This window comes from Cupressus sempervirens, chromosome 11 (genome assembly GCF_028749045.1).
Source record: "Cupressus sempervirens isolate cs-2001-9-10 chromosome 11, ASM2874904v1, whole genome shotgun sequence".
Classification (NCBI taxonomy): domain Eukaryota; kingdom Viridiplantae; phylum Streptophyta; class Pinopsida; order Cupressales; family Cupressaceae; genus Cupressus; species Cupressus sempervirens.
In genome coordinates this window covers 292,866,348-293,010,526 of record NC_143128.1, presented here as the reverse complement: position 1 = coordinate 293,010,526, position 144,179 = coordinate 292,866,348, and the positions used below count along the sequence as shown (strand labels likewise).

Genomic DNA, 144,179 nt, shown 5'->3' with positions numbered 1-144,179 from the left:
CATCAAGTCTGTCTAAAGAACCCGAGTTTATTTTACCATTTGGCCGACTCAGTTATATTTTGTTTACTTGTGTTTGGCCGACCTTGCATGAATAATTATTGGAATAGTATATATATATATATGTAATGTATTATAGACATTGAAGCGAGATAGATATTCAAGAAGACATACAAGATATCTGGATGATAGTGCGAATTCATCAGCAGAAAAGTATACTCAGCAAGGTCTATCAGGAGCAAAAATGATTTCATCAATCACAAAAGGTGATCTACAATAAAGAACTCAGTCAAGTTGTAAGTTGATTTGTTGGTTCATCCTAACAGGTGAATCATTTTTATAAATCCTTTAACAGGGTAGACTTAACCGTCTTTATACAAATCTCCTAACAGAGTGCATACTTATAAAGTATGTTTGTAAATCCTCTAACAAGGTGGATCTAGCAATCCTCTATGCTCCTAACAGGGCAGATCACCAGAAGTGATCATTTTAAGCCTTAACTAGCCAACTTCATACTTCAGTAACGAAGCTTTGTGGGTATCATCCCCACCCCAGTTTTACTTTCTATTTTAGGAAGGTTTCTGGGTCACCAAATCTCTGTGCATATATGGTTTTAATATTTAACAGTTTTTATGCAGCAGGATAGATGAGTAAATATTGTATATGGTTGACTTAAAAAGTTTTATTGTTACTGATTCACCCCTCCCCTCTCAGTAACCTATTATATCTTGAATATTTCCAACAATTGGTATCAGAGCTTTTTGGTTCTCAAGACAAAGTCTGACAGCTTGAGCAAAGATCTAAGTTATGGAGATATTCAGATTGGAGAAAGTGATTGAAAATGAAAAGCTAGATCTAGAAGTGGCCATGGTTCAACTCAAAGAATCAAAGGAGCATCTTTCTCAATCCCTAAAAAGAAGGATCTTGCAAGACAAATGAATGACCATCACTATGTTGAAGAAAAGATTGAAGATTTCTTACCATCAAATAGTTCAGAAGAAGCTGACAAGGCAATCAAAGAACTTCTAGAAAAGAATGGATCTCTGCAAGAAGAGGTAAGAAAGCTCAAAAGAGAACAAGAAGTCCAATCCATCAGGTTATGTGAAGTTTTGGAACAGAGAGACAAAGAAAATGAAAACTTAGAGGTAAGGAATAATCTATCCCTTCAGCATGAAGATCTTATAGGACAACTATCTAATGCAAATGAAGAAATCATGATTCTAAGATCTGAGAATGAAAGTTTGAGAAATGATTTAATCACTGAGAGACAAATCAATGTAAGTTTGCATAGTGATCTGAGAACTGAGAGACAAATCAATGAAAGCTTGGAAAATGACCTAATCTCTGAAAGGCAAGTCAATGAAAGAATGATGAAATCCCAAGCAGATATGAAGCAATTGAATTTGCAAAATGAGCAGAATCTTCATAGACAAAAAGGTAAAGCTAGTCTTGGATACAATAAAGAAGGTGAATCTTCAAAACAAAGTACCCAAAAGAATCAGAAACCCACTTGTAATCACTGTGGAAAATTAGGTCATACATCAAACAAATGTTGGAGCAATGGAAAAGCAAAATTCAATGGTAAATGTTTCAATTGCAATCAGCCTGGTCACAAAGCAAATGAGTGCAAAGAAAAACCAAAATTTGAAGGCAACTGTCACAAATGCAATAAACATGGTCACAAGGCATTCCAATGCAGATCCAAATCATTCAATCCAGCTGAACAACTTGTAAAAGCCATATTTGGATGGGACTACAACACCTGGTACAGATTTCACTATTGTGGAGAATATGGACATACTGGCATAAATTGTGCAAGACATCACTTAAGGAAGAAGGACACTACTGTAAGGTGCTATATATGTACAAAACTTGGTCATATAGCCAAAAATTGTATGAATATAGAAAGAATTGAAGATGAAAAGAAAATCAAAGCAGACAACATCCGGAAGCAAATGAAGCAACAATGGATTCCTAAATCTACTGAACAAGATAAGTCAAGCAATGGCAATGTCACTCAAGAAATGAGTGACTCCATCATTTCCAGTTAATATTCATAAAAGAAAGTATGGAACTGCATCCTCCAAGAATCATCCTAAGCAGTTCCAAAGGAAGAAGAATGATCAGATCAGTATGCAGATACACTTTGATCCCAAATCTGTTCAAGACTCAACCGAGTTCGGTCGGGTGCGACAAAGTTTCACTCACCGAGTTGTATCTACCGAGCGAGGTCGGTTCATGACCTTACCGAGTTAGGTCAGTACATCAATATTTTGTTTTGATCGCCGAGTTGATAGTATCTACCGAGCAAGTGGATGACAACCTGTCATTTCATCTACCGTCGTACCAAGCATTTATGACGAATGTTTCATCAAAAAGGGCAAAATTTGATCTCATTCTTCACTACAAACTTTGAGCTAAGTTATCTTCTGTGATTCCAGAGCAAGCTTAAAGCAATTTTGAGCGATTTTTTTTTTAAAAAAGAAGAGCAAAATATCTATTCAGAATTTCTCTTCACCTACCAAGTAGCAATGGCATCCGGAAGTAGCAGCTCCAAGACAAAAAGAGGCTCAGAAATGCTAGTTAAAGGTGTGGAATGGAAGGTGCCGAACTTCAAATTGGCACCAGCAATTACAGAATCACTCGACCCTAACGGTGCTCAGTCTCGAATTCCTTCGAAGGTACTCCTTGTAAATGATATTCGCTCTCATTTCAAATGTTCCATTCAAGAGCTTGGAAACCTAGAAATTGATAATGCCCTAGGTGAAATGAGCATAGATGGAAACTTGAAACCTGAGCATAAGCATCTTGAAACAAAAGGGTTAACCCACATTTCACATTTGCCAAGAAATTTTCAAATTAAATGGGTTAGGTATGTACTCAGTCGGGTTCACAACAGGCAATTGTGGTTAGAGCAACCAGTGCTTATCACAAAGAAAATGATTAACAAAATTATTGGCCTTCCCATATTGAGCAAAGCTAAGACTACCAAAACCTTAGGTCGGGAAGAATTGCAAAGGCTAACCCAGGCAGAATGGGATGGTAGAGGACTTAAGCTCAGTACAGTAACTAACGCTGAATTAAGATTTGGTATTCAAGTCATTGCTCATAAAATTTACAGTTCCAACTGACCAAACAGTGTACCTTGCAAAGTAGTAGATTTAGCATATAAGATAGTAAAGAAGAATGTTGAGTTTGATCTGTCTAAATTGCTTTTGTCTCAATTTAATAAAAATATGGAAAACATAAGGACTTCAAAGAACAATTCCTGCAAATTCGGTTCACTTTTGATCTGTCTATTTTTCTATGTTCAAAATTATTTTCCATCAAAAGGATCAATAGTATGGAAAAAGGATATTCCCATTCTCTATCAAATAAATGAGTTTATTGCAGAGTTAGGTGAAAATTTTGACAGTGTTCTGGATAATTACTTTGAAGATTTTAAGGAAAGAATGAACAATAGGTTCCGGATTCCACCAAAACTGGTTGATGAATATAAAGAAGATGTATGCTTTATGGTAGATTGTGACAAGGTATACATACAGGCAGTCATGCCCCGAGTTGTATGGGTGAAACCTCTTCCTTATGAGGTTAATATTGATGAAACCAAAGACATCATCGAAGCACTGGTGAATGAACCAGTAGACCCAAAGCAATCAGCCTTTGGAACTTATGATGAAGCTAAAGCTAGAATTGAGCTTTCAATCAAAATCCCTCAGGTCATTAGCAAAGGAAAGAGGAAGATTGCAATGTTAAAAACATAACTTGGTCCTCTGATGATTACTGAAGGGAAAGGAGAAGATGATGAAGAAGAAGAGGAAACCGAGTCAGAAAAAGAAGAGGAGCCTCAATAGAAGAAAGGTAAGGTGATTATCACCAAACCTAAAATGCCAGCCACTGCAGTCTTCTCCAGAAGAACAAGACAGGGGAAGAAGGAACCTGTATTTGTCAAGCCTCCACTCACATTTGAGGCAAGGTTGAAGTAATTAGAAGAAGGTACTAGCTTCACAAACTTCAAAGCATCGAAGTTTGAGACAAGAATAGAACAGGAGAAAATGCAGATTGAAGAATTGGTTTTGAATAAAATGGGAAGATGGAAATACTCTCCTGAAGAGATTGCCTCTCAGATCCCTAAAGAACTACTGGAGAGGTTGCAACCAAGATGGGAAATTGCAACCAAAACTGTCAAAGATATCTTTGAACAAACCCTGAAAAATCTCTTGCCGAGTCTCATTGATGCAGAAGTAAAGAAATCACTGAAAGATCATGAAGGTAATATGATGATTAGATTTCACACTTGTTTAATACTTATCAAAGACATTGAGCATGTTGTCAATGATGCAACAAACATGTGGAAACATATCTATCATCTACATAAACCCAGTGAGAATATTGTTGAAATCAAGGACAATGACAGCAGTGATGATGATATTGTAGATGTTCTAGGGGATTTGCACTCAATGATGATAAATGTTGAGGAAGAATTCAAGGAAGATGAAATGGAGGAAGAAGACAAGGAAGATGAAATAGAGGAAGAAGAAGCTAATAAAGCTAAGGAGGAAGATGATCCTGTAAAAATTGCAGCCAAAGTTATTGCATCTCTTCCTCACTCTCCACCTAAAGCAGCTACATCAACTATGGAGATAGCCTCTACAAGTGAGATTGTGTGCACAACAGCTTCATCAATTGCTCAATCTTCACCTATCTCCTCTCAGCTCCAAGCACCATCTATGCAAGTGTCTACCACTTCATTAACTGAGCTGCAGCCATCTTCATTGACCGAGGCATCATCAGCTACAGCAGTAAGTTCATCAGGCATATCAACTTCTACTGCAAAGTGTTCAGTAAGTATATCCACTAGTACTTCAATTTTGACAACTTCATCCGCTCCAATTTTTGCATCTGTTAGTTCTCCCATACCAACCTGTACATCAATCTTGGGAAGAACATCAATTTTTGATACTATTAGCACTTCTCTCAGTTTTCCTCTAGCTAGTCCTATTCTAGTTTTGTCAACTAGTCCAGCCTCATCAACTATTGTTTCAGTCTCAAAGGGAAAAGGTGAAGACACTGCAGGAAGAGCAAAAAGATACATGATTTCCAGCAAGGTAGTGGATGAGGAAATAGACTTGGATAAGGACATTATCATTCCTAAGATAGATCTGGATAATGCATCAGTTGATGAAATGAGAATGGTCAGTCAGCTATTAAATCAGAAGGCAAGGCAAAAACAACTGAGGCATGAGAGAGACCAGGAATATAGTATTATTGAAAGTGCTAAGAATATTCTAACAGAGGCTATAGGTGTTGAAGTAGATTCTACTCAACACATTTTGAATCAGTTAGAAGAGGTTGTATATAAATTCAATGAGGATACCTCTGGCCAAGAAAAATTGATTGAAAAAGCAGAGAAGAAATTTGACAATAAGGTGCTTGAGCACTTTGCTCAGCATATTGCATTAAAACAGGTAGAACTGTCTACAATTTTGAGTAATTTTGAACATTCTTTTAATAATGTAACTTCACTTTTTGGCAAACTTTGTGATGTTACCGAGTATACTAAGGAAATCAAAGAAAAGTTGAATGAAATTGATGAGGATATGAAGGTCAGTGCACAAATGTTGTAGCTTGACCATAGTTCAAGTTCATCCCATCATCTCAGAATAAGATTTTTGTCAGAGAAATAGGCAGAATTGTTGAGAGAGGAAGCAAGGATCAGGTGTACTCTGATTGACATCCAAAATATGATCCTTCCTATCATGGACACAATGCAAAAGCACATTGCCCATTCCAAAACATTGATTCATGACAAAAACTTCTCAATTGCAGATCATATGATTGAACTTTCTGCAGAAGTTCAAATAGCACTCTCCACCAGCAAACTTTTGTAAGAAAATTGGGATAAGACATTGGCTCTTATTCTCAAGGTACATTTTGAGTTTATCTCCCATTTTGGACTCTCTGTGTAAATATATATAGTTTAATTTGGCATTATTGTCAAAAAGGGGGAGATAGCACACTCTTGGAGATAAAATTGTGCAAATATGTGTAATGACTTGTAAATACTATGCATATTGTATGGGGGAGATACATGTAAGAAAGATATGTGTAATAAGACTTGCAAAGATCAATTTTGAAAATTCAGAACTGTATGTCTATTTTTACACATAATTGTTTTTGTCACTAATGCCAAAGGGGGAGATTGTTGGCATAAAGTTATTTGCCATTAGTAACAACACTCATCTCACAGTTCAAATCGAGTAATACAGTTCAAACTGAGCACTGGCAACACAGTTCAAACCAAGCACTGGCAATACAGTTCAAACCAAGCACTGGCAACACAGTTCAAACCGAGCACTGGCAACACAGTTCAAACCGAGCATCAAAGACACAGTGTCAACCGAGCAAAGTTGCACTTAGTGTCAACCGAGTAAAGTTGCACTTAGTGTTGACCGAGTGAGGAAGCACTCAGTGTTGACCAAGTGAGGAAGCAGTGTTGACCAAGTGAGGAAGCACTCAGTGTTGACCGAATGAGGAAGCACTCAATGATAACCAAGCTCAGGAGGTTATCGAAGAAGTTAGTTTCTACCGAGTGACACTATATCTACCGAGTCACTAATGGTTGTTGAGTTCCAGGCAACGTTGTATGACTAGTATGAACTGTGCCCCTACCTCTACCGAGTGCATGATGATATCGAGTAATGTAGTGGATGTCGTGTATCAGAAGGTCATCAAGTCTTTCTGAAGAACCCGAGTTTATTTTACCATTTGGCCGACTCAGTTATATTTTGTTTACTTGTGTTTGGCCGACCTTGCATGAATAATTATTGGAATAGTATATATATATATATATATATATGTGTGTGTGTGTGTGTGTGTGTGTGTGTGTGTGTGTGTGTGTGTGTGTGTGTGTGTGTGTGTGTGTGTGTGTGTGTGTGTGTAATGTATTATAAACATTGAAGCAAGATAGATATTCAAGAAGACATACAAGATATCTGGATGATAGTGCAAATTCATCAGCAGAAAAGTATACTCAACAAGGTCTATCAGGAGCAGAAATGATTTTATCAATCACAAAAGGTGATCTACAATAAAGAACTCAGTCAAGTTGTAAGTTGATCTGTTGGTTCATCCTAACAGGTGAATCATTTTCGTAAATCCTTTAACAGGGTAGACTTAACCGTCTTTATACAAATCTCCTAACAGAGTGCATACTTATAAAGTATGTTTGTAAATCCTCTAACAAGGTGGATCTAGCAATCCTCTATGCTCCTAACAGGGCAGATCACCAGAAGTGATCATTGTAAGCCTTAATCGGCCAACTTCATACTGCAGTAACGAAGCTTTGTGGGTATCATCCCCACCCCAATTTTACTTTCTATTTTAGGAAGGTTTCTGGGTCACCAAATCTCTGTGCATATATGGTTTTAATATTTAACAATTTTTATGCAGCAGGATAGATGAGTAAATATTGTATATGGTTGACTTAAAAAGTTTTATTGTTACTGATTCACCCCTCCCCTCTCAGTAACCTATTATATCTTGAATATTTCCAACATGCTTATCCTCTTTTATTTTGTGGAATTAGATGCCCTATTGTGCTTTACGGTGTTAAATTTCATATTTTTTAGGTCTTTTCTTGCATTAATATTATATTTAGTTTATGATCTTGCATTTTTAATTAAAAAATACAAAAAAATCTATATATTCAATAAAAATACAAAAAAAAAATTTGCATTTCATTTACTATGAAGATTATGAAGATGCTTTGGTGTGTGGCTGTGTTCTTTATTACCCTTCTTTTAGCATCTCTTTACCATAATTATGAGGTTTATGAGAGTATCATTCATTTTATTATGTTTATGATCTTTCATTTTATTCTCACTTATGCTTTTGTGAATTTAATTGATACTAGTCTTCCTACATTCAAAACTTTCATTAAAGATTCATGTGGTAGACTTATTATTCTTTTGGATTATGTGAAGGATTTTGTAGGTGATACACCATCTCTTAATCTTCCTAATCCTAATCTTATTATTCCTAATTCGATACCTAATTCTCCATCTATTAATCCTCATTCTTCGTATGATGGCATTCAAGCCATAGTTCAGGATACAAATGTGGAAGACTTCTTCAATTTACCTTCTTCTCTTATTCATGATGATATCAAAGGAAAGGGTAAACATACTTCTTCCAAACCTATTATTCCATCTTATACAACCTTTTCTTATGATCATGATAAAAAATCATCCCCTGTAGATGCTTTACATGATATGTACACTACAAGATATAATATGATAACTAAACAAGGTTATAAAGGGCTAGGGCTTGGAGTTAATGAGCATGGTATTAAGTATCCAATTCATATACCCCCTAAAATGTATTTGCATGGTGTTGGTTGTTTGAAATCTCAAGTTAAGGTGGGTGATGTTAATCATTGTCCTCCTCTTCATAAACTTCTTCCTACACCTACCTTGGATAAGCCTAATGTTTGTTAAGAGGTGGCTAAAAAGGTGTATGTTGAATTAATGAATTCCAAAAAAGAAATCTTTAAACCTATACCGAAATATGTCTTATCCAAGTACATATGTCTTTTTCATTATTATAATACACACTTACTTGTTGATTTTAAACATTTCAAATTATATGTTCATGAAAGAGTTGCTTTAGGTATTACAGCTCACTCTCATGTTCTTCATAATTTTGATATAGTGGATTCTCCTCATTCTAATATAATATAGATCTCTTCTCCTCTTGTCTCTGGACTAGGGAAAGAGGTTTATTTTTATCCAGTCTCTTAGGATCCATTGGGCCTTTTATTGGGCTTAATTGGTATTCTTTCTTCCTATTTTTCTATGATTTTGTATTATGATCTATTCAAGATATCTTTTCTATGACATTTTTTTGTAAAGGTATCACTTGTCTTCCTCCATAGGGGGCAAGGTTATTCCTTCTTTCTCTTTTTCTAGGGAACTGCTTTCCTTAGCTTAGTGGCATTTGTTTATATTGCAATATTATTTCATCATACTGATAGATGTTTTGGCTATGGATAATCTTTTTATATGAGAGGTTGTTGTCCTAGGTCATCACCTCTTCTTTATGTTGCGAATTATGTTATTATAAACTCTTACCCTTGCTTTGGTGTTAGAGTTGTTTATCTCAATCCAAAGATTCATTTTCCTCCTCTTTATAGGGGACTTGATGATTGAATCTTTGTTCCTACTTGGTTTATCTTTGAAAGATGATATTTTATCTAAACACACTCCTCTATGGTGGGGATCTTATTGATAAGGTATCTTTCTTTGAGGATCCTTTTTCGATAAGTGACATATTCTTTTCACGATTATCTATGCTCTTGGATATAGGGGTCAATACCCTTCACTTAGAACATAGTGTACATTATTATAAATAGGATATCTCCTTACATTGTGAAGTAGGTATCCTCTTCCTCTTCCTTATCATGTCTAGTAGGTAGCCACAAGGAGGAGAGGGGAATATATAGGGTCTCTCTTGTACTATAGTTTTTTATTTATATGCTAAATCCTTGGAAGGTAACACATGTAAGTTGCTAAATCCTGAAAAGACATACATTTTTCAATTTTCAATATGCTAAATCCTAAAGAGATACACATTTTTCAATATGCTAAATCTTTCAAAGGTAACACACATAAGTTGCTAAATCTTGAGAGGACATGCATTTCATATTCATAGTGATACAAGAAGATGGATCTATGGGTATTCCAAAAGCCATCAGAAGACACATTTATAATTGCAACAACAATTTTTGGGTGAACTATCAGGTTTGGCTACCTATTGGGATCTCCCTCTCTCATGATGAGTCATGGTAAGATGGGCATCTTACTAGGCAAGGCAATCACTTCTTTTCTTTCATTTTCACTTTTATGCTAGTAGAACTGGATCATGAGGCTATGTTATTTATAGTGTTTTTCTTGTATTCCTTATGTATTTTTATGATAGCTTTCCAAATATGATATTAGTATGAGAAATATTTCTTAGCAAGGTTTCTTGTGCTAGCTGATATGGGTTTGTTTAGTACTAACCCTTTTCTATTATGTTGTTTTATTTTTGTTTGTTTTTGCACCCTCATGTGTGTGTGTTGAGTTAGAATGCCTACTATTTTATCTCATGGTGAATCCACTTGGATCTCCTCTTTCTTTTCCTTTATCAAGAGTTTGCATTGAGTTCATACTCTTGCTAAAGTGAGGGCTAAATGTATCATCTTAAAATGGAAGCACTTCCATGTTAAGAGTGTTTAGCCTCCAAGTAAGTCATTTGGGGTCATGTCAAGTATCTTGAATGGGTCTTTACATGGATCTGGTTGTATTCCCCCTATTCTCTCTCTCTCTCTCTCTCTCTCTCTCTCTCTCTCTCTCTCTCTCTCTCTCCAACCTATTTCTGACAATTTTCTCTATGAAATTAAGGACTTTGACTTTCTAGGTCAAGGACAACCTGAAGGGAGGGTCTAGGTCAACCTCAACCCTAACCTAGGTCAAGGACAACCTCAACCTTGAACAAGGGTTGGGTCGACATCATCCTTAACCCTAGCTCCAATTTTCAAGTTCCAAGAATTTTGTGATATCGAGCTTCGAAAAGTTTCATTTTCTTGCTTCTGGGTCGGCTATTTCAGGTTTTAGAATAGTAAACTCTTTAAATGCATTTAATATAGTTCTATTTATAAGGGTTAAGGTTATCTGGGATTTAATTCTCCAATGCCGACCTTCTCTAGATTTTTGTGCCCTATATTTTTATATAAGGAAGCCTCCTCCTCTCATTTTCTCTAACACACATTATGATATTTGTAGTGCATACCCCTAGTTTGCATTCAATTATTATTGCCAAACTCTTTTAGGCCAGTTTATGATTGATGATTAGTAGTATAATCTTTCAGATTATCAGATATTATTTTTGTACTGAGTTGATTTTATGATGAGACTACTTGGTACTAGTTACTTCATGTATTCATAATTATACCTTGAAGATCATTATTATAATGATTTCAATCATTTCATGATGATTAGTTAGATGGATTATTTTACATGTTTTATTATGGATACTTACCCCATACTGCATGTGTATGATGTGTGTGTATATTTTCTTTATGTATGACATTTCTGATGTGGTTAAGGAAGGGAGTCATAGTCACCTGCTCGAGATCTACACGATGCACCAATTCCTGTCATTACCTATTTATCTTAGTATATATGTGTTTGTAGATGTGTAGATTTTATGCAAATTATAGGTACTATGTATCGACTTCCCTAAATTGTCAGGATGAGCATACCCTATCGAAATATCTCAATAGTAAGAGAGGGGAGATAAATTCTTGAGTCCAAATCCTAACCTTTAAACCCATTTTTCCTAGAAAATTAGGACAAGTATCTGAGATGGTTACCCTTCTGAATGCGTCGTATGACGTAAATTCATGATTATAACCCTTGAGTTTGATCTTGTATGTGGTATTTTTATGATGGATTTTCATATTTCATCTTGTATGTCTTTGGTGAATTTTTTGTTAATTAAATCAAATTACAAGGTTAATTAATGATTTAATTTAATGAAAAATTATTAAAATAATTTCAATATTTGATTAATTGGAAAATTAATTTAAATAAAAAGAATTAAATTTAAAAGAGAAAATTATAGTCTAATTTGAGAGCGTAATAATAATATTTATTTAATTTAATAACAAAATATTTAGGAGATCATTTTTAGATAAATGCTAAATATTATTATTACTTAATAAATATTATATTAAAAATGTTTCGAAAATTAATAAAAGAGAGTGAATAATTATTTAATAAAGTTTATTTTAATTAAATTGCATAAAGCTTATGCATGAGATTAAAATATAATAAAATAATTAAAAAGAGAAAGGAAATAAATTTAATAAAGATATTTTATATTGCAAAAAGCATGCATGAAAACATAAAAGAAAATATAATAAAGAGTTAAAGGGTTGTGATCAAGGAGTTCCCTTGGGTGATCACACAATCAGTGCCTTGAATTTAGGAGAGAACTTCTTATCAGCAATTGAGGGTTCATTTTCCAAAAAAAAAAAAAAAAAAAGAGGCAGGAACTAGGAGAATTTTGGAGAAGGAATTTTTAAAGAGAAGGTTTTGAGAAAAGAGATTTCTCTCACAATCTTTGGGTGTTTGCGAATTTAGCATCAAAACCAAGTAGATTCTTGTGTTTTGTTCACCCAGTTAAATTATGTTATTTAATATTTATGTCTTTTTCATGATTGTGAATTGTTTATCCGAATTTCATTGTGACGAATCTCTCAATATTGTATTATTGGAATTACTAGTATGCATGTGGGTTTCTTTTGTATACGTGAAGATTAAAATATCATTAGAACCCTCCTTTTGTAGATTTAAAATTGAAAATTAAACTAGGAAGGGTTTTGAACAGAATAGAAATTTTATATTGAGAATTTGATTAGTTTGTTGTAATTCCTCTATCAGAGTATTGATAGATTTCTTTATTAAAAAAAAGTACATACTATAAAACGTGATATCGAAGGGAGGAAGGGATTGTTATTAAATAAATTTGTTTTGAAAAATATATATATATATATAATAATTGTGGGGAGGCGGAGCCACCACACCCCCACCTCCCACCTTCCTTTCTTTCTACCGCAACCGCATTAGGGCTACTGACGGCCTTTAATGGGCCGCGCAGTAGACCTGTTGTCATGACAACAGACATAGTACCACGACAGTACTCTGTTGTCACTACAAGAAATCTGTCATGGCAGCATGCAGACCTACGACCTTTTTAAAGTCATACGTGCTACTTTTAAAAGATTGTTTTTTTTTTAATTATTAAATTTTAATTTTACTAAATTTTAATTTATTAATAATTTTTATTAATATTTATTAGCTTAATAAATAATTAATATATATTAATATATATTTTTTATAATTATTAATTAAGTTTAATTAATAATGAATATTATTTAATAAAGTTTCAAACTTATTTTACTATTATTAATGATTTTGATTTTAATAAAATTATAATTATTTTATTTGAAAATCAATAATTACTATCTTAATAATCTAGTAAGTAATTAACTTTAAATTACTTTAGAATATTTAACTTCGAATAAGGGTAATTGTGTATTTTATTCAAATATAAGAAATGGGTTATATAGTAAGGGTTAAAATGTAAATCTTATGTACTCAAAAACATACTTTAAAATGAAAACTTGACCTTACTGTTAGCTCAACTATGTGCTTTCAAAATCAAACCAAACTATGAAACTACACTATTATCTATATGTTGTCTATGTTTTGGGTTTGGGTTGACTAGAGTGTTGACCAGTTTTAGGATGTCTACTAGAGGCTTGGGAGTTCTATGTTTGTGGTATTATGATGGTTTAATCTTGATTCTTTAAATTCAACCATAGTAATGTGTTGGTATGCTCTATGATGAGTTTGGTGGTATTGTTCGTTATTGCTTTCAATGTCCTTGTATGATTATGAGATGAATGTTATGAAATTTTTTACTTAACTTTTTTGAGTCTTTGATCAATTATTTTTTGGATGCTTTCTAGTTGCTTGTAGAGAATTGAGGTGTTATGGTGGATTATCCTTTGATGCTTTCAAGTCAGTTGTATAGGACTGAGGTGAAATTTGTGATTTTTTGGTTTATACTTTTATGAGCCTAGGATAGGTAATATGTATGTTAAGTTGGGAAGTGGCTTGCAATGGAGGCCAGGGCCCAAAGTGGCTACCAGGGTAACCCATTGTAAGTAGTTAATAAGTGGAAACACTACACTAAGTGAGAGTAAAATGAACCTAATAAGTCTTTGTCTTTCCTCGCCCATGCCTAGAGTGCTAGTATAGACTAGGATGGGAGTAGAGATGACGCTTAGTTGCAACCATGCATCATTAGTATGCCTTGTCAGTACGAGAGGATACTAGTGTCGGATAGAGTCACTAGGGGGTCAGAGGATTAAAAGACTAGCCAGGTAACCCTAGAGTTGGTTCATGCAATAACACTTGCCCACTAGCTGTATAGATTTCCTACGTGTCTTTGTTTGCCTCAGGGTCTAGATGTTGACTTATCTTGGGACCTTTGAGTTAGATTACTTTTAGGGATTTCCTTGACATAGATATTACTTTTGATTTTTGGGATTGATATCCTATTTGGGACTTGAGACTATCTCCTTAGCGTAGTGGGAGTGGACCTTTTTGGGTTACCATAAGGTCGGGTGGTAGTGCTTTCTACTTTTACCATTGAGATCTGTCCGCTGATGTCATGGCTGGAATTCCTTGTTTTGCATTTCCTTTCATTCTATCTTTGTGTATTATGATGGATGGTTGTAACTATATGATGGATGATTTTACTTATTGTATTATACTTTTTTTCATGGATTCAAAAGGGATGATGTAATCTATTTTTTATAAATGTATATTCTTTCAACCTTTCATACCTTGTGACATGTATAGTGGATGATTGTGCATTCCAAATTTTATTGCCAAGTGGCAATCAGAACAAGTGTATATTATTTAAATGGGCTTGGACTTGTAGTTATTATTTTGTGTGGATGTGTTATTTAATTGACTTAGTACTAATTAAAATTAAATGTGACTCAACATCTTGGGATCCTTAAGGAATGTAATCTGTTATGTTTACTTATGTATGATTGTATGTTATTGCTTCTGCTACTTTATGATTGTTGTTATATGTTATCTTTTTTTTAAAAATGTTTGGCAAACTTAGTAAAACTTTAGGTTAGTTCTTTTGGATCCATTTGTGGGGCATTACATCTGATAACAAAGTCTAAGTTCTATATTGGGAGCTCTGGTCATATTGGAACACCACTAGTTGTTAACTAGTTGAACTAAAAAAAAAATTAAATGTTATGTATATCTATTTCAAACTAAAAACTTGAACTAGTTGAACTTAAATAGAACTTAAACTATTAGTTGTATATTCTCAAACTTAAACACTTAAACTTCAAAATTGAAATATACTTGAACCTAAAATTAGGCAAAACTAAAAATTGAACTTATATTGGTTTTAAAACACGAGCCTTTTATGTATACCTTATAGTAGCATTTTTTATGGTTATTATAGCATCTTGTATCTTGGATATTATTATAGGATGGTATCTAGGACAATATCCTCAGTTACAGGTCGTGGTAACGTCATGGACAAGGTAGAAACATTAGTGTACATGAGTCTATCCACGAAGGCCTTAATCAGGAAGAGGGTAGGGAACAACATGTCAGTGAACATTAGGAAGAGAACCATAGTGACCAGCAGGCTGACTCAAAGGAGGTTGACCTAAAGAAAATGATGAAAACCATCATTTATTGCCTACCTCCTCTTCAAGGTGTTGGTCAGGTAGCACACCAAGCTATGAATGAGCATAGACCTAGGTCTAGGAGCCCTCAAAGGGACTGATAGAGATTAGTTGTAGCTGCTCAGATGAAGGACCTTCAGAGGTCCAAGGTCAAACCCTTTAATGGGTTGGGTTCAGGGTATGTAGCCAAGTAGTGGCTTATTGCTCTTGACAGGATTTTTTTATTCATGACTTTGACACTAATGCCAAAGCAAGGTTTGCCATCACCGATGTGGAATTCTTTGGAGCCACATGGTGGACTATCAAAGAGAAGAAACTGGGTATAAAAATGAACAATGTCACATGGGAGTTATTCTTAGAAAACTTCTATGAGCGATTCCTACCAAAGGAATGGAACCAACAGAGAATTGATGAATTCCATGACCTGAGACAACTCACTATGACCATGGAAAAGTATGAGCACAAATTCTATGAGCTCATGCCCTATTCAAGAATTAGTGATAAACCAGCATAGTTGGCTCAACATTTCATCAGAGGCTTGAACAACCGTTTAATTAGGGGTGTTAAGGTATTTGAACCTAAAACCCTCAAAGATGTAGTATATTGAGCCATACTTGTAGAGCACAGTGTTAACCTAGGACTGGGGGGCTTTGTGGAAGCACCTAAAATATCAGGATCTAAGGGTAATCTAGGAGTAGGTGGTAGTAGGAAACCTCCTTCTGGAGGTAATCAGTAGTAGAGAGGAATTTACCCTCCAACATAGAGTGGTGGCAGTGGTTCCAATGCTAGTATGTAATGCTCAGCACAACAGGTGAAATCAGAACACTTTGCCTGCACAGAGCAACTAGCCTTATGCTAGTGGAGGTAGTGTTCAGCAATCTAGTGCACCTAGAGTGCAGAGGAGTTTCAATAGAGAGTGTTTCTCATGTGGACAACATGGACACAAGTCCTCCTTTTTCCCTCAATGGAAATCACAATTCTCATACCAGAGACCTGCAACTTCAGAACCTATAGTCTAAGACATGGGTAGGTCCTAGAGAGTGTTCTTAGTGGAGTCATATCCTCCTATAGGGGGAAAGGGTCCAATGGGACCCGCTTAGTGAGTTCTTTAGTTCTACCTTTCTTGTAGGCTTCTAGGAGTAAGCCTAAGTCTAGGGGGTGGATGTAGTGTCTGCCCCTAGTTTGCATTCAGTTATTATTGCCAACTCTTTTAGCCCAGTTTATGATAGATGATTAGTAGTATTATCTTTCAAATTATCAAAAAAAAATTTCATACTCAGTTGATTTTATGATGAGACTACTTGGTACTAGTTACTTCATGTATTCATAATTATACCTTGATGATGATTATTATAGTGATTTCAGATATTTGATGATGATTAGTTAGATGGATTATTATACATGTTTTCTTATGGATACTTACCTCATACTACATGTGTATGGTGTGCATGTATATTTTCTTTATGTATGACATTTCTGATGTGGTTAAGGAAGGGAGTCATACTCACCTGCTAGTTGGGATCTACATGATGCACCACTTCCTACCATTGCATGTTTAGCTTAGTATATATGTACATGCGTGGATTTTATCCCAATTGCAGGTATCGAGTATCAACTTCCTTGAATTTCTAGGACGAGCATACCCTATCGCAATATCTCAATGGTAAGAGAGGGGAGATAAATTCTTGAGTTCAAATCCCAACCTTTAGACCCATTTTTCCTAGAAAATTAGGACAAGTGTATGAGATGATTACCCTTTCGAATGTGTCGTATGACATAAATTCATGATTAGAACCCTTGAGTTTGATCTTGTATGTGATATTTTTATGATGGATTTTCATATTTCATCTTGTATGCCTTTGGTGAATTTTTTGTTAATTAAGTCAAAATAAAAGATTAATTAATAATTTAATTTAATAGAACATTATTAAGATAATTTCAATATTTAATTATATTTAATTAATTGGGAAATTAATTAAATAAAAAGAATTAAATTCAAAAGAGAAAATTATAGTCTAATTTGAGAGTGTAATAATAATATTTATTTGACACCTTGCTCTACTCTATGAAATGACAAATATGACAAAATACCCGAAGAAAGTAGGAAAAACAATCATGTCTAAAAATAGGCCTCTCCCAAACTACTACGTGAATCAACACCAAACAAAGGGGGCAACACTCTCCAAGTTAAAAATCAATTTGAATCATTCACCACAATCTAGGATGAACAACAAATTTACAAATCATCAGAAAAGTTGAAAGGCTTTGAAACCCTAATCTGGCTTCATGTAGAACAAAATGCAATCATTCATAAAAATCATAATAGTAAAAATGAAAATGGATGGAAGATTGATCAAAATAGAAATAAGTATAGACAAGAAGGCAAAAAATAGATCACAAAACCATACATCAAGAATGAAGGTATGGACTAGCGACTGAAGAATCAAGAGGTCTTCTTTAATAAAACCAAATACACCAGTAGAGAAGATCAAAAGTCTTTGTCAAGGCAAAGTAAACACAAAAAACAAATATATCAGCCCATCTTGATCTTCGAGCCCAACAACATACCCTTAGGCCCTTCCCTGTCTCAAACACATGAAACATATGTTTCTATACTGAAAAACCATCTAGAAAAGCTAACTCAAAAAGGAGCTAAGAAAACATCATCATTGGCATACATCCCTCCACATCGGAAGAAGCAAAATGTATTAAACAAACCAAGTAAAGAAATATACCCTAATCTAAGCAATTCAGTTGAAATAGACAATGCCAACACTATAATCATTAGCAACATATACATTGAAGAAAAATGGTAGGATTGTATTGAGAAAGGCATTCATGCATATTGGAACGGTCAAACAAAATTCAAAAAAATCTGGAATAGAATCTGGCTAAAATTTATGGAGCAAAGGTAAGTAACATAACTCCTCATGCAAATCAATACTGTTTTCTGCAATGTCAAGATATAGAATCTAGAAATGAACTATTAGAATTATCAAATTGCTTTTAAAAAGGGTATCATATAAATTTCACAACATAGTAGCCCAACTTCAATGAAAACGAAAATAAACAAAAATAGGCAATTAAATGGATGGAATGTGCAAACATACCATCTGAATTAAATGATATCCACATTATTAACAGAATAGGTCAATCTCTAGGAACTCTAATAAGATTTGAAGTTGGTAAATCTAAAACTAGTAAGATAAGATTCTTAGTAAAAATAGAGCAAAGCAAATATATAAACATGAAAATTATAACAAACATATCAATATACAAATTAATTTTTACTAAATACATAGGAGAAATAAATAATATTATAGGAACAAACTTTGACAACATAAACATCAAGAACAACCTAAAGAAAATACAAAGGGCAAGCAGGAAAAAGGATTAAAAAGTAGAGGAAAACAGGGCAAAAAGAACATCAGAGAAGAAAAGAAATCAAGACATGGAAAAAATAGAGATAGTCCAAGAGACTCAAAAGATAATTTGGAAAGAGAAGAAAAGGCAGAATATGGATGGATAACAAATATAGATTATCAACATTCTTTAGAAAAATACAGAAATTGTAAAGATTGCAGAATAGAGAAGGACACAATAGAAGAGATGGAGACTAATGTTAAAAAATTAAAGATGCTTTCCCATGAGATACTATTACTACAGAATAATATTTAAGACCAATGTATCATAGTAGAAGCCAGTCATACAGAACACAAAGGCAAGAAAACCTTGAAGCCAGACTCGAAGAAGAAACCATAAAACAAAGGCAATACACAATTCAAATCAATAGAAGAAGAGATAACAACAGAATGGGAAGGGAAAATTTGCAATAATCAGACAAAAATAGGGGTTTATAGAGAAATAGAAATAGAGCATGAAGTGAATCAAGAACAAGATCAAACATTGGAGAAGAATGAACAGAGCCCTAACATCCCGCCAGCAGAATCAGCCCAATGGAGTAATGTCACTATTAGGAAAAAAGGAAAAAAGAAGAGTTATAAATTATGGCGGATACCAAGCAATAGAAAGGATATGTTTAATCAAGACAAAGAAGAAATAAGAAGGGATATAGATATAGGAATAATATCCTTAGAAATATAACAGATTAGTAAGAAAAAAAGCATGCAAGAAGAAGAACAAGAAAATTAGAGAGAAGAACATTTAATACGGGAAGATTATGGAACAATGGTAGAAAGCTCCAATTGGGAGGATGGAACAAAGAAAGAAAGACTAGAGGAAGAAGTGAAAAATCTAGAAGCAGAAGATTACCAAATGAATAACCAACTAATTAAAGAAATTTTAGCAGAGGATAACCAAGTAATAAAAGAATCAAAAATTTTAGAAAGAGTAAACAATCAACTAACTTTGGAAAAATTGGGTATATCCATAAATCAGGAAGGGTTAAAGACACCCAACTATGGAAAACTAAAATAGAAACGAGGACAAAAATCATTAAAAGAATTAAGGGAGGCAGTAGGATAGGCAAAGGAACAAACTAAGATCATAAAAATTCTACAAGGCAGGAAGGGGAAGAACCTTCCCATGGATCAATTAAAATCACTACACGGAATGCTAGGGGTCTAAATTCCCCTAGCAAGAAATGCTTATTGAAGCATAATCTAACACTTTTTGACACAAAGATTCTATTAATCCAAGAAACAAAATTAAGCAAAGAAGAAGGCTTAAAGTTAGGACATAAACTAGGAACTTGAAAATCAGAATTTAAACCATCGCAGGGAGCCTCAAGAGGACTGGGAATTATTTGGAATAACTGGAAAGTCAATATAGAAGGCATAACCTCCTATTCTAATTGGATGGGAAGTAGAGTTTCCAGCACAAAAACTAATCTCCAGATGATAGTAATAAATGTCTATGGGCCCATAAAAACAACATGCAAATTAGCAGTTTGGAGCAAGATCAACCCCTTTCTCAACACATTACAGAATGAGAACATTGTTATTGGGGGAGAATTTAATACAATATTAAACAGAGATGAAAAATATGGTGAGATAAGAACAATATCTAGAGCTACAGAAGATTTCAAAGAATGGACAAAAAGGAATTTTCTCATAGACATTCCTATAAAAAATGGAGTGTACACATGGAATAATAGAAGAAAAGATTTTAGCTACATAGCAGAAAGATTGGACAGATTTTTATTTAAAGAAGAGCTAAGTAACCTAGATAGAGAAATCGGTGCAGAAATTCTACCAATGGCAGGATTAGATCACTTTTCGGTTAAAATTGAAATTAAGGAATAGGCTAAGCCTAGTAGGAACCCATTCAAATGTGAAAAGATTTGGTTTATGGACAAAAACTTTATGAATAATATAAAAAATTGGTGGCAAGAAGAACAATTTCAGGGCTCTAAAATGTTTTGCTTTGTATCCAAACTTAAAAGCATAAAAGAAAAGATAATAAAATGGAATAAAGCACAATTCAAAAACATATTTAAAGAAAAGTTAGACATAAAAGAGAAACTGGAAAAATTAAACAAAGAAGTTATGAAAAAAGGAATGAATAATGAAACTTAACAACTAGAAAAATAATATCTTCTAAAACAAGAAATTTTAGCTAAAGAAGAGGTGTACTAGAAGTAAAAATCCAGAGAGAAATGGCTGACAGAAGGAGATTGCAACACGAAATTCTTTCACAACAACACCCTACATCATACAACTCATAATAATGTAACAAAAATTAAAAAATACGCAAGGTGAAACAACAGATAATCCAAATAAAATAGAAAAAAAATATGTGGAGTACTTTAAAGATATCCTTAATAATTATGATACTTCTAATAGAATAGAACAAGAAGAAACGTTGAAAACAATACCTAAGGTGATTTCATGTGACAATAATAAAGTCCTCAATAAGCCATTCACATTGCAAGAAATCAAAACAAATCTCTTTAATATTAACCCAAACAACTCACCAAGACCTAATGGATTCCAAGCATTTTTCTTCAAAAAATGTTAGGAAATAATACGTGTAGACTTATGGAAAGCATTGGAAGCTTCTAGGAATGGAGGAACCCTTCTAGTAGAAATCAATCACACCTTCTTAACTCTTATACCCAAGAAGGATAGGACTAAAGAAGCAGGATATTTTAGGCATGTTACACTATGTAACACTATCTATAAAGTTCTTTCAAAAGCTTTAGCTAACTATCTCAAAAAACTCCTACATAAATTAATATTAGAAGAATAAACAAGATTTGTACCTGGGAGATCTATCCTAAATGGTATTTCTATCATACAAGAAATGATTCATTCAACAAACAAAAATAATGAAGCATGCATGTTATTAAAATTAGATATATACAAAAAGCTTATGATAAAGTAGATTGGAGATTCCTATGTAAAACACTCGAAGCTTTTGATTTTTCAAAACAATGGATAAACATCACTTTTCAAGCCACCCCAAAAATCTCACTCCTCATCAATGGAACCCTAGAAGAATTCTTTAGTATATCTAGGGGCTCCGACAAAGTGACCCAATTTCCCCTTTTCTTTTTATCATCATGGCAGAATCCTTTAGAAGAGAAATTAAAATAGCACAACTTCAAAATAAAATTAGAGTAAAGGTCACCAAAAATGTGGAAAACACCACACACTAGCAATTCACTGATGACACAATATTAGCCGGAGCAAGTACTAAGGAAGAGACAAACCACTTCGAAACTATTATGAACAATTATATGAAAACCTCTGGTCAAAAAATTAAAGCAGAAAAATCCGAAATCTTTTTCTTAAACACAACAACAATTAGGGAAGACTATATATGCAACAAACTAGGGTTTAAAAAGGGCACCTTTCTATTTAAATATCTAGGAATCTATTTGGAAAAAGGAAATAAAAATAACCAAGGATGGGAACAAACTTTGGGAAAAATAGACAACCAGACAAAAGCTTGGAAAGGGAAATGGCTGATTAAGGCCAGGAGAGCAACAAAAATCAAAGCTGTGTTATTGGCTATACCTACTTATCAACTCTTGTGTTTACAACTACCTAAGAACATAAATCAAAAAATTGAAAAGAAATTAAGAGATTTCTGTTGGAATGGCCTAGAAGATAAAAAGAAGGTAGCATTGATCAAATGGGAAAAAATATGTAGGCTTAAAGAAGTAGGAGGACTAGGAATTAAAAACCTAGATTGGCAGAATGAAGCTCTAGGAGAAAAACAAGTATGGAGAGTGTATCAAGAAAAAGACAACAAATGGGCTAGAATTCTATATAATAAATATGTTAATACATCTAACAACACTTCACTATTTAGAACTAGGAATCCTCCCAGAGGTTTGACAACATGGAATTTCTTAATGAAGTGTCATCCCCTCATAACCAAATATACTACATGGGATATCGGGAAAGGTGATAAAGCGTTATTCTGGGAAGATTCTTGGAATGGGTATCCCCTCCTTGAACACTTTGATGTAACCCATAATGCCAAAATATAAATACAGACAATGTGTGGCTCTAAAGTTGAAGATTATATCCAAGTAATCCAAACCAATGAAGAAACTTCCTGGGAATGAAAATCCTTAGTCGATTGTGGTTATAATCAGGAAGATCAGGAAATCCTAGAAAATATACTTAAAGATCATCCAATCAAAGTTAATAATAGGGAGTGTAAGAATTTGGCTTATGCCAGAATTCACCCAAGACCAAGGAACTCAAACACAAGCACAACAGTAGACCAATAGAGAGAGTATGATCAGAATAACAATATTCATTCAATATGCCATACAGCCATCACAAGAGTACACTAGGAGTGCATGTATATAAAGGCCTCAGGAGAGCTTCTAGAATGCATAAAAGTTAGCATCATGATAAGTCATACAACCAGGCACATGTCCACCAATTATGGGTTATCCTCCATTAAGCATGGATGTAAGTGTGATGATGTGAGGATAAGCCTACAATGGTGTAGCACGCAAATCAATGGTGTAGACAACACGTGCTAAATTAGGAGTGCAAATAATTGTGTTGTCAACATGACAACTCAGTGAATGATGCAAACTCTAGTGTTGTAGACACCATGTGCATAATTAGAGTTGCATACATCTATGAGAGTACACAAACTCCTAAGTGTCTCACCTAAATATATAATAAAATAATGAAAAATAATTAAATAATGCATTAACATAAGTAAACTTAAGTAAGTGTAATAAGTAAATACCTATTTACACCAACAGGGAGGATAGACTTATCTAGGCAACATCTAAAGATGGAAGTTATAAAGTATAAAAAGGATATAAACAAATTACTAATTCAGAGAGATGGGAAGCAATAAACATCTCGATGAACCTCTATTGGGATCCAGCAAGGCTTCTCAAAGAAAACATCTTCCTATGGGCAACCATCCAAAGAAGAATCCTAATAGTGGACATAATTAGAAAAATGGGATTTGAAGGCCCATCAAGATGCACTCTCTATAAAGAAGAATCGGAAACAACAAAGAATCTTCTATATCAATGCAAATTTGTGAAGGAATGTTGGATATGGCTCAAATCAAAACTAAATTAGACTACCCCTCTACTAGAAAAATGACAAGATCACTTGACAGGATGGCCAAAAAAAGTAGACAAGAAAGTTTATGAAAAACTCTAGAGTATTACTCCAGGAATTCTAGTTTGGTAGATATGGAAAGAGAGAAACAAAAAAATCTTCCAAGATGAAGAACTAAATACACTATCTCTCTACAACAAAATCGAGGCTAACATTGTGGAGGTAATAAATAGTGACGTAAGGAAAATTTTGAAAGAAGAAGGATCATTCATAGAGTGGGATACTGAAATTAAAAAACACTGGAAACATCTAATCAATCCACCCCTCACATATAAGAGCAATAACAATACAACCAAAAAAGAATGAAAATGGGAACCACCACCAAAAGGCCAGAAGAAATTGAATTTTGATGGGGCCTCTAGAAGCAATCCTAGAAAGATAGGAATAGGGTGCATACTCAGGGAAGAAATAGGGAACTGACTAGCAAAAAGAGCACAGCCTCTAGGAGTAACTTCAAATAACATGGCAGAAGTAGAAGTAGTAGAAGAAGGACTAAAACTTTGTATCAATCTAAGAATCAAGAAAATTATAATCTTATGAGACTCACAAATAGTCCTAAACACACTTAGGAATGGGAAAAATCCAAAGTGGATATTAAACTCCCGACTAGAAGTAACCTTAAAACTATTGGAAGGATTTAAGGAAGTTAGATTTTCTCATATATTTAGAGAAGGCAATACGGAAGCATACAGTTTAGCAAACAAAGGTACAAATGGAGAAAGCATATCAACATTTAATCAAAGCTAGCTCAAGATTATTATTATAAGTTTATATCCATTATTGTCATCCCCTTCGACACTTGGATTCATGATTTTCTATATTGGCGCAAATCTTGACTCATGTATCTACACAAACTTAAAATATGATTCTCAGGGATATCGTGAATAAAAGTATAACTTTAATTATGATCTTGAGAGGAGGATAATCATTCAAAAGCATGAAGATGGTGTCACCACCCATCTTTCTAGACCCTTCCCTTTTGCTATTAATTTAGCACAGGTCGATTTTTGGTTTTTTCATATTCATCCCTTTTTCACCTGAATTTGGCTCTGTGTTGCCCCCCTCGCTATGGATACCAACATATTCTTGTATCATGCCTATGAAAATAGAACCATGGCCTTCTATGGTTTAGTTAAACCTGAAATATGGAATCAACTACTTTGATCCATAGACGACATGAGTAGAGTTGCAATCCATAGACTACTTATGGTGCTCTAACAACGACATCCTTAGGTTATGGATTGGATGCCTAGCTAGGGCCAGAGTAGAAAAATGGGACATTATTAGATTAAGTTATAGTCTTTTCAACCTGAGTTGGCTGATAGGTTTAGAGGAAGTAGTTTTTAATATTGACAAAAAACTTAAAATCCCGCTGCCTGAAGCTTACATGGAGCATCAATTAGGTAGCCCTGAACTCACCAAAATCCCTAAATGTCATTGCTTGGTAATCAAAGACAACATTCTCTTCTTTAGAGAATGGCTGAGGATGGAGGCTAGCATACAATTCTTGCTACGATGGAGAAGTATTAAAGAGGACCCAACAAGAGAATGGCTCACGAATTATCTGCAAGCTTTCAATGCATATATTCACTAGGATGTGGATCTCTCTAACCTAGAAGCGGTTGAGTTTTACCACCCCAACTATGAAAAATCAAGAAGAAACGAGGAATGCCAATCAATTCCCACCTAGCTCTAGGACTAAAAATTCCCAAGAAGCCTTAGAGATCATTATGGTCTTCAAGAAGCAGAATCAAGAAGCATAGTCAGGATCTCGTTTTTGCTTTGGTTTTTTCTCCTAGTCCCTTTATAGTTATGGGTGTTAGAATTCTTTTAGAATAACTAAGAGGGGGGGTGAATCAGTTATTCAAGGTCCAAATGTACAAATAAAACTTTTCACAATTCAATGAACCCATAAAACATTATTAACCATGCATGCATTCATTGTGTGTTAACTAATATTGATATGTTACTATCAAATCAACTTGCAGAAATGTAAAGCATGAAACACAACATATCCATTAGTACATTTGAAATAATGATTTAACATAGAAACCCAATTTTGGAAAAACTACTAGTAACATGCTACTCTTTTTTCACTCTTCTAAAGTGATGCCCTGTTAAAGGTTACAATACACGCTATTAAATGTAACCCAGTTAAGGGATTTCAGTCACCCTATCAAAAGTGAGCCTTGTTAGAGGACTTGAGGCCATTCACTTGGAATGCCACCCTGTTAAAGGGTTTTCCAATGACTGTTAAGTCAACCTTACTCCAAAGGATTTACCCTAGGCTGATACAATTATTAGAAAGTAACAGTAGAGTTTTGATCTGATACAACTTACAACCGTACTTGTAGATTACAGATCACTGTTTAGTCCTCAATTATACTCAACTTCCAATCTTTGCAGCTCTGACAGCTTATTCACCCTTCAAGGATTCATCCTCTTTAAGCCTTCTTGCTTAGTATGCCATTGTAGACTTCTTACTTGGGTCACTTAATGAAGCAAAACCCCTTTCCTTCTCCTTATCAGATTTTTGCATCAAAACTCTCTAACTCTCTGCTTCACGACTAGATATTCCTACATATAGGAAATTAGAACACTTTTCCCACTCATTATCCATCACCAAAATTAGGGTTTTTGATGGATTAGGTAGGATACAATGTATCTACCCCATATCTTGTCTTTTCTAGAAACTCTCTTTGAATCCATTTGAATTCGCCTCTAAAATGGTTTACATAAGATTTTGTGCCACCAGCTCATCAATCTTATCTTCCTCCTGATTCACAAGTTCCAAGAAAACAAACTTGTCAGCTTTTATTTGGCGAATCTTCGATCTTTGTCATAATGTAGCAGCTTGGCATTATCAATCTTTTAATGCTTGGCTCATACTATGTTACTCAACATCTACTGTAAAATCACTCGGCATCAACTGGATTTTACTGGTGCTTGATATCAACTAAAAATTACTTGGCATCTACTAACTTGCTCAACATCCACTAGAATTTCCTTTCACTCGGCTCCAACTAACTTTTTGGTCAACTTACACTAACTTTGATCGGCACCTACTATCCACTTGGTCAAGCTTAGCAAATGAACTTTGTTTAACTTTATTCTTCTGAACTTTCTAAGTGTAGCCAGTCATTTTGTAACCTCAAGTAGATCATCAATACATTATGTTGTTACTGTCTTAACTGATTCTTGCACTTCAATACATAATCATAACTCGACCTTTCCTCTAGGTACTTTTGTTACATCTTGTTGATCAAATCTTCCTCATCAATCAACTAAGTGATAGTACTTGAAACATATAAGAAATTGTCTTACTAGCATGTAGCAGGTTTGACATCGATGACAAAATAATGATTAAAACACATAGTCTTTTTCAACAATCTTTCCACTCAAATGATCTTTTCAATCAAATATCAACAATCTCCCTCTTTGGCATTAATGGAAAAACAAACTGATCAACCAATCAAACAAATGATGAACATCTTGTTCCATCAAACTAAATAGGTTAAAATAGTAAGACAATAACAAAAAGAGAACTTGTACTTAAAATTTCTTCTTCTATCAACAACTCCCTCTTCTGATTAGGTTACAAAATATAACTCCCTCTGAGTTCCTTCCTTCTTTATCTATTTCTCTTCTTTCATGGATCAATAGAATATCAGAATATCTCCCTCTTTTTGTTCTAATCCTTCCTCTGATTGCTTTTCTACTTTCTCCCTCTTTCTTTCTTTTAGTCTTCTAATCTTCAGATGGTTTACTCTCTCTATTGTTCCTCTTGCACTTGATCAGTTTAATGTACTTTCTCCCTCTTTGACAACAATGCCAAAGACATATACTCAACACTTGGCATCTTTGATATATGTAGATATAGGCTTTTGTAGGTTCTTCAATTTTCTCCCTCTATCACCTTGCTTGTGACTCATTTGTGATTCCAATTTATGATTGCTTTAGGCAATTCCTAAAGTAAGATCCACTACATCAATTTGTATGAAATGAATTTCACCTTGTTTGATGCAAGGTACTCCCTTTGTCTTTTACATAGCCTTTGATAGGGGTATCGCCCCTAGTTTACCTCTTAGATACTCATAAGCATCCCTCGGTAATGCTTTTGTGAAGATATCATCAATTTTCTCCTTTGTGTTAATATATTCCATCTCCACCTCTTTATCTTGAACCAATTCCCTTACATAATGATACTTTATTGCAATGTGCTTTGTCTTTGTATGCATTACCAACTTCTTTGATATATTGATACCACTTGTATTATCACAATAAAGTGTCACTAGTTCTATGATTTCTTCCTTCATTCCCTTAAGTAGCTGGTTGATCCATACAATGTTTGTGCAATTAATAGTAGCAGAAACATACTCTGCTTCAACAGTAGATTGGAAAGTACAACTCTGCTTCTTGCTAGTCCATGTAACAAGTCTTTTGTCTAAGAAGAATTCTCCTCCACTAGTGCTCTTTCTATCATCAATATTTCTAGCCCAATCAGCATCAGTGTAGGCTTTTAGTTCAAACTTTTCATTCCTCTTATAGTATAAACCAAACTCTTTTGTTCCTTTTAAGTATCTCATTATCCTTTTCACAGCCATCAAGTGATTCTCTCTAGGATTAGTAGAGAATCTTGCAACTATCCCCACATCTAATACAATATAAGGTTTGTTGTGTACTACATATTGCAATTTGCCAATCATGGATTTGTATAATGTTTGATTTACCTTGGCTAAATCATCATTCTTTGATAGCTTGAGTGTTGTCACCATAGGTGTACCTATTGGTTTTGAATCCTCTAGTCCAAATGTCTTCAATATCTCTTTGACATATTTTGACTGAGTGATATATGCACCATATGTCATCTGATAAACTTGTAATCCCACAAAGAATTTGATCTCACCAAACATTGACATTTCAAATTCTTGCTTCAATTGATTTGCAAAATCTTTACACAGGGCATCTTGTCCTCCAAATATGATGTCATCAACAAATATTTCAGATAACAATATACCTTTTCTTTATCTATCTTCATGTACAAATTGTTGTTATCATCTATCCTTTCAAATCCAATCTTAACAAGATAAGTATGAAGTCTCTCATACCATGTTCTTGGTGCTTGTTTCAATCCATGTAGGGCTTTGTGCAGTCTACATACCATGTTCTTATTATTTTTATCAACAAAACCTTATGGTTGTTCTATGTAGACTTCTTCTTCTAAAATGCCATTTAGAAATGCAGACTTGACATCCATTTGATAAACTTTGAAACTTTTGTATGTAGCATAAGCAAGTAGAATTCTCACTCCTTCCATTCTTGCAACAGGGGCAAATGTTTCACCACAATCAATTCCTTCTTCTTGTGCATACCCTTTGCAAACTAGTCTTTCTTTGTTTCTTGTCACTTCACCATTCTAATCTAACTTGTTTTTGAATAACCATTTTGTGCCTTTCACATTCTTATCTTCTAGTGTAGGAACTAGACTCCAAGTCTTGTTCTTTTCTATCTATTAAATTTCTTCTTCCATAGCCTTGTACTAGTCATCATCTTCCAATGTGTCTCTCACTATCTTAGGTTCCTTCATGCTTAACAAACATGATTCACTTCTCAATCTATTTCTTTTCATTGGCCTTGCATCTTTGTCTCCAATGATTTGATCTATAGGGTGATGTCTTTTAACATATTTGGACAGTCTAGGCTCAGTTCTTGTGTCTATATTCTATCTTTCAACTTTAGTATCACTGTGTACATCTCTGTCTAAATTTCTTCTTCCATAGCCTTGTACCAATCATCATCTTCCAATGTGTCTCTCACTATCTTAGGTTCCTTCATGCTTAACAAACATGATTCACTTCTCAATCTATTTCTTGTCATTGGCCTTGCATCATTGTCTCCAATGATTTGATCTACAAGGTGGTGTCTTCTGACATATTTGGATAGTCTAGGTTCAATTCTTGTGTCTACATTCTATCTTTCAGCTTCAATATCACTGTGTACATCTCTGTCAGGTGTTTCAGCATCTCTTTTATGTGTGTTAATCTCAGAGTCAAATTGTGCATTTTCCTCATTCTGCAACTCAGCATCTGAATGCAACTCGACATTCACAAGTTGTGACTTGGTAGTTGTTGAGACTTGTTTTTGGCTTGCAACATGATTTGTAGCACCTTCTTCAGCAGGCATTCCTTCATAATAGTATAGAAATGATTTGTATTCTTCTGGTTCTTTTGTAGATTCAGCCTCATGTACTTTTGTAAACTCATCAAAATTCACATTTGCACTTTCTAAAATTTTGTTAGTGTTAGTATTTAAACACTTGTAAGCTTTACTTCTTGTAACTAAGGAATATACCTTCTTCACTTTTTGCATCAAGCTTTCCACTCCTAACATTTTTAAGAATATAGCATTTACTTCCAAATACCTTAAAGTATTTTGCATTGGGTGGATATCCATACCATAGTTCAAAAGGTGTTGAATGAGTACCTTTCTTGACTTGCACACAATTCAAGGTGTATACAGCAATACTTACAACTACTCTCCAGTATTTTAGAGTAACATTCTTCTCCATCATGAGCGTCCTGGCATAGTCCATTATAGACCTATTTCTTCTTTCAACAATTCCATTTTGTGGAGGGGTCCTAGGTGTAGATGTCTGTCTCTTGATTCCTCTATCATTACAGAACATCTCAAACTCATTTGAAGTGAATTCTCGTCTGTCTGATCTCAAACATTTCAGACTCTTACCTGTTTCTTTTTCAACTCTTTCCAAGTACCATTTAAACATTTGAAAAGCATTTGATTTTTGTTTTAAAAGTATGACTATCATCATCCTAGAGTAATCATCAACAAACAACATTATATACTTATCTCCTTTGTAGCTTTGCACTTCAATAGGTCCACACAAGTTTGTATGAACAATTTCAAGTATTTCTTTAGAGGTATAAGCTTTACTTTTAAAGCTTGAAATTGTCATCTTGCCTAGCTGACATTGTTTGCATATTATATTTTCTGGTTTCTTCAACTTAGGCAAACCTCTAACTCTTTTCATGTTACTGATACTAATCAGATTATCAAAATTAACATGACATAATCTCTTGTGCCAAAGCCATACATCATCAAATTTTGCAATAAGACAAGTAGCATCTTCTATATCCAGATAGAACAGATTACTTCTAGTTTGATCACCTTTTCCAATCAAGTTTCTATTTGTGTCATATATCTTGGCTAATTTATTTTCCAACTCAACTTTGCATCCCAAATTATTTAATTTTGACACACTTAACAAGCTATAATTCAATCCTTCAACATAATAAGCATTGTCACATGAAATCTTGTATGTGAGTTTGATAGACCATTTTCCTTTTATCAAACACGATGCATCATTACCAAATCTTACACTATTTCTATCATAATAGGTTAAGGTAATAAACTTACTTTTGTCTCCAATCATGTGATGTGAGCATCCACTGTCAATGATCCATTTATCATTCTTGTTCACACAAGTCATAAGTGCATCAGATTTGTCCTTCATTGCAACATATACCACTTCATCATCATTTTCATCAAAGTCATGTTCATCAGCAATGTAGCATGACTTCTTGCCTTTGTCTCTATAGTCTCTTCCATCATCTTCTCTTCTATTTTTGTGCTTGTTTCCTTCTGTGTAGTTCTTCTTTTGTGTACATCTTGTAGTAATATGACCAATTTTATTGCAACTGAAACAAATGATAGGTAACTTACCTTTGAACTTACCTTTTCCTATGTGAAATCTTCTTGCCAGCAATACTTCCAATTGTTCAATGTCTTCCTCATCAGTGTTATTGTCACTGGATGCATACTTTATCTTCCTTTTCTTCTTCTTCTTCTGCTTTACCTCCTCAAAATCCTTCAGTAACAATTTTTTTTTTGAAAGCTAATTCGATACTCTTTGGTCTATAGTTGTCAAAGTTAGATAGCTCAAAAATAGTGAGTCTTCCTACCAAACCTTCAAGGGTTAGATCATTTCCTGGTATACATCTTAATTCTTGGATTGCAGATACTCTAATGGCATACATAGGAAACGATGTTCTCAAGACTTTACTTAGCACGGTATCATCATCTATTTTACTAGTAGCACCTTTTATTGCACTAACAACTTCTTTTATTCTAGCAACATATTGAGCAATATTCTCACCTTCTTCCATTCTCATGTCATTGAACTTACCTTTGAGGCTCTCTAACTTGGCTCTTTGAACATTTTTGTCTCCTCCATAAATGGTGTCTAGGGTATCCCACATCTGCTTTGCATTTTTAAGGCCTTTGATATCATCAAATTCAGCATAACTTAGGGTAGAGGCAATCTCTGACATCGCCTGATTGTGTTCTTTATTTTTCTTCAAAGCTTCAATAGTTAGGGCTCCTACTAAATCAACATGTTCTACTACAATGCAAGATTTTGCATAATCTCCAAGTCCTCCGAGGAGTAGCTTCATCAAACTTTGCCATGCAAGAAAGTTATCTTTGTTAAGATTGGGTACGTCTCTTTTTGACATCTTGATCTTTGTGCTTGTAGTACCTTAAAACAAATCCTCTTAAGCAGATGGCTCTGACACCAATTGTTGGAATTCTTTTAAAATAACTGAGAGGGTGGGTGAATTAGTTATTCAAAGTCTAGATGTACAAATAAAACTTTTCACAATTCAATGAACCCATAAAACATTCTTAACCATACATGCATTCATTGTGTGTTAACTAAAACTGATATGTTACTATCAAATCAACTTGCAGAAATGTAAAGCATGAAACACAATATATCCATCAGCACATTTGACACAATGATTTAACATAGAAACCCAATTTGGGAAAAACCACCAGTAACATGCTACTCCTTTTTCACTCTTTTGAAGTGATGTCCTGTTAAAGGCCAACCTTGTTAAAGGTTACAATACACATTGTTAAATGTGACCCGGTTAAAGGATTTCAGTCACCCTGTCAAAAGTGAGCCTTGTTAGAGGACTTTAGGACATTCACTTGGAATGCCACCTTGTTCAAGGATTTTCCAATGACTGTTAAGTCAACCTTACTCCAAAGAATTTACCCTAAGCTAATACAATTGTTAGAAAGTAACAGTAGAGCTCTGATCTAATACAACTTACAACCTTACTTGCAGATTATAAATCACTATTCAATCCTCAATTCTGCTTGGCTTCCAATCTTTGCAGCTCTAACAACTCATTCACCCTTCAAGCATTCATCCTCTTTAAGCCTTCTTGCTTAGTACACCATTGCAGACTTCTTACTTGGGTCACTTGATGAAGCAAAACCCCTTTCCTTCTCCTTATAAGATTTTTGTATCAAAACTCTCTAACTCTCTACTTCATGAACAAACATTCCTACATATAAGAAATTAGAACACTTTTCCCATTCATTATCCATCACCAAAATTAGGGTTTTTGATGGATTAGGTAGGATACAATGTATCTACCCCATATCTTGTCTTTTCTAGAAACTTCTCTTTGAATCCATTTAAATTCATCTCCAAAATGGTTTACATAAGATTATGTGCCACCAACTCATCAATCTTATCTTCCTCCTGATTCACAAGTTCCAAGAAAACAAAGTTGTCAGCTTTTATTTGGTGAATATTTGATCTTGGTCATAATGCAGCAGCTCGACATTATCAATCTTCTGATGCTCGGCTCATACTATGTTACTCAACATCTACTATAAAATCACTCGGCATCAACTAGATTTTACTGGTGCTCGACATCAACTAAAAATTACTTGGCATCTACTAACTTGCTCGGCATCCACTAGAATTTGCTTTCACTCAGCTCCAACTAACTTTTTGCTTGGCTTGCACTAACTTTGCTCGGCACCTACTATCCACTTGGTCAAGCTTGGCAAATGAACTTTGTTTAACTTTATTCTTCTGAACTTTCTAAGTGTAGCAAGTCATTTTGTAACCTCAAGTAGATCATCAGTACATTATGTTATCATTGTCTTAACTGATTCTTGCACTTCAATACATAATCATAACTCAACCTTTCCTCTAGGTACTTTTGTTACATCTTGTTGATCAAATCTTCCTCATCAATCAACTAAGTGATAGTAATTGAAACATATAAGCAATTGTCTTACCAACATGTAGCAGGCTTGACATCAGTGACAAAACAATGATTGAAACATAAAGTCTTTTTCAACAATCTTTCTACTCAAATGATCTTTTCAATTAGATATCAACAATGGGCTAACATAATTGTTTTTAGTTAAAGGTTTTTAGGCTTGGTACTATTGCATTTTCCCTAAGCAGCTTAAAGAATCTATAAAGTTAAGGATTATGGTAGGCGTTGACTTGTTGCATTTCACTAAGGCGACTAGTAGATTATATATAGTCCTAAGCCCTCTTAGTAGTTGACATAGTATGGCAAGCATTTTATGCAAATTTTGTTCATATTAATATATTATCCTTATTTAGATAATGTCATTTCAAAATTCATTAGGCTTGGAATTGGTTCTCGGTTGGTTTTGTCTTTTCTACCCGTTCTTGGTCTTTAAATCTATATTTTTTAAAGATCAAATCGTGCCCTTTCCTCATCTATTATTTGTAAATAAATTTTATATTATCACATTGGTAATTCAAACACTTAGAATCCTAAAACTATAATTGATAAGGATGAAATCAGAACTATCATACATAATCATTTTGTAATATTCAAAGATTTCAGAGGCTTTTATGGAATCTCTATAAACATTATAACAAAACAGCTATTAGCAATATAGTCATTAATAAGAATATTACTCAAAACCAATATAGAACATAATAGTCACATTAACTTCAATATAAACTTTAAATAGAATAAAACTTAATTATTGTGAGAAGATCACTATCTATTAATTATTTTTTGCTCTAACCCACAAATTTCTGGATCATCTCATTTACTAGACTAAGTATTCAGGAAGCATCTTCCCATTAAAGATTAATCTAATCTAGTGTATGCTTTTATAATTTTAATTTGATTAATGCTTAACCCTATTTGGTGGTTAGCCTGTGTTGTTGTTCTTTCTCTATTCAGCAAGTCTTCTCCTCCTACCCAAAGGTAGCATTTCTTTGGGTGCTCATGGATTCTTTTCTCAATAGTATTTGTTGCATAACTTTTATGCTTAACATAACAAGGATACTTTAATCTTCTTTCTCATTGGGGTATGCCCCTTTTATTTCATGTATAATAAAGGACACAGGTCCTGGGCTAGACTGGAGGTTTTCTTACTAATGCTCATCAGAATGGAGGATCTTGTAATATTTTATTATTCTTATCTAATATAATATAAGGTTCGGTTGTTTATCAATTAAAAAATAAAAAATAAAATATTTATTTAATTTAATAATAAAATATTTATTTAATTTAATAATAAAATATTTATTTAATTTAATAATAAAATATTTGGGAGATCACTTTTAGATAAATGCTAAATATTATTATTACTTAAGTTAATAAATATTATATTTAAAACACTTTGAAAATTAATAAAAGAGAGTGAAAATTTATTTAATAATATTTATTTCAATTAAATTGCATAAAGCTTAGGCATGAGATTAAAATATAATTAAATAATTTAAAAGAGAAAGCAAATAGATTGAATAAAGATATTCTATATTGCAAAAAGCACGCATGAAAACATAAAAGAAAAGATAATAAAGAGTTAAAGGGTGGTGATCAAGGAGTTCCCTCAGGTGATTGCACAATCAATGCCTCGAATTTAGGAGAGAACTCCTTATCAGCAATTGAGGGTTCATTTTTCAAAAAAAAGGGAGGAACTTGGGAAATTTTGGAGAAGGAATTTTCAGAGAGAAGGTTTTGAGAGAAGAAATTTCTGTCACAACATTTGGGTGTTTGCGAATTTAGCATCAGAACTAGGTAGATTCTTGTGTTTTGTTCACCTAATTAAATTATGTTATTTAATATTTCTGTCTTCTTCATGATTATGAATTGTTTATCTAAATTCCATTGTGACAAATCTCTCAATAGCGTATTATTGGAATTACTAGTATGCATGTGGTTTCTTCTATATATGTGAAGATTAAAACATCATTAGAACCCTCCATCTATAGATTTAAAATTGAAAATTAAATTGGAAGGGTTTTGAATAGAAAGGAAATTTTATATTGAGAATCTGATTAGTTTATTGTAATTCCTCTATCAGAGTATTGATAGAATTCTTTATAAAAAACAATAGTACATACTATAAAATGTGATAACAAGGGGGAAGGACTATTACTAAGTAAATTTATTTTGAAAAAAAATATAATAATTGTGGGGAGGTGGGGCCACCACACCCCCATCTGTAATGTCCCCATTTTGGCTGACATCATTTTGTGTGCCAGATCAGTCTATCACGGACTCTCGTAGACTGGTGGTTGTGATGAGAGAGTCATTTTGGCATTCATTTGAGGATTGGATGGCTTATTATGCTCTTGGATATATTATTTTATCATTACTTTTTATACGCGACCTACATGTTATAATTTTAAGTTGAGATTGCACTTTTTATTTTATAAAGTTATTTAATTATAAAAGTGCATTATAATGGGATTTTATAATGGATGCTTCTAGAAGTTCTTAGTAACTTCTTAGAAAAGTGAATAAATAGAGGGTTTGGCCTCTCATTTGGATGGACGGGATTTGATAATTCAACTACATTCTCTTTGAGCATTTGTGGCACCATCCAGGTCTGCAAATATTCAACATAATCTTTGAGAACGATACCTCTAAAGAGATTGCATAACTGAGGAAGTGAAAGACCTTCTGAAGGGTTGCACTTTGGAAGTGGTATTCAGCCATTTCAAGTTAAGCTTAAATTGTATACTCAGACTACCTGAGGGTTTGATTTCTTTGAAAAAAGCAGAACAAAAAAAAAAAGAAGGCCGAAAAAGCAAAGCGAAAAAGCAAATTTGAAAAAAAAAGCAAGTAGAAAAGTGCAGAATCGAAAAAGCAGTCCGAAAAAGCAGCATGAAAAAGCAGATATGAAAAAGCAGATCCAAAAAAGCAATTCGAAAAAAGCATTTCAAGCTGAGCTTCATTGAGTTTTCAGACTAGGGTTGAAAGTGAACATCTATGGAGTCATTTTGGTGAAAATATTGCATCATATTTGTTAGAAGGGTTTTGCAAAGAGTGGGACAATATTTATGCACAAATCTTATGCAAAATTGGTCATTTTCAAAGATCAGATTGGGAGCATATTTGGAGTCATAAAGTCATCATACCTGGTTTGACATTCAAGTTGCCAATTTCTTTGCATTCCTAAGACCTAGGCGTTTCAGACTATGCATGATTTAGCACCATTTTGTGGAGGAAATAATTTATACTTAAATCGAACAGGGCCTATTATACAACTGAGACATACATATTTGCTTATATCTAACAACTAGTTGGGAGTCTGATTTTCTATTTTGGGGAGGATATTCCTCTACCCTAGGCACCTCCATTCTTGCTATTTTTGGCCAGTTACTGCCTAGCAACAATTTATGCTAGGTGTCGTATAGTTCGTACAAGTACGATTGCAAATTGTACAGTTGTCGGTGACAAGATAGATTGTGTTTGCAGTTTGATTATTACACCATCAGGGATCAGTCAATATCATCTTCATTATATCAGGTTCTTTCCCTATTCGGTTGTAATAGCTAGATGATTATTGTGTCATGATTGTACTAAGGGTTTGAATAGATGTGTTAACAGTCAATGCATAAATTGTAGTTCAGTCACTGTTATATACAGCTGTATGAAACAATGCATCCTAAGTTGAAGTAAATTACATGTGACAAGACATTTATGATCAGTCCAATCAATAAGGACATCCTTGCATTACATAATCTGTAGTAGTTTTCTAAGTACCAGTCTATTTGTAAATTCTGAAAGTGCAATTGTGTGTAAGGAAGTCTATATTGGAATATATTCATATTGGCACTATTTTTTGCATTATTGTGTTGCCTAGATTGATTGCTCAACAACAAATACGATCAATTATTTACTACCAGCAGTATAGTTGATTGCCTACCAAGTGTTTGATGAAATTTCTCAGTACATAATCAGTCTTTTAACTCAATAGTACAGTTTAGACTACATGCCAAGTGTTTGACGTAATTGCATAGTTCGATGTTAGTAGTTTTTAGTGACCTTTGAGTAAGGGTCATTACACCATCTCCCAGCTTCCTTTTTTCTATCGTGACCACATTAGGGTTGCCAACAACCTTTAATGGGTCACATGACATACCTGATGTTATGACAACAGACGTACTACCATGAATGTACTTCGCTATCATGACAACAGAACTGTCGTGGCAGTACACAGGCCTGCGACCTTTTTAAAGTTGCGGGCGTTGCTTTTTAAAAGATTATTTTTAAAAAATTAATTAATTTTTAATTTATTAATAATTTTTATTAATATTTATCAACTTATAAATAATTAATAAATATTAATATAGTTTTTTGAAATAATTATTAATTAAGTTTAATTAATAATGAATATTATTTAATAAAGTTTCAAACTTATTTTACTATTATCAATGATTTTGATTTTAATAAAATTTTAATTATTTTATTTGAAAATCAATAATTATTATCTTAATAATCTAGTAAGTAATTACCTTTAAATTACTTTAGAATATTTAACTTAAAATTGAATAAGGGTAATTGTGTATTTTATTCAAATACAATAAATGGGTTAAATAGTAAGGGTTAAAGTGTAAATCTTATGTACTCAAAAACTTACTTTAAAATGAAAAACTTGACCCTACTGTTAGCTCAACTATGTTCTTTCAAAATCAAACCAAACTATGAAACTACATTGTTATCTATATGTTGTCTATGTTTTGAGTTTGGGTTGACTAGAGTGTTGACCAATTTTAGGATGTTTACTAAAGGCTTGGGAGTTCTGTGTTTGTGGTATTATGATGGTTTAATCTTGATCTTTTAAACTCAACCATGGTAATGTGTTGGTATGCTCTATGATGGGTTTGGCGGTATTGTTCATTATTGCTTTTAGTGTCCTTGTATGATTATGAGATGAATGTTATGACATATTTGACTTAACCTTTTTGAGTCTTCGATTAGTTATTTTTGGGATGCTTTCCAGTTGCTTGTAAAGAACTGAGGTGTTATGGTGGATTATCTTTTGATGCTTTCCAATCACTTGTATAGGGTTGAGGTAAAATTTGTGATTCTTTGACTTATACTTTTATGAGCCTAGGGTAGGTAATATGTATGTTAAGTTGGGAAGTGGCTTGCAACGGAGGCTAGGGCCCAAAGTGGCTGCTAGGGTAACCCATTATAAGTAGTTAATAAGTGAAAACACTATACTAAATGAGAGTAAAATGAACCTAATAAGAGTCTTTGTCTTTCCTCGCCCATGCCTCAAGTGCTAGTATAGACTAGGATGGGAGTAGAGAGGACACTTGGTTGCAACTATACATCATTAGTATGCATTGTTAATATGAAAGGATACTAGTGCCGCAGAGAGTCACTGGGGTGGTAGAGGATTAAAAGACTAGCTGGGTAACCCTAGAGTTGGTTCATGCGAGACACTTGCCCACTAGTAGTATAGATTTCCTACGTGTCTATGTTTGCCTCTGGGTCTAGATGTTGACTTATCTTGGAACCTTTGAGTTAGATTACTTTTAGGGGTTTCTTTGACATAAATAGTACTTTTGATTTTTGGGATTGATATCTTGTTTGGGACTTGAGACTATCTCTTCAGTGCAATGGGAGTGGACCTTTTTGTGTTACCATGAGGTCAGGTGGTAGTGCTTTTTACTTTTACCATTGAGATCTATCTATTGATGTCGTGGCTGGAATTCCTTGTTCTACATTTCCTTTCATTCTATCTTTGTGCATTATGATGGATGGTTGTATCTATATGATGGATGATTTTACTTATTGTATTTTACTTTGTTTCATGGATCCGAAAGGGATGATGTAACGTATTTTTTATAAATGTATATTCTTTCAACCTTTCATACCTTGTGACATGTACAGTGGATGATAGTGCATTTTGAATTTTATTGCCAAGTGGCAAGTGTATATTATTTAAATGGACTTGGACTTATAGTTATTCTTTTATGTGGATGTGTTATTTAATTGACTTAGTATTAATTAAAATTAAATGTGACTCAACATCTTGGGATCCTTAAGGAATGTAATATGTTATGTTTTCTTATGTATGATTGTATGTTATTGCTTCCGCTATTTTATAATTATTTTTATATGTTATCTTTAAATTTTAAAAAAAAGTTTGGCAAACTTGGTAAAACTATAGGTTAGTTCTTTTGGATCCCTTGGTGGGCCGTTACAATATTGGATGAACCATCATCTAGCAAATTTCAAGCAAGCATTCCATCAAGCATTTTCAAGTAAGAGAGCATTATATCATTCAAGAATTCAAGTTTTCCATTGAAGATCAAGGATTAGAGCATTCAAGCCTTTGAAGGGATTTGATTCAAGCATTCAAGATTCATCATTCAAAACCCTAGATCAAACCAACATGGTGGTGTGATCTTTCTTCAAGATCCTTTGTTTATCTTCAAAATTTATTCATTCTTCTATCAAGGTAGATTCTAAGCATACAATCATGGAGGTTTTGATTTAGATTTGTTATAGTTATGTTGAAGCTTTCATATCAATATACTTGTTTACATTTCAAATTCAATTACATATCTATTAAATATCATAGCTTCGTTGTTAGATTTACTTCTACTACTTGCTCACATTTCTTATTTCAATTCCATTATTAAGGTTGATTCCAAACTGAGGTTTGACCAAGGCAAACCCCTCATCTAAACAACAAAATCATTTTTCTTGCAGATACAGGTGTGGAACAATGAATTAAAGTGCAGATTTGAATACCCTTTTTATCAAACTTGTGAGATCTATGAACATAATTTTCATCAAAGCTGTGCAGGTCAAGGTCAACTTTTTAGGGCACAATTGTGCCCTAGAGTAAGATTGTGCCCTGCTATCTAGGTCAAGGTTAGACTACCTTCAAAAGGACACAAGTTTTCTACGTTTTCTCCATCTTGACATTTCCGGTCCAAAACAGTCTGCAGAACTTCCTGAAACTATACACAGACATCAAAAATCAACATTTTCCAGATTCACTCTACTTTGAGGTTAGTATTTTTCTTTAATTCATTCAAGGTTTCAAGTACATACTTTTCCATACCTCCTCCTTTCTTCATATTCTCCATTGCTTGACCCATTTTTCCATATTGACCACTTCCTTGTGATTAATCAATTTGGATCATGCCTTTTGAGAATTTGGGTTGAGGAGAGGTCCTATTTTCTTCCTATTCAATTAGAAGAAGAGGTTTACATAGAACAACTTGAAGGATTTGGTGATGCTAACATTAAGAACATGGTATGTAGACTACACAAAGCTTTATATGATTTAAAACAAGTCCCAAGAGCGTGGTATGAAAGGATTCACAATTATCTTGTGAAGATTGGTTTTGAGCAGACTGATGATAACAACAATTTGTACTTGAAGACAAAAGGAGGTAAAGGTATTCTACTAGATGAAATTTTTGTTGGTGATATCATATTTGGAGGTCAAGATACATTATGTAAAGCATTTGCAAATAAAATGAAGAAAGAATTTCAGATGTCTATGTTTGGAGTGATCAAGTTCTTTGTTGGTTTGCAAGTAAATAAGATGAAATATGGTTTATACATCACTCAGTCTAAGTATGTGAAAGAAATATTGAAAACTTTTAGATTAGAGGATTCAAAACTAGCTAGCACACCTATGGTAACAAGACACAAAATGTCAAAGAATGATGATTTATCTTATGTGAATCAAACATTGTACAGGTCTATGATTGGCAAGTTGCAATATGTAGTACATAGCAAACCTGGCATTGCATTAGTTGTTGGGATTGTTGCAAGATTTTCTACAAATCCTAAAGAGAATCATTTGATGGCTATGAAGAGAATTATGAGATATCTGAAAGGAATAGAAGACTATGGTCTATATTACAAGAAAATGAAAATTTTGAGTTAAGAGCATATACAGATGTTGATTGAGCTGGAAACATTGATAATAGAAAGAGCATAAGCGGTGGATCATTTTTCTTAGGAAAGAAGTTGGTCACCTGGACCAACAAGAAACAAAATTGCATATCTCAATCTACTATTGAAGTTGAATATGTGGTTGTTGTAGTAAATTGTACAAATGTGGTATGGATCAAACAACTAGTCAAAGGTATGAAGGAGAAAATCACTGAACCTATGGGTACTTTATTGTGATAATACAAGTGTTATAAACATATCAAAGAACCCTGTAATGCACACAAAGACTGAGCACATTGCAATCAAGTATCATTACTTGAGAGGGTTCAAGACAAAGAAGGATGGAATATGTACAAAAGAACATATAGCTGATATATTCATAAAAGATTTACCTAAGGATGCACATAAATATCTTAGAGATAAATTAGGGGTGATATCCTTATCCAAAGCTACTTAAGAAGCATGAGTAGTGCCCTACATCAACTAAGTTGAATGTTGTATCTTAAAACTTGATGCATTGGATTTACTTTAGGAGCTGCCTAAAGTAATGAATAACTTAATTAGAAGACTTATAGTCACATGAAAGGTGACAGAGGGAGAACCTGAGTTAATTATATCTGCATATAGTGATGACAAGTCTTTGGCATTGTTGTCAGAGTGGGAGAGATAAAGTACAAGGATATATAAGTATAGAGGGAGATATAAGTACCTGAATATCAGAAAGAGGGGGAGATACTCCAAAAAGGGAGATAGAGAATTGAAGGAGATTGACAAAGTTCACATTACCCTATATAGAGGAAGGACATATACTGACAGAGAGAGAAATTTCAAAGATATTATTTTCTTTTTGGTATTTTTGTTGGTATTGGTTTGCCATCAATGCCAAAGAGGGAGATTGTTGATATAAGATTATTTTGAAGTAAAGAACCTGTAATGAAACAATCATTATTTTTCCAATTATGTCAAACTTGCTACTTGCTAGTGAGACAATTATTTTTTGGTCTAAAAGCTATTATTTAGTTGATTGATGAAGATGATTTGAAATGAGATAACAATAGTGCCTAGAGAAAGGTTGAGTTATTTGGTATGTAAAGGAAGCACTAAGACCAAGTAAGACATTGATACTATAATGTATTGTTTATCTACTTAAAGTCTGAAATGAAAGATTACTCAAGTTAAGACTAAAAGAAGATCAAGTAAGAAATGTGTCTACCAAGCCTTACCAAGCAGTCAGTGCAAGCTGAATAGAAATCGGTTGAAGCCAAGTGAAAAACAAGAGGTACCGAGCAAAGATGAAAAACAATGCAAGTTGAGTGATTGTTAGTATATGCCAAGTAAAATTTAGTTGGTGCTAAGCATCAGTAAACTTTAGTGTTTGCTGAGTGAACTATTGTTGGCTGAGTGACAGAATACTATAGATGTTGAGTGACATTAAACAATGTTAAATCAAAGATTTGATGAATCTGAGCTGACTAATTTGATTTCTTGAATTATGTGAAGCATGTGGAAGATAACTATGATGAGTTGGTGGCACAAAATTCAAGGTAAACCATTTTGATGCAAATTCAAGGAAGATTTGTAGAATAAGTTTCTAGAGGAACCAAATGGAAAAGTGGGTAGATTCATTGTATCCAACCTATTCCTACCTAACCCTAAAATGGATGATTATGGTTAAGCGACAAAGGATCTAAATTATCTATTTATAGAGATAGTTGGTCAGAAGAAAAGGTTGTTATGTGCAAGAACCTAAGGAAGACAAGGAGTCTACGGTATTGCTTCATTTAGTGGCCGAACAGAGGTGACTGTAGTTGACATGCAAAGCAAGAAGGCTTAAGAATATGGATGCTTGAAGGGTGAAATGTTGGAAGCATGAATGCTGATGATACTCCTATGGGGGAGTATTGTAGAAACATGATACTCTTAAGCAAGAATGTTTAAGAGTATGAATGCTTGAAGGGTGAACAGGCTACTAGAGCAGAAGAGTATGAATGCCAAGCAGAATGGAGGACTAAAACAAAGATCTGTAATATGCAAGTGAGTTATAATTTGTTATCAAATCAAGCCTTACTATTACTTTCTAATCATTGTATCAATCTAGGGTAAATCCTTTGGATTAAGGTTGACCTAACAACCATTTGTAAATCCTTTAACCAGGTGACATTCTAATGGAATGGTCTAAAGTCCTCTAACAAGGATCACTCCTAACAAGGTGATTGAAATCATTTAACCGTGTCATAGTTAATTGTGTGTATTGTAACCTTTAACAAGGTTGGCCTTTCACAAGGCATCACTTCAGAAGAGTGAGAATTAGTAGCATGTTAATGGTGTTTTTTTCCAAATTGGGCTTCCATGCAAAATCCTCGTGTCAAATTGTATCAATGTTCTTATAGTGTTTCATGTTTACATTTCTGCAAAGTTATTTTGACCTAGGACAATAACCTACAAAGTTTAAGTATTGTATGATCTAATGGATACATGCGTGATAAGGTTTTATGGATATGGGTCTACTAAGCATTAAAAATTTTTATTTGTATATTTGAACCTTGGATAACTGATTTAGCCCCTCCCCCCCAGTTATTCTAAACAATTCCAACATATGTGTCAAGCTTTTGAAGAACTTTCCTTAAGTTTGTTTTCTTTAATTGTCTTTTTGTTTCTTCCTGCTAGATTTTTCTAGTCTTTTGTGTTGTGTTGGTGTTTTGCTGGTCGATTTTCGTTGCCATCTTTCTTCGCCATTGATCCATGTAATAGTTTAGTTATATATTGAGATTTAATAAATATCTCTATGAAATAATTATGCAAAGGGTTTTGGCCCCCTTCAAGACTTATACTTATTGTAGTAAAAAATAATTATAATATAACCAAAATAACCTATATTGCTATGACAAGCAGAATCTTGTCAAATAAAGAGAAGCAAATTCAATCCCCACATGTCATATCAGAAAACAAGAGAGGCATACCTTGCTCAACTATAATTAATGCAACTCCAAACCAATCCATATTACCACCAAATCCTCTAAGAATAAATTTTCCCACATTCTTCTTTGTAATCAAGATGTCAAAGAATAAAGTAAACTTTTCCATGTATAATGTATGCCTTTATAAATATTTTTGATCTAAGTGAGGTTAACCTTTTAATCCTAACCCTAAAACACATCATGCCCACAAGTAATTGAAGATAAATAGTAAATCAACCATATAGCCACTTTACCCAACAATAAATTTATATAATAGTACTCTAACATTACTATATTGTTTTTTTAATCTCTTGAGATGACTCGAGTGTAAGCTTGGTGAGAGAGAAAATTAGCCATATAATCACCCACTACCCATGGGAAATTCTTATTTAAAAGTGAAGATTATCATTGATGGAAGCTAAATCAGAGTGACCATTCAATAAAACTATAAAATTATTGTATGGTTACTCTAATTTCATTAGAGAGCTATACAATATGACTATTTAGATATCAATTACAATAAACACCATGACCCTTCCATCCAAAACAAATAAAATATAACTTTATCAACAATCTATACCCCATTTCTTAATGTTCACAAAAAAATCAATAACCAACCAGCCTATACTTTCTCCTACAGTTAATATTTCAACAATTATCTTATATGTATTATATAAGGAAGATGACTATGTGTCTTCCAAAAAGATTAGAAGAGCCAAGACATAATCTATGCAATTACCTCCTTACCAATATTTAGTTCATAATACTATTTATCTAACCTAATTACTATATTCCCAAGGCACCGAGGGTGCTATTTTAATGATGAAAACTGCATCCATCCCATACCTATATAATTCCTAATAAGTACATACCTAGGGAATGTGATGATTGATCTACATGCCTTAACCTACCATCCTTGGTGAGAGCTTGAGGGAAATGGACACCAAAAAAATCTATTAAATAGTGAGACAAATTACATTACTCACAAATATTTACCATTCTATATTTACTTCATAAAGTTAAACAAAATTGCAAGATCTTTATAGTAATAATCTTTAACTGTGAAAATGTATTATAATTGATTAAAGAGTATAGTTTTAATACTAGTATAAAGGCATCCATCAAGCTACTAATAGGGGATAACATAAGTAGATAATAAGGAGACCAACACTATAATTCTAGAATGAAGAGCATTAGCATGATTAACTCAAATGAATACAAAGGCCTCTATTTATGACCAAAATGGGCTAGTTCAAGCCAAAAACTAAGAAGATACAACTATTCCTCGAGTAAGCTTCTGTTAACATAAGAATCACCAAGATTAGATAGTGTCACTTTATCATTTCCAACCTCATTGTCATTTAGAACACGAATGTATTATACATTTATTTAATAATGTATTACTATTATTTTAAAGAAGGGTAAACACTTTGATTCAGAGCTATGATCCAACGAGGCCACAAATGAGAGACCTCATCCCCATGGAATTTGAATCTTGGTGGCAAGAATGACAACACAATAATTTAACCATCACAACATGCCAATGTTGACAATTTACTATTTTTTATTAATTATTAATTATTGTTATCCAATAAAAATGACACATAATTTTTTCTTAAAATTACAATAAAAATGGTATATTACAAAATCTAGTCAATTTATAATTGTACTATCTTTTTTATTCATTTATTACCATTAAAACAAATTAATATAATTTCAATGGATAGAATTAAAGAAATCTATTGACTCCACTTTTAAATGTGTTATGGTAAAACTAACTTTAAAAAATAAAATCTTAATTGTAATTAATTGATTATTTAAAATGTTTATAACTATGATCAATGTTTTTTCTCCAATTAATTTATTTTTTACCAATTAGGAATAATAATATTACTAAAATAACGTAGAATAATTGTAGTGCCTGCCCCTAGTTTACATTTTGTTATTATTGTTGAACTCTTTTAGGCCAGTTTTATGCTTGACGATAGTAGCATTATTTTCCAAATTATCATATATTGTTTCATATTCAGTTGCTTTTATGATGAGACTACTTGGTACTATTTACTTCATGTATACATGATGATGATTATTACAATGATTTTAGTTATTGATGATGATTAGTTAGATGGATTATCATATGTGTTTTCTTATGGATACTTAACCCATACTGCATGTGTATGGTGTGCATGTATATTTTCTTTGTGTATGACGTTACTGATGTGGTTAAGGAAGGGAGTTGTAGTCACCTACTAGTCGAGATCTACACGATGCACCACTTCCTGCCATTGCCTGGCTAGCTTAGTATATATGTGTTTTTACATGCATGGATTTTATGCAGATTGCAGCTACCTAGTATTAACTTCCCTGAATTGTCAGGATGAGCATGCCCTATCGCATTATCTCAATGGTAAGAGAGGGGAGATAAATTCTTAAGTCCAAATCCTAACCATTAAACCCATTTGTCCTAGAAAATTAGGACAAGTGTATGAGTTGATTACCTTCTGAATGCATTGTATGACATAAATTCGCGATTACAACCCTTTAATTTGGTCTTGTATGTGTTTTTCTATGATGGGTTTTCATATTTCGTCCTATAGGTCTTCGGTGATTTTTCTACTAATTAAGTCTAATTAAAAGATTAAATTAATGATTTAATTAAAAGATTAAATTAATGATTTAATTTAATGAAAAATTATTATGATATTTTTAATATTTAGTTATATTTAATCAATTGGGAAATTAATTAAATAAAAAACTAAATTCAAAGATAAAATTATAAGTTAATTTTAGAGCATAATAATATTTATTTAATTTAACAATAATATATTTAGGAGATCATTTTTAAATAAATACTAAATATTATTATTACTTAATTAATAAATATTTTACCAATTAACGCTTCAAAAATAAATTAAAGAATGGAAAAGATATTAATTTATTAAAGAGTTTTAAGATTGCATTAAGTATGCATGAGATTAAAATTTAAGAAATTAATTAAAAAAAGAAGTCAAGTGAATTTAAATAAAGATATTTTATATTGCAATAAACGTGCATGAAAACATAAAAGAAAGATAATAAAGAGTTGTAAGCAAGGAGTTCTCTCGAGTGATCACACAATTAGTGCCCCGAACTTAGGAAAGAACTCCTTATCAACAATTGAGGGTTCATTTTCGAAGGACCATGAATTTTTGGAGAAGGAATTTTCAGAGAGAAGGTTTTGAGAGAAGAAATTTCTCTCACAAATCCTTTGGGTGTTTGCGATGTAGCATCAGAATCCAGGTAGATTCTTGTGTTTTAATTCGCATAGTAAATTACGTTCTTTATTATTCCTATCTTATTCATGACTATGATTTGTTTATCTGATTTTGTTTGTGACAAATATTTTAATTTGGAATTACTAGTATGCATGTTGATTTCTTCTACATATGTGGAGATTAAAATATCCTTAGAATCTTGTTTTCAGTAATTTTACAAATTGGAATTTAACCCAGAAGGGTTTTGAATTTAGAAGTGGCAATTTTAGATTGGAAATTCGAATGGTTGATTGTATTTTTTTCCTACCAAACTAAAATTGCAAATGTTTATAAAAAAATATTTTAACAACAAAATTTATTAGAAGGGGAAACTATTGTTTTTATTAAAAATAAACATGAGAATTATTTTTATTAAAAATAAACATGTGAATTATTTTTATTATAATTTTTTTTTTTAATACAAAAAACTTATTTTTAAAAAAATGTAGAAGGGGAGGCAAGTTTTACCCACCCCTCAAGTCTTGCCGATGGCATAACTGCTATCGCAGGGTATTGTGACAGCAGTGGTACAGAGTACCATTGCGGTCGCAGGCCCTTGCAATAGCATGGACGCCGCACGACAGCTGTCGTGACTATCAAAGTCGGTGGGCTTTAATAAACGTAGGGTTGTTTATTAATTTTTTTTAATTTATGAAATTTTAATATTATTTTTATTATTATTTAATAATTTTTATTAATAAGTTTTTAATATTAATTTTATCATTTAATAATGTTTATTAATAAATTTTAATTATTAATTTAATTATTAAATGAATTAAATTATGTGTTATTAATTATTAATAATTAATAATTAATAAGACATTCTGTGGAATCTTAAATTTATTTAATTATTATTAATAAATCTGATTTTAATGAAATTGTGAATTATGTGATTTAAAATCAATAAGTATTATTTTTAAAAATAAATAATTACCCTTAAGTCATTTTGAACAATGTACTTAAAATCGCATTAGGGTAATTGTGTAATTATTCAAATATAAGAATGCAGTAAATAGTAAGGGTTAATTGGTAAATCGTAGGTATTTGAAAACTTACATTGAAGAAAACTGAAACCTTACAGTTAACTCAACTATGTGTTTTCAAAATCAAACCCAACTATGAAACTACTATGTTATTTGTATGTTCTCTATGTTTTGGGTTTGGGTTGACTAGAGTGTTGACCAATTTTAGGACATCTACTAGAGGCTTGGGAGTTTTGTGTTTGTGATGTTATGATGAATTGATCTTGATCTTTTAAACTCAACCATGGTAATGTGTTGGTATGTTCTATGATGATTTTGATTATATTGTTGGTTATTGTTTACAATGTTTTTTTGGGATAATGGGATGAATGTTATGACATACTTGACTTAACCATTTTTTAGTCTTCGATCAATATTTTTGAGATATTTTTCAGTTGCTTGTAGAGAACTGATGGGTTATTGTGATTTATCTTTTGATGATTTTCAGTCACTTGTATAGGACTAAGGGAAATATTATGATTATTTGATTTGTGATTTAATGAGCCTAGGGTAGGTGATCTATATGTAATATCGGGAAGTGGCTTGCAATGGAGGCTAGGGCCCTAAGTGGCTGCCAGGGTAACCCATTGTAAGTTGTTTAATAAGTGAAAACACTACACTAAATGAGAGTAAAATGAACCTAATAAGAGTCTTTGTATGTTCTCGCCCATGCCTCAAGTGCTAGTATAGACTAGGATGGGAGTAGAGAGAACACTTGGTTACGACCATGCATCATTAGTATGCCTTGTCAGTATGAAAGGATACTAGTGCCACATAGAGTCACTAGAGGGTCAAGGTCAAGTTAGACTGCCATGGTAACTCTAACGTTGATTCATGCGATGACACTTGCCCACTTACATAATAGGTTTCCTACATGTTTGTGTTTGCCTTTAGGTCTAGATGTTGATTTATCTTGGAACCTTTGAGTTAGATTACTTTTAGGGTTTCTTAGACTTAGATATTATTTTTGATTTTTGGATGGTTATTCTATTTGGGACTTGAGACTATCTCCTTAGCATGGTGGGAGTGGGCCTTTTTGGGTTACCACGCGGTCAGGTGGTAGTGCTTTTTACTCTTACCATTAAGATCCATCTGTTGCTGCCGCGGCTGGAGTTTCTTGTTTGCTTTTCCTTTCATTCTATCTTTGTGTATTATGATGGATGGTTATATCTTTATGGTGGATGATCTTTACTTGTTGTATTGTACCTTGTTTCATGGATCCAAAAAGGATGATGTAATCTATTTTAATGAATGTATATTCTTTTAGCCTTTCATACACTATGACACGTACAGTGGATGATTGAGCATTCTGAATTTTATTGCCAAGTGGCATTTGGAACAAATGTATATTATTTAAAAGGACTTGGACTTATAATTATTCTTATATGTGGATGTGGTATTTATTAGACTTAGTATTATTTAAATATAAATGTGACTCAACGTCTTGGGATCCTTAAGGAATGTAATCTATGATGTTTGCTTAATTTGATTGTATGTTATTGCTTTCGCTAATTTGTGTTTGATGTGTATGTTATTGTTTCTTAAAAAAAAAACTTTGGAAAACTTAGTAAAACTTTAGGTTAATTCTTTTGGATCTCTTGATGGGGCATTACAATAACAATACAAACATTTTCTTATCTGCAAATTCTCGAAGCTTAAGTTGAACTTGGAGAGGACTTCGAAGACATCAACAAACTCGAATTTTCTCTGCCCAATCTATTCAAATCAAGCTAAGAGAAAACAACTTATGCCTTTCCCCTTAGATCTTTGGTAGATGATCTTGAGAAAGCAACTGACATAATTATGGTTTGTTGGAAGTAGGAGGAGGACTCTTAAATTCCTCTGGTTTTCTAGGATGCCACTAGGAGCTCCAGCTCCAATTTTTGTTAGGGGTCATCTTTTTGTTTTTCCCCAGCTTCCCACTTTTCCCTAGGTGAGTTTTATATAGGTTGGCTCTTTTTGTCCCTTTCTATCTTTTCCCATTTCCTTGTTCTTTGTAGTGTTTTTTTTCCCTTTTCATCCCTTTGTTAGGTTTTGTCTTTGACCTTCTAGGGTCTTTTCTTTCTTTTCTAGTCTATCAATCTAGGATGTAATTATGTCTAAAGTTGTATATTGAATATAAGCTCATGTTATTTAGTTAAATATTTGCCTTGTTTTAGTATTACATTTTAAAACTAATTCAGATATTAGGAGGGGGATCTAACTAAGTAAAGCAGTTTATTTGATGCTTTTTGTTCTCATTTTTCATTATTCTAGTCAATCGCCCCTGCCGCACTCATATAAATAGTTTAATTTTAAAATTCCTCCTCCAAGATTGATTTATGTTAATATCAACTTATTGATGACTAGTCTCTCTTTATTTTAATACTCATTAATGATTTTTCAATCAACATTATTGTTGCCAGTATCCCTATACTTGGTAATTAGAGTAATCTAAATCATTGATCACTTTAGTTCTAATTCTTTATCCCAATTGAGGACAACCAACAAATTCAGTTTTAAAGACACTTTTTAAGTTTGGATCATTGAGGGCTTTAATCCATTCGATACATTATTCATTTCTCTTAATAATAGATTAGAACTCATTATAATCCTTTTGAAAGTAATCAAAGAAATTAATTAGGATCATACTATGGTTTTTCTTATAAGGATCATTTCTAGAGTTCAATCTTCTGATAATAATGTTGGGCTTTTTCGTGTCTCTAAATGATTTATTTAGATGTTTGGAAGAAATTTTCCCTTTCTTAGCACCTTTAAAGACCACCTCTTGAATTCTGAGTACTAACTTCTAAAAATGAGCTAGTTGTTTTGAGATGCAAGGAACTAGGTAAGTTGTTCCACTCAAATTTTCAGACTGACAATAGATTTGGGGTAAGTTTTATTAGATCCTTTTGGAAAACAAGGAGTAGGTTTCCTTATCAAGTATTCTTGAAGCTCTCATTTATAAAACATGTATCTGGTCTGGAGTTATGGAAACCTTTGATCAAAACCCCTATCCTAGGGTATTAAAAAATTCTCAGTTAATGGAGAATACGAAGAATATTCACATTTGTAATTTAGTGTATGGAAAGCATATGTATGTACTTGCAAGCAAAGTTGTAATAATAAAGCATGAAAATAAGCACAAAAAGTTAAAATACTATAGAAGGCTAAAGCCCTCCAAAAAGACTCAAATAGGGGTATGCCCCTTTAACACTTGTAATTTGTATAAGACTAAGGTCTTGAGCAAGACAGTAGGTTTTCTTCTATGTTCTTTCCTACTAGTGCTCGTTTGAATGGAGATACTTGTAATTGTTACCTATTAAATTACTACAATTTATGAGGCTTCGACCATTTACCGATAAAAAACAAAACAATACAATACAAAGATTTTCATGATCAAAATAAATATTCTTTTAAACAAACTCATAAATTAATACAAACACAATTTATTCGACTATTAACTTTTTCAAAATCAAAATAAATATTTTTTTGACTAATATATATATATATATATATATATATATATATATATATATATATATATATATATATATATATATATATATATATATAATATTAATATAAAAAATTACAAACCTAGCTTAAAAAAAGCATTAGGGGGAAAGAACTAGGTAAAGAAAACCTCCCGAACTGCTCTAGATTATAATGACTACCTAAAATACTAATAAGGTTAACATAAGAAGTAGGAAATGACATGAATATTGGAACAATCCTTATCTCTTATTTGACAAGCCGAAATATCAATTTCATTACCTTGAACCAAATTACAGTAATCAAATTTGAATTGATCTTCACCATAACAATAGTTGGCATTTCATCATTCACCATGAACCCCAACCCACCAGAAGAAGCACCACTTAACAAATACGACAATGAAGAAACTTGTTACTAACCTTAATTGATAACTTGGATTTTAGACAATAAACAAATCACATTATCAAAGATGCAATTGACACTTAATAAGCATCACTTGTTAGGGTTGTCCAAGCCTCTGACATTTCATAAAAAGGATCATATATGATTCACAAGGGAGAGGCTCCTTCCCTTGGAATTTTTCATAACTTTCTTAATACTTACATTTTTTTTGGCTATTGCTTTCTCCTCTAGAAGCTCCAATTATTTATTGCCTTTTCCTTTTTTTCTTTCTTGTCAACCTTCATTGTGCTAAGACACATAGTAACATATTGAGGGATAATTAGTCCTCAATGATATCCAATTCAATTTCACTATCCTCCTCGGAATCCTTAGAAGCTATTTTAATCTCGATGACTCTATCAACACCCAAAGTGCTTTCTAAAGGTCGAGAAGCTACGCTAATGGGTGTTGTATTATTGTGATCCTTAGTCTCTATAGCCAACATCGATTTAAGGGCCAAATCTAATGGTACTTGGGTATTAGATTTTTGGAAGGAACCAATGTCTTTGTCCTTAATCCCATTTGGAGCCAACATACTCTTCTCTCTCAATTTAGAGCCCTTGAGGTATCTAGGTAACCATACATTTGTGTTTTTGTAGGGCAATCTACATTCTATGGTGGAATAATTTCTTTTTGTACATTAGATACAAAATATCTTATTTTCTTCAATCTCAATTTGCTACACTCAGTATGATCTGTGAACCTTGAAAAATATCTTCTCTAGAATTTTCCTGGTTGCAACTACCTTTAGCCTTGCATAATGATATATGTCTCCATTTGCAATGTCCAAATCTAGATCAACCAAGGTGCCAAGTGATCTGCCAATTTTCTCTAATGCTTCATTCCAATATTTAGTTGGAAGATTATTTAACCTAATCCATATAGGTTTATCATACAAATTCGTTTTCCATGGAACAAAGTTTTGATGCCATATTTGCATGTAGAGGGGGGCATAATTCATGGAACAAAACCCACCTTGAAGAACCTTCTATTGCTTTTCTTAAGAGGCAAAATTTACCACAAAGAACTCTCCAGGTATGAATTTGATTAGGATCAACGCTTTCTAGATCTCGTCAACCCACCTTATTATCTTGGGTCCATCAATCTTTATGCTCACTAATCTACAAATGAGACCTAGCTTTTCCATGTAGTCGATATCTTAATCAACTTTAGATCAATCTCCATCCCATCATTTGTATACAATTCTTGAAACAAACCCTAATTGCAAGACATGACATCAATTTGGTTGTCTAATGGTTTATTTGGAGGTGGCAACCATGGAAATCACTCCTAATTGAACATATCATTATTCAATGTGTCCACATCGACATTGTAAATACCACTACTGTCGAAGAGCATGGATCATTCATGGTCTTGATCCCTGTGGTCCTTGTTTATTATTAACAAACTCTCCTCGTCCTTTATAGTGCATTTGGATTTGGAATGGATTGGATGCATACACAAATTCACCAACACTTCGTACCCTAGCCTTACTTTTCAATGATCTTGCTCCACAATACCTCCACTATATATTTAACTAATCCATATATTGATATCTTAATTTAAATAAATATTTTTAAACAAGTCAATTATTAAAAAATCAAATCAATCAAAATCATTTTCTAACTAAACCACATCTATCTATTACAAATAAATTAACTTTTTGAATGACAAACTCAATTGATTCCACTATTAACTCTTTCATAATAAAAATAAATAAATTTTTAACTAATCCATATATTAATATGGAAGTTAAAACTAAATATTTAAAAAATAAGTATTAAAAATAATTATTTAAAAATTTAAAGAAAAAACATCAAATCAATCAAAATCATAGTCTAACTTATCACTGTCATCCATTACAAATAAAATTAAATTGAAAAAAGGACTTATGGGAAGATCCGCAAGAGAGCGTAGAGAGCCCAGCGTCAGTACAATGACTTTTGATCACTTACGTGGCTTATTCTGGATGGCTACGATCACAGTACATCAAAAAATTCTTAATCGCAGCCGTCAATCGGTTCAACGGCTAGGATGCATTGCGGCGCCTGGCTATGTGTGCGTCACAGCCGAGACTGATTCTTGTTTTTCTCTTTTGCCTCGCTCGTATCAGATGGGATAAGAGTTTGCCGGCATTTGACGGCTTCCCCGCCGTAAGTCAGCAGTTTTCTGTCATTTAACACGTCTAGATTCGTTGTTTCAGGAGATTTTAACCTTTCAATTTCGTAATGACTATCAATGTTTAAGTATCAACGGTCAAATTGATCCAGATGTTTTTTTTTCCTTCTAACGGTACGTCTTGTAATTTCAAGAAAGATATTGTAAAATTTGAAGGTTTTGAGTTTCAATTCTAAGGTTTCCTTTCAAATTATAAGTGCAGTTAAAGATTCGACAGGGTTGATTTGTCCGCTGGTCTAAAATATCAAGGATTATAAAAAATCCGTTTAGTGTACGACTTTAGTACTCTAATATATGGTTATCAGGTAGGATATATATTTTCTGTTACCGGATGGAGGACCTGCTATACTCTCTCAGCCTTAGGGTAACATCGCAGATTCATTGCTCTAAAATTTAATGATTATTTTCGAAGATTTCAAGCTTCTGTTGTATTATCTCGAGTTTGATGACACTTCCACCTTGATTATACCGCTGACATATTTTACAAAGGATTTAGCTCTCTCTACGGACTAGAATTCACTGTGTAGGTGCTCGAAGCAAATATAAAATATTGCAATAAATAAACTGGGATATGAACTGAAAATTGTTTCGAGGCTTCACATTTTTGACTCGGAGGACATTAAGAAGCCCTCCTTTAACTAGTTTAATCAATAATGGGCGGTCCTTTGAACGGAATCAACAGGAGATCAACCTTAAGGAAAAAGCAATAGCAGAGACCTGAACAGAGACCTAGCGTACACAACCTTCTCTTGCGTATTTAGGATTGCCTTAAATTCTTGAGGCCCTATAAACGGATTCCCCAATCTCCTTTTTGAATAGTTTCCTATTTATTTGGAACGCGTTAAACTCTTGAGGTCCATAGACTCTTTTGGTCCATGGGGTTTTTAAAAAAATCTCTCCATCTATCCAGTTCTTAGAATTGGGCCTTTTGACGTTATTGTGAATAAATGGCACGCCAAATCAGATTTTGTGCTTACGTCCACTATTTTGGTCTTGTGGACGTTAATAAAATCATTTCATTTCATTTTATCATTTGTCACGTGTCAGCAATCATTCAAACGTAGGGGCCTTACCACAAGTATGTTCACCATGAAGGGGTTTTCTAACTTCCACCACTCGAGCAACTGATCCTTTTTAGTCTGAAGTGTGAATTCTTCTCCTTACCACCGCCTCAAGTAATGCTTTTGTGCTTGAGGCCGCTAACCTGGAACTGATACCATGTAATTTTCCATGGACTAGTTAGGACTCAAAACTAAGACCCTCTCATGGCTATGGCATGGCATGCTGGATGCTCTAACATGGTCCTTTACTTGCTGGGGTGTAGATTGTTTTCCAATATATCCTAGTGCTGAGTAAGTAGGGGCAGATATGGTTTGCTGATCTTTTTTGATTGAAAGGAAGATCAAAAGTAATGTTCCTGCTCAGAACTATCATATTTCAAACTTCAGTAATACTAATAACTTATTGTGTATTCATTTGAACCGTCAGTGTGCAAGCAAGCTATAATGCCAGCCTTGATGGTCATTGAGTTCATTGTTTAAGGTAGATGCTAAAATATATGTTAGTTGACGGTGAAAAGCCTTGAGAGATGCATGATGAACTAGTTGTTGACGTTTTAGCATCAGTAGAAGTAAACCATTGATTATCTGATATACTAATCTGTGCTTATAGATGAATTATTACTGCTGATTATCATACCTATATATATATGGCTGTGAATGTGTATTGTATGATCAACAGCAGTTAACTAATCTACTGTTATCGGGCTCCATATTGTTATCGGCAGATATGTTATTATCGGGCCTCATGCTATTATCGGGCTTCTTGCTTAAGCACCATATGATTTGTTTTGTTTTAACTAAGACATGCCTCCGAAAAGGCATGACCCTACATGGCCAAAGGCCACGTAGAGTCAGGACTCTTCGGAGTCATGGCTTTCCATATTGTATATATGTGCCGTACAAATAGCAGAGAATGGATATCTATAACCGGCATCTCCAAAACCTGCGACTTGTTAAATTACATTGTTTACTATAATACAATTTGCAGAATAAATCATATTCATCTGTCTCTTCTATTCATCCATGATCTGAAGACAGGAAGAAGGCTGATCGTGAGCAACCTGCAGAGCACTAGTGTAGAACACATATTCAGCACAGCAATTATTCAAGTAAGAACATTCTCTGCTATCATTATCATTGTAATTGTACTGGCTATCAGAGATCCACAGTTTTAACATGGTATTAGAGCCATTTTGATAAGAAAAACCATTACACACACACACACACACACATAAAATTCTCAGTTTTTGAAAAGAGGCTAAAATCATATTGTTAAAATGGTGAATCATGTGAGACTAGAAGATAGGCTTGAGAGTGCATCTGATTTCTCTTCATGGAAAATTAGAGTATTAATAATATTAGGAGAAATGGAGTTAGAGCAATATATTGAATCAAATCTACTGATGTCTGAAAATGAATCAGAAAAAAGTAACTTGGAAGAGACATAATAATAAGACAATGAAAATCATTATAGATTCTGTAAAAGATCATATTTTTCTTCCATATTTAATCTTCAGACTGCATTCGAAATGTTCTCCACTTTTCGAGATACATTCGAAATCAACAATACTAGTAGATTATTAACTCTAAAATAAGATCTACTATATATAAAAATGAAAAATGGAGAATCTATAACTTCATATTTTCTAAGGATTTCTGAACTAAAGGATCAACTCACAACTATGGAAAATCGAGTTGATGACAAAGAACTCAGCATGATCGCTCTAAGAGGTCTTCCTCTTTCATGGGAAACATTCATTCGAAATTTAAGCTCTCGACCCGAACTTCCTAAATTCGATCTATTAAAAAATGAATGCACACAAGAAGAATCTAGGTTAATTTCAAGAGGACTAAGTACCAATCAATAGGGAGAAATTCAAGCACTTCATGTGAAATCAAACAAGAAAAGAAAATTCAAGTATAACAAAAAGGAATCCAACAAAAAACACAAATCAAACAAGCAATGTGATTGGTCCAAAGTTAGATGCTTTAAATGTGATAAAATTGGTCACTCTCATATGTTCTGCCCCGAAAAGAAGAAAATACAAGCGGCCTTAGCAAAAATTAAAGGAGAAAGTGAAGAGAAAGAAGAAAGAGAAAATTATGCTTTTTACTTAGCCCTTTCAAGTGAAATAAATTCTAACCACAACACTTGGATCATAGATAGTGGAGCATCTCGGCACATCACCGGCTTTAAAGACAAATTTGAAACCTTCTCTAAACAAGCCTCAGAAGAAGTTACCATTGGAGATAACTCTACTTATCCTATTAGAGGAATTGGTTCCTCTTAAGTACAACTAAAATCAAGAATTATACTACAACTCAAAAATGTTTTATATGTATCAGGAATCAAGAGAAACCTAGTCTCTATTTCTGGTCTTGCTGATCAAGGCTTCAGAATTACATTTCAAGATGACAGAGTTCTATCTTGGCCCAAGAGCTCTAATATTAAGAAAGCCATTTCCATTGGATTTAGAGATGGAAGTCTTTATAAACTTTGTAATAATCAGAATCTAAACCTAACTCTTAGTCACGAAACTTCAAATTCCACTGAAATTTGGCATAGGAGGCTAGGTCACCTTCACTATCGAGCATTATCATTGATAGGGAAAATTGTAAAAGGTTCACCTAATTTAAAATCCGATCATTCAAGCATTTGCAAAGGATGTGCATTAGGTAAGAATACTAAGCAATCCTTCCCTAAAAGTGATCATAAATCCAAATCTATTCTTGAACTAATTCACACAAATCTTTGTGACCCTATGTCAGTACCCTCACTTAATGGGTGCCTCTACTATATAATTTTTATTTATGATTACTCTAGAAGAACTTGGATCTATTTTCTGAAACAAAAGGAATCAATTGAAGTCTTATCCAAATTCAAAAAATTCAAAGCCTTAGTTGAAAACCAATCAGGACAAAAGATTAAAACCCTAAGGTTAGATAATGGGGGTGAATACATATCTGATATTTTAAAGAACTTTTGCATTACTATTGGGATTAAGAGGGAGTTTTCTGTGCCTTATAATCCTCAACAGAATGGAATTGTTGAAAGGAAAAATAGATCTATTGTCGAATCAGTTAGAGCAATGTTGCATGATCAAAATCTTCATTATTCATTTTGGGCTGAAGCATCTAACACAACAGTCTACATTCAAAATCGATGCCCACACTCAGTATTAGAGAACACCATTCTAGAGGAAATATTCACAAGCATCGAACCTGACCTAAGTCACCTAAAAATATTTGGATGTCCAATTTATATCCACATACCAAAAGAGAAAAGAACAAAATTAGAACCTTCCAGAAAGAATGGAATATTTATTGGATATAGTGAAACCACAAAAGGATACAGGATCTTCATTCCAGCTCAAATAACAATTGAAATTAGCAAAGATGTGAAATTTGAAGAAGACACAGCGTTTAAAATTTCCAGAAACAGTGATGAATCTATTACAGAGTCTATTTTTGAAGAAGATGAACCTACAGAAATTCAGAGGGAGAATGATTCTGAACCTTCATCTATGTCTAATCATAGAGATTCTGAAAACATTAATAATAATAAAAAGAGACCTCTTTGGGCTAGAAAAATGATAGAAGAAAATCAAGTTAAATCAGATGAAGTAATTTAAGAAAGCAAAAGGACTAGAAATCAATCATGTTATGTTGCATTGTTAACTGAACTTATAAAATCAGAACCTTCTAATGTTGAAGAAGCACTTTCAAATCAGTCTTGGAAAGAAGCAATGATTGAAGAATATAACTCTATATAAAAAAATGATGTATGAGATGTTGTACCAAGACCAAAGAACAAATCAGTCGTTTCTTCCAAATGGCTATTCAAAATTAAACATGCATCTGATGGCAGCATTGAAAAATACAAAGCCAGATTTGTAGCTCGAGGGTTCTCTTAGAATGAAGGCATTGATTATGAAGAAACATTTGCTCCAGTTGCCAAGTATACTTCAGTCAGAACCATCTTAGCAATCGCACCATCCAAAGGATGGAAGGTACATCAGATGGATGTCAAAACAACGTTTCTCAATGACAAGATTGAAGAAGAAGTCTATATCAAACAACCAGAAGGATTCAATACTTATGACAACAAAATTCATGTTTGTAAATTAAAGAAAGCACTTTATGAACTCAAACAGACTCCTAGAGCTTGGTATGAAAGAAGAGTCAACCGCCTATTGAAGTTAGGATATTCCAAAAATGGAGCTGATCCTAATTTATATTTCAAAACTGATGGTGATGATATGATTATCCTTTTATTATATGTTGATGATTTGCTAATAACAGGTGAGGAACATCTCATAAAGAAATGCAAACAAGAACTCACAACTGAATTTGAAATGAAAGACTTAGGGCTACTTCACTACTTTTTGGGATTAGAAGTTTGGCAACAAGACAACTGCATTATTTTGAATTAGGGAATATATACAATTGACATTTTAACAAAATTTGGAATGATGGAATGTAAACCAGCAGCTACTCCTATGGAAGTAAATCTACACAGATTGAAAGATGATATGAACAAATCTGAACCTGCAGATCCTACTTACTATAGACAGATTATTAGATCCCTAATGTATTTGGTGAATACTCGTTCTGACATATGCTATGCTACCCATGTCTTGAGTCAGTTTATGTGTGCACCAAAGAAGATACATCTACATGCAGTTAAATATATTTTGAGATACCTAAAGGGCACTATTGGAATGGGAATCAAATATGATAAAGTCAACATTGAACTTCTTGGATATTCAGGTTTTGATTGGGCTGGCAGCTCTATTGAACGGAAGAGTACTTCAAGATATTGCTTCAGTCTAGGATCTGGGATGGTTTCTTGGTCCAGTCGAAAACAAACTTTAGTTGCATTAAGTTCCACCGAAGCTGAGTACATTGCATCTTTCTTGGGTGCTAGAGAAGCAGTATGGCTATGAAAGTTGTTATCAGACTTATTCAAAAGACCTTTGAAGCCCACTGTGATTTATTGTGATAATCAAAGTTGCATTAAACTTTCATCAAATCTAGTATTTCACAATTGCTCCAAACATATTGAAATTCCATTTCATTACATTAGAGACATGGTGAATGGAGGAATCATTCAACTAGAATATATATGTACAAATGAGCAAATGGCTGATATCTTTACCAAGCCTCTTGCTAAAGTGAAGTTGAAATAAGAGAAAAACTTGGTATGATTAATTTGTAATATTGAAATTTGAACTAAATTTTTAATTCATGTGAGTTTATGCTTCTATTTTGATTACTTAGTAGCATCTGATATGTAATGAAAGGTGACGATCTTTCATGGACATATTTATTCAGAAGAAAATTATTTACAAGGTGACGATCTTGTAAATAATAGACTTGGTATCATGGACATCTCTAGACATTGCTTAAGTGCAAGTAGAGATCTTGAACATCAAAATTTTCATGGACATCTCTAGACATTGCTTTGAGCAATTAGAGATCATGAAATATCATGTTATTACTATGGACATCTCTAGACATTACTTCAGGTAATTAGAGGTCATAGATAATAAATTTAGGTTACCATCATGGACATCTCTAGACATTGCTTAAGTGTAAGTACAGATCATGAGTAACAAATTTTCATGGACATCTCTAGACATTACCTAAGTGCAATTAGAGATCATGAAATTTTATCACTATGGACATCTCTAGACATTGCTTAAGTGCAAGTAGAGATCATAGGAAATATTTTATTTTGCTTCAAATAACTAAGAGATTCTAATATACATTGTGTTGATAACATAATGATTTTGTTATCTGATTTCATTGATTACTTGCAGCACTCTAATGATGTATTGCTTCTCCCTTGCTAAAGAGGGAGTGTTGTATTGCTTCTCCCTTGCTAAAGAGGGAGTGTTGATGTTTTAGCATCAGTAGAAGTAAAACATTGATTATCTGATATACTAATTTGTGCTTATAGATGAATTGTTACTGCTGATTATCATACCTACATATATGTATGTATGTACACACACACACACACACATGTATATGTGGCGTATATGTGGCTGTGAATGTGTATTGTATGATCAATGGCAGTTAACTAATCTACTGTTATCGGGCTCCATATTGTTATTGGCAGATATGCTATTATCGGGCTTCTTGCTTAAGCACCTTATGATTTGTTTTGTTTTAACTAAGACATGCCTTCGAAGAGGCATGACCCTATGTGGCCAAAGGCCACGTAGAGTCATGACCTTAGTTACTGGATTCATGCCTGGATTCGTGCAGATCCGGGCAGGATCCTTGTTTTACACAGTGGATTCGTCCGGATTCGTGGGCCATGAATCCTGACGAATCCACTGTGTAAAACAAGGATCCTGCCCAGATCTGCATGAATCCAGACACGAATCCTCAAGGATCCAGCATGAATCCTCAAGGATCGACAGGTTCAAGTGAGTCTAAATTATTTAATATGACTTTTTTAAATATATTTTTTGGCTTTCTAGTGCTAAAATGACCTTTTTATGCATTATATATACTAATAAATGAGAGAAATATATATATATATATATATATATATATTCACGAATCCAAATCGGGAAAAAAAAAAAATCACGAATCCACGGATCCGATTCACGTGCCCGAATTGGATTCGTATCCCGAATCGGTAACTAAGGTCATGACTCTTCGGAGTCATGGCTTTCCATATTGTATATATGTGCCGTACAAATCGCAGAGAATGGATATGTATAACCGGCATCTCCAAAACCTGCGACTTGTCAAATTACATTGTTTACTATAATATAATTTGCAGAATAAATCATATTCATCTGTCCCTTTTATTTATCCACGATCTGAAGACAGGAAGAGGGCTGATTGTGAGCAACCTGCAGAGCACTGGTGTAGAACACATATTCAGCACAGCAATTATTCAAGTAAGAACATTCTCTGCTATCGTTATCATTGTAATTGTTTTGTCTATCAGAGATCCACAGTTTTAACACTAGTCACATGCAGTGAGCCTTAAGATGATACGCTAAGGTAAATTCTGTAGCATTACATGAAATTACATGCCTCAGCACACATTAGTCCAGGAGGGGGGCTTTCAGTTGATTGTGTTACTGTTGAAAGTTCGTGTAAACTTAAAGGGTGAACCTTGACTCAATAATGATAATCTTGATCAATTTCGGGTATACTTAATGCACTTCGGGTCTATTGGTTTTGTTTCTATCATTTTCTTAATGTCAAGTAGTTTTATGCTCTAATAAGACATTGCTTTTCTTCTCAAGATGCTTAAGTCATAATCTTTTATGTGAGGAGCACCTCAATTGTGCTGCCATATATCTGATAAAGCATTATTTTTCCTCTTTTTTCCATTACCTCAATGGTCCCCTTGTCCAAATGCCCACCGTCCTGCTTGACATTAGAGGCCTCAACTTCTCAGATTGGGATTCATTCTACCAAGGTGATCAAGACTTAATGCAAGCCTATATCATTCTCATACAAGTTGAATAGGTTGTTTGCTTGCTCGTCCAGTTTGCTTCTCTATCAGCTCAAGCATCTTTCTGTTTCTGCAGGCCCACCTTGCCAGTGGCTCATTTGGGAGGCATGTTGAGAGCAGTACACTTTGGGGGCAAGTAAGATATTGTGTAAAGACTCTGACTGATTTTTACCAGAAATTTATGATATATTCCCAATGAATATTCACAATCAGTTTATATGAAGCCTGAAACCAATTCATCCAACATCTTTGCCCACAGAAAATATTGTTTTACATGTAATAACAAACTTCCTTTGAAATTCAGTGACAAATTTGATCTATAATTTCTGTATTAATTTCTCATAAAATCAAATAGTATCGATACAGTTGTTACTTTCTGAAATATTTATAATGCACCTTACCGTCACTGTTCCTTCGTATATCAGGATGCATGTATGGTTCTACAAACATCAGCAACGAATATCTTCCTATCTACTTGACTTTAAGGTGACAAAATTGCTTTAGTCTTCAACTACATCTCAGGCCCTGTAAAGTCCTGCAACCCTGGCAATGAGAGAAGCAATCCTCTTGAAATATAAACACATTCCCTAAATAGAGATTTTGATATCTTAACCCCTTCAACCTGTGCAAGTTGGCTCACACCAAGCAACTGTCACCAGAAACCAGCAACTGAAGTATCGATACTCACAGCCAAAGTTAAGATTACTCATCAAACTGTAAATCAGACGTTACCCCAGCTAAGAAGCAAAAAACCTTTGACTGAAATGGACGAACAGATTCTGGAGTACTAGACAAGTGTAAATCTGCAAACCTCCTGATATGCATGAAAGGATCTTCCTCTTAGCACAGCAGACGAGATTTAAATTGACCAGCTTCTGACTGCAGAAGGTTAATGTGTATATTTATAAACAGCTTCCCTAGCAATGAGCTTGGATATATGGGGCTTTTCTTATCAATCCTAGCAATATTGATTCCTTCCCCGATATTCACAGAGAAGTCAAACTACAATTTGGGTTGACAAAATTATTAATCCAAACCATAAAACAGTGGACCTTTTAGATGGACGATATAATTTATGCCACGGCAATATAATCGCCAATCTTCTAACATGTCCTTGACCCAAACAAATATAACTCACGGGTTTGCAATGATAATATTGAAAAAACGATAAAAATAACTCAACCAACAATACACCCGACTTTAGCAATAATATGATACCTTAAATATTTATCTGTCCATGCTCAGGGTATAATTGTCTGAAAAGATATCTGTTGACCATTTTAAGCATTAAATATTAACTTGTACAAATTTGTCACCAATGGAGACTTCACAAATTTTGCCCAGCTGTGAATTTTGTCACAAATCCACCTCTTATGAAGAGCTAGGTTTTGGTCCAGCTCTCTTGTCAAACTCTTGAAGGTTTCCATCTCCATATATTTCAAATTGGTTCAAATCCAGATATGCTAACTTCCTCTGTCCAACGTTTTTATAAATGATTCCGATAAGCATCTAGAACTTTAGTCCAACTTAATTATATTCGAAGAATTTTATTAAATAAGGTGTCATCTTATAAATTTTTATCATTTTTTTGATAGGTAAATAGTTTATTATATTATAAAGTATATAAAGTTTACATCATTGGACCACATCTCGATATTTTGATCAAATGTCTGCACCCAAAAACCCAAGTCTTTCCTATGGCTACCTATGATTTACACTTGGCCATCAATAGCAGAAACTTCAAAATTGACTCGAACACCATACAAAATTGGAGGCACTAGTATAACTTACTTTCATAGTCAGAGAACCAAAAAACAAAAACATACTTCTTCAAGCTTGGTTGGAGGGTCAAAGGTTTTTGGCCATGATTCTCTGCACTTGGTCTCCTGCTACTTTAATCTCACCTTTGCCTCTTGGTCGACGACCATGGGGCATCTCACCTCTGCCTCTCGGCGCAATCCCTCGTCCTCGCCTTATTTGACCCCTCGTTGGTCTAGCGCTTCTCCAAGGATACACAACTCATCGATCCTCCTTGGGAGGTCTCCAATAAATTGTCACCTGATAGGTGAGGCTGGCATGGTCTAAGTACTCTTTATCCAATCCTTACGCAGGCACATGTTCCCAGTTGTCTGTGTACTTACACATGACCCTCCACATGTTTCTGGCCTTGTTTCTCCTGGCATTAACTAACATAATTGTTTAGTTATAGTTAGTGTTAAACATGAATATTTCCCAAGGATCGCCGCCCATCCTTTTACCAAGTGTAAAGTATATAATGCTTTAAATGGTATGCAAGGGGAGAAGATTATGGTGCGGTCTGCACTCTCAGACCAGTATGATATCATTGTTATAAATTTAACACTCCCTCTTAACTTGATAATCATACTGAGAGATAACATATCTAGCATCATCAATTACGATGAATAAACATAGATTGATACTTTATATCTATTTGAATCTTCTGAGCAGATGGCATCATGGAACACATGATACTGAGTCATATAACCATCTTGTGATATGACTTATCACTTATACTAGTGATGTCAGTATTGCATGCAATGCAATACACATAGGATAAATCCGAAGAATGATTAAATTCTTCATTTATCCAGGTTGTGACTCATAGGAACTGGTAATCCTATATCACAACTTGATCTTGAGTTAAGATCTACTAGAAAACAGGATTAAGTTTGAAGAATAAATTCTTCCTTTATTCAAGTTGTGATTAATAGGCATAGAAATTCGTATGTCACAAATGATCTTTAACTCACCTAGATCTAATAGTAGTTCTATACTGTTCAATACAATATCTGAGGGATTGTCATCTCTCATAATGTCTTTTATACAAGTATTCATTACTTTAGAGATCGTCACCTCTTAAATAATGAATATAGGTGGTGGAGCACATAACAATCAATACCCTGACAAAAAAATTATTTTATTAATAATTTAAAGAATACAAATGAATTACAATTCAACCATACCAAGTCTTTTCCCGAAGTGATCTATCTTCACTCTCGAGAGAGGTTTGGTGAGAATCTGCTATCTGATCTGCAGTGCAAATGTACTCTAATTTTACAATATTCCTGTCTACCATAGCTCTTACATAATGGTAAGGAATTTCGATATGCTTGGACCTGTCATGAAAAAATGGATTCACCGAAAGCTTGATGGAACTTTGATTATGACAATGAATAATCGTAGGATTCACCGCTTGCCCAAATAACCCCACAAGTAACTTTCTAAGCCAAACTACTTCCCGAGAGGCCATCGCTGCTGCAATGTATTCGGCTTTCGCGGAACTTTGTGCTATTGAAGACTGTTTTTTGCATATCCAAGATATAATTGCTGATCCTAAATTGAAACAACATCTTGAAGTACTTCTTCTATCTTTAACACTTCCACCCCAATCTGAGTCAGTGAATCCATGAAATCTAAATCAACTTTCTCATATTTGAGCCCAAGATTTGTAAAGTTTTTGCTAATTCTATGCTTTTGATCAGACTTATCAACAATCTTTATGTGGTGAGTACTGAACTTCTCAAATTCTGATGCAAGGAGGAATGATCAACCTTTGATCTGATCTGAAATGAGAGTATCTTTGCAATATAATCGCTGGATATTGTTGCTTGAAGGAGTAGACTGAATTGTAATTGTGTGTCTTCAAAACTACAACAATAACCTCTCTAAATATCCTTGCTAAAGGGCATGTCCCTCAAAGGGACATGTCCCTTCCTAAGTTAGCATTTATAATCTCCCTAGAAGTCGGCGATCTGCAAGATAAACATAATAATTACTAACACACACAATGTGTTAGATTAGTTAAAGATTATCAAATTACTCCTTGAGAAGTCACCGGCTCACAAGGGAAGTATGTAATCTAATGCCAACCTTATGATATATTAGGGTAAGAAGATCAAGTGCGGTCTGCACTTTCAGACTTGTAGGTTATCTGGTTATATACTTAACACTCCTCCTTAACTTGATAATCATACAGAGAGATATCATATCTAGCAACATCAATACAAATGAATAAGCCAGAATTAATACTCTATATCTGTCTGAATCTTCTTAGTATGTGGTATCATAGAACACATGATACAATGTCATATTACTAAACTTGTGATATGACAAATCACTGCTACTAGTGATAATATATAGGATAAATTTGAAGAGTAATTTAATTTCTTCATTTATCCAAGTTGTGACTCATAGAAACTGGTATTTCTATATCACAACAGGATCCTGAGTTTAAGATCTACTAGAATACATGATAAACTTGGAGAATACTAAAATTCTTCCTTTATCCAAATTGTGACTCATAGACATAGCAATGTCAACATCACAATATGATCTAAAACTCATCTAGATCTTACAGTAGAACTCTATTGTTTAACACATTATCTAAGAGATCGTCATCTCTCATAATGTCTTTTATACAAATGTTCATTATCTCAGAGATCATCACCTTTTTAAATAATGAATACAAATGGTGGAGCCCATAATCAGTCAATAGCCTAACAAAATAAATTAAAATAATTTAATTAATAATTAAAAGAGTACAAATGGATTACAACTCAACCATACCAAATCTCCTCTTGAAGTGTTCTATCTTCACTCTAGATAGAGGTTTGGTGAGTATGTCTGCTGTCTGATCTGCAGTGCAAATGCATTCTAATTTTACACAATTCCTGTCTACCATATCTCTTACATAATGGTAAGGAATTTCAATATGCTTGGACCTGTCATGGAAAATTGGATTCACGGAAAGCTTGATGGAACTCTGATGATCATAATGAATAATTGTAGGATTCATGGCTTGCCCAAATAATCCTACAAGTAACTTCCTTAGCCAGACTGCTTCTCGATAGGCCATCGTTGCTGCAATGTATTTAGCTTCTGTAGAGCTCTGAGCTACGGAAGACTGCTTTTTGCATATCCAAGATATCATAGTTGATCCTAAACTGAAACAACATCTTGAAGTACTTTTTTTGTCTTTAACATTTCCACCCCAATCTGAGTCGGTGAATCCATGCAAATCTAAAGTAACCTTCTCATATTTGAGTCCAAAATTAAGAGTGCCTTGTAAGTATCTCATAATGTGCTTAACTGCAACTAGGTGAATCTCTTTTGGCTCACACATAAACTTGCTTAAGGCATTAACAGCATAGCAAATATTCGGTCTTGTATTTACTAAGTACATAAGGGACCCAATCATTTGTCTGTAGGGAGTAGGATCTATGGAAGGTGATTCTGCTGCTGCTTCCTTAAGTTTATGTAGATTAGTCTCCATTGGAGAAGACATAGGCTTGCAATTCCACATTCCAAATTTCTTCAAAATGTTTGATGTATACTTCCTTTGATTAAGTATGATACTATCAGAATTTTGCCGCACTTCCAGTCCTAGGAAGTAATGAAGAAGTCCCAAATCTTTCATCTCAAATTCTCTAGTTAGATCTTTCTTGCACTGATCTATGAGATGATCATCGCCTGTTATTAGTAAATCATCAACATACAGTATTAGAATTACCATATCATCTTTATCTCTTTTATAATATAAATCTGGATTGGCTTCATTTTTGGAGAATCCTAAGCCGGTGAGATACTTATCAATTCTTTCATACCAGGCCCTGGGAGCATATTTAAGCCCATAGAGAGCTTTCTTGAGCCTACAAACAAAAGTGTTAGGATCATGAGTTTCAAATCCTTTAGGTTGCTCCAGATATACTTCTTCTGTAATCTTTCCATTTAGGAATGCTGTTTTTACATCCATCTAATTTACTTTCCATCCCTTCGATGCTGCAATTGCTAAGATTGCTCTTATGGAGGTATGTCTGGCAATAGGAGCAAAGGTTTTTTCATAATCAATCCCTTTCTTTTGAGAAAATCCTCTGGCTACAAATCTAGCTTTATACTTTTCAATGCTCATGTCAGCATCATGCTTTATTTTAAATATCCATTTGGAAGGAACAACAAATTCTCCTTTAGGTTTTGGAACAATTTCCCAAACATCATTTTTCATAATAGATTGGTATTCTTCTGTTTAGCTTCTTTCCAAGTTGTATGTTTAATAGCATCAGAAGGATTGGTTGGTTTTGTTTTGGATAAATCACTCATGTTTGTTGTATAATTAGATAATCTTTTAGGCCTTTTACTTTCTTTGACTATTCCGGAAGGTGCAGCAAAGTCTTGAGCTGCCTCGATTGTTTTAATGGCCCAAAGTGGTCTTTTATTTGAATTTTGATTTTCTTCAAGATTCATATTTTGAATTTCATCTTCAATTTCTTCTAAGTTCTCCCTTTGGGACCTAGATTCACTATTTCTTTCAAAACTAGATAAAGGAGAAGGTTCTTTAGAACTTAGGGCTCTTTTGAATGCAAGATCTTCTTCAAAAATCACATCCCTAGTAAGTTCAATACTTTTCTATCCAAGTATGAAAATCCTATATGCCTTAGATGTTTCACTATACCCTACAAAAATACCTTTCCTCCCAGAGGGTTCTAATTTGGTTCTCTTTTCTTTTGGAACATGGATATATACAGGGCACCCAAAAATTCTAAGATGACTTATATTAGGTTTGACCTTAGTAAATACCTCTTCAGGAGTTTTATCTCTTAGGTAAGAATGCGGGTTTCTGTTTTGAATATAAACAATAGTACAAGAGGCTTCTGCCCAAAGGTAATATTCTAGATTTTGATCAAAAATCATAGCTGTAGCAGCTTCTATAATTGTCCTATTCTTTCTTTTTGCTACCTCATTTTGTTCTGGATTATAAGGAATAGTGTACTCCCTCTTAATCCCTGATTCTTTACAAAACCTTTTAAACAAGTTTGAGGTATATTCCCTTCCGTTATCAGTTCTAAGGGTTTTAATTTTATGCCCTGAAAGGTTTTCAGTTAATGTTTTGAATTCTTTAAACTCTTTAGGATTTTTTTTGATTCTTTGCATTTTAAGAAGTAAATCCATGTTTTCCTAGAGAAGTCATCTATGAACAAAATATAATACCAGAATCCTCTAAGAGAAGGAACATACATAGGTTCACATAAACCTGAATGAATTAATTCCAAAACATTATTTGCTTTCTTAGTGCTATCATGAAATGGACTTCTGGTGTTCTTACCCAGATCGCACCCTTTGCATATGCTTGAGTGGTCTTTATTTAGTTTAGGTAATCCAGTAACCATCTTCTCCATAGTTGATAAGGTTTTGAAATTTACATGCCCTAATCTTCTATGCCATATTTCATTTATGTTTGCAGCTTCATGAATTAAGGCTTGAATAGGTTGACTAGATTCTGTATTCAATTCATACAAGTATCCTTTTCTCTAATCAATCATTTTCGCTTTCTTGATTGTGGAGTTCTTTGCCCAAGTTAATACTTTGCCATCCATGAATGCAACATTATGCTCATCATCTTCAAGCGCTGTAATTGAGATTAGATTTCTTTTAGTTCCTGGTACATAGAGTACACCTTTGATAAGAAGAGTATTTCCTGATTTTAGTTTCAAGGTGCAATTTCCAATTCCTTTAACAGAGTGTGCTGAATTATCACCAATGGTAACTTCACCATTAACCTTCTCTGATAGAGAGTCTAACCTTCTTTGATAGAGTCTAGTGTTTGTTTGTATCTTGTTATATGTCTAGAAGATCCACTATCAATTGCCCATGCTTTATTTAAAATTTCATTTGATAGTGAGGAGTACAATACACGATTCTCAGGATCATAGGTATCTTCTTCCCTAATAACATTTGTACAGTTTGCTTGTTTAGAATTTTCAGGACAATTAGATCTATAGTGTCCAAATTTTTCACTTTTGGAACACTTTATTTTAGATAGATCTTTCTTGGGTTTTCCATTCTTTTGATTTCCCTTTTCCTTTTTGAAATGCTTCTTTTTGCCCTTATATGAGTTTGTATTAAGAACATGAAGTTCTTCATCTTCTGTTTTCAGTTTCCCTCCTTTCTTTAGTTTTTTGTATTCTTCTTGAAGACAATTGTTCTTAAGGCTGTTGAAGCTAGGAAGATTCTCTGACACTTATTCTTTGTGCAAAAGTCTCCCATGAATTTGGTAATCCATCTATAGCCATTAGTGTTAATTCTGGTTCCTATACTTGATAGTTCATCTCTAATGTTGACAACCCGTAGGAAGTAAAAATTCATTGATTCTCCTTTCTTTATCTGAATGTGATTTAGTTGCCTTTTCAGTGCTAGAATCCTAGTTGCATTGTTGACCTCATATGCATTTCGTAATGCATTCATCATATCAAATGCAGTTTGATGTTTTGTAAGCATGGGTACGATATCATTTTTTACTTCATCTAATATGATTTGAATTGCTTTCCTATTTCCTTTGCTCTAGATGGATTTATGAGGTTCAACTGGGGGTTGTTTGGATGCTTTATCAACGAATTGTCTTACATCATTCTCTTCAAGAATTATCATGATTTTGAATTTTCAGGTCTCAAAGTGTTCTTTCCCATCAAACCTGTCCTCGGGTTTGATTGTGTATGCCATTGAAGAAAGGAGATAGTTGCTAGATATATATGAAGTCTGATAACTGAATTTTGCAGAGCCTAGGTTTGACTACCAGAGCTCTGATACCATTTAAAGTTTTTGCTAATTCTATGCTTTTGATCAGACTTATCAACAATATTTATGTGGTGAATTTTGAACTTCTCAAATTCTGATGCAAGGAGGAATGGTCAACTTTTGATCTGATCTAAAATGGGAGTATCTCTGCAATATATTTGCTAGATATTGTTGCTTGAAGGAGTAGACTGAATTGTAATTGTGTGTCCTCAAAACTACAACAATAACCTCACTAAATATCCTTGCTAAAGGGCATTTCAAAGGGACACGTCCCTTCCTAAGTTAGCATTTATAATCTCCCTAGAAGTCAGTGTTCTGCAAGATAAACATAATAATTACTAACACACACAATGTGTTAGATTAGTTAAAGATTATCAAATTACTCCTCGAGAAGTCGCTGGCTCACAAGGGAAGTATATAATCTAATGCCAACTTAATGATATATTAGGGTAAGAAGATCAAGTGCAGTCTGCACTTTTAGACCTGTAGGTTATTTGGTTATATACTTAACAAGATTAAGAGTGCCTTGTAAGTATCTCATAATGTGTTTGACTGCAACTAGATCACACATAAATTGACTTAAGGCATTAATAGCATAACAAATATCAGGTTTTGTATTTACCAAGTACATCAGGGACCCAATCATCTGTCTGTAGAGAGTAGAATCTATGGAAGGTGATTCGGCTGCTGCTTCTTTAAGTTTATGTAGATTAGTCTCCATTGGAGAAGACATAGACTTGCAATTCCACATTCCAAATCTCTTCAAAATATCTAATGTATACTTCCCTTGATGAAGGATAATGCTGTCAAAATTTTGCTGTAATGAAGGAGTCTCAAGTCTTTCATCTCGAATTCTCTAATTAGATCTCTCTTGCGTTGATCTATGAGATGATCATCACTTGTTATTAGTAAATCATCGACATACAGTATCAAAATTACCATATCATCTTTATCCCTTTTATAAAATAGATTGGATCGGCTTCATTTTTTGAGAATCCTAAGTGGGTGAGATACTTATCAATTCTTTCATACCAAGCCCTTGGAGCCTATTTAAGTGCATAGAGAGCTTTCTTGAGCCTGCAAACAAAAACGTTAGGATCATGAATTTCAAATCCTTTAGGTTGTTCCAAATATACTTCTTCTATTATCTTTTCATTCAGGAATGCTATTTTTACATCCATCTGATGTACTTTCCATCCCTTCGATGCTGCAATGGTTAGGATTGCTCTTACACAGAGGTGTATCTGACAACAGGAGGAAAAGTTTCTTCATAATCAATCCCCTCTTTTTGAGAGAATCCCCTGGGTACAAATTTGGCTTTATATTTTTCAATGCTACCGTTTGCGACATGCTTTATTTTAAAAATCCACTAGGAAGAAACAACAGATTTTCTTTCAGGTCTTGGAACAATTTCCCAAACATCATTTTTCATAATAGATTGGTATTCTTTTGTCATAGCATCTTTCCAGGCTATATGTTTAATAGCCTTTAAAACGTTGGTAGGTTCTGATTTAGACAAATCATTCATGTTTGTTGTGTAACTAAAAAATCTTTTAGGTCTTTTGGTTTCTCTGATTGTTTTGGATGATGCAACAAAGTCTTGTGCTTCCTCTACTGTCTTAATGGCCCAAAGTGGTCTTTTTTTAGAATTTTGAGTTCCTTCAAGATTAAGATTTTGAATTTCATCTTCAATTTCTTTAATGTTCTCCCCCTGTGACTTAGTTTCAGTATTTCTTTCAGAACTAGGTAAAGGAGAGGGTTCTTTAGAACTTAGGGCATTTTTGAATGTTAAGCTTTTTTCAAAAATTACATCCCTACTAAGTTCAATATTTTTATGTCTAGGTATGAAAACCCTATATGCTTTAGATGTTTCACTATACCCTACAAAAATACCTTTCCTCTTAGAGGGTTCTAACTTAGTTCTCTTTTCTTTTGGAACATGGATATATACCGTGCAACCAAAAATTCTAAGATGATTTATATTGGGTTTAACCTTAGTAAAGACTTTTTTTGGAGTTTTATCTCTAAGGTAAGAGTGAGGACTTTTGTTTTGAATATATAGATAGTAGTACAAGAGGCTTCTGCCCAAAGATAATATTTTAGATTTTTATCAAATATCATAGCTCTTATAGCTTCTATAATTGAATTATTCTTCCTTTCTGCTACCCTATTTTGTTGTGGGTCATAAGGAATGGTATACTCCCTCTTAATTCCTGTTTCTTTACAAATTTTTTTAAACAAATCTAAGGTGTATTCCCCTCCATTATCAGTTATAAGAGTTTTAATTTTATGTCCTGACAAGTTTTCAGTTTAAGGTTTTAAATTCTTTAAATCTCTTTAGGATTTCTTTTGATTCTTTGCATTTTAGGAAGTAAATCCAAGTTTTCCTAGAGAAGTCATCTATGAACAGAATATAGTACCAAAATCCTCTGAGAGAAGGAACAAACATAGGTCTGCATAAATTTGAGTGGATTAGGTCCAAAATATTCTTAGTTTTTCTAGTGCTATCATGAAATGGACTTTTGGTATTCTTACCCAAAGCACATCCTTTACATATGCTTGACTGATCTTTATTTAGTTCAAGTAAACCAGTAACCATCTTCTCCATAGTTGATAAAGTTTTGAAATTTAGATGTTCTAACCTTTTGTGCCATATTTCATTTATATCTGCAACTTCATGAATCAACGCTTGAATAGGTCAACAAGGTTCTAAATTTAATTGATACAAATACCTTTTTCTTTGGCCAATCAATTTTGCTTTCTTAATTGAGGAGTTCTTAGCCCAGGTTATTACTTTACCGTCCATGAATGCAACATTATATCCATCATCTTCAAGTGCTATAACCGAGATTAGATTTCTTTTTATTTTTGGTACATAGAGTACTCCTTTGAGAAGAAGAGAATTTCTTGATTTTAATTTCAAGGTGTAATTTCCAATTCCTTTGACGAAATGTGCTGAATAATCACCAATGGTGACTTCACCATTAACCTTTTCTGATATAGAGTCTAGTGCTTCTTTGTATCCTGTAATATGTCTAGATGATCCATTGTCAATCACCCATGCTTTACTTGATACTTCATTTGATAGTGATGAATACAATACACGATTCTCAGGATCATAGTTATCTTCTTCCCTAGTAACATTTGTACAGTTCACTTATTGTTTAGAATTCTCAGGGCAATTAGATCTGTAGTGTCCAAACTTTTCACATTTGAAGCATTTTATTTTGGATAGATCTTTCTTAGGTTTGTCATTCTTTTGATTACCTCTTTTCTTCTTGAAATGCTTCTTCTTGCCTTTATAGGAGTTTGTATTAAGAACATGAAGTTCTTCATCTTCCGTTTTTAGTTTTCCTCCTTAAGTTTTCTAGATTCTTCCTGAAGGCAATCTCCTTTAAGTCTATTGAAGTCAAGAAGTTTGTCTTTGGCACTTACTCCTTGTGCGAATGTTTCCCATGAATCTGGTAATCCGTCTATAGCTATTAGTGTTAGTTCCGTGTCACTAGTGATGGTTCCTATACTTGCAAGTTCATCTCTTAGACTGGCAACCCTTAGGAAGAAAGAATTCATTGATTCTCCTTTTTTTATTTGTATGTGATTTAGTTGCCTTTTCAATGCGAGAACTCTAGTTGCATTGTTGACTTCATATGCATTTAGTAATGCATTCATCATATCAAATGTTGTTTGATGTTTCGTTAGCATAGGTACAATATCGTTTTTCACTCCATCTAATATGATCTGAATGACTTTTCTAGTTCCTTTACTCTAGATAGTTTTATGAGGTTCAACATTAGGTTGTTTGGATGCTGAATCAACAAATTGTTTTATATCATTTTTATTAAGAATCATCATGATTCTGAATTTATAGGCATCAAAGTGTTCTTTCCCATTAAACCTATCCCTGGGTTGGATTGTGTATGCCATTGAAGATAGGAGAATGATGCTAGATACATATAAGGTCTGATTACTTAATTTGCAGAGCCTAGGTTTGACTACCAGAGCTCTGATACCATGTAAAGTTTCTGCAAATTCTGTTATAAAATCAGACTTTTCAAATACCCTTGGGTTGTTGTAGATAATCTTCTTTTACTTCTAAATGTAGGAGTTATTAGAATATTGAATGCTGTTCTGAATTTAATTGTCTCTACAATAAATTCTTATGGGGCAGTATTGCTTGAAGGAGCAAACTTATGTTAATTGTGTGTCTTCAAACTACAATAACACCCTCCTATTATACCATGACCAAAGGGCATGTCCCTCAAAGGGACATGACCCTCTCTAGGTTCTCTCTAGGTCGGCCAATATTACACTTAAATAAATCGACGTCCAAGAATGGAGATAATACAAACATTAACTAACATAACTGTTTAGTTATAGTTAGTGTTAAACATGAATATTTCCCAAGGATCGCTGTCCATCCTTTTACCAAGTGTAAAGTATATAATGCTTTAAATGGTATGCAAGGGGAGAAGATTATGGTGCGGTCTGCACTCTCAGACTAGTATGATATCACTGTTATAAATTTAATAGGAAGAAGAGAAATGAGTGGAGTTGGAGAGGAAATTTGGAATATGAATCCAAATCCCTCGTTGAGTGCAGAAACCGATTCCGGGTTCTGCAATATTGAGAAAAAGTCAAGGTTTTGCCTCCATTCTTCCCCAACACACTTTGTCACTACCTTTCATACAGTTGTGGTGCCGCTGAAAGCAAGTCCCCAAGCACAAAACAATAAGGAAATGTGGGTATTGACTCCCCATGTATGCGAAACTTGCAGAAGTTCATCACCTAGCAACCTGCTCACCACGGTGAGAAAGAAGGGTTCATCCATGGAGAAAACACTTTTGAGCCTCTCTTCCCTGCTCTCCCCAAAGAAAGCTATCTGTTGTTTGCTTGCATAGAGACTCAAGCTGGCTTCCATCTTTCACTCGCTCTGCAAATTCCCCACTGTGACTCTACAACCCACACAATCCGATGAGACATTGCTCTATGGTGAAGCAACAACTCGATACTTGCAGATATTTATTTTGCCGTCCTTTCTATCCTCTCTACATGCATATCGCTAGCCAAGGTAATAAATTTGTGCCTTTCACACAAGCTACCAGCTTGCCAAAATTTTGAACTCCAACCTTGCAATGATTTTTTAGTTCGAATCACATCCATAGGTACCGTCGATGTCATCATCCACCTGATTGCTGTGCTGGCACTTGAGTTGCCAATTTGGATAGCTTGTCAGCAACTCCATTGCCCTCTCGGTATGTATGGGTGATTTTGAAGTTTGCAAATGTATCCAATTTCTTCTTGAAGATTGAGATTATCTTGTTGATCCTCCACACTTTGGAATTTTTTCCTATTGCTTGTACGTTTACAATGATTAAAGAATCCCCTTCTAGGTGTATCTATTCCACTCCAAGCTTTATCGCCATCTCCACTGCCAATAGTGTAGCCTTGTCCTCTGCTTTTTTATTGGTACCAGTTTCTAGTGGCTTGGATTCTATTGCTAAAATATTCCCTTTACTTTCTCTTGCGACACATCTTACGCTCGTGGCCTTGGGTTTATCTTCGATGCACCATCAAAGTTCACCTTCACCCAACCATCATTGGATGGCATCCACACAACATCTTCCCTCCTTTTTCCTATCAGACTAACTCGAACACACCCATTAAGATGCAAATTTTTATCATTTTATTATTGTTTAGTTGAATTTATTAATATTTAGTTATCATTTAAATAATTTTAATTGTGTTTGAAAACTTAATAAAAATCAATTTAATTAATGTCACCTCAGAAAATTGGGGGCATTACAGTCCTCTTGGCCCAAACATTGCTTGTCTTCAAGCAATTCCTTTGCACCACTAGGATCCCAAATGAGCTGTATGAGGAGCACTATATCACACTGCTGCTCCACTCCAATGCATTGAACATTATTGAAATCTACAACCCTGTCATGCAAAAGTATTCGTATGGTTATGCTTATCAACTCTCTTTCCAGCTAAGTCACAAGATTCTCCGAATTTCATCCATGAACTTCAAATTTCAGCGAATTTTTCTCCTTTCTGAACTTCATCCGAATTTTATGATTTTCAATATAATATTGTTATTTATAATACGATTATTTAATTTTAAAATAATATAAAGTTATTTAGTTTAATTATTTAACAATGTTAAACTATTTTGACAATTTTGTGGATTATCACTTATATTTAAAAATAGATAAATATATATAAGTTCAATTTAATGTCGATCTTTTTTCCAAATTTTTACCCTTATTGAATTTCCTCTGAATTTTATGATCAACGAACTCAAATTCGAATTCAAACCTTGTGACTTAGCTTTCCAGCAATGTTGCATTATGGTCCCATCATTCCATACTCATGTTGCAGACTGAAATTTGATTAACAGCGTCTGGCATACTCGTGAGTGTTTGTTTATCCATCCATTCTACATTCTCCAATCTTCCCATTATGGATGCACAGTAGGTTGAAAGCTCATGATAAAATGTCATACTTGAGAAATCACTTGCTTCCACATTCTCTTTACACCTTGGAGAATCATTTGGTAAGGTTGTCCATTCGCCTCATGATTATGCATTGCTGTGCTCATCCTTGCTGTTGGTGGTTGTGTTGCAGCATATGCCAAGGTCTTGAGTATTATCTTTTTCCCTTCTACCATGAACTCCAAATCCATCTATTGAACTAGGGAGGGTCTCAGCAGAAAGCTCATGTCGCAAAGCCTTTTGAATCAAAGGGGTCAGCCTTCTATATATTCATGACCAAATGACCTGCACATTATGTCAATCTGCTCTAGGGTAGATAGTACAATGACCATTAAGGGAGGGTGTTAAAGTGATTATGTAATGTTTCTATAATAGTCATTCAGTTTGGATATTTCCTCATAACTTTTTGTAGTTACTTCTTATTTACAATGTTTCTTTTCCGTCTTTTGTTTCTGTTTTAGAAACTGTGCATTTAATCTTAATTGAAGGAGCATTTCTCTCCTTTGTTAGCTCATTGAATATCAATTGATTATTATTTCAAGTTCCATCTGTTGAAAGTCGTGTATGTACTACCCCAAGAAAAGGCAACCATTGGATTCGTAATATGACATTGGAATCAACAACCTCTATCATATAGAAATCATTAGGGGTGTATCATCAAAACTCAATGTTCATTTGTACTTCTCTCTTGTTGCATTTCCTCTTAAACCCATCAACCATCATAACATAAAATCCTGAAAATTCTTCAAATTGCTATCCTCCACTTGCTACCAAGGTTTAACTCACAAAATTATGAGTTGCATTACTATCCACGAAGCATGTTATTACATCCCAAATTTTGACCTAGCTTGAAATATAGCCGTTGAGGTTCGCATGAAGTTAGTTGGCAGTTTTATTTTGATATAATCTGGCGAAATGGTAAGATAGTCGTTATGATTTCAAGTGAAGATGACATGTTAAGTTGATCGTTAATCGCAAATTCATGGAATTAAGATGAAAGGTTAACTGTTATGATTATTTATGATTAAATAATTTATAATTTAATATGTAGAAATTCCTTGTAGGGAGTATGTCGAAGGGGTGGAAGCATTGTCAGAAAAGAATTAGGCAGGGCATCACCATCACTGGGCAGATGAGTAAAGGACTAGTGATTTGAAATAGAATACATTTGCAGGACTTGCATGAGTTATTTAATAATTAAATTAAATTAATTGAGTTTAAATATAAAACTTATCTTAAAGGATTTTAATTTATCTTTTGCCATATTATTTTTAATAAATATTTCAGCACCATTATAATTTAATAATTTAATAAAATGATGTTTATATAAACCTATATGATTATAATAATGTTCATAATTTAATAACATTTGGATTATAACTCTATTCTTTCCATTTTATTATTCCTCACTTTTAGCCAATTAGCACTTGGTTTGGAAATCAATTTAATATTTGGCATTTGGAACTAGTTTATAATCTTTTCCCTTTTTAATCATTTCCTCTTCTCTTCTATGTTTTTAATCGATTTATTACTTGGGGATTTAAGTCAAAATTTATGATTGAAATTTGTAAGGTTTCTTGAAACTAATGGTAGCTGTAAGGTCGGGTTCAAGATTATTATATGAACCTTTGAACATAAATCAGCATTCATCCTTACTTTCGGCATTCTTTTCATGCACCCTTGGACGGATTCTTATTTCCCGAGTATTGAATTCCTTGATCAGTGTTATTGTGCCAACAACACCCTGTTCTGATACTTTAATTGTTTTGACTCAAACCAACACTATTCACTGTGGGACTCTGAGCAAGAAAGGCAAGATTAGCCAGCGAAGGTCCTTTTTAGACTACTGTGGTAGAGAGTCACGAAAGGTTTTATTTGAAATTTGTTTTACTTTCCATTTCCATTATGAATGCTGAGTCGGCCGTAAGATCAAAACCAATATATACGATCATGATTATTGTTAATCATTACAAGTATGTCGTATTTCCTTTGCGTTAGAGACTACGACCTGTGATTGAAGCCAATGGTTTTTCATTTAAGTCTGCCACCTTTTTTATATAATGATATAAGACAATGATAAAAGTCGGAAATAATCTTTTCAAGTTCTTTGTAATCTTTTAAAGAGTTCAGCCGATTGTCATAAGCTATACCATAGCAATGGTTCTTGATTAAGCTTGTCATTCTTTTAGTATCCGAAGATGTAACTTTCTGAATTCTTCTTGAAAAGCATCTTCTCAGATAAAATTGTTTTGCAAATCTGATATAATGTTTGATAACCATGAATTAAATCTATTTGATTATATTATTTGCGGTTATGATTCCCAGTTTATTCTTTCTTATTTACTGTTAGCTACATGTAGAGCTGAGAATAAATTAAAATATGTTTCTTTTCAAAATCTTTTCTCTCTGATTGAGTATCTAACCATAGCCGGTTAGGCATGTTAATAGAGATCAAATTATAAAACTAGCTGTATGCATTCTGAAATGTATAGGTGATTATTCGCTGAGTATTCCTGAGAATATATCTTTTATGAGCTCATTTGGTTGTTGTATTATACTTGATTGACTTTATAAAATCTACATCAATGCACATGTTATCATAATTTTCCGAACAAATTCATAGTAACTGTAATACTGAGGAATTCACCGACAGAGAAGCCATGGAAAGGTGAAGAGGTGGAGTTAACCGGTCAGAACGTGGAAGAGGATCTAGATGAAATTTATTTAATTAATTAAACATTCTAAATTGAAATCTTTAAAGAATATAACTATGTAATCACAGAATGTGAAATGATGGATGGATGTAATCATCCTGAATAATTGACAAAGCCGTCTGCTCTGAGAATTCCGAATGCCTGGGACGCACTCGGCTGCGTGGCCAAGAAGAAGGGTGACGAGGTGAAAAAGAGGAAATTTGTAATAATCAAATCCGTATCAGTTATGATATTTCAATATTTATCATTTAATATAAATTAATAGCTCATGCACATTCCTATTATTGAGATCTCCTGTTGCCAAGTCGTATGGTGAAGTTAATTATTAGGTTGCCTAGTAGATGGCAAGATGTTCTTTGTCTATTCCGGGTAGGGAGGGCCTTTCTCGTTAGAGATCGTGTGGGGATATGTTGTGCTCCGAGGTTGGGTGGTTAAGCCCCTGACAATGTTTAACCTCTCTCAAGATGTCGGATTTGCGATAGACAAATATAAGTTATGCTTTCCATTGTTTATCGAAAACAGGTATTATCATTTTTAGATATGTGGAGGTAAGATTAAATTGAGTTAATTTATTGTTACCGTTATAGAATCGTGGATTGTTTTTCATATCAAATATAAGTATATTTCTAACCTTGAGTTACTGTCACAGTTAAGCAATCGGAAGGAAAGGACTTTGAAGCCCTAATTGATTGAGAGATGACTAGAATCCTAAATGATACGACAATATTAGAAGCCCTAAATTGAGTCAGTGGTTGCGGAAGCCCTAAATTGAGTCTGTGGTCGCGAAAGCCCTAAATTGAATCTATGGTCACGGAAGCCCTAAATTGAATCCGTGTTAGCGGAAGCCCTAAGTATCATAGCGGTATCATAAGCCCTAAATGAACTGATGGTAAATGATGCCCAAATTGATACAGTGGTAAGTGATGCCCTAATTTAAATATAGTGGTATTTAGTTGAAATTATTATTTGATTTTGAGATAGTGGTTTTTATGTTAGTCATCATGGGAAATTGTTATAGCGCATTTGTGGACTAACTCAGGTGTTTGCAGAAGCATCACTAGTTTGATTTCGGTCTCGGTTTTCCGAGGTATGTGGTTTTCAACTTCTGTAGTAATTTTCAATTGATGGTATTTCAAGTTTTAGTTAAGAAATTTTGTCTAACTGATTTTAACGGTAAATCTTATTCACATGAACTTGAATGATATAATTGTCTCCCTATGAAACAAAGTAATAACTGAATTCTTTAGTATATTAGATGTTAATTTAGACCTGGGAAATCGGGATGTTACACATGTCACTTGCTTTCCATTAACTAATCCTCCTACTCTAAATGGTTGATACTCAAAAGCCCTTGAAAGTTAGGTTGTGGCACCGCATACTAAGGCTACAGTATCTTAAACCTCATTTTCACTTTTTGAAGCATGACCAACAACATCATCAACATCAGAAGTAACTTCAATATAATGCAATTGACCATTATCAAGACATCTATGACTGGGCACCCATGGCTCCTTTCAAGTGAAGCACAACTTCTTCCCACACAACTCATCCTTGCTCACAAAATCTGTCTTCTTATTATCTTCCTTACTTGGCTTGGGTGGGACTTTGGGCTCCTCTTGTATTACCTTCTTTTGCTTGCCCTTATGATTGAGCTTTCCCTTAAAGATAAAGTTGTATTAGTCTCTGAGTCCTCCAAATCAAAGGCTTTTTGTAATGGCATGTTGGAAGGTGTTTGAATTAAATGACCTTACAAATCCCTTGAAAGCTTCAGCTAAGCTTTTGACAAATAGGATAATAGTCTTCTTTTCGTTACATTTGTAATCATTACTGCCAGGCTTTGAAACTACGCTACATAATCCTCCATTGTGCCCTCGTGTTTCATCAATGCCAGGTCTCTGAAATGTACTTCTGGATCTGTCCTATCATATCTCTCATTCAACCTTTGATGGAATTCTTCTATGGTATTGGTGGAAATAGAGTCATGTCCTTGTGTCACCATTCCAAGATGCCACCATTGTTGAGCTACTCCCTTTAATGCATGGTAGCAAATTTAATAGCCTCCTCTTCACACATGGGATTCAAAGAGAAATTCGTATCTAGTTTTTCCAGCCCTGAACTTTCTGATGCTCTGTTTGACCCATCAAAATTTGGGATTTGATCTTTCCAAAATGATCCTGAATATCCTCCCTCTCATTTCCTTTCCTCATACACCCTCCTTTAGCTTTTAGTTAACAATATTCAGTGAAAGTCATATTGTTCTTAATTGCTTCACTTACAGCATGGTATTCAGTCTGAAGGTCATCCATCTCACTAGTTTGATCAGGCTGGCTTTTGCCGATATGTTCATTTGTAAGAAATTTGGCCCTTAATAATTTGACTGAAACTTTTGCTCCTTCTGCAAGTGACTTTTTCTTCTTTGGAATTACTCCCCACCACTTCTCTCATTCATGGGTTTATCACCATTTTGTTTCTGGTGGAGCTCTCTCCGCAACTGAGTCATTTCTCTTAATGTTTCAGACATGTTCACATGTAGCTCTTCAGATCTCTTGAAGAATGCCTTAGCAGCATCCTCATCTTCATCCCTCATACTGCTGCCTTCTTCTTTTCTTGTTTAGATATCTCTGAGTTCTTTCCCTCATAAGTCTGATATTTCCATAAAGACCCTTACTGTTTTGTTACCAGAAATCTGCAAGATATCCCCAACAAATATTCACATGGTTTCATGAATCCTTAAATCTATTCATCCAATATCTTTGCAAACAGGAAATATTGTTTTAAGTGTAATAACAAGCTGCAGTAGAAATTCTGTGATAATTCTGATCTTTAATTTCTTATTAATTTCTTGTAAAAGAAAAAATGATCAACACAATTGCTACTGTGTGATATATTTATAATGCACTTTACTGTCACTGTTGCTTTCTATTATCAGAATGCAGGCAGGATTCTAGAAACAGCAGAAACAAATGTTTTCTTCCTACATGACTTGAAGCTGACAGAATGGCTTCAGTCTTCAAATATGTCTCAGACCCTGTAAAGTCCAGCAATCCTGGCAATGAGAGAAGCAATCCCTTTGAAATCTAAAAACTCATTCCCTAAATGAAGGTTTTGCTATCTTAACCCCTTCGACCTGCGCAAGTTGGCTCACACCAAGCAACTGTTACCAGCAACCAGCGACTGAAGTATTGACCCTCACAATCAAGTTTAAGATTACACACCAAACTGTAAATCAGACATTTGCTCAGCTAAGAAGCTTATAAACGTTGACTGGAATAGATGGCCAGCTTCTGTAGTACCAGACAAGTGTAAATCTGCAAACTTCTTAATACTGTATAGATCTGCAAACCTCCTGATACTTCTGATATGCAGGGAAGGATGTTCCTCTTAGCCATGGCAAGCAAGATAATTGATCAGCTCCAGCTTGTGTCCGTGAAAGATTAATGCACCTGTCAATAAACAGCTTCAATAGTAATGGACTTTTATGTATCTGTCTTCTCTAATCAATCCTATTAAATATCTATTCTTTCGCCAATACTTACAAAGAAATCAAATTATAAATCAAGTCCTCAAGATTATTCATCCAAACCATAAAACAGTGGGCCTTTAAGACAGACGATTTAATTTATCCCACAACAATATAAAGACCAATCTTCTAACATGCCCGCAACCCAAACAAATATAACAAATGGCTTTACAGTGATAATATTGAAACAATGATAAAAAAATAATAACTCAATGGGTCCCACACAACGACATACCAGACTCTAGACAATAGCAATAATGTGATACCTCAAATATTTATCCTTCCATGCTCAGAGTATAATTGTCTGATACAAATATCTTCTTCCTTATTTTTGCATTAAATATTAACTTACGCAAATTTGCCTGCAATGGAGATGTCAAAATTTTTTCCCATCTGTGAATTCCATCACAAATGCACCTCTTAAACCAGGTTTTTGTCACCTCATAAAGAACTAGGTTTTCATCACCTTTTTATAAAGAACTAGGTTTTCATCAACTTTTTATAAAGAACCTCTGTCCAATCTCCTTATAAAGTACTCCATGAAGCATCTAAAACGTTAGACTGATTTAATTACCCCTCATCTTTTTCACTCTCTTACCTATTTCTTTCCTTTTCTTTTTTCCCTCCATCTCTCTAATTTTATCCACTCTCACTCCCTCCCTATCCCCCTATTTATCTATCTCCCTTTACCTGTCTCCCCCTTTCTATTCTCATATATCTACCTCTCTCTATCCTTTTCTCTTCATATACGTCGATATCACCATCTCTTTCTTCCTCTCTATGTCCCCCATCTCTAATTATCTCTCCATCTTTCTCCACCCCTTGATCTCTTCCTCTATCTACCACTCTGTATATCACTGCCTATATCTTTATCTTTCAATCTCTCCCTATGTTATTCTCCTCCTCTCTCTCTCTCCCTCTATGTATATAGCCCTCTCTCTCTCTCTCTCTCTCTCTCTCTCTCCCCTTTCCATGATCCCTCCATCTCTTAATATATCTTCTTATCTGTCTCTATCTACTCTCTCTCACTCTTTCCCCTTTATCTCTTATACACACACACTGATGTTTCTCTTCCCCCCTCCCTCTCACACACATATCCTAGCTCTCTTTTCCTATCTTTATTGAGCTCTCTATCTCCATCTATCTATCTCCTCTCTATATCTATCCATCTTTCTCTTATCTTCTCTATCTCTATCTATCTTTTCCTCTATCACTCTCTTTCTCTCTTCTATCTCTATGTATCCCTCTATTATTTGTCTCTTATCACAATTCTCTCACTTTTTTTTACTCTGTATCTCTATCGCCCTATCTATTTTTCCTTCCTCTGCCTAATTATCTTCCCAATTAAGAGGTTTTTTTAGTTATAGATCCTTGTAAATGGATGCATAGTTGACTTGAAGCTATCACTTTCTCATTGAGACCTTTGTTGGGGAACTTGTTGATTTCTATAGCTTAAAAGGTGTTTACATGTTGAGTTTTTTGAAGAATATATGAGTTTGAACTTCAGTTGACTTTCCCCAACAAGTAAAGCATGTTGTACAACTATGTTTAGTAACGCCTTATGTCCATGTCATTTGATCGTTATCTAGCTATAACTTGATAGACATAGTTGCTGAGTTTAGGTAGCAGTCACAACTTATTATGTTCTGCCAATTTAAAATATTAAATGAGGCATAGTTCATGCAAGTCAACTGTATGAATTGCTGTCTAAATATGGGAGTTTACGTGACGGTGAAAACTGAATGAGTTATCTTGGATTCAATATTAATAAAGTGAGCCAATGTGTTGAGGATAGGACATGCTTTTGATTAGCACAAGTTGGTGATTCGGTGAGAGTGAGTATTTGGGTAGACGATGCAAGTTGTGAGGCTTTGATTTTCTCTGTGTAATTGTTTTTTTTTTGGTTGGTTTCTCTGTGTAATTGTTGTAGCAATCTTGTATTCCTTTTTAAGAATTCTTGCTGTTGAAGTTGAATAAAAGAGCCATCATTTGCAGGTTTTCCCCACATTAGAGTTTTGAGATATATTTGTGTCATTTTGTTTATGTGATTAATTTTTGGTGAATTTGCTTCTGTTGGTTGTTGCTGTTAATTAGCCCAGAGTTTTGGCTATTATAGATCATGTAGATAAACATAATTCCTGTTTCTATTTTGTGAAATTTATTGAGCAGTTAGTTTTTAACTGGGTTATAGAAATTAATATAACTTTCTTATAAATTTGTAGTGCTTGTAGCATCTGTCATCTTTGTCCTTGCATCTTAGCCCACCTCTGTACTCTCTTGTAATATTCTCTGCTGGATTTGGATTAAAATATTGACTTTGGGCTAACAAGGATTTCATCAAAAAGTTGTTATGTAAACAAGTCCTCAAGCAAAATTATTATTGTATTGTCATTAAACTATTTCCTCGAAAAGACTGCTATGAAATGGTTATGCCAACCAAAGATGCCATAACTCCCAGCAAGTCTGAATTAGAAATTGAACTCAGAATTTAATGGGCATGCCTTATATTTATGACAGTATATCTATGACCTTTAAGCTACATGTTGAAGATTTAATGGCAGTCTTTACAGTTTACAGTATTAGCAAATATACAATACAAATGATGCAGAATGGGTATAAGATGGACAGACCCAAAATACTGGTGCTTGCCGTTAAGAGAGCCTAAGTATGCAGTAACTTTCAGTACGTCACCACTTCCAGGCATCAACCAATCTGCAGCCTGCTACTGGATTCTACTCTGCTACCTGTTCTGATGAAAGGGGCCGACTTGAGCTATGGAAATCAATAAAACCAATGCAACTACCAATCGCAGGTGCTGTGAAACATTTATGCACTCACCCATGATCACCTTCAGCTGTGTTCTTCTTTCCACTGTCAAAAACGTACACTGTTCTGTAGTTCCTGTGATGCTATGACTCTCCCTGTTAACCACACACTTCAACCAACTCTGAACACGGTGAGATTCAGGTGCCATTCATTCATTACTGAGGTGTGTCATGCTGGTTGTCTGAGTTTCACTATCCCGTGAACTCCTCTAAATAGAAAACACACTGTCACTGTTGTTTACCGTATGGATTAATTAAGCAACGCACACAGGAAATCGATACGAACACCGAACAACAAATAGCAGAACTTCTATTATTATTCGCATATGCCAACAGTACATTATGCTTTTCTCATATGATATGATAATGATAAGATGATTACAATGCTTCCCGAAGGGGTTATAAATACTTTCCGACGAACCTTCCCGAAGGTATCCGTCGGCTAAGTACATTATACCCGTTACAAACTGTTCACCGTCGGCTACATAACAAGAACTTTCCCGAAGGAACTCGTCGGCCGATACACAATTTCTACCGACGACATCATCCCCCCCAAAAAGAAAAGTCGTCTCCTGACGACTAGCAAAATTACGAGACAATCCATATTGAAGAATAGAAGAAATACTAGAGAGAAGGAGGGGTCCCAGAAGAGTGTTGTTGACGACGCAACTCATACACCTGGTCAGTCCGGATGCGCAGATCTGTCTGAATCTGTGAATTAACTTCGACGGCCTCCTTCAGGAGAAGCGCAGCATCCATAGCTTGTCTCTTGGCCAACTGTAATTCATGCTCTGCTGCATCTTTATCCCGGATAGCTGCGTCCTTCTCCTGTACCACTGCAGCCATATCCTTCAAGAGTTTTTCCCGCTCTGCTACCCATGCTGCCTGCTGGTCGGCCAAATCAGTGGCTAACTTTTCTCTGGCCTCTTTTTCAACTGCTAGGGATCTCTGAGCTGCAACACTGTCTGCGGCCCTATCCGCCTCCGCACGCTGCCGTGCATAGTAAACTTCTTTGTACAGTCCCACGATCTCATGTGCCAACTTCATCATTGGAGTGTCACTCGGTCCCAGCTCTGGTTCAGTGGCCCAGTCTGCCAACATCTCTGGTGTCTCAATGGTCGGCCAACCTCTATCTACAAAACAAGTTTGAAATCGTTCAGGACAAATCCTACGAATATACGTTCGAATCAAATGCCACTCCCTTCGCCGAGTGAGAGCCTGAATGGCCACATCATGCCCCTTCTTCAATGCAGACTTCATGGTCCTCAGGTAGTCCCTGCACCTGTCCTCATCTGACCCATAATCCTCCTTGGCGAAGTCCTCGAATGACCATTCGGAGTCACTATTGTCCTCCTTATCAGCGGGGGCCACGCCCACATCCGGTGCCACCTCCTCTGCTGTTGGTGCAATCACGGCATGTGGCGTTCCCTCCTCCTGAGTCTGGGGCTGTGGAATAGGTGTTACTTCAGAATAGCTGGGGGACTGAATGGATGGGCCACGCTTGTCAGGGACGAGTTGGAACTGCTGCCTCAGAAAAACACTGGCTCTATCCATAACCTCTGGCTGTGCTGGGTCCGTACACTCCTGTGCTCCTCCGTCTGATACGTTCTCTACTGGGGGTATCTAGGTTTCTGCTGACGGTGCTACTGTAACAACTGCTGCTGGCTGACTTAGGGCAGACGCCCCGGGTGGTGCTACCGGAAGAGCTTCAGGAGCTGACGAAGTCTCACGGTCCACGGGTGCGGCCAGGTGGGCGAAGCTGACCGCAAATCCTGCCCCTGGTCGGACAGGAGAAGGCCGTACCCCATGTTGCCATGGTACGGCTAGTGTAACTGCCTGGTGGGATCCTCCAGTCATCAATATCGGTTGCCGAGTTTGTCCAAACCCTGGAATGTGAGCCATGTGCAGACCCCGAGGTGTCAATTCGGAAGTCATAGGGACTGTAGTACGCGGAAATAGCAAGGGAGTAGCCGTGACGATCTGAACCTCTTCATCATCCTCGCCCTCCCCTTCGTCTTCTTCCATACTGTCTTGCTCAGAAGATGTCTCCTGTCGGCCACTATCACTATCTCCTGCCCTGTCTACCCGTGGCCTCTTTTGACCTGCTGAACCCTTCTGCCCAGGGATTGTGTCCAAGTGCTTCCATTGCATGATAGGAGGTTCTCCTGGAGCCAATGGTCCAGACTTCGCCTCTAACTCTTCTGATGGAATCACCCGTGCTATAACATCCAAAAATAGACCAATGGCGTAATGAGGCATATAGAATGTCTTGTGCTGGAGAGTCATGAATTCATGCATCCGTTCAGCTAGCACAGACGCCCAATTATACACTTTTCCAGTCATTATGCCGTTCATCATAGATACTTGCGGAAATGTGATATCCGATGCCCTAGAGGATCCCGTAAGCCTGCTTTTAACCAAGTCCATTAAACACCGCCATGGACCTTCCTGAATGTCAGTTTTCTTTAAACCCCTTCCCTTGGATGTCTCGGCTAATGCCGCCTGTTCTGCTTCAGTCAAATCCCCACAAACTAACCTGATTAAAAATAGCTTCCCATCCTTTGGAATTTTTTTCGGCTGAATCTTTCTGCCCTGCTGCCCTGGAATGCCAAAAACCCGTGTGAAATCTGTTGCTTTGAATGATACCACTAAGTTCCGTCCCAGATACTGAAATGTGCTTCTGCGAGAGGTTCTGTCATATGTTTCAATCATGGTACGCAGATACCCTTCATAATCTCGAATGCAAAAAACAGGCATCTGAATGGCCCATTCCACCTGCGCTTTTCTGATGCTTGCTTTAACTGGATGGTCCTCAGGGGTTTCTTGCCACCATTTCCGGCAATCTGTTCCATTTAATCCCTCAAATTGTATAGTCTGTGGTGTGACTTCTGCTGCTGTAGGTGCTACCGGCTTACGCTTCTCCTTGTTGCTACTCGAACCCACATTCAAATTGCCTGTACCTGCCATGCTCCTCCTGGCTTCCTCAAGTTTGGCCTGCGCTAATTGTTTTTTCCACTGCCGTTTACCTGCAGACTCCATTATCTCTTTTTAATGGTCTCCCCAAATCCGTATAGTGAGAAATTAGTCCGTACGGTGAAGAGTTCTTTCAAAAATATGTATGGAAAATCCCCATCCGTACACGCAGGAAGAGATTGAAATCCGCTCAAGGTAGAAGTTGGAAGAAGAATAAAATAAGAAGCCGTACCTCACAAATCCGTACCAAAGTTTCCCTCCTCAAGTCCGTACGGTGGTTGTTTTTATTACCCGCCTGTGAAAAATGCAAAATCCCTTCAGTTCCTCTCTTCCTGAAATCCGTACACCACAGGGCTGTATTTCTGATGGAATCCGCACTGCCTGAAAATTGTACAAATTGTGGAAATTTCCGTGCATACAAAAGTTATAAACCGTACAGTGCAAGGGAAGTCCGTACGGTGAGAATTAAGGTGTTTTGTGAACCGTACTCCACTTAGGAAATCCGTACGGTCTCTTTAAAACCGTACCATTCCCCAACTTCCGTACTCAAAAACCGTACGGCTCCTTTTAAACCTGTGTTCCCTTTCAGAAATCCGTACGATGCAAAACCGTACGGTGCCTTTAAACCCGTAACAAAGCCGTACGGTCAGAAATCCGTACGGTATCTTTCTTTTAAAAAACCGTACTCCCTTTAAGAAATCCGTACGGTGTAAAAACCGTACGGTGCTTTTTTTTTTTAAAATTTTTTTTTTTAAGCAACGCACACTGAAAATCGATACGAACACTGAACAGCAAATAGCAGAACTTCTATTATTATTCGCATATGCCAACAGTACATTATGTTTTTCTTCCTATGATAATGATCAGATGAATACAATGCTTCCCGAAGGGATTATAAATACTTTCCGACGAACCTTCCCGAAGGTATCCGTCGGCTAAGTACATTATACCCGTTACAAACTGTTTTCCTGTCGGCTACATAACAAGACTTTTACCGAAGGGACCTGTCGGCCGATACACAATTTCCTTTCCGAAGGGACCTGTCGGCCGATACACAATTTCTACCGACGACATCATTCCCCCCAAAAAAGAAAAGTCGTCTCCCGACGACTATTACAAAATCTCTGAGACAAATCAACAACCAAAATATAATGATTGACCCAACACTGTCACTTTAGCCAATCTGACATCTGACCCTGATAGCCACCTGTGCCGCTTTCTGCCTTCCAATGCCGAGTACATTGAACCAAGTGTCGCTGCACTGCCTCCAACTGGATGATCAGCTCCTCCCGAGCTCTCTACACATCCACCAAGACAGCCTCATGGCCAACACCTACTCTCAGTGCCTCTGATACACAGACACTCTATGCCTGCCGCAGCTCCAAATCTTCTCACTGGTCAGACTCCTACGACTGATATCCGCAACGACTGGGGGTCCAGGGGGCAACGCCCCCGGCGGGGTCGAGGGGCAGCGCCCTCGCGGGGTCCTGGGGCAGCGCCCCGCTGCCGCTCGCCGCCAACACCAATTTAGCACTGTGAAACCCACACAAAACTGCACGGAACACACCATTTCTGTCATTTTCTGCCGATTCTACACTCTTTCTGGCAATCGCTGATTCTTCCTCTTCCCTATGGTATCATCTGATACTCATTCTGAGCATTCTCGATTTTTTTATTTTTTATTTTTTTTATACAAAACCTCCTGTCACCCTTCTGTGATGAAATCCGTACGCAAAAACCCCACTCTTCAAAATTTGTAATCTTGCAATCCAAATCCCTACACATGATATGCTTGGAAAATCCGTACAATCACCTCGCATTCCTAGCTGCAATTTCCGTACGCTGCTTTTCTTTAAAAATCCGTACAAAAAAGCTCTAAAATCCGTATGCTTAATATATGTGCTTTAAAATCCGTACGAAACACAAGCTTATAACAAGCCGTACGGCAGCCTCTTGAGAGCTCGTACAATTAATTTATTTGAAAAGCCGTACACCATTCTTCAAACATTGAGAACCGTACGACAATTTTTTCCTGTGAAATCCGTACGGTGCTTGTGGAAACCGTACAATGGCCCTTACTATGAAATCCGTACCATTGCAATAAAATCCGTACGGTGGCTTTAAAAACCGTACTACAACATGAAATCCGTACATTCTTAAAAAATCCTACTGCAATTTGGATTGTCTTGCCAATGGAAAACCGTACGGCAACATAAAATCCGTACCTTGCTACGGAAAACCATACGGAAACACAAAATGCGTACCTTGCTGATGGAAATCCGTACGGTAACATGAAATCCGTACGTTGCTGATGGAAACTATACGGTGCTTCTTCAAAATCCGTACTTTAGTTCTGGAAAGCCGTACGGTGCTCTTCAAAATCTGTACTTTAGTTTTGGAAAACCGTACGGTGCTCTTCAAAATCCGTACTTCACTTCTGAAAAACCGTACGACACTTCAAAATCCGTACGGTGCTTTACTTCACTTCTCTCCCTCTTTTTTTCTTTTTTTTTTTTTTTTTTTTTTTTTAAAAATTTTTAAATCTCACTCCTGGAACAATTATGTACAATATTTACATATATACAGTACTTACAGTCTTCTCTCAGTTATTCGTCCACGGGGGTGCGTTACTTCTTTCATTGCAGACATTCAACTTCGACCTCTTCACTACATCGAATACTTCCTTTCGGTCTAGCATCCACTGTTTTATTGCTCTGTTATTGCTTACTTCCCTCATCTGGTATGGCCCGACCCATTTAATTTTGAACTTGCCTGGTTTGATCTCATTCCGATCGTCGTACAACACCCACTGTCCGAGTGGAAACCTGCTACGCTTGTTCTGTGTCATCTCCATATCGCCCAGTTTGTTCCCGAAGCCCCGTACCATGGACTCTGTCAACTGCCCCTTCTGTCCGTCAATAACATTTTCACTCCGTACTGCTGCAACTTTTATTAGACCCTTCCGCTTTGTTTCCTGTGCAGACCGTATCGTGTGCCTTCCTTGCTGCCAGTGCCTTTCTGTTATATTTGTGGTTTGACATAATACTTTCTTCCTGCGCAATCGTACAGTAGAATCTTTCCTTCTTTTCGGTTCGTACTGTATGTTCTGTCCTTCAGCTTCAGTCATATCCGCATTTTCTTCTTCGGCTTCTCTATGTTGCTTCGAACATTCATTTCTTCTTTCGGCTTCTCCATATTCCTTCAAACATTCATTTCTTCCTTCGGCTTCTCCATGTTCCTTCAGACATTCATTTCCTCCGTCGGCTTCTCCGTGTTCCTTCGGACATTCATTTCCTCCTTTCTTACCTTCGTCGATCCTTAGCATATTACAACTTGGAAAGAGCTCATAATCCTCTATCTGCCAGTGGTAAAGACCATTTACTGAATCCAGATCATCATCTCCTTCCAATCGTAGGACTCCCTCCTGATTGGGTTCCATACTCTGCCTCCTCTTATCATCTTCTCCTTCGGAATCCGACGATAGAGCTTCTTCTCCAACCATCTGAGTGTGTAGATCAATGACATACTTTCGGCCTTTGCTTTCGAGTGATAAAGTATTTTTCTTCCAATCGTGCTTTGCCTTGGCTTGTATCAGCCACCCCCGACCCAGAATGACATCATATCCCCTCCGCTTCAGTGGGATTACGACAAAGTCCAACAGGAACGGTTGTGTTCCAATCGTCACTGGTTGTGCTGTCAGGACTCCCAATGGCTTGATTCCATGTTGATCGGCCGTTAGCAGCTGGAATGTAGGCGGCCATAATGTCGGCTGTCCCAACTTTTTCCAAGTGTCTTCAAGCAACACATTGACACTGGACCCTCCGTCCACAATTGTTTCCGTCAATACAGTCCCGAGAATTCCCATTTCGACGACTGCTGGATGGCGTCCGGATGAGAGGGCTAACAACATTGGATCTTCTGCACTTGCGCCACTTTCCTTCTCCTTTTTGTGTACTGTACTTGCTCCACTTTCTTGCTTCCTTCCATGTTCTCCTGGTAGTTGAGCAGCGGGAACAATGTTTGTGAGTGCCGATCGGAGCTGAGGCATAGTGAGCAACAGATCACTTATCCTGACAGGTATCTCGGCTTGCAAAATTTGCCGGACAATGTTCTGTTCTGCGCAGTTCCGTACGGAAGTACTCGGCGTGTCCTTCAGGTGTGTCGTTTCTGCCTGTGTTGCTTTCTGGATTTCTGCCCTTGCTTCCTCCAGTCTCCTCTTTTCTTCTGCTGGGTCAGGATAAAGCTTCGCTTGCTTCCGAGTGATGGCCAAAACTTCTTCCTCGTCTGTTCCTACAGTAATCAGATTTACTCCGGACTTTGGGCACTTGGTATCATCATGATCACCAGGTCCACACCAGCGGCATAGTAACTTCGGTGTATTTGTTGTGGTGCATTCGCGGGCAAAGTGACCCCACAAATTGCATGCGCGGCATTGAACAATTGGCCGACCATTTGCATCATACTGAATTCGACTCCTTCCGCCATTATTGTTGTTGCTGGTATTGTTGTTATTTTGACTGTGTCGGTTGTTTCGGTATCCACCCGATGTGGCACCTTCCGTAGTGGTGTTCCCGTTCCCTCCGGACGGGGAGGCCTCCTGTGTCAGGAACACTTGCTGCGGTGTTCTTGTTTTCAAATTGAAAGGGCATTCCTTTATTGAGTGTCCCATAATCTGGCAGATCTCGCAAAATTGCTCTTTCGGGCAGGATCCCTTCGTATGGCCTTCTTTCTTACATTCCGTGCACCATAAGTCATTACCCTTAGGGTCCTTGTTCATGTTCTTGAATTCCTTCATCATCCGAAGCATGTCTTTCTGAAGGGCACGAACCTTCTTGTTGCTTCCTTCATCATCGCTGCTATCATTTCCGGAGGATGCATCGTCATCTGAATCGGACGAGCTGGTCTTCTTCTTCTTCTTTGTCTTCTGGTCACTTTCGAGGTTCATTGCCCGGTTGTATGCTTCATTGTATGTGGATGGCGGCACGATCTTCATCTTCTTCTGCAGCTTCGGGTGAAGGCCTTCAATGAACCATCGTTTCTGTAACCCGTCAACTGGCTTATTCTCCATCTTACTGATTAAGTCCTTCAACCTCCTGGCAAAGACCCGTACAGTTTCATTCTTCTTTTGCTTGGTATTGAATATCTCGGCGACAATTTCATTGTCATCACGCAAAAGTTGAAATTATGCGATGAACTCCTTCTTAATGTTATCCCAACTATTCAATTTCTGTGGATCGACATCAGTAAACCAATCAATGGCAACACCCCGTAGGGTTGCGGGAAATTGTCGGATCCATTCATTTGTATCTGTTATGCCATTCGCCCTCCAGATCGTTTCACATGTTTTACAATGTCGAATGGGATCAGCTGCTTCATCACCATCAAATTTAGGCAATTTTTCCTTCGGACCTGCCATTATTACTGTATGTCGAGGGTTATGTTGTGTACCTGCGCTGTTTTGCACTCCCGCGTTGTTTTGAGCACCCGCGCTGGTCTGAACACCTGCGCTGTTCTGGACACCTGCGCTGTTTTTGCACACCCGCGTTGTTTTCTGCTTCCGTGCTGTTTTCAACACCCGCGCTGTTTTCTGCTTCCGCGCTGTTTTCAACACCCGCGCAGTTTTCTGCTTCCGCGCTGTTTTCAACACCCGCGCAGTTTTCTGCTTCCGCGCTGTTTGGTGAAGAAGAGGGTTTGTCAACCGTAGCTGTCCGTTCCGGAAGTATATCTCGGACGAAGAGGTCACTCCACGCTCGTGCTCCTTCTGCACTCCGAGCCGTGCGAGTCGATCTGCTTCCGTCAGGATTCTCTCCCCGTGGCGTATGCAGGTTCAGAAACTCCTCCCTCGCTTCTTCCACCAAATGAAGCCGTTGTCGAGTCTCTTTCAACAATCCTTCCGCACTCTTGCTTCCGTCGGAAATCTTCTGAAACCTCCGTCGACGCTCTATCTATTGAGCCAAAATAAATTTTCCCGCGCAACGCGTATGTCATCTTTTTCCTTTAGCTTACTCCTGTCTTTGTTCAACTGATTCGGCATTTAATTCATCTCCGCCTGCCTGCGTGCCAGATCCATCGGGCAACGGCGCCAAATGTTTACCGTATGGATTAATTAAGCAACGCACACTGAAAATCGATACGAACACTGAACAGCAAATAGCAGAACTTCTATTATTATTCGCATATGCCAACAGTACATTATGTTTTTCTTCCTATGATAATGATCAGATGAATACAATGCTTCCCGAAGGGATTATAAATACTTTCCGACGAACCTTCCCGAAGGTATCCGTCGGCTAAGTACATTATACCCGTTACAAACTGTTCACCGTCAGCTACATAACAAGAACTTTCCCGAAGGAACCCGTCGGCCGATACACAATTGCTACCGACGACAACTGTGTAAATCTAAGAGGGTAAATATTCACTTACATAAAACTTCATCAGAACCTTCAGCCTGGGAATGCCTGCCTCTTTGAATGCTGACCAATCTTCTAACTGGTGTTCTGTAGAAACTAACACCATCCACCAACTAGATCCTCTTTGTGTTATCTAGTAATTCCAACTTCTTGCCTAACCTCCAAATACCAAATCAAACTCCAATCTGTTAAAGAACTGTGAAGTACTAGGTTTGCGTCTAGTATCACACTTTTCCTCAAGGGGTTTCGTCCTTTGGAAAATCTAGTCACATCTACGCAACCTTTTAGGATTTGTATAAATAACATATATTCGTTGTATCAATCCCAAGGCAAAAGCTTTCTTAAATAACCTCAAAGTGTGGGGAGATACAAACATCTTAGCAATGTGGGATAAAAGACTATTTCGTCTTTTAGTCACTTAAGTCATTTTGTCCTAAAGTGACTTTAAATAATACAGTACTTTATATTTCAATTCAATAAAATAAAGTGACTTAAACCTTAGGATATCCCATTTAAATCTCCTCAATTGAAACCCAAACTCCTATGACTGGCTGGCATCCTGAATCACATGCTGTTAGCCTATCCGGATGGAAAGATAAACCAACTAGGCACCATTAAGGCTAGTGCGGAGAAGGGGACATTACATCTCTTCATTGGAGGCCCAAGGCAAGTGTGTCTCAGGGGAAGCCTCCTCACCCACTAAGGACTTCGCAACTTCTAGTGATGTCTTCTATTCTTACATTTGTGCTAGGTGTAGACTAGGGAAAAACATTGATTTTGCCAAAGTGTAAGGCTTGTCCTCATTTTGAGCTGCCTATCCTAGTGGACATCTCATGCTTTGCCATTTATGGTAAAATTAAGAGGTCACCATGGGCTTTTCTGTCTCCTTTAGCACCTTCTTTCCAACCTTCGAGGGTGTCCTTTATACGTCTAAGTGCTTGTAGAGTGAAATGAGTAAGGGCTTTTGTGGTTGAGTCTGCAACTACCCCCATCAATGGTACCTCCTACTTCATTAGTAGGGCCCTCTTCTCTTCTAGCCACAACATCAATGACCTCCCTTATGGAGTAGGATGTTACCAAACCTCTGTAGGCTTCTCATCCGGCCTACACCTTCACTAGAACTAGCTTGTGTGTGAACGTGAGTGTAGTTGGTGGGCTGGGGCCTTGGAGCTTGAGGTTGTTGTGAAGGCGGAGGCTGAGTCCTTGGTTCCTATGTTTGTGTCCCTTGCTCCTGCATCAACTCTTGTAACACCCATCTCTTGTCTAACCACATCTTCAATTTCACTCTTTTTATTCAAGGGGTGACTACTAGGTCTCATGTTAGTCGGGTCCAAGTTTTCATCTCTCCTTGCTATGAACCCTTGTTTATTAGCTCACTTTCTAATAGCCTTACATTCCCTAAATTCATCAACATGTTGCATACATAGGTAGTGCCTAGCGTAGCAAACTTTGTTGTCTTATTATTAAAATTGGTCCATATTGGTAATCTTTATAGTGCTTTCTTTTTATTTGGTAGAGATCATGTAGAAGGAAAGTTCGATTATGTTTCTTGCAATAATGTCATTTAAAATAATTCTCCTCTTTGTATTGTCATGTTCGTGGAATGATGGAGAGCTTTGAAGGTATCTCCTTTTCTTGAGTTGCCCAATTCGTATTATCTACTGACCATCATACTAGCTTTCCTAGGGTTATAAGGCCAACTAAAGTGGATCAAAGGGCTTCTCCATCCTTTAAGAGAGTTTTTGTAGGACCCCATGTCTGAGTTCCACCATAAAAAATTTGCTTTGAGAAATCCTCTGTTTATTTTTGTACTTGCTATGGAGAAGGCTTCATCTTCTAAATGTCATCACCCCTTTCACAAAGATTGGTGATTTGGGTCCTCTATTGGTCGAATTACTTGTGTCTTATGAGACATGTATGTTCAATTCACTTTGGGACAATCCAACAATGACAATGATCTTTACACGATCTCTCAACTTGCCTTAATAGAGCTATTGGATGAGAATGATGAGGTAGCTTCATCCTTGACTCTAGTTGTTGGTTAGGTGCCTGGGGCTGATGTGGGAACCATTCCACTTTAGTCTTGACTTCCTTTCCCATATGATCAAGATTGGTAGGATGAGGATTCGATGGTGGAGGTCGTATGAGTCAATTCTTACCTCTATATCTATAGATTAGAGCGTACCTAACTGTGCTCCCCTAGGCTTGTGTTTTAATGTTAAGCCCCTCTAAAGGACTTAAGATACTCTTTCGGTACTTAGAGATAGAGTGTGATGTGTCTTACACTTGTATGTGTTGGCTTATTTTTCTATTTGCAATACATTGATTTTTGACATTCAAGGACAATACAAATTGCCGGAATATATATAGGCCTTCTTACATGTTGACTCAAACTTTTATTTTATCTTTGTCTTCATGCACTCTTCTCCAGATCTGAAGACTTTGGGCTTGATGAAATACTTGTATGCAGTCATATATTTGAAATCTTTTTACTCTTATGGGTTCTGACATTGAATAATTAGATCCCCTTTTCTTTGCTTGCTTTGATGTTGTGGATATCATGTGTCACTTGCTGTGGGGTAACATTCGATCAAAACATCTCACTATGCTGGCATGCCACAATATCTTTTGTCTCCTTAAAATGAATTGTGTTCCACTTTGTGCAACACATTCCATTCAAACGGGGGGTTATTATATTTATATCACTTGAATTTTTTGAAAAATATTATTTTATTCATCTATTGTATATGCCTCTGTGGGGGCCAATCCACCTATCAAAATATTTCACCCTTTTGTACGATTGTCTAGCTTTGCTACTCATATTGGTGCAAATCTCTTGCCCTATTGTACAACCATCTAGGACTGCTACCTGTGCAGGCTCTATCAAAATCTCTCGCCCTATTGTACAACTCTCTAGCCTTTGTTACTCATACCACCACGATCTAAAGTCACCCTATCATATGACCATCTAGCCTTTGTTACTCATGTTAGCACAATAAAGAGTCACCCTATTGTATGGCTACTGGTTTCTATCTCACTGTCTATATTTGATTGCCATCTTGTCTCTTTCATCTAGCATGTTTGTCTATAGCTTACATATAGTGTGATCTCACAAAAGTTCAGGTTTTAAATTTTTCCTTGGGGGAAACTCCACGTTGACAAAAGATTTTTAGGTAAGTTTTCTTTCTCTACTTTAGCTTTGCATCTTCGCTATTGATATGCTCGCTAAGATATTACACCCTGTGTAATTCTTCATTTCATAAAGCCTCCTCTTTGGTCGAAAATCAAAATTCCACATAAGCTTCCTCATGGCCTGTTTCGCTCAAAATGCGTGCAGGTTGCAGAGACATCCACATGTCTCACACTTGTCCCTCAAATCTTTAGAGCTGCAGGTTGCTGTCGAGATGTTACTTCTGCTGATTCTGGCAATGTAATGCCTCTTCGCACTGCCCACTAACATTGGGTTTCATCCAATCATGTTTGAACTTAATATTTTGGGTTCATTTTCCTTCTCCCAGCTCTCTTGGTTATTGGAATCAGTCTCACACACTTTCTCTGCAGTTGCTTCACCTTTGTTGGATAGTTCTCATAGCTTGATCATCTCACATTGCGTCAACATCTTCCACTATATATCAACTCCTTCATCTTAATCTCACTGAGCTTGGACTTCTTGATTGTGAAGGGGATTGTTTCTCAATCCATCTCCAACTAACATTTAACTGGCATAACTTAGATCTTATCTTTTTTTACTATCTCCATTGTTATCATATTATCATTTTATTGGTTATCCATTATCACATCTATCTATCTTGGCTTTTCGTGAAGGTGGGAACACCAAAATGGGGGTTTGGCTTCGGTGACTTTTTTCTTCTTGTTGTGTGTGCAAGTTTGGGAGTGGATCAAGGTGGTAAATTGAGAGTTTCCTTTGAAATCTTTCTCTTTTTGTTTTTGTCTTAGAATAGTTGCTTTCTAGTTTATTTGTACTTTATGTTATTTGTAGTTAACTTAGAATTATTTTTGTGTATTTACTTTTTTGTCTTGTACCTACTTTGGTATGGGTCTTTGTACCCTGTTTATATAGGATGAGCGCAAGCTGCATTGGCAGTACGTTCATCCTAAATTTGCAGTGTAGTTCTTGACTTGTACAGGTGTCCAAGACAGTGAGCTAATGGAGCCTGCTAGTTGGTCTTGACTGTCTGCTCTGTCTTTTCCAGCAGTCTAAGCAATTTTATCGTTTAGTGTTATAGAGCTATTTCCATTTGAATATTCTTGTGTTTATATTAGGTCTAATCTAACCAATTAATTGTTCACCCTGGCTCACCAGAGCACTAGTTTGGTGAGGTGGTGCAAAAGCCAATTTGCGCCTTGGGATTTCATCAATCTTTAAGGGTGCCAAAGTCCCTTCTCCACAAAGGGTATGTTATTTTTTTTGTTTCTTATGATTTATTATTTTGTCAACTATGGCTTGAATATCATATAGGTCTCACATATTCAATCTTTATGCCTTACTAAAGCTGTATTGAGATGGGATAACATGCATGGGTTGTACCAGAGTAATACTCGAGTTATATTATTTACAAATATCTTAGTTACTGGATTTGTGCCTTAGAGGCTTGATCCAGATTCGGATCTGGATTTGTGCAGGATCCTTGTTTTACATAGTGCGCCACGAATCCAGACGAATCCACTGTGTAAAACAAGGATCCTGCCTGGATCTGCACGAATCCTCAAGGATCCAGCGTGAATCCTCAAGGATAGACGGTTTTAAGTGGGTCTAAGTTATTTAATATGACTTTTTAAAATATATTTTTTGCTTTCTAATCCTAAAATGACCCTTTTATGCATTATATATACTAAAAACTGAGAGAAATATACATACATACATATTCATGAATCTTAATTGGGAAAAAAAATCATGAATCCATATATGATTCACGTGCCCGAATTGGATTCGTATCCCAAATCGGTAACTAAGACAAATATACATTCCATATTGGGAAACACTCTAGGAAAGGGAGAACTGTACTGCAACATAGGTATGAAACAATAAAAATTATTTATAGGATTTGGGCTAAGCACAAAGAGAACATAACCTATACGATACACCTAGGAGGAATGAAATTAAAAAAAATGTTTTTTAAAAGCAATAATCATAGGAACAATAAATATAAGCTCAAAATATGAAGGACATGGATGATGATATGAAGGACATGGATGATGAAGCTTCCACCAAGCAAGGATAACAAACATATATCTAGAACTAGCAACAATTGCAGGATTATTCGTAAGTGATTGCAAACTCATGCATTGGACAATGCATTTGCTTGTGCATATGTTGCTTGGCATTGGAATGATGGATGTTTGAATGCCTTTAAAAGAAAATGCAAATGTGGAAGGATTAATAAATTGCACCTCCCTCTCTACAATATCCATTTCAGGCAAATGGTTCATATTCAGTCAATTGGGCATCTCAAGACCAAAAACCCTCGAAATGGTATTCTTGATCTGTTCTACTTGTTGCTGCTTTGGAAGGCTTAGTTTAAATTTTAAACCATAAAATTGATTACCCGGGCTGTTTGCAAACAGATTTTAGCTGTGATTTCTGCTTCATCTGAACCCACGGTTGGCTCTTATTTATCTTGCTTTAACCACTTGATGTTGTTTGATAGCAATTTCTTAAATTTGCATTCTTTTTGTGTGTGTGTGTGTTGTACTCTGGTAAAAAGTCAGTTTTACAATTAATTTGCTTCTAATTCTCTTTTGCATCTTGCAAAAGTATAGTTTCGTTAATTGCATTTAAGCTGCAATCTGGCAGTGGTATAGATTCTAGAGATTGATTTTAATATAGAACTTCAATTCATTGCAGGTAAACGACATCATGGGTAGACACTGCCAGCCACATTATATCAAACTTTCTGGAGGCATTAGGAAACGTCCAAATTGAATTTGGACGTACGTATCACCATAAGAAATTTTCGTTTCAAGGACTAATCATACACTGATAGTGGGCTTTAAAATCCTGAATTTGAATTATCCAATTACTGGTGCTGTGGGTTACAGTGGCATTATAAAGAAACACAAATTACTTTATTACGGTACAGTTGGAATGGTCTACAACAGACAAGAAAGTTGCCATATCATAGAAAAATCATGAGTTATCTTAATTCTATATTTGCTTCAAGGGACACACAATATGGCAGTGTCCCTGTCAGTGGGGGAGGCCTCAGGTTTTCTTCTATCTTTGAAGTCAGTTTGTCACTTGATGCATATAAGCACTTATCATGCATTTTATCTTCTTTAAGAGGATATCTATTTCTGTCTTAATTTCATAGTGATTTTGACTTCCTCCTTTGCAGTAGGTTTATCTGTTTTTCCAAGACTTCCTGTGAAGTCCAACCATATGTTTTGAGGACAAATTTGAGATCATAGAAGTCACATCAAAGAAATTCTGGCAAACTTGTTCTAGTTTGGTATTTTGTCATTCATATATGTCAAATGTGTATGTTATATTGTTGAACTGTTCTTATTACCAAAATTTATCTAATCCTTAATGTCATTTTGGCAGTCAAAATAGGAAGTTTAGCTATGGATATGCAAGTTCACCAGGGAAAAGATCTTCAATGGAAGACTTCTACGAGACCCAGATTTGCGACATTGACGGTCAAATAGTAGGCCTGTTTGGTGTATTTGATGGTATGTTCTTATTTGCAAATAAGGCAGTCTATATATACATAAGGGTCATTTTAAGGTGAGAGATAGCTTTGGATGGCAGTTCTCTTTTCTGAAAAAGTGAGTTTTTATATCGTCATGGTGCAAAACTACTATGACTGTCAGTCTTTTAGTCACTGAATATGATTGTGTGGCAGCTACGCAGAGAGAGAGAGAGAGAGAGAGAGAGAGAGAGAGAGAGAGAGAGAGAGAGAGATCTCCATTTGCAGTTGTTAGCTCCATAGTTACCAAATGCAGTTACTGCTCAAAAAGCATAGTGACAAGTGATCCAAAGGTGGTAGATAACAACTAATCAAGTTTTCCCTATCCAGGGCATCGTTTGGGATCTTACCTTCACTGTTTGGATTTTAATTTCTTATTATAAATGTTACAAAGCTGTTGAGATCAGATTCTCTAAGGCTTATAACATTCAGTATTTAGGCCAAGAGTGAGCCAATTGTAAGTTGCTGGACCACTACAAGTTTTTACATGGCGTTCTACTTAGATTCTTGATTTCTTTTGTCTTACACGACCAATTTCAATTTTTTGTGCCCAAATTATTACTAAGTTTGTTTTCTATTTGTAGAGTACATAATGATTCCCTGATTGATTTTTTGCTGTACACCAAAGGTTGATTTGGCTTTTTTCTAGATTATAAATTTTGTCAAATAACTTGAGGGAATTAGAATTTTGGAAAGGAAAAAGATGGATTTTAAAGAGAGGAGGAAGAGGGAGCAAAATCTAAGACAAAATTTTTGACTACAAATTTAGATCAATTCAAAAAAAAATGATGGACTTCAACAAGAAACAGAAGAACTGAAAACTTGAGAAAAGGAATTTGGCAAAACAGAGAGGAAATAAACAACTTGCAAAGCTTGAATAGACCTAATATTTAAAGAATTTTGACGTGTAATACAAAAGGAAGAAGAATCAAAATCCATCATGGAGCTAGAAGCTTACAGAAGAAATTTGAATAATAATCTTGAGAAAATATTAAGATTAAAAGATGTCACCCAATTCATTAGAAATGGGGGTAAATTTGAACATGAAGTAAAAAACCACCACAAAAGATTTAGAAACAATCAAGAAGATCTTGGCTATATGGCTATGAAGATCTAATTGCAATTGATGAGGTCAAGAGCTCAAAAGAAGGTAGGACAAGCGAATTTTAATCAGCATGAAAAGTCCAGGTGAAATATCACATGCAAGATGAAAAGAAGTTGGAAAGCATTTGAGTCTAATTACTATAATAGGCTAGGAAACAAATGCAAAGTTCATGGATCTCAACTACAATGGAATTGCTTCTAGCAAAGACAAGGTATCAAACAAAGCTGAATTACATTGACATCCACATTATATTGAATTCAAGAGTCAAAACAGGGAAACATATATTATCATCCATATTGCCATAAAAGTCGACTAACAGAACAAAACTTATATTCACATTCAAACTATGGGAATCTTGGCATAATGACATATTTGGATTGAGGAAGTAACTATACAAATAGAAGTTATGAAAGGACAAGAGCTTCCTCAAATTGGTCTAAGTATGAAAATACATGTATTTGGTGAGGAAGAAGTCACCAACACCAAATTGTCTTCCTCACCAAACCCATGTATTTTCATACTTACACCAATTTTAGGAAGCTCTTGTTCTTTCATAACTTCTATTTGTATAGTTACTTCCTCGATCCAATGAGGGTAGCTGGATACAACTCTGCCCCTCCTTGGGTGCACATATCCCTGTATCTTTATCAGATAAAGATACAATATGATGTGGATGCATGTAGGATAATGTACCCATCTCCAAACAACTTTGATTTCTCCAATTGTGCTAGATACTATGTGATTTGATTTAAAAAAAATTGATATGAATCTTCCTTGAATCGATCTTAAAAAACTTCAATCATGCATTTTTTTCCTTTTTTGGTATAAACTATAAACAAATCCTACACCAAATGAGGAAGACAAATGAAATGTTTTTTTGTATCAACGATCCATTTCTCTGGTTATCTTCCAAGCAACTCTGCTATGTATTGCATTTTGTAAATCTAAGTTAACGATGCTGGTTCTCATGCTGATGCGGGTGCAGGGAACTGATGTGGGTGCAGAGTGCTGATGCCCGGATTTGTGAATTTTTTTTTTTTGGGATTTTGGATGCGTTTGGGTGCATCCATATATAAATATATATTTAAAAATAAAATAAAATGTATATGTATGTATACTATTGATGTAGGTACGCTCTGCTACCACTAACAAAGGTATGCTCTGATATCACTGATGTAGGGTCAAACCACCCGTACCAACTCACAACCAAAAATGCAACAATATGGAGATAGAGAGATGAAAAAATGCTTCATAAAGCATCCATTAATACTTGAAAATTCATTACAATATTCTCCACATGGAAGAACTCCAAACTCTTACAATATAAGAGAGATTCCTCACTAAGAGCTTCTACTTCCCAAACTTCTACTTCTCAAGCTTTCTTACAAGAGATTACATTAGAAGAGCTTCACTACAAGAGCTTACACTTGAAGAGCTTCTACTTGAAGAGCTTTTACATCCAAAGAGCTTCACTTCAAGAGCTCACACCTTGAGAGCTTTCACACCTTGAAGTCTTCACATCTTCTAGCTTCTACTTCTCGAGCTTGATTAGAAACGCTCATATGCCTTGCTTAAATAGGCACTTACCACCCAATGCATGACTTATCCACAACCTTCTAGAATTCCGCCACAACCTTCTACAACTTCCATAACCTTCTACAATATCCACAACTTTCTACAATATTCATAACTTTCTAGAATTCTACCCACACACCTTGATAAATGGAATGACAACCATTTATTTTTATTTTTTTCTATTATGCCACCTATGCACCTCAAAAATAGAAATCCCGTTTTCCTTTCTTTTCTCCTTTTTTAATTATTTATTTATTTCTTCTAATTTTCGTCACTTTCTCTCTCCTCCACATTTTTTTTTTTTTTTTTTTTTTTAAAAATTATAAATTTTACATTCAACATGCGTCCCCTTTATTTTGGATGCAAGATGCTCCTGCATCAACTATGATTTATGTGTGCCAATAAATGCAAGAAATATACAAAACAAACCATTTTAGGTTTCTGGGGCAAAAAGGAGCAAAAATGTAATTAAAAAAATCAATTAAACACGTGTTTTTTAAAGTCACTTAAGTGACTGGGTGTTGAAATAGTCTGGATACTCTCCAGATGTGCCTGGATGCTGTCTGGGTTCTCTCCGGATGCTCTCCAATGCATCTTGCGCGCATCCACAGGCACTGGATGGGCTTCCTGTGCGAATCAGTGCAACATCCAAATGCATCTGAGCATCCTAACACACCAGAACCAGCATCCAGTGTTGTAAATTATTAAATCAACTTATAATTATTTCCGTAGCAATCTGCTTATAAAGTAATGAAAATATCCTATAATAACTTAGAAAAACGTGTTAAATATGTGTATGTCCCATATTGGGGATCTTCGAAAATGGCCATATCTGTATCTACGTCCCTGCAACTCGTGTTAAAACCAATACAAGTTCTCTATGGATAGAGATGTACAGTCAAACATGGTGGTAATCAGTCATAGTTTTGAGAAAAACCTATATCTGGTTTTGTTACATGCTCTGGAACAAAGGGCAGCATTTCAAAGCGAGGGAACAATGTTGTATGTGTCAACTATGATGGTTAGGGTGTGAGCAGTACAGGTAAGGTTTAAGTGAAATATGTTTGGTTATTCTGACAAGTGCTTCAAATATAGTGGAGTGAATTGAATATTAACGGATCTATTGGGGAAGTTGTGTATCCCTTCATTATTACCGCTTGGAGCTTTACTGGTTCAATTTTTGTCATTGTTCTAAAGTTACTGAGTTCAGATTGAACCTAGATTTTAATCACTAATTTCTTGTTCTGAATCACTACTCAACTGTTACTTTTCTGTACTTCTTTTTGATTCCTCACCAAAACTGAAACATTATGCAATTTCTCTCTGATCTTGTTTAATGTTCTACTGAACATGAACTCGACTAGATTCTGATCTTGTCAAATTGTTTTTTTTCATGGTGAGTTGTGGGGCAGTTAAGTAGTGTTTCTTTCTATTTCTTATATAAAAGCTTTAGTGAAGTTTTGAATCATATAGATCATTCAAATGATCAACTAGTTTCTCTGTTGGCTGTTTAAATTCATACACAAGAAAAATAATATAGCTGTGCAATTTCTTTCAATGTTACAAAGAATATAGTTGCACATTTTCTTTTAATGTTACTCTTTGCTTTCTGATATTTATCAAGTTGTTCTGATTACTGGACATTAAATTCAGGCCATGGTGGTGCTCGAGCTGCCGAATTTGTGAAGCAAAACCTTTTCACCAATTTAATAAGTCACCCAAAATTTATCAGTGATACAAAACTGGCAATAGGTGCTTTTTGCTACCGAATGAAACGTTTTTTCCTCGTTCCAAAGTTCTTTCTCATTTTGTATAGATTGTTATTAATTTACCTTTTCTTTTTGTTCAACTGGGCAGCTGATTCTTACAAGCAAACAGACAAGGAATTCCTTAATGCAGAAAACAATCAGCATAGAGATGCTGGCTCCACTGCATCGACAGCAGTTCTTGTTGGGGATCGGTTACTAGTTGCCAATGTTGGAGATTCCCGGGCTGTGATATGCAGGGCTGGAAAAGGTGAATTGGAGTTAATTCCTACATTTGTTCCTATCAGTAATGAGAAACCTGTAGTGCCATTCTGCAAGAAATAGTGTCGAGAAGAGTGATTTTTTTCTGTGTACCACTATATTGTTCATTTAAAGAATAGAAAATGTGCTGTACCTGTGTAGGGCTTTATCTTTATTGCTAAAATTGACAGCTAACTAGCCTTTGAAAGTTTGAACTACTTCCTTGTAGTGTTCTTTGCTCTTTAGATGTCAAATTGAAATTTCTTATAGAAGACTATTAGCCAGAAAAATTAGAGAGGTCTCCATGTATCAGAATAAACAATTTTGAAAATTGTTATTTCTTCAGTTCACAATTAAGCAGCTGCTTTTTTTTTGTGAGCATTTCATATCATAAGAAATGTTAATCTTAGGGAAAGCATTTTTTACTTATTTTATTAAAACCAAGAAGGGGTTTTGTTCACCGTATGGTAGGAATCATTGTATGAATTGGAACTAAAACTCTTAACTACATAGAAAATAACACACTTCTTGTAGGAATTGGGTGTCTTGAACATCTTTAATGAGTTCCTTTGGGAAATTCTTCGGTTTGGCATCCCATTTTAAAGTCTGTGTTTAAAAGGTATATTTTTAATAATCTAGAGATCACTTCCACATATAATCAAAGGAAGCTGGTGAGCCCTTTTGTGAATCAAGGCCATGCATTCTTTTCCTTTCATAACATCCTGACATTAACAATATTATGATATTGCTATCAGGATTTAACTGTGTAGTTTTTGAGTCAAACTCATTGACCCATATTTCATGAGTAGTGATTCAACACGAATCCATCTCTCATGAGAATAAATGGAACACTTAGCACTTATTGGATCTAGGTGATGCTCACAGAGGTGAAGCACTTATTGGATCTAGGTGATGCTCACAGAGGTGAAGCACTGGGACTTCCCAGGAGGTCACCCATCCTAGTACTACTCCAGCTTGAGCACACTTAACTGCGGAATTCCCTCCATGGTTAAACCCACTCTGCTTGCAACCCCATTTGCAAAACCTTCACCAAGTGTTGTGCCTTATGAACCATTCATTAGAAAGCCCCTTGAGCTCATCAATTGATAAGTAGGAGATAATTTCCATAGCAAGTCAAATGGTGATATTGCTATCAAGATTTAACTGTGTAGTTTTTGAGCCAAACTCATTGACCCATATTTCATGAGTAGTGATTCAACATGAATCCATCTCTCATGAGAATAAATGGAACACATAGCACAAATTGGATCTAGGTGATGCTCACAGAGGTGAAGCACCGGGACTTCCCGGGAGGTCACCCATCCCAGTACTACTCCAGCTTGAGCACGCTTAACTATAGAGTTCCCTCTTGCAAAACCTTCACCAAGGGTTGTGCCTTATTAACCATTCATTAGAAAGCCCCTTAAGCTCATCATTGATAAGTAGGAGATAATTTCCACAAGAAGTCAAATTGTGATATTGCTATTAGGATTTAACTGTGTAGTTTTTGAGTCAAACTCATTGACCCTTATTTCATGAGTAGTGATTCAACATGAATCCATCTCTCATGAGAATAAATGGAACACTTAGCACTCATTGGATCTAGGTGATTTCTTGGTGCTTCACCTCTATGAGCATCACCTAGATCCAATGAGTGCTAAGTGTTCCATTTATTCTCATGAGAGATGGATTCATGTTGAATCACTACTCATGAAATATGGGCCAATGAGTTTGACTAAAAAACTACACAGTTAAATCTTGATAGCAATATCACAATTTGACTTGCTGTGGAAATTATCTCCTACTTATCAATTAACAATATTGTTAAATTTATTTCCAGTAAGTTAGTTTAACTGTCTCAAAACGTCAAACTTAGAGCTGTAATCCTTTCCCCTGTGGATTGTCCCACTACATGCCTACACATGATGGTGCAATTACAAGGAGACAAGTGTGAAGTGCATGCATGCATCATAGATGTGACATGTAGGTTGATGTGGTTTAGTTGGTTAGGTCAGCACAAACTCAGAAAGTTGACTTGAATTGGGTAGTAAAGAAATGAATAATTTGAATTGATCTATGACTGGCTTTAAGTTGCTAATATCAACAAGATCACTTATTTAATTTTCAAAGTTAATTGTAAATTAACTTTTCTGGATTTTTGTTAATCAATAATGTTAATAATGTCATAATGGTGCAGGTCATGTCAACTTTCTTCATTTTCAGACTTTAATGTCTTATTTGGTTTCTACCCTGACTTTGAGGCTATCAAAAAATCCATTGAAAATGCAGTAATGCCTTTGTCATGTATTGAGGTCTATTTCGCTCTCAATGGTGTCATAATCTTATTTTTATCTTGCTTATTTGAAAGCTTCAAAACAAGTTATTCTCGTGTAAGATGAGCTGAATGTATACTCATATTGATAAGGAGGGTTCTGATACGATTATGTACTTTCATAAATTTTCAGATATATGTTCAAAAGTTAACTAAAGTATCAGAATATTTTTTGCAAGAGGTTTTGATCTATTTCTGATGAAACTTATGCTTTCCTGAGTAAGGATGAGTTCTGTTTAAAAATGCTTATGTACGTCTACCCAAATTAAAATTTTCATCATATAAACATGTCTGGGTGATGAAATTTCATTTTATAGTAAAATTCACAGTTCTGCAAACTATTGCAAATGAAATTTACGAGAAAAATCTTAGGTTACCAAGTGAAATATCAATCGTTTCTCTTGCAGACTTTTCCACAATTAAACTTTTAGTACTAAACAAAATACATAATATTTACAATAGCATCACTAGAGAACATGGCTGTTTGGAACAGTAGAACTGGCACTTGCATCCTATGAATTACCTAAAAACAAATTCTGGCAAGATTTGATTATTCACTAAAGATTTAATTTATTATCCAAAAATACTGATTACCATGATAGAGAGATTTCAGATGCTGATGGAGGCTATTTTCATAAAAGCAAATTATAATGAATTTACAGGCTCACTACCCACCTATACATCATCCAAGCCCTTTCCTTATTGTAAAAATTAGTCAAATAATAAAATTACTGAGATTTTGGTGAGTGACACTTTTATGTATTTAAATGGCTTGCACCTCTAGATTGTTGACTTTTTGTTTTTCATACGATCATTGTGATCTTGTGCATGTTATCAAACTTGGATTGTTTTTTATTGGACCAGCTGTTGCTCTTTCAAGGGACCATAAACCAAATCAAACTGATGAACGGCAGCGTATTGAAGACGCTGGAGGTTTTGTTATGTGGGCTGGTAAGGAGACTGTAGATCAGTGCTACTATTTTGAATTTCAAATATCATTTAAAGAGAGATGATTTCCTTTCCTTTCAAGTAGATATTGGAACAAAAACTAGCATTCCATTAAACAAATTAAATTTCAATTTGGTATAGGTACCTGGCGTGTGGGTGGGGTTCTTGCTGTTTCTCGTGCTTTTGGTGACAGGCTTCTGAAGCAGTATGTGGTAGCAGAGCCAGAGATTCAGGTATAGTTAATCGGAATCCTTTCTTGAGGACTAAAATACAAGATTGACAGTAGACATAATAATCATTATATCACTGCTCAAAACATTTCTACTAGAAAATGGCAGCCTATTTTTACTGAAAACTTTGTGATGCCCCCTTTCTGAAATGAGATATAATAATAAATAAAACATAAAAATAAAAACTAATATAATTATTTAATGAATGGTTAGAAGCCACGAAGTGAAGAGTTTGTGACTCCCCCAAGCATGAGATATAAAAGGGAGATCATCTGAGAAGGGCATCCAAAAGAAAGCGGAATGAAGGAAATCAATTTGACAATAAATTATCATTCTCAAAGGTAGCAATGTAGTAGCAATGGGAATGGTGACTCCATTCTTATGAAAGGTGGTGACTCATTCCTTGTGAAAGGCGGTGACTATTTCAAGAAATGGGTAAAAATGCAAATCAATCTTTCAAGCAAAGAAGGATGCATGAAAGGAGAATCATCAATTCAGGAACTCAGCATCAAATATCAACTCTTTCAGCTATATTCAAAATAAAAGTTCCGTTCAAGAATCAATTTATAAAATCATCTCGTCAATCAATCAATTAATCATACTAACCTCAACAACAACAATCAATCAAACAATTTTATGAACTCCGATTATTCAAATATCAATCATTCGAACATCAAACATTTAAGCATCAATTTGGTCAAGCAAAATTTAGGCATCCACTCATCAATTCTTCAAGAAATGTCAATAAAGAGAGATCAAACAATGAACAGTAATCTAGCAAATACACCAAGATACCAATTTTGAATTCTACTGAGTAATTGCAAACTGGATGGGGTTTGGGCTCATGGGATGAGCTAAGGTTTGGAAAGACAAGGTCTTTTCCTACCCTTTGCCAGGCTAGGGACAGGGTCCTCAGTATTGTCATTGGATGGGGTCAAGGCTCACAAGGTGAGCTAGGGTTTGGAGGGACGGGGTCTTTTTTTACCTTTGTCAAACTAGTGACGGGTTCCTTCGTTTTGTCACTCTTGAGTTAGAGATGGGGTCTTTTAGCTCAGTAGATTTGCATGGTATTTACAAGTAATTCACAATTTGATCCATTGAGTATTGTGCTATGATTTCTTGATCTGAATGGTATTGATCTTTGGCAAGACAGTTTGGAGGAGAACCATTGCAGAAAACAAAGATAAGCTCTATTTTCAAAATTACAAATTGAATATTATAATAAAATATCATTATTTTTTTTCGCTCAGTAAAGGGCCTTGGCCATATTTTGCTTTATATATTCTAAAACGGTTTTTACAATCTCCGTTCTGTTCACGCACTGGTAGAAAAGTACAGAGAGAAGACAACCTCCGGCCTGCCTGGCACTTATATAGTCCTGATTACCATAAGATAGAAATGAACTGCTCTGGACTAGCGCGACAAGGAGATCATAGGCCTTAATACATGTCTAGTCAGAAATGAGTTTCAAAAATAATAAAGCTTTATAACCCGCCCTGGACTCATTGGTTCATTAGGAGACATCAAAATGCTCCTTTACATGTCCAGGATCAAAGAATAATCTACATCTAAAGGGTCTAACCAACCTAAATCTATAAAGAAAATTACTCGATAAAATCCAAGAGCCAACCTTCGTACTGTGGCTGCTATAATGGCACAAAGTTAAACCTATCACTTCTGCCATGGCACAGGTTAGCTTTCACAGTTTTTGGAGTTGAGTTCTTTTGGAAACTTTTGTCAACAAGGCTTTATAAATATGAGCTCATTTAATTGGGAAAAGTATGCTTGAATATTTCTTTGCTTTTGTTGCCTTCGTGGCTTTTTAGTTCTGAATTGTGTGTCCTTGCCGAAGCTTAAGGGTTTCTGAGTTTCTGAAGAGTGTTTGAAGTCATTGCTGACGTATAGTGGTTTCATTGGTTAAAAATTCTTTACTGTGCTTATCTGTGATTGGGAGATTGGAATTAAAATTCTGAGAATTTTGAGTTTGGTGTATGCAAGTTTTGCTGAGGTATATAATTTGCATCTCTCCTACTGTAATTTCCGTGTCTATGGAGAAGTTAATATTGGAGTTTGCATTCTGGATTGGTGAAGGAATTGTGAATTTTATTACAATTCTGAAATTGCTCCTGGCGGTGGGATTATCTGCAATAAATATCCAGTGGTCATTTGGCAATCCACGTGGGGGGTTTTTGATTCGATTTGATGCTGAAGAGGCTGGACATCATATTTCCAGCACTTGTGGGTTGCAGTTTGAAAGTTCTATAGCCATTTCTTTGGCCCGAGATCCCGTTTGCACCCCAGCATCACTCATTTCTGGGCCTGCGATTTATTGTCTATGCCTTGTGATTTGTATCAGACCTAGTATTTCACTGTTGGAGGGGTCAGCAAGCAGTTTGGTGAGCTGCTATTGCAATTTGAAGGACCTGCGATTTTGGACTGTGCTGATCTATTCATTTCCAGGCCAGTACGATTGGAGTTATTGGGATTGCCAAGCTATGTACTGCAATAATAATCAGGCTTTATTGATTTGGAAATTGAATAAGTTCTACGCAAACATTATCAGTCTAGCTATTTTCCTGTGGCAAATAAAATTCTGAAAATTCTGAGAGTTGTGTTATTTTGCAATGTTATCACTTGTAAATTAGTTCCAATATTCTGAAATTCAGTCTATGAGTTTAAAATGCAAAGCAATAAATTCAATTGCATGAAGGACTTATCATTAGAGATTGTTTTCCAAGTGTTTGACAAAATGTCAAACCCAATTTAGTTTTGAATTGGAGTTTGCTTGAGCCATAACCGACAAGGATTATTACAGAAAATCACTCTTGAGGCTCACTACAATCTCTGCTATCCATCATAACTACTGCCATGTAAGTTCCTATAACCCGTGTTGGGTGACAATGAGACGATGTGTAATGTCCCCTACTTAATGTGACATCAAGGTCAATAGATTATCCTATGACAGAAGCTTCCGTAGGCTAATGAAATGATTATGGAGCTCATTTGGCAGTATTTTCAGGAGTTACTATTTTAGTAAGTCAATGGGAGTCAATTGATATGAAAATTTGTAGTGTTCGGCTTGGTAGATTTGGTTGAGCTCTTTTTGACAAGCTATCATACATGGTATTCTGAGTTCGACTCTTATATGATTTTATTGCCAAAGTTAATTTACTTTATTATAAAGTGATAATTAAATAAAAGACTTATTAATTAAGTCACTTTATCATAAAGTTGTTTTAAAAAGGTATTTCCCATTTATCCCACATTGTTTATGCAAATGAAGTCAACTTCTTGGAGGGCTTTATATTCTCTTGGCTGTAATGAGTTGGGGCATGCTTGGATGATATTATTATTATAATATTGGATTTCTGGGAAATCTAATTGTTGAGCTTGGAAGACGAAACCCCTCTTTGCTAGCATTCTCTTCGTTGTTGAAAGACACAGTTAAGAGGATTATTGGGTGTTTTCATTTAGGAAGCATAGTGAGATTTATTGGTGATTTTACACATGATTTAAGAGCTCTGAAGTTAAGGTTATGCATCCGTGAATAGTGATTTTGCTACAGTGTACGTGAATAGTGTTTTTGCTACAGTGCCTGTGAATGGTGATTTTGTTATAGTGTGTGTGAATAGTGTTTTTGCTACAGTGTGCATGAATAGTGTTTTTGCTACAGTGGCCATGAATAGTTATTTTGCTACAGTGCGCATGAATATTGATTTTGCTATAGTGCGCGTGAACACTGTTTTGCTACAGTGTGTGTGAATAGTGAAATTGCTACAGTATCATGAATAGTGCTGCTACAGTGCATGAACATTGTTGCATTGAGTTTTTTTGCCCACCCTTGCCAGTTAAAAAGTTGGGATGCCGTCATTCATCTGCAGATCACTACTTCTAGGTTTATCATCATGCTGTTCATTTTAGACATTGTAATTGTTAAATATTAGTCTAGATATTTGTTGCAGCCTATAAGGCAATTGTATGTAAACATTTCTATTGCAAAATCAATATTTTATCAGCAAATAAGGAGGTTCTAGACTTTGCATATTTATAGCTGTATGTTTGCTTAGTGTTTGTCAAAATGCCATGTTAAAAATAACATTCTAATTGATAATACTTAGTAATTTGCAAGTCTCCTCAATAAACAAAAAGAAAAAGGGGGTGGTTATTATAGTGGTATCAGAGCTTTAAGTCTTGCCATCCTGTGGAAGCCTTATAGGGTATTTGGAACAACCGGATAAAGGGAAAAGTGTTTGACGAAATGTTAAAACACTAAAGTCAGAAATAAAATAGATTTAGAATGTATGTTCGAACAAGAGACCATTAACTTCCACCATACCAAAGCAAGACAACAAAGATTTAGACTCACAAAGCGAGCAGTCTACTTCATCCGTGCAGGTGGACATAAAATCTACTCATACAAACACAGAGGAGATATTTTTTGAACAAGACAACAGTATGGGTGACTGAGATGATAGGAATATAGGACTAGGTAGAGGTAGGAATGCTGGTCCAGATCAAGAGGAGGTAATGTTCAAACGGTTACTGGGTACGTTAGAGGAGGGGCAGCATATGCAGCAGGAGCAGAATAGGCGAATGGACATGATGTTGCAGCTTATGGCTAGACAGATGGGCGTCAATATTAATCTAGGTGATGCCAACAATGGAAACAATAACAATGTGGGAAACGATAACAATAGAGGCAATGATAATAATGGAGGCCGAGGCAACAACGGTCCTGAGAATAACATTAATGGTAATGATGGACATGGCAATAATGGGAATGAGGTTGATAACTTTAGACATGTTGCACGCCCAGCTTGAACAACCAGCTCGAGACCTTTTGTACCCATCTTCCAACCTAGAGACCCGGTTCAACCAGTAAACGAACTGCAGATTACCAAGTTACAGGATTAGTTCAGGAGGGACTAGAAGGCTAGTGGACTTGAGTTTTAGGCGGACATTTCCCTTAGAGATTATACGGATTTGAGGATGAGACACATGCCTAGAGTAGGAGGGAGGAATCAAAACTTTGAGTTGAGAAAGAAAGTTGGAAAACTTTCTTTACCTTATTATGATGCTTTAGGGAAGATGACTGCACGAGGTTGGGTGCAGAAGGTAGATACATACTTGCAGCTGAATCCTATGCCTGAGGAGGAGGCTATAAAGTATGCGGCAATTTATTCAAGGTTAAGGCAAATCAAATGGAGTATTTCTCAGCATAGGAGTCACAATCAGAGAGGGAGGATCAACACTCTGATTCAAACGAGGGTAGCACTATAGAGGAGATCAAAAGGATGAGAAGTTATTGGCATGATTAACGGGGGCTCAGAAGGCACTCACATTTAAGGTTAGGGGTACTATCCAGGGGCAAAAAGTGATCTCATTGACACTGGGGCTACACATAATTTCATAGATGCACAATTGGTAGCCAAGAGAGGTTTATAGATTGAGGAGCATGTTGGGTTTAGAGTCATGGTGGTGAATGGTGACAAATTATTATGCACTCGGAAGATATCTAACCTTCATATAAGGTTTGGAGATGGCTATGAGTTGGAGGATGAGTTCTCTTTAGTAGACATTGGAGATTATGATGTCATCCTCGACATGACATGGATGACCTTGCTGGTTGAGTTCACACTCAACCTAGAAAAATTGGAGATGAGGTTCCAGCGTGAGGGAAAAACTGTTGTACTTAAGGACTGTGAGATGGGAGTTGTAGAGTAATCTCCTTGAGGAGAATGCAGAGACTATTTCGGCATGATGATGTAGAGTGGGCGGCAAAATGTTTCACAATGCCAACCTCATAGGAGCCACAGGTGAAGAGTCATCCACTAGATATCTAGGAGATACTTAATAGGCATGCTCAAGTTTTTGGCAAGATTCCGCATGGGGTTCCTCCTGACAGAGGGATAGAGCATGTTATTGAGCTCGAGGAGGGAGCCAAACCAGTTATGATTACTCCTTATCGTCATCCTAAGAAACACAAGGATGAGATAGAGAAGGCGATTAGGATTTGTTGGAGATGGGGCATATTAGGCCTAGTAAGAGCCCCTTTGCTTCAACAGTAGTATTGGTAAAAAAGGATGGGACGATGGGCATGTGCATCGATTACAGAGCATTAAATAAGAAGACCATTAAGAATAGATATCCCATCCCGCAGATAGATGAGCTAATTGATGAGCTGCATGGTGTATGCTTCCTTACGAAGATTGATTTACAATCAAGGTATCATCAAATAAGGATGAGGGTGCAGGACATTGAGAAGGCAGCCTTTCGGTGTCACTATGGCCACTTCGAGTTTTTGGATATGCCATTTGGGCTAACCAATGCCCTTGCTCTGTTCCAGAGTTGCATAAATCAGGTATTTAGGGGGCAGCTTAGGAGATTTGTCCTGATTTTCTTTGATGACATTTTGGTCTTTAGTAAGACTTGGTAGGAGCATTTACAACGTCTTGAGATGGTGTTGTCCATTTTGGAGAGAGAGTCACTATATACCAAGGAATCTAAGTGCGAGTTTGGGTTGACTGAGTTACTATACCTTGGGCATATCATCAGTGCAGATGGAGTTTGGGTAGATCCCGAAAAGATTAGAGCTATTGTTGATTGGCCTACTCTTACGAACCTCACACAATTTAGTTCTTTGGTCTCTGCAGGTTTTATAGGAGATTTATTAAGGGATTTTCACAGACCGTTGCACCCTTGATAGACCTTACCAGGAAAGGGGCCTTTGTATGGATGAGGGCAGCTCAGAGATGCTTTTATCATTTCAAGAAGTTGATGTCATCATGTCCAGTATTAGCTCTATTGAACTTTACAAAGCCATTTGAGCTTCATTGTGATGCCTCAGGTGATGGGATTGGGGCAGTCTTGATGCAGGAGAAGCATCCCATTGCTTTTGAGAGTAGGAAGCTCTTTCGAGTGGAGAGGAGCTATTCCATCTATGACCGGGAAATATTGGCCATTATGCATGCATTGGCCAAGTTTCAGTCCTACCTAGTTGGGGGGAAGTTTTTTATCAAAGTAATCACAACAACATCAAATACTTCATGAGCCAGCGTGACTTGAATGATAGACAACAGAAGTGGATTACGAAGTTGCAAGGTTATGACTTTGACATTGAGTTTGTAAAAGGTAAGCAGAATGTGGTGGTAGATGCTTTATCTAGGAGACCTCATATTTGTGCTCTAGCTGAGATTACAGGAGATTGGAGAAATAAGATTATAGCAGAGTATGTGAGGGACACTTGGGCTTCTAGAGTGATTGTAGGCACCATACAAGATGATCGTTATGTGGTGATGAACAGATTGATCAAGTTCCAAGGTAGGATATATTTGATTCCTTCATCATAGTTTAGGGAGGTAATACTGAAGGCATTTCATGATGCATCTACAGCTGGACATCCAGGGGTCTTTAAGACCTACAGGCAAATCCATGAGCGGTTCACATGGAAAGGGCTCAAGGATGATGTTCATAAGCATATCAAGGAGTGTGCAGTTTGTCAGCAGAATAAAGGAGAGCACACATATCCTGTAGAGTTGTTACAACCTTTGCCCATTCCGGATAGAAAATGGGAAAGTATTTCTATGGACTTCATCACCGGGTTACCACGACTATAGGGGAGAGATTGCATCTATGTGGTAGTTGACTGGCTGATGAAGTTCGCTCACTTCTTTTCTATTCCATCCACCTACACAACAACATAGGTGGCTAATATTTTCTTCAGAGAGATATTCAGGTTACATGGGCTAGCTAGTTTCATTGTCAGTGATCGGGATAGTAAATTTATGAGTGCTTTTTGGCAAGAATTGTTTGAGTTGTGTGGTATAGATCTTACACCTAGCACTAGTTATCATTCATAGAGAGATGGGTAGACGGAGATTGTGAATAAATGGGTGGAAGGATATCTGAGGAATTATGTGACTGCACAATAGAGAGCTTGGGTCAAATGGCTACATATGTGAGAGTACTGTTATAACACCACTTATCATATGTCCATCAAGATGACTCCATTCATGGCAGTGTATGGTTATGAAGCACCTAGGTTCATGGATCTGGTCTTGGGGGATAGTAGAGTGCCCAAAGCCAAAGACTTCTTGCAGGATAGTCAGGATATTTTGAGGGTGCTCAGGGAGAATATACAGCAGGCCCAAAATTAGCAGAAATTGTATGCTGATCAGCACCGGATAGAGCGCAGCTTTGAAGTTGGGGATATGGTTTACTTGAGGCTACAACCATACAGATAGTCATCACTCAAGAAGAGCAGAGCAGAGAAGTTGAAGCCTAGATTTTATGGTCCCTATAGAGTGATTTGCAAGGTGGGCAAGGTTGCCTATGAGATTGAGCTTTCAGAGGGCAGTCGGGTGTATAATGTGTTTCATGTGTCGAGGCTTAAGAAAGCCATTGGTCAGAGAGTTGTGGCTTTTGTAGATTTGCCACCATTAGATGAGGAGAGGAAACTCTTATTGATTCCTGAGGCTATTTTGGATACTAGGGAGAGGACTTTGCGGAATAGGGTGGCTAAAGAATACTTGGTTAAGTGGAGAAATCTGCCAGAGGAGGATGCTACTTGGGAAAAAGAGTAGGTATTGCAGCATCAAGAACTAAGATTGCTTGAGGACAAGCAATTTCAAGGGGGGCGGATTGTAATGTCCCCTACTTAATGTGACCATCAGGGTCAATAGATTAGCCTATGATAGGAGCTTCCGTAGGCTAATGAAGTGATTAGGGAGCTTGTTTGGCAATATTTTCAGGAGTTACTATTTTAGTGAGTCAATGGGAGTCACTTGATATGGAAATTTGCAGTGTTTGGCATGGTGGATTTGGTTGAGCTCTTTTCGACAAGCTATCATACATGGTATTTTGAGTTCGACTCTTATATGATCTTATTGCCAAAGTTAATTTACTTTATTATAAAGTGATAATTAAATAAAAGACTTATTAATTAAGTCACTTTATTATAAAGTTGTTTTAAAAAGGTGTTTCTCATTTATCCCACATTGCTTATGCAAATGAAGTCAATTTCTTGGAGGGCTTAATATTCTCTTGGCTGTAATGAGTTGGGGCATGCTTGGATGATATTATTATTATGATATTGGATTTCTGGGAAATCTAATTGTTGAGCTTGGAGGACGGAACCCCTCTTTCCTAGCATTCTTTTCGCTGTTGAAAGACACACTCAAGAGGATGATTGGGTGTTTTCATTCAGGAAACACAGTGAGATTTATTGGTGATTTTACAAATGAATTAGGAGCTATGAAGTTTAGGTTATACACCCCTTAATAGTGATTTTGGTACAGTGTGCGTAAATAGTGTTTTTGCTACAGTGCCCGTGAATAGTGAGTTTGCTATAGTGCGCATGAATAGTGTTTTTGCTACAGTGTGCGTGAATAGTGTTTTTGCTACAGTGGCCACGAATAGTGATTTTTCTACAATGCGCGTGAATAGTGATTTTGCTACAGTGCACGTGAATAGTGTTTTGTTACAGTGCATGTGAATAGTGAAATTGCTATAGTATCGTGAATAGTGCTGCTACAGTGCATGAACATTGTTGCATTGAGTTTTCTTGCTCACTTTTGCCAGGTAAAAAGTTGGGATTTTGTCATTCATCTGCAGAGCACTACTTCCAGGTTCCTTCCATCATATTGTCCATTTTAGGTATTATAATTGTTAAATATCAGTTTGAATATTTGTTGTAGCCTATAAGGCAATTGTATGTAAACATTTCTATTGCAAAATCAATAGTTTATCAGCAAATAAGGAGGTTCTAGACTTTGCATATTTATCGCTATATGTTTGCTTAGTGTTTGTCAAAATGCCATGTGGAAAATAACATTGTAATTGATAATACTTAGTAATCTGCAAGTCTCCTCAAAAAACAAAAACAAAAAGGGGGTAGCTATTACACGATGTTGTCGGCAAAAGTGTTACACCATCGGGATCAGTTAAGATGTTAGTTAGTTAGTACCTGAAGGGTGTTCTGTTATGACACGACGGTTTGGTCGCATCCCTTCAGAATCTATCTAACTCTCCCTCAAGAGAGAAGTCATTTAGTATTATCTATTCACGTTCTAGCTTGTACTTGCGTATGATATACTGAAGCATGGAAATATTAATAAAGAATATGCCTGATTCTTGAAGCATTGCATTCATGTCTTATTTTTGTTACTGTGATATGCATTGATTTACTTTACCTTGTACGGTAAGCATTTGGTGCTATTGCCTATTCTGAATCTGGGAAGAGTGATGCAAACAATGGCATACAAAGAGTACAATGCGAATACCTATTTCAAAGACTGTGAGGACTAACGACAACAAAGTGACCGAGCATGAATTGACGACAAATTTCCACATCTTGTTCTGAGCAAATATTGAAACTTTCGTACAGAGAGAAGCTGTACGTGAACAGTTTCCCGAGGACACTGTTTGGGACACGCTGAACGTGAATCCCATTGCAAACCAATTGTTGCATTAGTTCCCTCAACTGTTTGCACAAGAGTTCTTGGCACAGGTGAGGCAAAGGGAGGAAGCAGAGAGAGCAATGTAGGCAACAAACTCTTAGGATCTTTATGGAATGTAGCTGCTGCAAATTAGAGGATCACGATGAAACCCGACGAAGGTCTAACCCATGAGCCCTAGTCTGTGGCAATGTAAATGGAGTGTGAGTGAAAAGAGAACTAAAACTCTGTAACGATCGCATAGACGACCCATGATAATGTATGAAGATTATATATAAGTGAAAGTGTTCTTGTTATTTATAATGTGTTTTTAAGCATTGATTCCAAATAAATTGATTAAGAATAGAATTATGCTGCAAGGGTAGAAGTCGAAATTGAACGGATGTTGGAGACGGGTATTATTTTTCTAGTAGAGACAAGTGAGTGAGTTTCATCAATTGTGATCTCCTTAAAGAAGGAAGCAAACCAGATCCACATTTGTGAGGATTTTCAATGTCATAATGCAGTAACTATTAAGGACCAATTTCCCATCCCGTTCATGTATAGCATCCTAGAGGAAATTGCAGGCCATGAGATTTATTCGTCTATGGATGGGTTTTTCGGACATAACCAGAGATCCATTGTGGAGGAAGACAAATTGAAAATGACCTTCGTAGTGGAGGATGGTGTATATACATAGAATAGGATGCCCTTCAGCATCTGTAATGTGCCAACAACCTTCCAATGCATCATTCTACACATCTTCGACAAGATGTCCATAGGAAACTTTAAAGCATTCTTGGACAACTGGTCCATATTTAGTAGGGAGGACAAGCATATTGTTTCCTTAGGAGAGTGATGGAACGGTGTCGTCGAGCTCGTTTGGTACTTAACCCAAAGAAGTGTCGGTTTATGGTGCCACAAGGGAAGTTGCTCGGGCACATAGTATGCCATGCAGGACTAAAATCAGAGCCTAATAAAGTTGGGTAATAGTAGAGATGAAAGCTCCTATGGATGTGACTTGCGTCAAATGTTTCCTTGGCCATATCGGATACTACCGCTGGTTTATCAAGAACTTCACACAAATTTCATTTCCGTTGGACAAGCTCACGAGGAAGGGGGAGCCATACATTTGGAAGGAGCAAGGGAAGGCCTTTGAAGAACTGAATCAAGGTTGCTAGGTGCTCCCATTTTGGCGTTCCCTAATTGGGATAAAGAATTTCATGTGCACATGGACGCCTCAAATTACGCCATTAGGGCCACCTTGGCTCAGGAAGGAGCGCATAGATTGGATCACCCAATATATTTCACTAGTAGGTTGCCATCAAATGTTGAGAAGAATTATAGCATCATGAAATGGGAGGCCCTTGGAATGGTCTATTCTGTTTATAAATTCAAGCAATACTTATTGGCGACGCCATTCACTTTTTATGTGGACCACCAAGCCCTCATGTACCTGGGCAATAGACCCATTATTTAGGGAAGAGTGTAATAACCCCAATCGGTTACAACTTCGTGAAGCATCAAATCCTTCCCAAATTCAATTGTTTGACATTTTGTCAAACACTTTGCAAGTAAGCTCTGATACCATTGTAATATCGATACCTTGTCAATTCGAACCTCAATTTGTTGATTTGTAGGTCAAAGGAAATTGTCAAACACTTCCAATACAATTTCTATGCTTGCTGTTTCTGAGTTACTAATTGTGCTTGCTTGAAATGATATCAAAGGGAATCTAAAACCCTGTAATTGATTACGACTATATCTAAGGAAAGAACTAAATGCATATGCAATTCTCTTTTGGCTTTCTAAATGCATATATATGAATTTTAAATGAAAAATGTGCACTTACAGCGTATTGATATTTTGTCAAACACTTGACATGCATACTATTATGTCAATCATGAAAGATATAATTATGCACATTACATCAAATATATAGACCTGCAACTTATCACTCCTTTAGTAAGATATTTTTTAATTCAATGCTTTACATAATATTTCAAGGCTCTTGGCTTTGCAATCCCAAAAATCTGAGTACAAATGATATTATAAATCTGATATAAAATGGGCATCTATAGCTACTAATGAAAGTCACCTTTACAATGCCAAATGACCAATTTAAATGATGCAAATTGATTGTAGAACCTGATATACAAATCACCCAATGAAGGAGATGAAATTGCAATCATAATCAAGCCGAGTGCTATAGCGCGGTATTGTTCACAGCAATGTAACAGCCAACAATAAATTTATTTTCCAATTTAAGCACAAATAGAACTCCAGAATGAAGCTCTCCTGAATCCCAAATTCAGTGGATATCTCACCACCTCAAATGGTTGCAACATTGAAAAATTGATGCTCTCCAATGGCTAATTGAAATCAGAAACCCTTAGTTTCTTCTCCCAAGTTTATATCAAATGCAATTGACAATAATCGGATGCTTAACAATGAAGCTCTTGCTTCTATTTATTTTTTTCCTTCACCCTTCTAGAAGGAAATAAAATATTATTTAATTGCACTCTCTAGAAGCTTCCCCTTTTTCAAAACAATAATTAGTTGTATTTCTAGAAAATGCACTCTAGAAGCTTCCCTCGTTCCAAGATAGTAATTAGTTGTGCTTCTAGAAAATAAAATAAAATAAATATAAAGTCACCTTTTAATTTTAATTTATTTAATGACTTTATAAGAAATTAATTTAATCAATTTCTCCTTATTTCTCCACTTAGCCTTCGGAAAATGTAAAGGTTAAGAACTCGACTTAGAGGTTGACATTACAGTGCGCCTCTCCTGAAATTGCTTGTCCTCAAGCAATGTCAACTCCAGATGCTGCAAAATTTCTCCACCTTCCCATGTAGCATCATCAACTGACAAGTCCTTCCTTTTGATCAAATATTCCTTGATAACTTGTCTCCTCAATTCTTTCTTCCTAACATCCAATATAACCTCAGGTACCAGAATCAACTTACCCTCATCATCTAAGGGTGATAGAATTGTAAAAAGGACCACACAATATCCTAACACTTTCTTGAAGCATGACACATGAAAAACATCATGGACCTTACTATTAGCTGGTAACTTCAATTCATAAGCTACCTCACCCACACACCTAATGATTCTGAAGGGTCCATAGTATCATGGTTTGAGCTTCCCTATACCATTCTTCTTTAGTGTAGTATGTCTATAAGGTTGTAGCATCAAGTACACCGTATATCCTACCTGGAATGAATCTTCAACTCTTTCCTGATCTGCATATTGCTTCTGCTAGATTTGTGCTCTTTGAATATTCTCCTTGGGAGCCCTCATGATATCTTGATTTCCCTATAGCAAAGCTCCAACACTAGGCACTCTACTATCACTCAATAATAAATCACGAAAGTTGGGTGCCTCATAACCATACAAGACCATAAATGGTGTCATCTGAATAGAAAGATGGTGGGTAGTATTATAGCAGTATTCACAAAGACATATCCACTTAACCCATCCCTTTTGCTGCCCTGCAATATAGTTCTTGAGATATCCCTTCTTGGTTAGATCAAAAAGTGGTATTGCATGTCGTGAATATCCATTAACAAGTTTGCCGTAAAAAACCACATGAGCCCAAAATTCCTCTAAGTTGTATGAGACTCTCAGGTGTAGGCCACTCAATGATTGCCTTGACCTTGTCTAGATCCATGCATACTACCTATGTGCCAATGATGTGTCCTAAGGACAACAGCTCTCTAGAGCCTAAATCACACTTGAATTCCTTGACATGCAAGGTCTCTTTGCCAAGAATACCCAAACCTATATCAAGATGTAGAATATAATCCCTCCACAATTTGTTGTACACAAAAACTAACATAAACTGCCTCAACTGTTGTATGTCGAGATGATAAACATGTTTTTGCTGCTCCTCATGTATTGGCATCAAAACAAAATCTATGTCATGGAGCCATGTCATCCACAATACCATATCAACATCTCCTATGTTTAAAACATAAAAATCTGCATTAAACTCAAAGTTATTCAAATGCATGGGTAGATCTGAAATCTTCCTGTTGCACCTAAGAGTGTAGCCATTTGTAACCTTTACTCTTATACTCTCAAAGACCTGCATCTATATGTTGTGTCTTTCAACCAACTAAGCATCAATGAAGTTATGTGTAGCTCTTGTATAATGCAAGGTAACGATCTCCTGCCCAACTAAAACTCCATGCATCCTAAAGGATCCCTCATTCTGTATGTTAGTGAGATGTGCTTCCTGTAGCTGAACTGACTCTTCCCTTTCAACCCTTTCTTCCTCGTGTTCTGATCCTGCTAGCTCAGACCCTTCTTGATAAAATTTCTGATCTGAATTTTCAGATTCAGAATTATCATTATATGCCCACATAACACAGTCAATCTTCCCCTTACACCTTAATGGACAATCATGGTTTGCATCATGTGCCCCTTTGAAATAAAAACTAAACTTCTTTCGACTCAAATCATTAGCGTTTCTCTATCTAGGAGTGCTGCTGATTCCCCCTTTGGATCTAACTTTTTCTGAACTGCCCAAATATGATAATTTGTTTGTGCATCATGTCATGATGAGATAATGCTGCAATAATCTCATCTTTCTTCACCTTCAACTGAGACTCCAAGCTTAGAGCAACTTTAGGCACACATGAAGAACCCTCAAACTATTCTTGTTCCTTCATGTTTCGAATTTTTACCAAATCCTTTAATTGACCAGACTCGTAAACTTCATTGTTGTCATCGGATCCAGGTACCTTTTTAGATTCATTCTTTGTTTGAAATAAGACTCTTCTAATGTTATCCATCCTCTTTTTCCTTGTTATGTTGAGAAGATTGACCTTTCCTTTGACTTCTTGAAGATGTTGTCTTGCATTGGCAGCCAACGATTTAGAATTTTTAGCTTTTTGCAACCATTTATCATTCATTTCTTTAAACCTGTTCACCTCTTTAATGCCAGAGTATGTTAAACTATGTCTTGTATAATTGATATCTTTCAGTTTATCAATATGTGTAAGGCTACCATCAATGGATGTTATCATAGTGTTGACGTTTTCATTATATGGAGAATGGTGGTGCATAACACAATTGTCCTCAAACAAATCAATAATGATATCATGCCATTATAAAGTTTTACCTTCAGCATGTGTAATCAAAATACTAGAGGCTGCTCCACTATGTAGAGGATCAACTTTCATATCCACCTTAAGTGGCTCAATCAAATGATGAGGTCTTTGTAACTGTCCATTCCAAAGCAAGCTCCCTGACTGAAATGAATCTGAATTAGATGCATTATGTTGTGTGCTATCGTCCATGTGCACATCAACATCCAAGGTACTGCAGCTATGTCTTTCAACAGATAACTCAAATGCTTGTTCCTCTAGCTTGCAATCCTGGGCCTCCATGCCAACCACTGAATCTTCAAACTCATTTGCTAAGGTCTGATTTGAAGAATCAGACTCATCAGTGCATGAATCTGCATCATACATTGTGTCATTAATACCCTTTTCTTGAGTACTATCAAGTGACATCTCAAGGATAGCATTTGGCCCTTGTGGATGCAAGGTTTCATAACTGATGTCATAAAATTCAAAAGTGTTTATGAAATCTCCATTCATGGTACCAGTATCTCGAGTGTCAACACCCACGGTCACTTCCATAACCTCTTGCGAAACCTCTTGTAAGAATGATGTAGACAAATCATCGCCCAAGGCTGTCATACGATTTTCCTGATTCAAATTTGCATGTCTATCAAATTCATCATACAAATTGTTACATACCTTATTGGAACTAGCAGACATAAAATCATTCTCCTTTATCACGGGTCAAAGGTTCTTATGAATCCAAGACTGAGCTCTAACTTCCCCACTTCCATCAAGCATAGGTAATGTGATACTGTTGGCTGCATGCTTCAGATCTTTGTTTTGGTCTCTTGGCCTTTGATCTTGCCTTGTCTTGTAATGCTCTCTCCTTTGACTTAGAAATTTGTCAAAGCTCAAGTGTTCCCTAACCTCTAGTGTTAATGATTCCCATTCAACATTCGCTACCATAAGATGATCTGCAAATGTTGCCTCTCCTTCAGCATATCATCTTCGTGTTTATTCTTGAGAAAGGTAGGGCATGTAGGCCTATGAATGGTCTGGGAGGAAGCTCTTTGTACTATACTCCTGTCAGCATCTAGGACTTGGTTTTGTTTGATATGTGGATTCATCTTCTGTATTGTTGCAGGAAGTTTTCGTAAAGCTTCAGCTATCCGTTGCTGCTCTGCTGCCAATTGTCTAAAGAACTCTTGTGCTTCTCTTTCTTCATTGTCTCCACCATCTTTTCCTTTGTTTCTTGCCATCTCTTCTCCTTCCTTGTCACCCATTTCTTCTACAGGTATATTCTCAAACTGATTTTGCTCTTGTTTTGATCTCCTATGAGTAAAAACCCCTAAGGTGACCTCGTTGTTGTGGCTGCATATGAAACTTCAACCCTCCAAGATAGTAGGATTAAAGCTTTGATACCACTGTAATAACCCCAACCGGTTATAACGTCAAGAAACACCAAATTCTTTTTCTAATATAGTTGTTTGACATTTTGTTAAATACTTTGCAAGCAAGCTCTGATACCACTGTAATATCCCTTGTGAATTTGAACCTCAACTTGTTGATTTGTAGGTCAAGGAAAATCGCCAAACACTTCTAATATGATCTCTATGCTTGCTGTTTCTGAGTTTTAGACTGCTTATGCTTGCTTGAAATGAATCAAAGGGAATCTAAAAGCCTGAAATTGCTTGCTGTTTCTGAGTTTTAGACTGCTTATGCTTGCTTGAAATGAATCAAAGGGAATCTAAAAGCCTGAAATTGCTTGCTGTTTCTGAGTTTTAGACTGTTTATGCTTGCTTGAAATGAATCAAAGGGAATCTAAAAGCCTGAAATTGATTAATACTATATTTAAGAAAAGAACTAAATGCATATGCAATTCACTTTTGACTTTTTAAATGCATATATATGAATTCTAAATGAAAAATGTGCACTTATAGCCAAATGGTATTTTGTCAAACACTTGGTATGCATACTATTATGTCACTCATAAAAGATATAATTATGCACATTATATCAAATATATAGACCTGCAACTTATCACTTCTGTAGTGAGATATTTTCTAATTCAATGCTTAACATAATATTCCAAGGCTCTTGGCTTTGCAACCCCAAAAATCTGAGTACAAATGATATAATAAATCTGATATAAAATGTGCATCTACAACTACTAATGACAGCGACCTTTACAATGCCAAATGACCAATCTAAAAGATGCAAATTGATTGTAGAACCTTATATACAAATTGCTCAATGAAGGAGAGGAAATTGCAATCATAATCAAGCCAAGTGCTATAGCGCAATATTGTTCATGGCACTGTTCACAACACTGTAGCAGCCAGCAATAAACGTATTCTTCAATTTAAGTACAAATAGAACTCCAAAATGAAGCTCTCTTGAATCCCAAATTCAGTGGATATCTCACCACCTCAAATGGTGTTAGAAATATTAATTTCTACTAATCGTCCAATGCTTCTAGATTATTAGGTTTAGGTTTAGGGTGTGTCGGTTAAAATATTTTCTAGAATTTTGAGTCGGCTGTAATATTTTTCAGAAGTTTGTAGATATTTTGTCTTCTCGGCTAATGCTAGATTTCTCTAGAATATTGTATGCTTGCCTATAAAAAGGCACTATGTACTCATTTGAGATCATGGTGAATGAAATATAACATATTTTATTGTGCAGCAGCACATTGTGTTGTTCTATGTTTTTTTGTTATCCTGCTGCCCATCCAACAAATGGTTGCAACACTGAAGAATTGACGCTCTCCAATGCCTAATTGAAATAAAAAACCCTTAGTTTCTTCTCCCAAGTTTATATCAAATGCAATTGACAATAATCGGATGTTTAACAATGAAGCTCTTGCCTTTATTTATTCTTTTCCTTCACCCTTCTAGAAGGAAATAAAATATTATTTAATTGTACTCTCTAGAAGCTTCTTTCTTTTTAAGGCAATAATTAGCTGTACTTCTAGAAAATGCACTCTCTAGAAGCTTCTCCCTTTCCAATACAATAATTAGTTGTGCTTCTAGAAAATTAAATTAATTAAATATAGTCACCTTTTAATTTTAATTTATTTAATGACTTTATAAGAAATTAATTTAATCAATTTCTTCTTATTTCTCCACTTAGCCTTTGGAAAACGTAAAGGCCAAGAACTCCGCTGAGAGGTTAAAAAGACAAGGACATTACAAAGAGTGAGCCGATGGCTTCTCTTACTTCAAGAACTCACATTCAAGAGCATTGTATGGCCAAGACATAGTCATGTGATTGCCGACCAACTATCACGTATTAAGTCTAGTGAGCCACCTGTTGGAGTAAATGACGACTTCCTAGACGCGCATCTATTTCATATTGTCGTTCTCCCTAAGTGGTATACAAGTATAGGAGAGTATTTGTCTACAACCCAACTTCCCGGGACATGCCTCCAGGGGAATGAAGGAATTTGGTCCTCAGGAGTAGGACTTTCCAACTAATGAACAACTTGTTATATAAAATGGATCTAGACCAAGTGTTGAGGCGATGCGTGATGGAGGAAGAAGTACCAAGTGTGCTTCAGGTAGCCCACGAAGGACCGACAGGAGGACATATGGGTCTTGATACGACAACTAGGAAGGCACTATTAGTAGGCTTATGGTGACCAACTTTGTACAATGATGCGAGAGAATAGATTGTCGGATGTGATACTTGCCAACGAGTAGGAAAACCTCTTGAGAGAGACTTTATGCCACTCAACCCTTCCTATGCCTAGGAGCTATTTGAAAGCTGGGGGTTAGATTTTGCTAGACCTCTAAAGGCTAGTTGTGCTCGACAATGTCAGTATATTATAGTGGCTACTGAGTATTTAACAAAATGGGTTGAAGCACGAGCACTACTAGATAACTCAGCACTAAGCACTGCAAAATTCATTTACGAACAAATAATAACAAGGAATGGCATCCCCATTCAGTTGACAAGTGACAGAGGTGGTCATTTTGTCAATCATGTCATTAAACTCCTAACCATTGAACTCAAAATCTTCGATACACTTTCGAGTCCATGCTATCCTTGGGCGAACGGCTAGGCAAAGACAACTAATAAAATTTTGGTGGGAGTTATTTATAAGTCTTGTGGAGTTGAAGGTGAAGACTGGGAAGAGTAATTGCCTTCGGTGTTGTGGGCCTACTGTACTTCCTATAAGGTGACCACTGGGTAGACACCTTTCCAGCTCATATACGAACAAGAGGTAGTGGTAGCTACAAAATTCATGGTTCGGAGCTTGTAGATAGCTATTTATAACAAACTTGGCAATATGTAGAGTCTAAGGGAGAGACTTTATGCCTTGAACAAGTTGGACAAGAAAAGGGCGATGGCTCATTGGGTCATGGTCGTGGTGCAACAAAGGAGGAAAGTTTGGCATGACAAACACCTCCGATAGATGAAGTTTAGACTTGGCCAATAGGTATTGAAGTTTAATGGGCGAAATGAAATTAAGCTTGACAAATTTAAAGTAAAATGGCTAGGTCCCTTTGAAGTTCAAGAGGTTACAACTAATGGGGCCGTGAAGTTATGGACACTTGATGGCAGACAAATCCCTAAGGCGATCAATGGCTCGAAGTTAGAAGTCTACCATCAAAGGAAAGTTAGCTAGGGATACCAGAACGACATGGGTAATTTAGATTTAGGTAGGATTAAAAAAAAAAAAAAACCCTCTTTCAAAAATATAATTAGGTTTTACAAAACGCAACTGAATAAACCAAGGTCGTACAACCACATACAAGTCTATTCTGTAAAGCATTGACAAAGTATCCGAAGCATTGTCAAAGTACCCGAAGCATTGACAAAGTATCTGAAGCATTGACAAAGTACCCGAAGCACTAGGATAGCACTTGAGTAATTGAGGCACATATATATTGAACCACACGAGACTACAGAGCTGGAAAATACTGTATGGTCTAGGAGAAACAATTTGTACGACAACCATACGAACTTTAGAGAAGTCGAAAGAGCCCTAAGTGAAGTCGAAAGAAAAGATCACTACCGTACAGTCTATGTGCAATGGTATCAGCCTCACAAATTCCTATTTATACCGCACAGTACTGTTAATGAGTAGTTCAGGATCTCATGATACCGTACGGATGACCAACAAAAGAAAAGGTAAATACGATACACTACCGTACGATCCACCTCCCATTATTGAGAAAGGCATATTAAGTTGCGTATGGTCAAGGAGGCTTAGTTAATGTACAAATTAGGGAAAGCATAGAAAGGGAAGAGACACAACACCTATTCAGATACAAATCTGTTCACTAGAAGAAGAGAGCAGAAAGAAGAAAGAGAGTTGATTGGTAATAGACAACAAATTTGAGGGAAGGAGATGGTAGACACGCCATCGCTGGCACTCATGGGCTCAAGACTGGGAGTGCCGTACAATATAGATGAAGCATGATATTGGGATATTGAAGGAGATTAACGCATTAAGGAAGGCTGTACTAAAATGATTCCCATTACAAAGAAGGGCATGTTGTACATGTCGTACAAGCAGCCATACAACTATAAGAGTTATCACCGTACGAAGGAGCAGTAAAGGCCTCAAGTCATCACCACACGTGAGGTGCAAGGGTGCAGCCGTATGCAACTAGGAAGAAGATTAAAGTTGGACTTGGAGGGAGACAAGCATTAACCATTCGGTTTCCTCTTATCTTTGCAAATGACAAATCGAGAAACGATTATGGACCAACAATGGCCTTAGAGAGCAAAACTATAGATTCAAGCGAGTGGGTCAAGTTTGACCAACACAATGTCAAGGAATACAAAGGCTTTATAGTCTGGCGTGAAAGTTGCAAGAAAGGTGGACAGAGGGAAAAATATATCACGACCAAAAGCATCCACGCCTACAACATCCCATGTGACGCCTCAAAACATTCAATTCAAAGGATTGAATGGGTTGGAATGCTAGAACTGGTGGCAGGAAACATAAGGAGAGCAAAGGTGGAATGGACCATTAAAATCCCTGTTTTCTGCATTAAGGATTTCAAAGGTTTCTTGTGAATAATGATTGATACCTATGAGAGGCACTAAAAAATAAGGAGAGCGAAGGTGGAATGGGCCATTAAAATACCTGTTTTCTGCATTAAGGATTTCAAAGGTTTCTTGCGAATAATGATCGATACCTATGAGAGGCACTAAAAAACAAGTACCTTTTCATATTTGAACCGTGATATAGAGATCTCTTTCAAAGCACAAGATTTTTCGATTATTTGGCATACCTGGATATGCTGAAGGAGGCAAGAAGATTGATCTAAAGGAGAAGAAACTGACACATGAGACAAAGGAACGATTGGTAACCTTGGTATGCAGAGACCTCTCTGACGCAGAGAAACAAGCCATGACACAGACTTCAAAAGGAGGAGGACTGAAAAAATCTGATATTAGGGAAGGACAATAGTGTTGCATCATGGACCTAGTGAAGAGTAGATTTGCGCTTCAGACATTTCATTCCTGCATGTGGCATTAGTGAACGAAATTATGACAGGAAGAGTATACGACTAGGTGGCACTACTAGCTGAGTATATGTATGAATTCATGACATTGTAGCATAAAATGTTCTGTATGCCACACTATGCTATTGGCCTATTTTTGGATGCCACAACACGGCTGATTCTAGTTGATAGGCTTGAGCTTAAGCCGAGACCTTTAGCTACAAGGGAACCTCCTATTATGCAATGACGCCATTTTGACACACTGCGTGTGCAGAAGGCCATGCCAGGGAAACGACATAGGCAGGAGTTGGATTCAGGATTCAAGCATTGGAATGCAGATAGTGGCCGATAGGATACCTCGTCCGATAGTGACAATGACACAGATGAGGGTGATAGCACGCCGATGGAGGAGGATGAGATCATCACCCCAACACTGCTACTATTTCCATGACCCCTTGTCTCCACGACAACATATATGACCATGGGTGGCATACACATTCCTGGGTTTAGACAGATTAGGTAGCCCATCGACATGACCCCAACTGTAGTGGTAGCAGAGACAACACTCACTACTATTTCCATGACCCCTTCTCTCTACGACAACATATATGACCACGGGTGGCATACACATTCCTGGGTTTAGACAGATTAGGTAGCCCATCAACATGACCCCAGCTGTAGTGGTAGCAGAGACAACACCCACAACGATTCCTGAGCTTGCGATGACTCCTGAGTCAACAGTTATTCCTGAGGCAGTAGTTATACCTCAACCCATTCATATGCACTCCTTGCTAGCTAGGGCTTTGTCATAAGAGGTGATGGTGGTGCTCAAGCAGGCGCAACATGATAGCCAGGAGGTGCCACAGGTTCGGTTAGAGGTGATTGGATTCAATGTTGTCATCGTAGATACTGCATTGCTGACCAGCTCAGCTATAAAGGATATTGATCGAGCACGTACAACACAAGATTTGTGCGCTTATTTGAGTAGGACGTTGAACAAAACTCCAAAGGCATGGGCATCTAACATCCTTTCACCTATGAGAGAGGTATCTGAGGTAGAGGGTAGGAGGCCTCTTGTCACTCTCTCCTAGTTCTTCTGGCAAAAGAGAGCTACCCCACCCCTACAAATGAGCAACCACCACCAGTGGATAGTACTTAGAGGATGTTGGAGGCAGTAGAGATGGCTATGGGTAAACAGGAGTGGCCAATATCAGAATCATCCATAGTCTGGGGGAGGATGTTTAGGCATACTTAGCAGATGTAGTTACTCAAGGCTGCCAGGTAGTGATCTTTGCGCAGACACAAACACTTGAGCGAGTAGTTTGGGAGTTGGAGCATGTTCTTGTTTATGAGAGTTAGTTGTCCTATTGCATTTACTCCATGTTTCGAGGCATGAGGATGTCTTGACGCTGAGACTTCCAAGATGAGATAGGATTGGCTTGTTGAGGGCCGGTAGTGGAAAGCCGAGTGGAGTCCCTTACTCACAAGATAGTGCAGGTGTATTGGGACACCTACTATGCTTTGCGACAGAGTAAGGCAGATCAAGTAGCAGTAGAGAATGCTTGAGAGGAGACAACTACTCGATTGGTTGTAGCGAAAGGGCACTTGGGTACCCAGCAGTCAACATGGGAGTCGGAGCGAGCAACACTCATTGCTCAGTTAGAGGCAGTAAGATTAGAGAAAGAATCCGAGAGAACAATATTTCTAGCTAAGCCCAAAAGAAAATGCTAGAGGAGTGTGCATCAAAAGAGATAGGACTTGGAAGGGGTGCTGATATGATGAATGCGACACTTGAGATTCAGATGCAGGTTGAGACGAATTTGAAGACAAGGACCAGGTAGGTGCGAGAGTTGCAGGCACTGTTGCGGGCCCGAGCATCTACACCTCCAGGGATGCACCCTCCTTCCTTCTAGTTTCTGTTTTGATATCTTGTATATAGTAGCTTTGTCTCCATTTTTGTATGTTGTCCGAAGACAATTTTCTTTTTGGGGGGGATGATGTCGGCAAAAGTGTTATGCCATCGGTATTAGTTAAGATGTCAGTTAGTACCCAAAGGGTGTTCCGTTATGACGCGATGGTTCGGTCACACCCCTTCGTAATCTATATGTGACTCTCCCTCAAGAGAGAAGTCATTCAGTATTATTTATTCACGTTCTATCTTGTACTTGCGTATGATGTACTGAAGCATGGAAACATTAATCAAGAATATGCCTGATTCCTGAAGCATTGCGTTTGTCTTATTTCTGTTACTGTGATATGCATTAATCTACTTTACCTTGTACGGTAAAAAAAACAGTATAATTACCATGAATTCCCGAGATGGGGAAAATCATAATCAGGCCTAAATCATTCTTTACTTTGTCCGAAATCTATGCATTCAGTATGATGCCTTAAATGATAATATGGCGAGCTATTTCTGGACTGCATGATGTAAAGAGGCTAAAAGATCCTTATGTCCCTGAACCACCTATAATAACGTAATCTGAAAAAACTGAACATATACTATTCTCTATATTACCCCTAACTTTTGCGTTATCTTGTGACAAATTAGGAACTCTGGATTCCTTTACTTCCCCATCAGCTCCTAGTTTAGCTAAATTTTCAGCTGGAAAGTTACCCTTTCGATAAATATGATTGATAGTGACATGTTTAAATTATTTAATTATTTCTAAACTTTGATCATTTTTTGTTAAAGTTATAATATTAATATAATTCAATTCTCATCTTGAGTTGGAATTATTGATTTAGGGCAGAATTCAGGAATATCCCAAAAAAGGGACATTACAGAACTGCTTAATCATTGCACACGTTGTGTGTTTTGCTTGGATACTTGTCCTTTCTTTTGTTTACCAAGCAAAATTTTATTCTGACAGAGTCTTTGTTGCAACATAGTTGCTTTGATTACTCCTGTTGTACAGGATATATAGTCATCTATATCAGCATGCTTGTTTATTACAGTACACTACTTTTCATGTTTGAGCCTCCAATATTGATGATGGGAATTGTTATGCACTTAAAAACTGCAAAATGCACAAAATTACATTAGTTATGAAATCCTCAAATTCACATTGAATGTAAGAAGGCAAAGTCTAATTTTGTTTTATTTTGCCAAGCCAATACTGAGGCTGACAGGTAGCTTTGATCATCCAAACTTGATGATCTTCTGGAAATATTTCCATGTTATTATGTGAGATTTGACAATCCATCTACACGATAACATTTTATGAATCTAGTATTTTATGCAGCGGTAATCTTCCATTCATGTAACAGTTTTCTGAATTGAATTTTTGTGATACCTGTATCGTTTGATATGAATGCAGTATTCAAGATTGTCTTTATTAGCTTTTCTACAATGACATGATAGTTTGTAGACAGAATTAACCTAAGCATTAACACAGTTTTCAATTTTTTTGGGTTCTCTCAGAAGCCCTGTTGCTAATTTTTAATTTTTTTTTTTTCCATTTGGGTTTACAGGAAGAGATTGTTGATAACAATGTGGAATTTCTCATTCTTGCAAGTGATGGATTGTGGGATGTTGTTTCTAACCAGGTTTATATTTTTATTTAATTGATTTCTGAAGGAAGTATTTTGAAGTAATCAATCGCTTTGTAATCCTTTCTCGTCTCAGTCATATTTGATTATTAGTGGTTCTCTTTACAGGATGCAGTTGCTATGATCCAGTCTACTGAGGATCCTGAATTAGCTGCTAAAAGGCTTACAGAGGAGGCCTATCGAAAAGGAAGTGCAGATAATATTACTTGTGTTGTGGTGCGATTCCATTGTGGTTAGGTTAGTTGACATATCCAGATTTGACTCAATGCAAAAGTTGAAATTTACATTGTAAAAACATTGTATGCAAGAGTCTGTTTGTTGCTCAAGTTCGGTGAGGGTGACCTTTCTCTCACATTTGATGATATCGCATTCGTATGTGCTAAAATCTACCTTAGAAAATTAGATTGCATATGGAACAGGTAAGGGTACATAGAATGCTCACTTCAGGATATATGAAGAAGAGCATGCTTCTTATAGTATGTGGAATTTTTTCACAATAAACTATTTGTTCAGCACGTTGAGTTGTTCTATGATGTTGAGAAGCAACTTATTAATTCGATCTCTCAAAGTGAATGTATGTGTCCGATTGACTATTTATGAGCTATTTGAACTAATATGTCCACATGTTCTGCTGTGAACCACAATTGCTTGTCTGAGAATGTTTTGAAGGCCGGCTTTCTTTTGTGGATTCTCCTTAATGTTGTTTTGACTTCGTTAATCTTGGTTGAGGTTTTATTGGCTTTGTTCAATATGCTGGGAAATAAAAACTTAGTTTACTTGAGATTTAAACACAATTCCTGTTGAAATGAACCCCTTTAAAGTTTAAACCCATGTTATATGTTTACAACCCAATCCTTGGTGGGAGGGAATGTAAGGTGGTTCACACTCTTATAAGAACCCTCCCATTTTTTTAAATGTCATCAAGTAGTCTTTTAATTTTCAGAACTTTTTTTTAAAGGATCCAGCCCTACGAAAATGCAATTATAGCGTCTGCAAAAATGATTAGCAAGTACTGCAGCATATGCAGTGCAGAAATTGATGGTTGGTGTATAAATGTAGTTGCTAGATGCTGAACACTCTTCTAATTTCATATTTAGTGCAAGGTATATAGAATTTATCTGATCAAATAAGTGTATCATCCTATGCGATGCCTTTTCTTTTTATTCTTAATCCACTAGTTGACACTTAAGATTTTACTCGGATGAATTCAATTGTGGGATTTTTATTGACAGACATTAGCTTTTATGAAAGGCAAAGACAGTCTGGCATTTTGATCAGATATTATCACGGTAAGGTACTCTGGTGAAACAAAAGTAGCAGGTACATTATTTTTATTATGGTCTATATGAATGCTTTTGTCATATTGTATTATTTCTGTACCTGAAAGCAACAGCTTTGTTAATGGCTGTGCCATAACAATGCGGTTAAAAAATTCTTGATAATCTTATTTTCAAAATTGAGGGTGTTGATGCTAACTTGGTTGGAAATTTAGTTCAAAGGGCACCTCATTGTCTATTGTAGAGGGAGTTCTTTTCTATTATCTTTTCAATCTCATAGTATCATTCAAAAACCTGCTCCATGCTAATAATAAAACATAGAATTTAATTTAATATTTATTTTTAACTATGACTTATTATATTTGTTACATTATTTAGCAAAACAAGTTTTTTGATTAATGCTAACCTAGGAAGGTAAATATATAATAGGATTAGGGAAACCATTTTTATTCCCTTTACAAATAAAGAATTATACAAGTAATTTGCTTTAATAGAAATAAATGGAAAGATCATTGCGTAGTACAATGCCACCATGTTTACAAATTTAAGAAGGATGCACGTATTGATCTATATTTCATGCCACCACTAAAAACAACAGTATGAAGGTGGAGCAGAATAGAAAGGCTTGAAATCACCAGCAGAAATAGGTCTTTGGATGATACTGATGAATTCACTAATACATTCATATTTTCTATAATCGGTAAATTTATCTATTCCTTGCCCCACAAGCAATCAGACATGGAAGTGGAGGAAATATATTAGAAAGAGGTAGAAAACTGGTTCACACTACCTAGGCACACAATACCGTGTTGGTTGGATGGGAGTTCCTACAACTTGTGGGCCAAGGGGTTGACTTATCTTGGTTGGATGTTCTATGCTGATGCAAAGCATCCTCCACTAATCCACTAATTAGGCACTGTCCATCCCAACTTGTTAACAAGGTGTTCTCTCTCGTTTAATTCATCAACACCTTTTCTTCATATGGCTTCCGAAGAACACGTCAATTCACTCAATACACATTGTTTCACTTACATCCTTGATCCATTTATTTCCCAAAATTGATCACACATGTTCCCCTTGTGAACAGAATGTATCGCTTGACTTTTTACCATGTTATCTTATCAGTTGGAACCTTAGTACAAGTATAGATATGATGTACATACTGTCCAAAAAGAGATGTTTGTCGAGATTATCAAGTTGGCAATAAAACAAAAGGTTTCTCTGCAAGCACTCACAATTCTGACTGATTAGCTTTGATTACAAGCCTCTTCCATGGTGTAACTGTTTTGCTCTAATGATCAACAAGAGACAATAAGGCATTGAATCATCTCTATTTTGGTTCAAAACAATCAATCTTAATAATCAATTATGATTCAAAACAATCAATTTTATCCTTAATAGGCTTGTTTACTAATTTGATTGTTCTTAGTAGGACACAAAATTGTCCCAATCATCATCCCTTCAAGTAACCCAGGTTTCTTAGGGTTTTCAAATCTTGGAGTGGTTTTGACCTGTTCCTTGAGTGGTTCTTTCTTCCCAAACATACCAAGATTTGTCCCAACATCCACGTTCTCTGTGCCCTGCAAACAAGCTAACTTGAATCTCCTCCCACTAATGTTGACAAGGTATGTGTTCCTCTTCCCATCAAGTAAGATCTCCCTATCAAATTTCCTTGGCCTTCCCAATAGAAATGACAACATTCCATGGGAATCACATCACCCAAAACTTTGCCCCAATATTTTCCAATATGAAAAGCAACATATGTCTTCAGCGTCACAATAAGTGATTGGTTATTAGGGTCTTAAGATGCCGTATAAGGTCTTGGATGAGGTATCCTAATTAGATTCAACTTTTTTGTACCATTTCATCAGACACCATGTTGTTTTGTGACCCTAAATCAATGACAACTTTGTATACGTTACCTTTACACTTGCATAAGGTCTTGAATGAGTTCTTTCTTTGGCTCATGTCTTTCTTAGGCGATTGCAAATTTTTTTTTGCTTATAACCAATGCTTCTCCATCCTCTAGATCTGTAGTAAGATTTGTTATATTGTCACTTTGGCTACTCTCCTTAAGCCAAGTAGTTTCTCCTCTCTCCTCCTTGGGAGTTGGATGTTTGCTTCTCAAGACATGTACTTGTAGAATGCCCTACTTTGTTACAATTGTAACACCTCTTTGTAAATGCACATGAACCTCTTTGTTTCTTCCTTCTACCATAGGAGTGCATGTCCCTTGAGTTTAGTCCTTGCCAATCTAATCTTTTGATAATCTAATACGTCTTCACCCTCAAACTAGGCAACCATGGCTGCAATCAAATCCAAAAATTCTTCCTTCAAAATTCCATCATACATTGGTATGTCACCCTTACCTTATGCTGGCCAATCCTCCTCGTCTTCAGAAGACTTATTGTTCTTTGTTTTTCAGAGTCTATTGGTAATCTCTCCCTACCTCTTGGAACTCTTCTTCCTCTTCATTTGGTTCCTTGCTACTCACATCACCAACTTCCAGCATTCTCTTCTAGTTTGACTACAAGGCTTCAAGCCTTTCGGTAAGGGTATTGTAGAATTCTTGCAACCTAGCATTCTTTTCCTTTAACTCTTGTATATCCCTAGCAATACTTGCATTCTTGGGAGGCATCTTGACACTGTCTCTCTTCAACCTTTAACTTTTGCCTTTATAAAGACTTACTTTCTCTGATATCAATATGATGTAAAGCAACCTCTAAAAACACACCAATTAGGGTATACCAACATGCTAACAAGGTGTTCTCCCTCGTTTAATTCATCAACAACTTTACTTCATATGGCTTCCTAAGAACACATCAATCCACTCAGTACACAATCACTAATTCACCTAGCATCCTCGATCTACTTATTTCTCAAAGCTAATCACACATATTTCCTTTGTGACCACAATGTATCCCTTGACTTCTTACCATGTCACCTTGACCGTTAACCCATTGACTAGACTAATAACTTCATAGACTCTTACCAATACCTTCACAAGACCCTTACAAATTCACAAGTCCTTTCAACACTTTGTATAATTAGAACGAAAAATGACTACGCCATTTACACTTTGCTTGAAGACACACCTTTCCTCATACCTTCGTGAATCCTAGCCCTTCCCATGGGGTTCTCCCAATGCTTATAACCTTAAGAGTCTATGTCTCAACACAATACCAACACTAAACATACCCAACCAACCCAACTTCAACCAATCGGAAACACTCAATAACAATTTAGCATCATACTATGATGGCCACACTTTTTCCCTCTGAGATAGTCACTTTAAACACTCTTAACTGTGTGGTCCTTACCCTCCAACTAGGACACATCAAATACTTTCCATTACACGTTCCCAAGCCCCTAAGTCCTCTCCAAACATGATTGTATGAGAAAAGCATGGTAAAACCTTCTTGTCTATGACAATGTTTCTAATCATCTTTTAATAAAAAACACATGTTCATGAATGTATGGTTCTTTGCACACATGTTGGAAAATAACTACATGCCTCTTTTATTCATCCCTTCACTGTTGAGGGTTTATTGGGTGTAAAAATGATGACTATTACATTTTATTTCACTTACTGGTTACACTAGTAATTGTTTGCCAGTGTTCACAAGAAATTGAATAATATTTTTTAATATAGAATAAATTTTGATGAAATAAGAAAAAAAATAGAGATGATTCAATAACTTATTGTCTCTAGTTGACCATTAGAAAAATGGGGTTTACACCATGGAAGAGGCTTGTGATTAGATAGTTAATCAGTCAAAATCATGAATGCTTGCAGAAAAACCTTTTGTTATTATTGCCAACTTGATAACTTTGACCAATCTATCTTTTTGGAGGGAATTTACATCACATTTATACTTGTGCTGACCTATCCAACCAACCAAGGACCTCCTAATTGCCCAACCATCCATTACAAGTTGTCTAAGTAACTTTGAAAAGTTGCTTGGCAACTTTTTTTTGCAACTTTTACACTAATTTCCCTTTTTGCCATCTTATCAACTTTAAAAGGATGCACTTAGTACACCAAATATAATTCAAAATAATTAAGTTCATCTCCGATCTTTCATTGTTGACCATTTTCATCTAAAATGACAACTTTTGACAACTTTTAGGACTAGTTGACACTATAACCCTACCATTAAACTTATTGGATTTTGATAGCCTTATTAAATCATATTTGGTATATGAAGGCCTTATTTACATGTTAAACCACTTAGAACACAAATATCCTATACTTGACCTCATGTAGGACTTTGGAGTGATGAGGTGCTATTGTACCATACACCTTGTGGTTAATTGTGACTGAAATCAGTCTTCATGCATCCTATCATGAGTTTCCTTCATATCCCTACTATGGTTGATTGCGGGAAGTGAAACTATAACCTAACAACAATTTTGTTGTTTAGAAAGGAGACTCGTTAGGGAGAGGCAATAAGCAGTTTCCATAGTGTAACTACACACCCCCATTTTGGACAGATGAGAGTTGCTACCACTTGTGGTTGAAGGCATTGAATTGCCTTGGCAGGATGTTGTGTTCTCTCAGGCTTAATTGTGAAAAATAATCTTTGGGAATCCTTCCATGCCTTCCAATCCTTACTATGTTTGATTATGAGAAGTGAAACTATAACCTAGAAGCAATTGTAAATGGGATAGAATGGAAACACATTAAAGAGGGAAACAATGCTATTTCCCACAATATAAGCACATGACTTTATATTGGATGGACAAAAATTCATACCACTCGTGCTAAGGGGTCAAGTTATCTTGAATGCATGTTTTACACTCTTGGGCCTAGTTGTGATGAACAATCTTGAAGTGCCCTATCACATTTTCCCTTACAATCCCTACTATCCTTTCTTTTTGGAAATTAAATTATTAATTGAATACTAATACTATTTATCATATCATTTAGTGATTTCCTCCTATGCTCATGGTCTTTTAGATGATTTCATTATGGAATATTAGTATTTAATAAGTTATATTGTTAAATGTTATTTTGGGCTAAAATTAGGTCTTCCCCAATAAGGGACATTAGAAGAGGTATTAAGCTTGATTGTGCTATCTTGAGGACC

General features: G+C 35.8%; 1 protein-coding gene across 7 annotated transcripts; it reads left to right on the top strand.

Moving 5' to 3' along the window:
• Positions 1-55,213: 55,213 nt before the first annotated feature.
• Positions 55,214-138,426, top strand: LOC149529269 (putative protein phosphatase 2C 59). Of its 7 annotated transcripts, none has more exons than XM_089809596.1 (10): positions 55,214-55,282; positions 101,707-101,797; positions 103,249-103,609; positions 103,948-104,075; positions 108,426-108,524; positions 108,630-108,788; positions 111,975-112,061; positions 112,200-112,291; positions 137,735-137,809; positions 137,921-138,426. In XM_089809596.1, exons 3-10 carry the CDS (start codon positions 103,533-103,535, stop codon positions 138,047-138,049), a joined length of 846 nt encoding a protein of 281 aa, XP_089665722.1. In that variant the 5' UTR covers positions 55,214-55,282; positions 101,707-101,797; positions 103,249-103,532; the 3' UTR covers positions 138,050-138,426. The 7 variants fall into 7 exon arrangements, with proteins under 7 accessions (XP_089665722.1, XP_089665723.1, XP_089665720.1 ...); XM_089809597.1 differs by having other exon boundaries at positions 55,214-55,421; XM_089809594.1 differs by lacking the exon at positions 101,707-101,797.
• Positions 138,427-144,179: the final 5,753 nt, after the last annotated feature.

Bases quoted from the DNA above. Each gene is read 5' to 3' on its own strand.
- LOC149529269 (XM_089809590.1), top strand. From the start codon at position 103,533: ATGAGTTATCTTAATTCTATATTTGCTTCAAGGGACACACAATATGGC. The intron at 108,789-111,974 runs GTGAATTGGAGT...TTATTGGACCAG, and splicing joins GATATGCAGGGCTGGAAAAG to CTGTTGCTCTTTCAAGGGAC. The intron at 137,810-137,920 runs GTTTATATTTTT...TTCTCTTTACAG, and splicing joins GGGATGTTGTTTCTAACCAG to GATGCAGTTGCTATGATCCA.